This window comes from Muscardinus avellanarius, assembly GCF_963383645.1.
Source record: "Muscardinus avellanarius genome assembly, chromosome: 4".
Classification (NCBI taxonomy): Eukaryota; Metazoa; Chordata; class Mammalia; order Rodentia; family Gliridae; genus Muscardinus; species Muscardinus avellanarius.
The window spans coordinates 23,225,129-23,369,307 of record NC_137789.1 but is presented as its reverse complement, the minus strand read 5'-3'; positions in this window follow the sequence as shown (position 1 = coordinate 23,369,307).

Genomic DNA, 144,179 nt, shown 5'->3' with positions numbered 1-144,179 from the left:
TCCCTCACTCCCCACCCTCCTCAATCTGTCTAGTGGCCCCTTAGTTAAAGCAGCTCGGTTTCACCTTCTGTTTTCTCAGCAGTTATGTCTTCCAGAATTTGAATTAATGTGTTTCCTAATTAAGATTGGCATTTTAGCAAATCATGCCGAAGTGTCATGGTGCTTATAAAAATATGTTCATTCATCCATCTCTGCGTTCAATAATAAATATTTCTTGGACGCCTACTATGTCCCACGGTGTGGAACACGGAGAGCAAGACAGTGTCACCCCTATAGACGACGGGTGAAGTCTAATCAGGGAGGCGATGGTGAGCAGGTTCATGCACGAGGTAAGTAAGAAGTGTGGGTCAGAAATGGAAACTCTGAGCCGGGCGTGGTGGCGCACACTTGTAATTCCAGCATTTGGGAGGCTGAGACAGAAGGACTGTGGTTCATGGACAGCCTCAGCTACTTAGCGAAGCCCTGTGCAACTCAGTGAGATCCTTTTATTCTTTTATAAAGAATAAAAAAACACTGTGCATGTATGTCTCCACCATCTTGTATACCATGAAGATGTATGACTATAGTGCACCAATAAAAAATAAAAAAAAAATAGGAGTGGGGGTGTTGCTTAGAGGTAGAATGCCCCTGGGTTCTATTCCCAGTACTGCAAAAAAGAAAAAACAAAAACAAAAGAATGAAAACACTGGACAACGAAGGTGCCATTTAAACCGAGACCGGGCAAACCTCCCCTGGGAGGCAGGAGGCAGAGACTTGAAGGTTTAATCCTAGTACTCGGGAGGCTGAGTCTAGATGTTAGCAGTTTTGAGGGCAGACGTAGCAACTTAGAATGTTTAAAAAAAATAGAGGGTTAGGGGTGCAGCCCAGAGGTAGAATGCCTCTGGATTCAATCCCCAGCACCAAACTAAAAATATAAAGTTATAGAAACTCAGAAAAATGGAGGAGAGGTGTTAGAGAAAGCCAAACCCATACCATCTTCTTTTTTTCTTTTCTTTTCTTTTTTTTTTTGGTGGTACTGGGGTTCCTGGAAGCCCTTCTACCTCCGGGCTATACTCCCAAACCTATTTTACACTCTTTTTCTTAATTTGGAAACAGGGTCTCTTAAGCCAGCAGGGCTGGCTCGGAACCAGCGTGACCCTCCTGTCTCTGCCTCCCAACCGCGGGGATTACAAGCCTGCGCCACCACGCCTGGGGCTCTTCCTTTTTTCTGACCCGCCCACTACTGCATTTACTGGCTTTTCCTGAATGCCTTTATCCAGGATAGAACTGACTTCTTCTGGGCTCTGCTCTGTGCAGCAACCAGTCCTAGTGTTGTTAACCCCTTATTGTGTGTTCATTTATTCATTATTCATTCATTTGTTCATTCATTCATTCATTCATTCATTCATTCATTGTAGTACAATAGGTTGTACTCAGGGGCATTCTACCTCTGAGCTATACCCTCATCCTTAATTTTATTCTTGCTTTTGAAACAGGGTTTCTCTTAGTTGCAGAAGGCCTCACTAAGTTGCTGAGGCTGGGATCTGAGATCCACCTGTCTCAGCCTCCCAAGTACAGGGATTACAAGCACGCACCACAATACTCGCTTTATTCTTTAATAGCTCTGTTTCCCCTATGGGACAATACTTCCAGGAGAGGTGGACTCTGTCTCAGGAATCTTTGTCGCCCCACTGACTAGCACAATTCCTGCCCTCATCAGTTCCCTATAAATGTTTGCTGAATGGATGAATCACCACTGAGTTCATCGAGCCTGTTGTTGCCAGGCAATAGGCCACGTGCTTTGGGGAGATCAGCCCAACGTATCCTCTTTACTACTCTAAAGGTACGTATTCTTAAGAGTGATATTTTACAGACGACATCCAGGCTTAGCGAGGTGAGTGACCCACTCGGGACCTTCCAGATGGAGAGTGTTTGAGCCGGGATTTGAACCCAGGCAGTCTGGCGCTGAAGCCTTCGTTCTTGACTTAGGCACAGGAGTGCGTCTCACACTACCTGCATGGGAGTCACCTGAGAGCAAGATAGTGTACACATTACGGGTCCTCACTTGCAGAATTTCTATGTGTGTGTGTGTGTGTGTGTGTGTGTGTGTGTGTGTGTGTGTACACTGGGGACTGAACCCAGGGGCATTCTATCTCCAAGATATATCATCTCCATCTTCAGTTCTATTTTTATTTATTTATTTATTTATTTATTTATTTATTTGTCTGTGTATTTAGTGATACTGGGGGTTGAACTCAGGGGCATTCTACCTCTGAGCTACACCCACAGCCCAATTTTTTATTCTTTATTTTGAAACAGGGTCTCACTAAATTGCGGAGGATCTCAATGAGCTGCTGAGGCTGGCTGTGAACCTGTGATCTCCTTCCTGTCTCAGCCTCCCAAGTACTGGGATTACAAGCATGCACCACTATGCTTGGCTCTATTGTATGTATGTATGTATGTATGTATGTATGTATGCATGCATTTTTTGGGATGGAAACCAGGGACATTCTACCTCCAAGCTACACCCCCAGCCCTATTTTTTATTCTTTATTTTGAAACAGGGTCTAAGTTTCAGAGGACCTCAATGAGTTGCTGAGGCTGGCTGCGAACCTGCAATTCTCCTGTCTCCGCCTCCCAAGCACTGGGATTAAAAGTACACACCAGCCGAGCGTGGTGGCGCACGCTTGTAATCCCCACGCTTGGGAGGCGGAGACAGGAGGATTGCGCTGGTTCGAAGCCAGCCGTGCTGGCTTAAGAGACCCTGTTTCTAATTTTAAAAAATATATAAAATGGGTCTGGTAGTATAACCCAGAGATAGAAGGGTTTCCAGGAACCCCAGTACCACCACCACCACCAAAAAAAAAAGCATGCACCACTATGTGCTTGACTCTATTTAATTTTTATTTAGAAACAGTCTCACTAAGTTGCAGAGGGTCTGGCTAAGTTGCTGAGGCTGGCCATGAACCTGAGATTCTACTGTCTCATCTTCCCAAGTACTGGCATTGTTGGCGTGGACCACTATGCCTGGCTCATCTGACTCAGCAGTTATATTAGTTCTCTAGTGAGGCATAATAAATTCACCCCACACCAGAGGCTTGAAATAACATATACTTATTATCTCTCAGGGTCTGGGGGTCAGGCCCCGGGCTGCTTACCTAGGTTCTCTGGCTCAGAATCTCTCATAAGGCTCCAGTCTAGACGTCAGGGTTGACGTCTAGATTGCACGAGGCTTGACTGGGGAGGAACAATTCCATGTTCACCCACATGGCTGTCGGCAGACCACAGGTCCACACTGGCTTTTGGCTGGAAACACCCGGTCCCCTCATAGCAGGTGAGGGGTGGCGGCCAAGACTGTACCCTCGCCTTTGGAAGCTCAACTCAAGAGTGATATTGTCACACGTGCTAGCTTCTGAGGCTGCCGCCCTCAGCATGGTGGGTGGACGCAGGAGGTGGTATTTCTCCTGGGTGACAGAGAAGGAGAGACGGGGAGGACCCCGCCCGGTGTAGCACCAGTCTACTATGATGTCTAAGTCAACAGAAGAATGAATGAATGAATGAATGAATGAATGAGCAACTGAACCAGCAAAACAATGAACTCTCTCCTTGACTGAATCATATATCACATTGTGTGTGTGTGTGTGTGTGTGTGTGTGTGTGTGTGTGTGTGTGTGAAGGCAAGTACCCAGATTACACTCTCAGCTACATTCCAGCTCTATTTTATTTTGAAACAGAGTCTCATTAATTTGTGGAGGAGTTTGCTAAATTGCTGAGGTTGGCCTTGAACCTGTACTGGGATTACAGGTGTATGCCACCATGCCCAGCTTTTTATATCACATTGACACAGGCCTTTCTCCAACATGGCTATCCTCACAGTCACTGGCAGCATTCCCACAGCTTCTTTCAAAGACTGTGAAAAAGAAGACCGAAGCTAGAAAGCAGGGAATCCGCCATGACCCGCTCCCGGATCCCACGGGCTGACCGGAAGTAGCTATATCCTGTCTTCTACTTCCTGCCCTGACCGGAAGTAGCTACATCCTGTCTTCTACTTCCTGCCCTGACCGGAAGTAGCTACATCCTGTCTTCTACTTCCCGCCAAAATCCGTCTCCTGTCACAGATGCACAGAGGAGGGAGGAATCATTTGGAGAAATTCTTTTTCCCACTTGCTGCTCCTCAGAAGAGAACGGATTACAACTCCACTGGGCCTGACCACAGAGTTAGGGCCAAATTAAAGCAGTTTTGCTCTTCCTGCCCAGAATTAACCGGACCCTCCAGGGTATGCAGCTTCTCAGACCTGGCCTCCTACCTGCAGGCTCTGCTGGACCTCCCGTTGCCCGGTGGGGCAAAGACAGCTCGGCTTCAGCTCTCTGGGAATCTGGGAAGCTCCCCAGCACCCTCTTACTCTTCCCTGCCTGGAAGGAGGACTGTTTGCTGGAGCTGAACAGCTGCTCCGGGTGCAGGGAGGCGAATGTTACTAAATATATGTTCTTATTGTACATTGGTGTGTCAAGAAAAATTATATCTCCATGTTCTCCACTTGGGTGTTTTCTAAAAAAAAAAAAGCCAAACTCTTATGCAATGCAGTGGGCCTCCTGATTCCTGGCCCCTAACTGAAGAATCCAAGGGCAGCCTAATTCATATGTCTCCTCACACCCTTAAAATAAATGCCCTTTGTCACATTCTGACAGCTTCTAGTACATTCTACCTCCCCCCACCACACACACACATTACACATGTGCTTGGGTCTCTGAGCTCCTGGTGGCCTTCAGGTTATCATGTTTGAGAGGGTGCTGGGTGGGTTTCTTAATTTTTGGTGGTACTGAGAGTGGAACCCAGGGCCTTTCTACCTCTGGGCTATGCTCCCAGACCTATTTTATACTTTATTTGGAAACAGGGTCTCACTAAGTTGCTGAGAGCCTCACAAAGTAGCTGAAGCTGGCTTCGAACCTGTGCGATCCTCCTGTCTCAGCCTCCCAAGGGCTGGGATTAAACGCGTGTGCCACCACGCCCGGCTCACTAATGTTATTTTGATTGGGATTTTTCTATTAGGAAGCTTGGTTACTGATTTGAATGTAGCACTAAAATTCTTCCCTTAATTGAAAAGAAAAGTGACTTGCCCCACTCGGTCTCTTAATCTGAGGTAGGAAATTGATTTTTAAATTTATGAGCCCCAAGTCGGTTATGGTGGCGCAAGCTTGTAATCTTAGGACTTGGGAGGCTAAGACAGAAATACTGAAGGTTCAAAGCCAGCCTCAGCAACCTAGCAAGGCCGCCTGTAACTTAGTGAGACCTGTTTCAAAATAAAAAATAAGATAGGGCCGGGCATGGTAGCGCACACTTGTAATCCCAGCATTCTGGGAGGCTGAGACTAGAGGATTGCGGTTCATGGATAGCCTCAGCTACTTAGTGAGGCCCTCTGCAACTCAGTGAGACCTAGTTTCAAAATAAAATAATAAAAAATAGGCAGGGGGTATAGCTCAAAGGTCAAATGTCCCTGAGTTTCATCCCCGGACCAGCAAAAAAAATAAAAATAATAATAAATAAATAAATAAATAAATAAATAAGATAGGGCTGGGAGTGTAGCTCGGGCCATCCCTAGACACACACACACACACACACACACACACACACACACACACACACACAATGACTCCCAGGCTTCTAACTATTCTCTCATCAGAATATGAATTTTTTTTTTTTTTTTTTGGTGGTACTGGGGTTCCTGGAAGCCCTTCTACCTCCGGGCTACACTCCCAGACCTACTTTGACATTTTTGTTTGGAAACAGGGTCTCCTAAGCCAGCGTGGCTGGCTTCAAACCTGTGCGATCCTCCTGTCTCTGCCTCCCAAGCACGGGGATTACAAGCGTGCACCACCACGCCAGGGAGAATATGAATATTTTGATTAAAAAAAGCTGGTGAGAACTGAGGTGCATTCCACCTTTGAGCTATACCTGTAGACATTTTTTTATTTTGAGACCCGCTCTCATTAAGTTGTTGAGGGCCTCCCTAATTTGCTGAGGCTGGCCTCGAACCTATCATCCTCCTGACTCAGCCTCCTAAGTACTAGGCTCGTAGTTGTGCACCACCACGCCCAGCTTTTGGCCACCAATTTGAAATTGACCTTGTTGCACAGCTGTCACCTTCCTTCTGTTCAAGCTCCTCCCCACTTCCTTTTCTTATCTTGACCTGGGGAGCCGGAATTGCCTCACCTACCTGCCACGCAATGGTATACCATAATTCTGTGTGTGTATGAACGGCTGAACAAATACAGCCTTATCCTTAAGGAAAGCTACTTCAAATAAAATAGATTATATACGCTGTTTAAGCCAAGTCCTACTTTAAGACAAATTGGCTTATTGAGCTACATCCCCAGCACCATTTTATTTTTTATTGCTGGCTTGGAACCTGCGAGCCTCCTGTCTCCGTCTCCCAGGTATCAGGATGGTAGTTTTGTGCCACCACACCCAGCTTGAAATTTGATGAGAAATGGGTCACTTTGGTGAGTTCCTGCCATGGATTGGGTCTGGAGTGCCTCCACCCCAAAAGTTCACGTGTTGAAGATATGTTCCTAACAGCAAGGTTCAGAGACGAGGGAATGGCTGGAGAAAGTGGGGCGCGGGGGAGGTGGCATTAAGTTCTACATCTATCCCTAGCCTCTTCTCTGTCTCTCTCTCTCTGCTTCCTAGCTGCTCCGAGCTAAGTAGCCTTCCTCTGCCACGCCCAGTTTCCACAAAGTTTTTGCCGTGGAGCCAGTGGACTATGGATTGAATCTTCTAAAGCCATGAAGCAAAATAAAATTTCCCTCTTCCAAGTTGTTCTTGTTAGGTATTTTGGCCACGGTGATACCAACACAGTTACTATTGTAAAGAAATCCATTTCAGGGCTGGGCGTGGTGGCGCACGCTTGTGATCCCAACATCTGGGAGGCTGAGACAGGAGGATCGCAGTTCGAGGACAGCCTCAGCTACTATTTAGCGAGGCCCTCTGCAACTCAGTGCAACCCTGTTTCAAAGTAAAGAGTAAAAAAATAGGGCTGGGGGTGTATCTTGGAGGTTGAATGCCTCTGGGTTCTATCCTCAGTACCACACAAAAAATAAATAAATAAATAAAAAAGAGATCCATTTCAGCCTGGCAAGTGGCACACATCTGTGATCTCAGTATTTGGGAGGCTGAAATGAGAGGATTTCAGGTTTGAGGTTGGCCTCAGCTACTTAGCAAAACCCTCAAGAACTTAATGAGATTCTATTTCAAAATAAAAGATTAAGAAAAGGCTGGGGTGTACGTCAAAGGTAGAATGCCCCTAGGTTTAATACCCGGCACCAAAAATTAAGAGAAAAAAACAGAGAGAAAAGAAAGAAGTGCATTTTTATGAAAGTCTGTTGTTGTTGATGATGAATCCTTCTCATAGAAACCTGATTACATCGCCGAGCGTGGTGGCGCATGCTTGTAATCCCAGTGCTTGGGAGGCTGAGACAGGAGGATCGCACAGGTTCGAAGCCAGCCTCAGCTACTTAGTGAGGCACTCAGCAACTTAGTGAGACCCTGTTTCCAAATAAAATATAAAATAGGTCAGGGAGTAGAGCCTGGAGAAAAGCCCCTGGATTCCACCCCCAGTACCACTAAAACAAAACAAAACAAAAAGAAACTTATTACATCTTTTCTTCCCTGTGCCTTGCTCATTCTTGCTGGAAATGCTCCTTATCCAATTGTTGATCAAAGTAACATAATAATATATGCTACAGTAACATATCCTATCTCTGCTCTGCACTTGGAGATTATTTTAAAAATTATATATAAAATAACATAACAACAACACAATAGAAGTCTCTGAAGGCACATAAACTGGACCGGGGTTATCCGTTCAGCACAAAGCTGGATACACTGTAAGCCCCCCTGAATACGCTTTAAATGAAGTGAAGGGATCCCTCTAGTCGTGTAATGGAATACAAGGTAAGGTAAAGTGAATGGGAGGGGGAAGTTTGGGAAAGGAGGAGAAAATTTCAAGTTGGAAGGTTGGAAACAAATACCACCTTATTATTAATCAGCCTGATAAATCATCTTTGAAATGTACAGGCCGGTAGGAAAATGGACACTTCGTTACAATAAATTGATTTTTGTTTGGGAGTTCAGGGCTGCTTGCAATCAGCAAGAGGAAGCACACATTTAGAATTGCTGTATTATTTCTTTTTTTCTTTTTCTTTTTCTTTTTGGTGGTACTAGGGGTGGAACCCAGAGGCTTTATACCTCCGGGCTATACTCCCAGACCTCTTTTTTTTTTTTTTTTAAATTTGGAAACAGGGTCTCGCTAAGTTGCTGAGAGCCTCACTAAGTAGCTGAGGCTGGCTTTGAACCCGTGCTGTATTATTTCTGAAAGTCCATTTGCCTTATTCTCAATAGGTTTACTACTGCCTGGCACTCATTTTCAAGGCTAAATCCTTTACCCAAGTATGCAGCGAACTCAGCTCTAGGGAGAGGTCATTAGTTTTTCCAGGGCAAGTGTTCCTGGGGTAACAAAGTGGCCTGTGGCCGAGAAACCACCATGAGGCCCTTTGTGGCAGCATCCATGAGCTGAGTCCGCCCAGGCCTCTGGAGGTGGGCGGCTCAGCTTTACCCTTTAGGAGCTGAAATGACTGTTGTAACAGAGAGAGAGAGAGAGAGAGAGAGACAGAGACAAAGAGTCTTCCTTTCTCTCTCTCCCTCCCTTTTCCAGTTATAGGGATATGCCTAGCCAACCAGAATGTGAATAAAAACATCATTAGCAGAAGGCATCTACATTTCTTCCTATTTCTCATCCTCCTGCAGGGATGCCTTTCAGTGTCTGCAGGCAAATGCTAAGTAATATATATATATATATATATATATATATATATATATATATATATATATATATTCCTTACCTGTCATTGGCCAGAAGTGTATCACATGGCTAACGACCAGCAGCAAATGAGAATACAATGACTGTGATTGGCTCAGGATATATATATATATATATATATATATATATAATTTTTTTTTAGATAAATTAGTTTCTAATTTGGTGACTGAAAAGTGATACAGAACAAACTTTAAAAGAAAACAGATTAACAAACTAGGATAAAGGAAAGTTACACTTTCTCCTTCTCTGGCTGGTTTATGATGCAAGTAACAGCACAGCCCAACGAAGCGTGGCTTAGCCAGAGGTCTTATCATGAGCTTGTCACTGACCCGGTGGTCTGGTGTTGGTTGGTGACGCAGGTAAGCAGTGCTGTTAAAAATCTAGAGTTTTAAAGATCTCCCATTTTCTAGTTCTTACTATGTCGGTGACGTCTGCTCTAAGGCTCTCCTCTGAGCTTCTTGTTTTCACTTAAATTTAACCAAAAGCGGAAAAAAGAAGAAAGGGAAGTCGGGGCTTCTTGCTGCACTCTTCTGACCCAAGGGGCAAATTGTTTCCAAAACGCTCCCCCCCCCCACAGCAGTCTCCTTAACTGTCATTGGCCAGAGTGTATCACGTGGCTAACGACCAGCAGCAAATGAGAATACAATGACTGTGATTGGCTCAGGCTAAAAATAGCCCGCCCCCGCTGGGCCTGCTTCCTCAGCCTTCCCTGCTCAATACCCAAACACAATTTGGATTGTGTTGGCCACAAAGAAAATGGGATCTCGCATTGGCCACAGATGGCTTCTTCTGCACTGATCTAAGTGTTTATGACAATTAGGTTTTAAAAGATCGGTCGACAACAAACGAAAAACAAATTTGGATGACAGTCATACCAGCATCTCCCTGGGGCTTCATAAAACAGGGCAAATGGCATTTTGGGGACATCGTTTGTGTGTGGACATGTTTGAGGCCATCGGATGAGCTACTGGTTTGGGGTCTCTTGCTAGTTCCAGCTCTACAGGGTATCCGACTTTGTTTTTCTACTGAGGATTGAACCTCATGGCATTCCACTTCTGAGCTACACTCCCAGCCTTATTTTATTTTTTATTTTTAAACAGAGTTTCACTAAGTTGTGGAGAGCCTGGCTAAGTTGCTGAGGTTGGCCTTAAACCGACTATCCTCCAGTCTGAGCCTCCCAAGTACTAGGATTACAAACATGCACCACCATGCCCAGCTGGTATCCAGCTTTTTTTTTTTTTTTTTTTTTTTTTTTTTTTTTTGCGGTGTTGGGGATGGAACCCAGGGACATTCTACCTCTGAGCCCTAATTTTTATTCTTTTATTTCGAAACAGGGTCTCATTGAGTTGCAAAGGGCCTCACTAAGTAGCTGAGGCTGTCTGTGAACTGTGATCCTCCTGTCTCAGCCTCCCAAATGCTGGGATTACAAGCACACATCACCACGCCTGGCAGTATCCAGCTGTTTGAGTATATTCTATTTCGTCCCTCATTGTGTATTGTCATATTAGGTTTAAACCAAAACAAAGGTATTTCTTTGAAAGCAATTTTAAAATTATCTATGTAGATTATATTTACCTTCACTTAAATAAAACTTTTTTGTTGTTGTTCAAGGCAACCCAGGCTTTGCAATAGGCTTAAACATATATCTGTCTCGCTATGATGTACACCTCACTGTGACTGCATCAATAAAACATGCACCTGTGTTACCCCTCACCTTATCTATGCCAGGATCCTCTCTCCCAGCTCATTTTCTTTCAAATTTTATTGCTTATTTCCAGAACAAAGTCCATAGTCAGGAGTCATGAAGAATCGAATTTACAGATGACTAAAGTATAGAAAGAACAGAAAAAATTCTACAATTAATGTTGATTCGGTTGTGTCCTTGTGGTGATACCTCCTGCCATTAAAGGACACCACTGAGGAGAAAATGACCAAAGAAGGGTGAAAACAATGGTAAGCATTCAGTAAATGTTATTTCTTCTTCTTCTTCTTCTTCTTCTTCTTCTTCTTCTTCTTCTTCTTCTTATTATTATTATTATTATTATTATTATTATTATAAGAAATTGACATTTGTTCAGAAAAATATTTTTACAAGTTATATGATACTACAGGGAATTTCAGAAAACATAGGCAAAGAGAAAATAAAAATGATCTGAATCCATTATCAAGTGATAACTAAAGTGAACATTTCCACATATATGCTTCCAACATTTTTCTATTCATATCTATACATTTTCAAATAAAAGTGAAGTCGCGTTGAACAAAACTATTTTATAACTGAAGTTCTCTCCCTACCCTATATTTCCTACATTATTCCCGATTGATACAGACAGTGCCACCGCACAAGCTTTTGTGTTCATGTCCTCGCTCGACATTTTACCGCAGCGATTTTGCTATTGGACATTCATGTTATGAAACTCTTTCTTCCAAAAGAAGAAACTCTGTGGCTCAGAACTTTGCGATATAGAGTTTTTCATAATCGGTTGAGCAGGCCCCATTGATGACGGTACTTCTGATTCTAGCAACCTGGGACGGCACCATCTGAGAATGTTTTTTCAATTTTTTGGAGACCCTTCTTCCATAGTGTACTGTTATTAGTCTTGCATCGAAATGCTCTTAGCCTCAAGTCCAGTGCCCAGAGTTCTCAGGAATGGAAGACCACTCCCCACAACTGCTCTGGAGTAATGGTGGACACATCTGTAGGGCAGGCTGGCCCAAGTGACATTATTAGCACCGTTTCTGGAGAGTTTCTAGAACATTTACTTCTAGACTCCTAGACCAAGTCCCTGGGCCTTGGATTACAAATGACTATTTCAGAGCCACAGCAACTGGTACTGAGAGTGGAACCCAGAGGTTTTTCTACCTCTAAGCTATACTTCCAGACCAATTTTATACTTTATTTGGAAACAGGGTCTCACTAAGTTGCTGAGAGCCTCACTAAGTAGCTGAGGCTGGCTTCGAACCTGTGCGATCCTCCTGTCTCAGCCTCCCAAGCGCGCACCAACACACCCGGCCTACACTTTCTACATTCAACAGTTCTTTGGAGCTACTTTCTGGAACACCCTAAATTCTCCAGGATGGTTTCATACATCCCGGCCGCTGGCGCCAGATAGTTTTTAACCTCAGGAGGCTTAATGGAATTACTTGTAGATCGCCTTGTTCCCAACCTATTCGTATCTGCTCTGGTGATTTCTGAATGTGACTACTTATCACATAAACACATATTTATTGTGTGGTCTGAGGATCTGAGAAGATGCTCATAGTATGTATAACCAACCTACCATAGTACCCATCTCGAACCATACAGTTTTATTGGAATAATTTTCACAGCGATAACACTGGTATTTTACCACTTATTTATTACATTGTCTTTCAAATTTTTTTTAAATTTTTCTTACCAACATTTTTTATGGATAGTAAAGTATGATCATATAAGTCAAGCATCTATCTCCGTGGAGATGGCACTCAATAAATGATATTTCCCTTTTCTCTTCTGTTTTTATAGGGTCTTAAAGCTAACAAAGCATTTTGATGCTCATCGTTCATTGGGTCTTCTTAACCATGAGAGAGAGGCCGCACACTCTTTATATTCATTTTATAGATAAGAAAGTATTTCAGTCAAGCTGTGTCAACCCTGCTTCCTTATTTAGATTGTGAATTCTTTCTGGACAAATACCTTCCTTATGTTTCTTTTTACTGAATAGCTGAACACGTTAGGGCCCAATAACAGATACAGGGCAATGTCGAGAAATGATTTTCCCACTGAAGTCCACCTTAAAAGGCGATGATGGTTGTTTCTGCTTCCAGGAGTCTTGCCACTGATAGAATAAGACAAAGCGCCCTTCCCAATGTGAATTTATGGAATGATTGTCTGCCCATAAAAAATTACTCTCCGGCTTGGAGCAATTAAAGTGGTCTTTCTCCTCTCCAAATTAATGTAATTAATACTATAGTCTTGGTTGTTTATCATGTCTTGATAATATCACAAGGGAATGAAAATATTGGCTCTTTTAGCCCCTTAAATAGCTGAGATGAAACTGTTGAAGCTGTAATGTTACAACAGCTGTTTCTCATGTCCCAGAATATAATTGGTTGGTACTGAGGTTACTAAATTGTAAGAAATTGACTTTGGTTTTATGCTCGCCTACTTTTGGCGGAGGGAGAGAGGGGGAAATGTTAGCTTTCTCGTGTAATGAAAAGGCAAAACCTTCCCCAGTGAAATAGCAGCTTCTGGGTCTCATCTGTATAATTTTCTTCCACAACCGCTGTCTCCGTGTTTGCGGGATAACACGCCTGGGAAAGCAGGACTGTCCTAGCCTCCCTCCTAATTAGCTCTCAACCCAGTACAGCTGCCTGAAATGCATCAGGGCTCTCCCGTGAGGAGCTCTTTCTGGAAGTCACTCTAAAGTGGGCTAGTCTCCAATGACAAATTCAGTAGGGGATTTGAGGCCATAATTATCCCAAATAATTTGTAGGAGCAAGATGCTTTTATCTGAATATCTTTATCGCTCCGAGCAGTCATTCTGAGCGTGTCATCCCTGGACCACCACCATCAGCATCGCCTAGCAACTGGCGAGACGGGTCCATTTTCAGGCCTACTCTAGACCTTCTGGACCAGAAGCTCTGGATGGGGAGGGGCCAGCAACCTGTGCTCTAATGAGCTCTCCAGGTGACTCGAGTGCACACTAAACTTTGGGACCCCCAGCTCACTAGCTCAGGATATAACCAGGTTTCCCTGGTCTGTGGCAGGGCAATGCCGTTTAGTCAGCGCCCAGCTCATCTTGAACTTGATTAGTCTCCCAAAGAACAAAGTCCACACTCACCTTCCCATCCTCCCCAGAGCACACTCACTCCTTCAGTCACTCTCGCGCTCCTTCCCTTGGTCCTCTCTGGGCTTGTAGGGCAGTTCCTCTTAACATTTAAGTCATGAGGCAGCCTTGTGGACCGTAGTGTGGCCAGATGATAAGCTGGCAGATAACACTGCTATTCCTGGTCTTGAGAGAGGGACAGGCCCGTGTGTGTGTGTGTGTGTGTGTGTGTGTGTGTGTGTGTGTGTGTGTGTTACTGGGGATGAAACTCAGGGGCATTCTACCTCTGAGCTATATCCTCAATGCGACTTTATTATTTTCTTTTGCAACAGTGCCTCACTAAGTTGTGGAGGATATCCTAAAGTTACAGAGGCGATCCTCCCATCTCAGCCTCCAAAGTACTGAGATTATAAGCGTGCGCCACCATGGCTGGCCAGGAACAGGCATTTCTGAAGCCAAACAGACACTGGAGAAAATGATAAAAGATTATATTGGACTTGTTGGTTAATGGATACAGAATGAGCGATCTAAATGATGACTGGTTTAAGAGTCTGTTGGGCTGGGCTTTGAGGGAGAGCCTGGGACAAGGATGTTTCCCCTGTAGACATGTCGATATTTCTGCTTTGCTGCTCCTAGGGTGCCTTATGCTGTTCCCTCTTCATTCCCTATCTCCTTCTCCACACACCTCCATCCTTCCTTTTCCCCACTCCTTAGTTTTATCTCACACACTGTCCACCTCTCTGGTCCTTTCATTCTGAAGTCTTAGCTGGCTTCTTCGTTGGTGCTCACACCAATTCTTATACACGAACAGCTGGAATCAGCACCAGAATTTCAGAGGGGCCTGGGGAGGGGGAGGGAATTATGAGGAAGAATTTAGGAAAAAGACTTAACTATTTCCTAAAGAAGTTTTCCAGTTGCAAATTTAGATGCTCACCACTGAATTTTGATTCACCTGTTGTCCTCCACCCAACGGCCTATAGTTTCTCCAGCCTTTGAGTTCAATTCTTTAGATGAGAAAGAAAAATGTGTGTTGGAGTCTTCCAGCAGCGTCCACACTGGCAAGCTTCTTTTAATCTTTGAAACTTCTTTTGACATTTCCCCTTGCAGAAAGCTGGTAGTATACACACCTGATAGCTTCGCTCCTGGATCCAGTTTCCCTAGCCCCGTTGTACAGGTGTAAATTGGGAGAGAGACAGCTGCTTTGATCCCTGCTGTAAAACAATGTCAAAAGGAAACCATGGGAGACATGGAAAATAAAGCCAAAGGGTGCTCAATTACAGGGGAGAAAATCTAGGGCTTTCTGTGTGGGGAAAGTTAGAAAAGTTAGCAGGTAATTTCATTCTATTTACTTCTCCACCCCCATTTCTTTGGTAATAGAAGTTCTTCTTTCCTGGAACATGCACCCCCATCTTCCAGTTGTGCTTGTAACTACTCTATAGTCATTGAGTTACTTAGGTTGGACAAGTATCCCATTAAATTAAAGATGAGACACTTTGCTTCTGAGCTCCTCTTTTTTTATTTAGTATTATTTTTAAAAATATTTTTTATTGGTGCATTGTAATCATACATCACATTGGAATACAAGACTTGAGAGGATATACAAGCACACATCATCCAATTAGCCCTCATCCAGCCCCCATCCCATTCCCTCCCCCTCCCTTGATCCCATGCTTGATTGGTGATTATCTTTGGTACATTTGTTTATGTACCTCATGAGTTTTAAAGAGGTTCCATCCTCCCCCATCCCATCCCCTCTGATTGGTCACCTTAATTGTTTCTCTATAGGGCCCTTTCTACAACTCGACCTCCTCCTATTACCCCTTTCTTCCTAGTTTTTGCTAATTAGGGGAAGCATCTGGTTTTTATTTTCTGTGATATTTCTCTGTGCATGCCACATTGCAAGTTCCATTCCCACTCTTGACAGCCCCAGTAGTGTCCTGGCCACCCAGAGGACTCTGATCCTGACCTCGCTGGCTCCAGCACCAGCCTTGCCTCATGGGAGGCCCCGATCCTGGCATTTCTGGCCCCTGCACCGGCCTAATTCCTTGGCTGGCTCCAATCCCGGCCTCAGAGGCCCCAGCACTGGCCTTGCCTCATGGCAGGCTCCAATTCCGGCCTCGCTGGCCCTGGCACTGACCTAACCCCTCGGCAGGCTCTGATCCCGGCCTCGGAGGCCCCAGCACTGGGCTTCTGAGCTCTTCTACTCTGTGGGTTAACACAGTGCCACTCAGTAAATATGAAGAATATATGTGAGCAAGCATTTTTCTTGCCCTTCAGAGCTAACTTCATTTTCCTTTTCTTTCTTTTTGTGGGGGTTAAAGTGAGAGGGGAAAATTAAACCTCAATATTAGGTTGAATGAGTTAATAACCAAGAGGTGTGGGGCAAACCTCCATTTGGGGTGGAAGAATCAGGGACAAGGTAAAAATGGAGGTGCATATTGATTAGGGTTTTACAGGGTAAGGAAGAAAGCAACATCCAATGGAGGCAAGTACAGGAGTCTCAGACTTGCATTGTGACTCTACTCCTTACAGAGTGAGTGACTTTGCACAGGCTGCAGTCAGCAGCTAATGAACAGCCCAGCGAGACGTCAGGCAAGGAGTGCAGGAGGTGCAAGACACTCAAGCTCCTTGCTCCAGCTGAATGTTTGTGTGCCCCAGATTAAAATATTGTATTCCTACCCCCAAGGTGATGTTAGGAGGTAGGGCTTCTGGGAGATAATTGGGTCATGGGGGCAGGCAAAGCCCTTCTGAACAGGATTCATCTCATTATAAAAGAGGCCTGAGAGAGGCTCCTTCTCCCTTCCACCATGTGAGGACACTTGGAAAATGTGCTGCCTGCGAACCAGAAAGCAGGCCCTCACCAGACACTGAATCTACAGAAGCAGTGATCTTGGATTTTTCAGCCTCCAGAACCACGAGGTATAAAATTTCTGTGGCTTACAAGCTACTAGGTTTATGGTGTTTTGTTCTAGCAATCCAAACAGATTAAGACAGCATTTCAAACAGAATAGGGTTTAAAATGGGAAAATAAATTGTTATCAAGATTTTAGGTAGGATGGAAAGAACAGAAGACCTAGGTCTACCAACAGGCTTCAAGACTTATTTGACACTCCAGTTTAGGAATCTTCAGAAAACCACTTTCACCATCACAGCTGCCCTCCAGCCACAAATCTGGTTCCCAGACCTGCTTCCTGGTCATTGAGGAGTGTGTGCATCAGCCAGCAACAACACTGAAGTGCCATGGCTCCCTCCCTTCTGCTTTCCAATCTCATGGAAGCCCAAGTCACTGGCAGACCCTATATTTATACTCAACTGAACAGCAAGGGAGCCTGGGAAATGTAGTTTTTAACTTTCTGGCCCACGTGATATAAGACAAAGTAGAGAAAGAGGTGGCAGTAGTTGATTTTAATGACATCTACTATAAGTATCAAGTACAGGAAAGAGAATCAAGAAATGCTAAGCTAGGGTACCCTGGAGGAGCAATTTGTGTTGGATGACCTCAGCCCAGAGATTAGTGGCAAGGATTAGCAGACATAAACTAATCTTTCCTTTAGTAGGAGGAACATCCAGTCGTAGAGGGAAAGGGCTGTTTCATAAGAAAATCATGAAGGACACATAACTACACATTTCCCCATTCACTCAGTGAAAACTAACAATAGCTTTCATTCTGTCCAACTCGCAGAGTGAAGAGAATATCCCGGCTTGCTCGCACCCTCAAACTGGGGCCCATGTCTTCCTCCTGCTCGCCCATCAAAACGCTGGGCCCATTTTTCTATTAGCAGTCATTCAGAGTCTATCAGCTGAGAACTTCTCCTCCACACTCAGTCCTCTAGGGTGATAAGCACATTTTCCAGCAGCTCGGGAGTCGCGGCTGCTTATGGAAACGATGCCAATCTAAACAAGCCCAGCTGGAAGGCGCTGGTCTTCCTTCCCTTGCCCTCCTCCTAGCTGAAACCACAAGGGATTTTGGACCTCATGATCAGCAGGCACAAGCTTATGCAAAAAATTCAGGACTCACTCCCCCAGGGAGGGACACAGAGCTATTATAATTTTCCTAGTCTTATTCTTCCCCCAAACATTGGCACCTTGAACATGGCATGATTGAAGCAAAAAGATTTATTTATAATAACTGACATGAAAGAGTGGACAGTACGTGAAGCTGCGAAACTGAAGTGTAAACAAAATGTTCTCACTCTTCCACCTTGCTACAACATCAGGCAGCTGGACTGTTTTTTTATGAATTTTTATATTTCCCTGTGCCTAGAATGGTATCTGGGATGTAATAGGCAATGATTCCCATTAAGGTGCTGGACATCTTGTTATACAAAAATTGGCAACCAACAGATATGGCATTAACTCCTTTATACTTTCTGGCCTGTTTTGCACTTTGGCTGGGCTGAATGATTAGTTCTGGACAATAGACAGCGAATGGCAATGTTGTATGTAGCGTCTAGGCCAAGGCTGATAAAAGCTCCGAGCTTTCTTCTCTTTCTTTACCTTCCACGAAGGAACTTTGGAATCCATGTTTTGATTCACAGTACAGAAGGGCCGTGGACCTCTGAGTCACTAGGAGCCTCTAAGAACCACATGTATCAGATTTTACATAGGTAAGAAAGTTTCACTGGGAAAAGTCACTTAGATTTCAGGGTATATCTGTTATTGCAACATAGCCTAGACAAGCCTGACTAATAAACATCAAGTTACTCATACATTAATGCCACAGACATTTACTGATCACCGCTGATTGTTATTCACAGGGGAAAGAATATTTAGAAACTAGCAAAAACTTAAGTTATAAAAATAAATGCTAAGGGATCATGAGATTCAAGGGATGCTGTCAACTATTTACTGACTCAGTTGTTTTGGAAATCTGGGGATTTCAGTAGCTCTTTGTATAAACTCAGTAATTTGAGACTGTCATGTGTTTACATAAGACTAAAAAATGAAAATAACAGTTCTTATATGTTTATGCACTTTGCATTTGCAAAGGCTGTCAAAAATGCATGATTTCATTAGATTCTTCTCAATAATCATGTAAAGATGAGGGTAACTGGTTAGGTATGATCGCTCCTATTTTACCACAGTAGAAAACAAAGCTTACTCAGGGTGGGGTTATATCTCCTAAGTGACAGAATCAAGTCTCAAAACCGAGGTTGACTTTTTTGAAGCCAGTGCCCCTTTTTGAAGCCATACATGAAGCTGCTTATTAGTAGTTTCCAGGATACAAACATACAGATATAGAAACTGAGACAGATGTTAAGGAGATAGAAATAAAGTAGCCCTGAGAACCCTGGCGAATAGTATTGAATGAAGAGTAAGAATATTAGTTCTGACTCAGTGAGTCACAGAAGCCCTACGGACCTTAATTGGAGCATCTTTATACTTAATTTACCTTCGCTGTGCCACTTGACTCCATGACGATTATTAGGATATGATCCAGGAAGAAAAAACACATTTGGACATTTAACTCTAGAGGCCCAAATCAAGGGAAAATAATAAAGGGGGGCCAGGAAGGGTCAGGGTCTTAACATAGTTCTAGTTATTGCTTTGCATCGTTTCTAGAAAAATTTAGAACACAGTCTTTCCTCAGGATGGTCTTGTCTCAGTCAACATTTCCAATCTCCTAATCGAAAACAACTGCCCACACAACTTAGGAAGAAATATTTATTTGCTCATAGTTTTCTTTTTTTAGAGATACTAGGGTTCATTCCATGTCAGGCCAGGTCTGCAGAGCTCAGAGCATGGCACTGGGAATTAGAGAGAGAGAGAGAGAGAGAGAGAGAGAGAGAGAGAGAGAGAGAGAGAGAGAGAGAGAGAGAGAAGAAGAAGAAGAAGAAGAAGAAGAAGAAGAAGAAGAAGAAGAAGAAGAAGAAGAAGAAGAAGAAGAAAGGAGAATCAGAGAATAAGGCTCTGCTCTCAACTTCATGGAGGCTGGAAGCAAGAGAGCCAACCACCAAGGTAATTCAAAGACAAAAAGCACAGCTCCTAAGCCCATCCCCTCAGGGCCCACCTTCTCTAGCCACACTCCACCTGCCTAGGTTACCCCCCAGTTAATCCCTTACAATGGACTTATCTACTGATGAGGTTACGACCTTCATGACTTAATTGTTTCAACTCTGAAGATCACATACATGAGCTCTTTGGGGGACATTCTGTATATAACCATAACAGTTGTTAATGGCATATGCTTTAGCATTACAGCTCCAGTCCATTGTAATACAAAATGATACCTCCTTAGACGTGGCAGCTATTATCCACACACATCTTGTGACCCCCAAGAGTCTCACTATATATCTGGAGGTTTTGGAGATCCCTATAAACCTTGACACTTGATTAGGAATTTAATAAAAAAAATCAGGCTCAGTGGAATGCCAGGCCTTGAACCTTTTGCCTCCACTGTCAAAATTAACAAATGTTAGAAGCAGACTCTGACCTACTCCACAGTGTATAAGTCATGAACTGAAATGACATTAACCTTTTAAGAATCAATTTCAGCATTAATTTTGCATCCTGATCCTACTTTCATCTCTCTGAGAAGAGTTTATTTCTATAACATTCCGTATATTCTCTCCAGAAGGTCCCTCTTGCTTTCTGTCATCTGACATCTTTCAATCTTTCTAGCACAAACTTGTCTCTCTTCTTCTGGGACTATTCCCTTTCCCATCCTCACCCACTTCTGACCATACATTTACGCATTTCATTCATCTTTGCTGAATGCATGCTTTACTGGAGAAATTGTACTAGGACTGAAACACAAAGTGAGCTGGACCCTTTAATCCATGGGCTGACTTCTATTTAGCAGAATGGAGTACTTGCATCCTACTGTCTGCCTCTGCAACAGATTCAAGTACTGTTATGCTGGCCCTTTCTATAGGCTGCTGACATGAACACTTGGGGTTTTTTGTACACATAAGCTCTTTTATGGCAAGTGCCATTTATGTGTCATACATTTGCAGTACCTGAGGTCCAGGTAAAGGAGTGAACTCCTTGATGAATATCTGCTGGTGTCTACAAGTGACTGTTATACTTTGTATCTGAAGTGTCCCCCCAAAAAGCTTCTGTGTGAAGCCTGGTCCCCAGAACAGCAAGGTTTAGAGGTGGGGCATGTGTTGTGGATATGTATCACTGGGAACACGGTCTTAAGGACTATACCATGGCTGTTCTCTCTCTCTTTCTCTCTTTCCTGGTCACCTTATTCAACTTTCCTCTGCCAAGCCCATGCCCAGCCCAGCTTTGGAGCTTGCTGACTGTGGACTGAACCTACGAGGTTGTGAGCCAAAATAAACTTTTTCTCCTCTAAATTGTTCTTGTCAGGTATTTTGGTCATGGAGGGAAAAAAAGGCTAAGTAACACAATGACTAATAGTATCCTGTGTCATGGAGTGCATGGGTGTGGGGGGGGAGAGAGAAAAGAGCAAGGGACGGGAGATGTGTTTAGACTTGGCTTGCACAGAGCACAGATCCAGAGATTTGTTAGAATAATGACTAGTAATAATGAATAAGCCACAGGAAGCCACAAGGACCTGTTTATTGCCAAAGTCACTATGGAAATACGATGGCAAACCCTTTATGGTTAAATAATACTTGTTGAAGCTTAACAATAGTATTGGCATCATGAAACTTAGCACATTTATAAAGAAGAATTCCAAAGGTTGAACTTAAGTTTTACTTTTGGGAGAGCTCAGTCAAGACCTGTAACGATCTATCTGATTTATTGGGAATCATGTAGGCTGTGGAAAATTGATAGACACATGGGATCTAAGAGGCTGGATCCTCTTGATTCTAGGTAATGTGTTTTGAAGAACTCCTTAGTTACTGAATTCGTTATCTAGTCTCCCAGGTCAATTTATGTGTTTTTGCATTCATGTAAAAAAATATCCTTGACCATGGAATTTTATGGAATTATGTAGAACACCGAGTTCATTTACACAAATGTTTTTGCAAAATAAAAACTAATTTAATTATAAAATTATTATTTTTAGAGCCAGAGGAGAAATGTAAGGTTAAAACCATCCCAAACCCTCATTTCATATGTGAACAAGCTGCACTCCAAGAGACTTACAAAGAGACTTACAAAGATGACCAGTTGGTATCAGAAGCTAACCTCTTAAACTCATAATGCCTACCTGTGTGCTTTATACCACATCACAGTATAAAGTGCTAAAAAGTATTATAGAGTAGCACCTTCTAGTAAGTGTGCATCAGCAGCCTTCCTCTGCCCGTATCATAAATACCCAGACTTACGGAGGCTAGTGATGAACTTCTAAGAATACAGACAGCAGGGAATCCACAGCAAGAGGGGGTTAAAATTAGACCCATCAGAATTAATCTTCAATTTCCTAAGCAAGAGTAAGAAGAGAGTGTGTCAGTCAGAAAATGAAGAAAGGTAGGGCTAAGATGCGACCAGATTCTAAAGTGTTCAAGAATGTAAAGGTCAGAAAGACATAGGAAGGACCACCATCTACACAGTCATTTCCCAGGTTCCTGGGACTAAGTTAAATGTGTTTACTTGTTTACTCCTTGTGCTGGTTCTTTGTGATAACAAATGATCATAAACCTCTTGGCTTAAAAAACAGAAGTGCATTCTCTCACGGTTCTGAGGCCAGGACGCCAATACCAAGGCCTCAGTGGGACCTTGCTTTCTCCAAGAATCCGAGGGGAGGCTCCTTCCTTGCTTCCTCCAAGCTGTGCTGCCTCTGGGGTCACAGAGCCTCCCCACTTCTGTGTGTCTCTCTTATAGGGGCACTGATGAAGGCAGGTCGGGCTCAGATAACTCAGGACTGTCTCTGCTTGTGTCTTTATTGTTTTATTTTTTATTTTTATTTTTTTGGTGGTACTGGGGTTCCTGGAAGCCCTTCTACCTCTGGGCTACATTCCCAGACCTATTTTTACATTTTTATTTGGAAACAGGGTCTCCTAAGCCAGCGCGCGTGGCTGGCTTCGAACCTGTGCGATCCTCCTGTCTCTGCCTCCCAAGCGCGGGATTACAAGCGTGCGCCACCACGCCGGGCTGTGCTTGCTTGAGTCTTTTTTTGTTGTTCTTGGTACTGGGGGTGGAACCCAGGGGCTTTGTACCTCCGGGCTATACTCCCAGACCTATTTTATACTTTATTTGGAAACAGGGTCTCACTAAAGCAAAGATCCTTTTTCTTTTCTTTTCTTTTCTTTTCTTTTCTTTTCTTGGGGATAGGACCCAGGGGCATTCTATGTCTCTCCACTTTCATCCTGATTTTTTTCTTTATTTTGAAACAGGATCTCAGTAAGTTACAGAGAACCTCCCAAGTTGCTGAGGGTGGCTGCGAACCTGCGATCCTCCTTTCTCAGCCTTACAAGTACTGAGATTACAAGCGTGTACCACTATGTCCTGCTCAAAGACCCTTTTTCCTCTCTCTTTTTTTTTTTTTGGTGGTACTGGGGGTGGAACCCAGGGGCTTTCTACTTCCGGGATATACTCCCAGACCTATTTTATACTTTGTTTGGAAACGGGGTCTCACTAAGTTGCTGAGAACCTCACTAAGTAGCTGAAGCTGGCTTTGAATCTGTGTGATCCTCCCGTCTCAACCTCCCAAGCGCATGCCACCACACCTGGCTAAAGACCCTTTTTCTAAATATTTACTAAACATAGGAGATGTTTACTATTTATTAAACTAGTTAAATGATATGTTATTAATAAAATCAATGTATTGATGAGTCGTGTTATTTAATTATGTATTACTCAGCATTCTTACAGTTTTAATCTAAAAGACTGACCATTTAATTTAGAAGAAGGAAGATTTATTTGCTCAGGGTTTTTCTTGGATATTTTGTGGTTCAGTCTTTGTGAAACTGGGACCTCGGATCTCAGGGCATGGTGGCTGGAATTGAAGAGGGGAAGAACACAAGGCTTTGCGTCTCACATCATGGAGCCCGGAAGGAAGAGAGCGAGCATGCAAGGAGGAGCCATCTTTACTCCCCAAGGCCGCAGCCCCAGGGACCCACCTTCTCCAGCCTCAACCTACCAGCTCAGGCCAGCTCCCAGATAAGCCCACTGATAAGTCGGGTCCCTCCCTTCCCCCATGTGACTGCACAGCGGGGACAGGAGGCGAAACCCTGGAGGTGGAGATATCACAAGTCCAGGTGCCTCAAGGCTCCAAACATCCCGAGCAGACTCTAGAGATGTCATGGGAGGATCGGCATTCCCACGCTTAGTCCCACCCCCAAAAATACTGGCTTAAAAGCAAGATCATTTCTGGCCCACCATGTGGGCAACTCAACAGGTGATCCAGACTACTCGCAACTCTCCAGGCAGATGGCTTGTCGGTCCCTTTCCCTACCTGCTGACCTTGCCCCGAACCCGAGGGTGCCGAGTTCTTTCAGATTAAAGCATATTTTTGTTACCTCGGTTGGGGCTTGAAGCAGATTTTTGTTACCTTGGTGGGTGCTTTGCCTCCTTCGCGATCTCCCCAAGCCCCAACACCCCCAGTTCAACCTTTCACCAATTACAGTGCCTTCATCCACCACTGAGATTACAACTCTCATGACTTAGCTATGCCATAATATTTATTAATATTCATGTATACAAATATTAATAAATGAGCTTAGGGGACATTATATGTCTAACTATAATAAATTATTTAAACTTTAATAAAATTGTGAATGAAGAAAGGACGAGGGAGAAGCCGGGCGTGGTGGCTCATGCTTGTAATGCCAGCATTTGGGAGTCTGAGACAGGAGGATCGTGCTTTGCAGACAGTTTAGCTACTTAGTGAGGACCTCTGCAACTCAGTGAGATTCTATTTCAAGATAAAGAATAAAAATAGGATTGGGGTGTAGGTCAGAGGTAGAATGCCCCTGGGTTTCATCCCCAATACCACACAAAAAAAAGGAAAGAGAGGGATGATGAGAGGAGGGAAAGAGAGAAAGGGAAGGAAACACTATTTCCAAGCTTCCTTATGAATTTTTATGAGGTTGGATTAAAAGTGAGAAGGACCAGGATGAGTTTTAGAAGCAGAAGGCCACCACTAGTAAATTTGTTTTTCCACTGCAGAACTCAAAATCCGTGTGTCTTCCAGTATAACACAACTCCTGTTGGATTCTGGAAGTTAAGTCGAGGTGTGATTCAGAGAAGGGGGTGGGACACTTGCTCTCAAAGACTTTCAGGTCTAGTGGGGGCCAGAGCCAGCCAGATTCTTTGTGGAGACGGAGCATGATGGATGCCAAATAAAAAGGGCCTGGATCCTGAAAGTCTTTTAATGCATTTGGATGTTATTTTCTAAAGCAACATTTAGAAGAAAATTTCAGGCATAAGCAGCAATATTTAAAACTTGCTATTTTGATAGCAAATAACAATTTTATACCTATTATGTAATTTCAAATACAAATAGTCCTATAACTGAGGATCAACTACCTCAGCTCATGGGATTGCATATCCTAAGGGGTAAATTACATATTTGGCATAAATCTAACCACTCAAAAAATATCCACTTGAAAATGGTCAATTATATCATTCTTCCAGCGCATTTCATAAGTGAATCTAAGTTTGCAAGTCGGAATGCTCTCGAATGTTGACCTGTGAATTGCATGAGAGGAAGACACCATTCAGCAGGGTATGGTGACGCAGGCTTATAATTCCAGTACTTGGGAGGCTGAGACAGGAGGATCATAGGTTCACTGCCAGCATCAGCTACTTAGTGAGGCCCTCTGCCACTTAGTGAGATCTGTTTCAAAGAGAATAAAAATAGGGCTGGGGGTGCAGCTCAGAGGGAGAATGCCCCTGAATTTAATCCCCAGTACTGCAAACAAAGACATCATTCAGTGTTGAACCCTACCTTGAGCATTTTCCCTTGATTCAATCATTGATTCATTCCATAATGAGTTCTTCAAATCCCGTTTTGTGTTGTGCTGGGAGCTGGAAATACAATTTGGTGAAGAATTGGGGGGGGGTCTACCCTTCAAGAGCTCACTGTGTGAGTCAGGCTCTCTAGAAGGTGGATATAGGGACCAAGTTAGGAGGGCAAGAGGTTTATTGGAAAGCGAGCCCTGGGAACGCAAAAGGGTTCGAAAGCAGGACTAGGGCAGGGAATGCTCCATACCTGTGGGGAGCCATTAGGGCTTTCCCCTAGATTAATGTTTCTGACTCAGCTGACTCTCCTTCGCCCAGAGTCAACAAGGTTTGGGGTCATGGAAAGTTCAGAGTGAAAGGTCTGGGAGAAGATCAGATGGTGATGGCATGAGGGTACTGATTAACCTATCTGTAATATATGTGCTTTGGATTGGTCTTTATTGTATTCTGGTGGTGGTAGCACGAGGATATTGATTGACCTGTAACTATAAATACCTCTGGAAAAACAAACCCAGGGTCTGCGCAATAGAGAAGACTGACCCAGGAGTAGTCATCGACCAGTAGAAAATATTGACCTAGGAGCAGGGGTCGGCCAGTAGAGATAGTGGGCTGGTGCCCCCCACCACGTTAAAATAAATTAAATATTCTGAGAATCAAATTCTTAGAGTTAAATTCTTCATCCTCACGCCTCTCTTCAGAACCCGTACTTTTGCCGGCGGGTTCCGGCACATACCCCAAAGCAGACATGCATCTGTGAAAGCAAGGAGGAAGGGAGAGGATGGAGAAGGGGGAGACCAGATGCAGTCTCAGCACACCCGAAGATTTCCTACTGAAGGAGTCCTGAGCCAGCCCTGGGTCGGCCAGCCTGCTCACTGGTTGGCTGGGGCTGCCCCCAAAGATCAGGGCCTCAGCTTTCAAGCCGAAGCAGCTCCTGAAGGCATTAGCAGCTGGAGGCTGTCAGCTAACTGCACTCCTTGCAGCTAAATAGCAAGTTCTTTCTTGAAGGGAGATCAAAGTGACACAACCCCACGGGCTGCCACATAGTGTGATCAGGATGAAGGCAAATAAACAGGCAATTTAAACCCAGGAAGGGTAATGACAGGGTGCCATGGGGCTTAAAGCTGGAGGACCAAACTGAGATCTGGGGGCAGAGAAACTTCCAGGAAGGCAGGGTGTTTAAGAGGACGCCTGGATTATGTAAGCAGGGGACAAACAAAGGAGGCAGGGGGAAGGCAGAGAGTATTTGAGGCAGGGGAACAGGATGTATAAACCTCATGGAAGAGAAAGCCTTTAGCAGTTATGATTCCAGGATTGCATGAGAGGGAGATAGTAGTGAGATGGAGCTGGAGAAGTAAATAGGGAGACAACACTGAAGGGCCGTGTGCACTCGGCCAAGGATGCAGGCGGCGCAGCCACATGCGAAGCGCTGGGTGCTGTCATCACGCAAAAACCAAGTGTCCCCCATCCAACTTTTTAGAGAATCCCAGAGACCCTACACTCCCAGGCTCTGGGTTGGTTTGGACACTAATGATTCTCAGGAAAGGCAACTGTGTTACCACTGAGGAAGACTGCCATTTCTCCTCACCCCTCAAAGATTCTTAAGGAAAAGATAACTCAAGCCAGGAACTAGGAAAAATATTCGGAAATCACATAGCTGAAAAAAACCTGTATCCAGAAGATAGAAGGAATGCTCATGATTCAAAGATAAGAAAACAACTCTGTGTGTGTGTGTGTGTGTGTGTGTGTGTGTGTGTGTGTGTGTCTGGAGATGGAACCCAGGGGCATTCGACCTCTGAGCTACAGCCCTGCTCTATTTTTTTATTCTTTATTTTGAAATAGGGTCTCACTAAGTTGTGGAGGGCCTCACTAAGTCGCTGAGGCTGTCCGCGAACTGCGATCCTCTTGTCTCAACCTCCCGAATGCTGGGATTGAAAACAACTCAATTTTTAAAACCAAGAAATTAAGGCTCAATTTTAAAAATCAAAAGTTTTGAAGTAATGCACACAGCAAATTAGGTATTAAAAGTGTTAGCAACTAGTCATATATTTTTACATGTATTTATAATACACGTTTTCTTAAGTATCTTGGTCTTTCATCCAAGGCCTCCCAAGGACTAGGATTACAAGTGTGGACCACCATGCCTGGCTTATTATATGATTTTTTATTATTTATTTATTTTTGGTGGTACTGGGGTTCCTGGAAACCCTTCTACCTCTGGGCTACACTCCCAGATGTATTTTATATTTTTATTTGGAAACAGGGTCTCTTAAGCCAGCAAGGCTGGCTTTGAACCTGAGCGATCCTCCTTTCTCTGCCTCCCAAGCATGGGGATTACAAGCGTGTGCCACCACGCCCGGCTATTATATGATTTTTGTGTGTGTGTGTGTATGGGTCTGGGGATGGAACTCAGAGGCATTTGACCTCCAAGCTACACCCCCTGCCCAATTTTTTATTCTTTATTTTGAAACAGGGTCTTACTGAGTTGCGGAGGGCCTCACTAAGTAGCTGAGGCTGTCTGCGAACCGTGGTCCTCAGGTCTCAGCCTCCCAAATGCTGGGATTACAAGCGTGTGCCACCAGGCCCGGCTCATAATTTTTTAAAAGAAAGAGCTTCATAGAGTTATAGTTTACACATTATAAAATATACTCATTTTTTATTATGATCCAATAATGATTTTTTACCCATTATGATTTTTTTTAAAAGAAAGAGCTTCATAGAGTTATAGTTTGCACATTATAAAATATACCCACTTTTTTTTTTTTTGTACTGGGGATGGAACCCAGGGGCATTCTACCTCCCAGCTCTATTTTTTATTCTTTGTTTTGAAACAGGGTCTCACTGAATTGCAGAGAGCCTCACTATGTAGCTGAGGCTGTCATGAACTGCGATCCTCCCATTTCAGCCTCCCGAATGCTGAGATTATAAGCGTGTACCACCATGCCCGGCTATAAAATGTACCCATTTTAGGCATACAGTTCAGTCATTTTCGTAAGATTAGAGACAGCAGCCATTGCCGTCTTCCGCTTGTGGCTACTTCCCCCGCTCCAGTCTCTCATACTGTTGGCATCCATCACTCTCTCTGCCCTCATCCACAGGCAATCTTAATGTTTTCTTTCTCTACAGATTCTCATTTTTGGACATTGTATATGGACATAGTCACATAAGATGTGATCATATGCTTCTGTCTGCTTTTATTTATCATAATGTTTTTGAGACTTATCCTTGTTACAGCATGTTCGGTAGTTGGTTCTTTTAACTGCTGAATATTATTTCCTTTTATAGTTATGCCTTATATTGTATAGCAGTTCACCGGTTGATGGACATTTGGGTTGTTTCTACTTTTTGACAGTTATGAATAATTGGACATTTGCATGGACCTAGATTTACTTTTATTCTTAGTGGATAACTAAGTGTAGAATTGCTGGGACATATGGTAGATGTATGCTTTTTTCTGTGTGTGGTACAGAGAAATGCGCCCAGGGATGTTCTATCTCTGAGTGATAGTCCTAATTCTTTTTATTTCTTATTTTGAAACAGGGTCTCACTAAGTTGCTGAGGCTGGCTTTGAACTGGTGATCCCCCTGTTTCAGCCTCTCGAGTAGCTAGGATTACAGGTGTGCCCCAGCACACCTAGCTTGTAACATTTTTATATAGCTAATTTGTCATATATATTATTTTGAACCTTTTGATTTTTAAAATTGGGTTGTTTTCTTATAATTGAATTATGAGTATTCTTTATATTTTATGGGTACATGTCTTTTTCAGATACATGATTGCCAAATATTTTTGCTATTTTTTTTTCTTAAGAATCTTTCAAAGTACAGAAGTTCTTAATTTTGGTAAAAAGTACAATTTTTCTTCTGTAGATCATGGTTGTGGTGCCTTGTTTAAGAAATCGCTGCTTGATCTATGGTTCCAAAGATTTTTTTTCCCTGTGTATTCTTCTAAAAGTTTTATAGTTTTAAGATTTGCAATTATACCCCAACCCATATTACTTAATCCATTTTTGTATACAATGTGAGGTATCCATTGAAGCATTTGTTTATTTATTTGCATGTATATAGCCAATTGCTCCAGCATTATTTATTTAAAAGAATATACTTCTCAACTGAATCACTTTGCACCTTTGTTAAAAATCAGCTCACCATATACGTATAGGTCAATTTCTGGATTCTGGATTCCATAGCACTGATCTATTGGTCAGTCTTGCCACCAATATCACATTGCCTTGTTGATTTTTGTTTCAAGGATTCACAACTGAAGTGGTTTTGCCTTCTCACCACTAACAAGGGACGATTGAAAAGTCTGAAATCATTTTCCATTGTTACCACTGTAGAGGAGCTGCTGAGATACAGTGTGAAGACCAGGGATGCTCCTAACTATCCTTTGGTGCACAGGACAGCCCCACAATGAGGAGCTGTTAATAGAGCCACCAGTGAGAACCCCTACTTCTGAATTTAGAATATGCATCTTTAATCATCTCATAGCTTCAAGTGGTATCATTATTTCACCTGCAATATAAGAATCTTACTTCAGTATACTTCCATTTACCTCTCTGTGCCTTTATAATACATCATAATTTTACTTCTATACATATTATAAACATAATGATTCATCATTACCAATGTTATTTTAAATTGTTGTTCATCTTTAAAAGATACTTAAATAAGCAGAGGGTTTATTCTTGCCCATTCTAAAGCTCTTCTTTCCTTTGCATAAATTCAAATATCCATTTTGCATTATTTTGAAATAATAGTATTATTGAAATATAAAACACTTTAAATAATATTTGGTTCTGGTTGAAATTTAAGTTTGTTGTTGATGAATTCTTTTGAGTATAAATCTGAAAAAGTCTGTTTTTATTTTTGAAAGACATTTTTGTGGGATAAAAAAATCTAAGTGGACAGAATTTTTTCTTACAGTACCTTAAAAATGTTTTGCCATTGCTTTGTAACTCCATTACTCTGGTAAGAAATTTGCTGTCATCCTTATTTTTGTTCTCCCATACATATGTGTCCTTTTTTCTTTAGCTGCTTTACAAATTGATGTCTTTATCACTAGTTTTAATAAAATTTATTGTAATGTAGTTTATTTTTTGTTGTTCATACTTGAGTTACATTGAGCTTTTTGGTTGTGTGATTTTATATTTTCTAGCAAATTTGGAAAATGCTTAGCCATTCTTTTTATTTTAACTAGTTTATTAATAAGTCTATTCTTTATTCATAAAAATAATATATGTATGGCTTGAAATCATGACATAAAAAAGATAAATAACTGAAAATTATCAGCTGAAAGTAGATAGAACTGATTTATGTTGTACCATCAGCAGTTGCTACATGGGCTATAGCAGGGGCACCAATTTAGCAAGAACTAAAGATGCATTGCTAATTCAAAACCTAGGCCAGCTCTGGAGACTGAGTTTCCAGAGGTTGTTTGATCAACACATGTAGAAAATCAATTCTCCCTTTTTTTTCTGATTTCTTTTTCTTTTATCATTTTTATTTTATATCACCACCCCCACCTTACCCCTCCCTTAACATCATATTACATATCTATTTGCTTATTACTCACCCTTCTAGACTACTACCACCTCACTAGACTTCATGGTGAGGGGGGTAAGCAGTATTGCTTTGGTGCTGTTCTTTCTCGTTTGTAGGATACTGATGCTGTTGTAACATGTTTAGCCTGCACATTTCTAACCTCTTAAAAATAAAACTGCCCAAGTCATCTGCAACTAGAAGCCATTTCTATATGTAGCGTCCTCGCAGCTGCTGTCAGCTGAGTTCCATATAGGATTTTTTTATTGCATAGTTCTGTGACTGCTTCCCTAACAAGCTCAATAAACACCCACAGCCAAAGCTCCTGTGATATCTCATTTTTCACGTTGATTTCTGTGGCTTTCTTCATAAGATCCTCTCTCTACATCTTGCAGAATTTCTTTTTCCCCCCTTTATTGTCTCTAGCTTTTTGTTATGAAAGTCTCTTGTGGCGTAATTTAGTACAGTACAATTTATTTTTTCTCCTACAAGACTTTTTCTGTCATTAATTTCTTCACAGAAAATATCAGGTTTTTTTTTTCCCCCTTTGGTTTCTGGTAGATACTAAAACTGCTTATTTTGGCATTGCCCAGAATTAAAATCAAATGGTAACTGTGGAAACTCAGAAGATACTACACGTGCTATGATTCTCCTTTCTAGAAGGCCATTCGGCCTCTTCTTTTGGGGGTATCCAATTACCTTCATATTTGGCTGAGAAGTTGTCCTATGGTTCCCGGATGCTCCGTTCATTTAGGTTCTCTTTTCTGTGTTTCATTTCTATTGCTGTAGCTTCGAGTTTCCCAATTTTTCTTCTGAAATATCTAATCAGCGTTTATTCTTGTCCAGTTCATTTTTCATTTTCTACACTCTAATTTTTCTTTCTCTGGTTGTTTCTATTTCAGTCAGTCAGTCAGTCTGTCTCTGTCTGTCTGTCTGTCTGTCTCTCTCTCTCTCTCTCTCTCTCTCTCTCTCACACACACATTTCATGTATCTATTTCACATATTCAATCTTTCCTTTATGCTTTTAAGTATATGACACTCAGCTATAATAACTAGTTTACAAAACTGGGTTTGGTTCCTGGCTTAGTAACCAATGGGGTCTAGTTCTGTCTCCTACACTGACCTTCTCTATGTGTACTCTGGGCTAGTCACTTAGCTTTTCTGGGACTATTCCCCCCAACTGTAAAATAGGGAGTTAGATAGACTGGTGACTTTCATCTGTGTTCCATGGACTACTTAGATTACATAAATATTCCAAAACACAATTGGAAAAGCTACCTACTTTCCATATGATACTTTTTTTTTTAATACTAGGGATGGAACCAAGGAACATTCATTCTACTTCTGAGCCCCCCTAATCCCTACTATATTTTTATTTTGATACAGAGTCTTAGTAAGTTGCAGAGGGCCTCACTAAAGTGCTGAGGCTGGCTTTGAACCCGTGATCCTCCTGTCTCAGCCTCTTGAGTACTGAGATTACAAGCATGTGCCACCATGTCCAGTAGAGTCTTGCTTTTAAGAAAGGGTTCGGTGGCTCAAAACACACTTCAAAGTAAGCTTCAGCATGCACAGTCTTTGATAAAACAAGAATAGCTATGTGAATTGAGTAGGCTCCAGGATCAGATTATCTGGGTTTGAATTCTATCACGGGTTGGCAGTGTGAATAAAATAAAACTTGCTGAAAACTTAGGCAAGTTTCTCTGCCTAAGTTTTAGTTTTCTCAACTATAAAGTAGAGCTTGCAATCATGACGAGGACAAATGAGATAGCTGGTTGTGGCGACATTGCCGGTAGTACTCCTCCCAGCAGGTCCCCTGTGATGTCTTTAGCATCCCGAGCAAGCCTCTCAGGGCTCTTCTCTGCTGGCAAAGGTCTATGCTTGAGCATCTTTCCATTCTTTCCTCAGGGCTAAAGCTGTTTTGCCTGGGCTCTGGGAGAGCCATGCCGCTTCGGAGCTCTGTGTCTCTCCGAGCAATGGAGGTAGGCAGTGACTGATGCGTGGGTTACTCTGAGCCCTTGGCCCCAGGCCTGGGGATCTCAAGGGCAACACTTTACCTGAAATTGTGCCCTTGTCCAGCTTTTCACCAACTTGCCTTTTTCATTTCCCTACTGATTGGTCCTGAAACCACTGCACCGTAATACATCAATTCACGCTAATTTCTTGTGATTCTTTTGTTAAGTCTCACATAAACTATGACAACAGTACAGTGTCTGGAACATTGTTAGTGCTCAATAAATGTTAGCGATTATACTATTATTACTGTTACTGTTGCTAATTTTCTCCACCTCATTTTTGGGGGAGGGACCTTTTACAGAAATGAGAAATTGTGTTGTTTTGCAGTTTTATCTTTGGGCAAGCTATACCATTATGGGTGTGACAACATTTACTTGGTTGAATGCTATGTTTCATTAGTATTACAAGAATGGTATGGGTTAAATTCTAATTATACCATGTGACTGTTTTCTTTAATTTTTTTAAATCAGAGATCATGATCTTAGCAGAAAAAGTAAAAAAAATAAAGACCAGTCTTTAACAACTTGGAGTTACCATGGCAGGGACCAAATACAAATTAAGATTTTTAAGTACTAAAAGTCAATGCCAAAGATATAAAATGGGAGCCAGGCTCCATTGCACAGGCCTGTAATCCCAGTACTTGGAAGGCGGAGACAGGAAGAGTGCAGGTTTGAGGAAAACCTCAGCTATGTAGTGAGACTCTTAGCCACCTAGTGAGACCCTGTTTCAAAACAAAAAACAAAAGGGGTTAGGGGGGTAGCTTGGAGGTAGAAACCCCCTGGGTTCAATGTCCAGTACCACATATGCACACACACAAAAAAACCTAAAAAACATCCAATCTGGGGGGATGAGGAAGCTGGGACATTCAAGGGAGTGCACGCCCTCTGTAACAATGGAAGGAAGACTCCCTGATCCTGGGGTGTCAGAGTGCGCACCACTTCAAGCATCTAGAAGTAAAGAGATTATACCTGGCAGCAGTTTAGAGGTAAAGACCGTGTCAGATTTTGGTCTTTACAACTCAGAAGATGAAATGTAATGAAGTAGGAAAGGATTCAGAAAAAGAGCAGAGAGATGGCCGGATAACTGGCAAATAGAACCTCTGGGGAAAGGCTAAATGAGTTTGTACTGTTTACCTAGAAAAGACAGGGCAAAGGTTGACTACTTCATACCCGTCTTCAAGGATTTAAAGTTGCAATCTTAAAAGATGGTCTACGTTCCCAGAAAATAAAACTAGACACCCGTTTAACTCCATTCCCCACCAAAGTAAAGGATTTAAGATCGAAGACTGGAATAAAAAATTGAGGTTCAAAGTAGCAAGAATATCTTTTCTTTTTGGTACTGGGAATTGAATGAACCCAGGGACATTCTACTTCTGAGCTAGCTACACCCTCAGCCCTATTTTTTATTCTTTATTTTGAAACAGGGTCTCATTAAGTTGTGGAGGGCCTCACTAAGTAGTTGAGGCTGGCTGCAAACCTGATCCTCCTCTCAGCCTCCCAAGTACTGGATTGCAAGTGTGCACCACCATGCCTGGCTTAGCAAGAATGTCTTGATTTGAGAGTAATATCTGGAAAAGTCTGCCGCTGGCAGAAGAGATTTTTTTCTAGTGTTTTACAAAGCACAATGCCACTTATTAAAATAAAATTTTAACGGCAACTGGAAATCTATGAAGGGTCATGTGATTGATTAATGTAAGTCTGACTTCAGTTATTTCCTACTGTTGGTGCCATTCAGACCTTATGTGACAAGCTGTGGACCAGGACAGACTCTCCTCACTCCAGACCGGCTAAGGGGGGTTGGAAATCATCCCTCAAAGTGTATTTTCACCCGTGACTGTATCAGTTAGTTTTCACTGCATAATAAAACACACCCAGATTCAGTGGCGTACTACAATTACTGATGTACTTGTGTAGGCTTGTGTGACTTGGCTTCAAGTGGCACCTGCTGTTTTGGCTCTGTTTCATGAGTGTTTGTTGTAGACTCAACAAGGAGAGCATTCCTAATAGCGATGAGTGAAGAGCGAAAGGGTGAGTCCCATTGCATGAGCTCTCCAGCGCTTGCTTGTCCGCACTGCATCCACTGTCATCTCACCTGTCACACTCAAGGTCAAGAAAAGGATAGGTACCTCTGTCTTTTACATGATACTCCGCAACAGGTACAGATAATAGAAAGGGGTACTGTTTTGTAGCCTATGGTACAATCTCCCTCCTTTTGCAGGAAAAGAAAAGAAAGGCCAGCTAACAGAGGTCTCTCAGATCCAAACGGTATGGCATTAAGATGCTGGTTGTTATAAGATCAATGCATGTGCCAGGTACCTTCTTCCTTGTATGGATGACCTAAGCTCAATTCCTCTTATTGGCCACAGAACTGAACTTGACCCTTGATGTCACTTTAGGAGGGTGTTTACTGGAGGCCGGGTCATAAGCCAAGGATTATTCTGGATCAGAGTGGCCTCTCTACTTTTCTTCTTTCGGACAGATACAAAACCAGGAGAGAAGCTGCAAATAATTAGACCATAGCATAATCATGATATTCTCTTGAGCAACGCTGTTAGCAAGACTGTTCACACTATCATTATATTTTACTTAGCTCTGCATATTAGCTATGGTTTAATTATTAAACTTTAATACAGTATACACATGTGTAATGAATAAGCACATATTTATTTATTTGTATCTATTTAATATATCTAATCTATTGTAAGGCATGGGTTCAATAGGCTAGTTAATTCTTTTATTGGTTTTATTAAGTCTGGGTTGAAAACCGTGTTGCATTTTGCCAAAGTTATCCAACTCTAAATTAAAATAACAATCAAATCAGAACATGCAGACCAGATACATCATCAAAGAATATAGTGGATGAATCCAGGGTATGAATTTGGGGAGGCACCATCCAGATGATATCTTTTTTTTTTGGTGGTACTGGGGGTGGAACGCAGTGGCTTTCTACCTCCGGGCTATCCTCCCAGACCTATTTTATATTTTATTTGGAAACAGGGTCTCACTAAGTTGCTGAGAGCCTCACTAAGTAGCTGAGGCTGGCCTCGAACCTGCACGATCCTCCTGTCTCAGTCTCCCAAGCGTAGGGATTACAAGCGTGCGCCACCACGCCCGGCCTGTCAGATGATATCTTGTGTTCTTCATAGGTCCTTTCAGTTATGAAAGCTTCAAAATCAGATCACAATCAGTCCATTGTAAAACCTAGCACGGCGCCTAGCAAACCCCAGGTTCCCAGTCAGTGCTCACTGATCTAAATTGCAAGACCATCTGAAGGATGCCTACTGGTGCACCCCAGGCTGGATGGGAATGGATGTACGCCAAGGAAGGGGAATGCCAGGCGCTCCTTGCACAAGAGCCTGCGTTGCCACACCAAGCGACTGAGGATTAAGAGGTGCTCACAGCTGATATGATTATTTTTTCACAACACACCTGAACACATTTCTAGTCTGTTTAGCTTCTAGGAGGATGAATAATTAAAAGGAAATGGTACGTGTCCGGATCAGCCAGTGTCTATGCACATGCAGCCGAATAAGGTGAAGCCACCTGGAAATTTTATTCTGGCTTTAGATATTTTTCCTTTTCATTCCTTCGTTAATCCACCTAGCTCAGTGAAATTAAGTGTTGCAATCACAGAAGCAAATCCAAGTGCTTCTATCCGGCATTAAGATTTTTTCCTATGCCAAAAAGCATGCCTTTCTTTCATATGCTGGAGAATTAATACACGGTTTATTTGAAGCTTCTTGTCACAAGTAATCTTTAAGTGACTGTCCTGTTTTAGTTGAAGGTGAAGAAAACTGTCAAATGGCATGGAACTTGCATGGAATTAGCTGTAGAATCCATTGCATCCATTATTACTTATTCCAGCTCAATTAGGCTAGCTCTGCAGCTGAGTGACTGTAAAAGAAAAAACCAAAAAACAAAACCCCCCACCAAAACCCATTTTTTCCATTCAGTGGCACTTTGCATGGCGATACTAATCACATATAATCACTCAAGCCAACTCAGAGCAAAACATCTGTGGCATAAGATAGCATCAGATTGGATCAGTGTAAAAATTTGGTCAACATCATTGCTTAGATTGAGATGCCTTTCAACCCACTTTCTTTGTGATGTTAATGGCATTTTCAGTGGGTGAAAGGTCAGAGCTGAGATTTCCTTTTGTGTTTCACCTACGGGTTGGAGAAACACTGGCTATGTAGACTCCACGTGGGCTGGGGCACTGGATGTTTTGAAAGTGCTGTGTGTACTAATCCAAGAAAATATCTGTGCTCAGTACTTTTTAAATGGCAAAGTAAATTAAAAACAAATACTATCAGATTTACCGATTTCTGCATTTTCTAAGATGTCCCGATTTTGAGAGCATACCAACTTAGTAATCACTAAATGGGAAATATCATGCACAAAGGTACTATGCATGCATAACAATAAAACGACAAAGTTACCTTACATAAGAGGGGAGGCACATATGCAAAATACTACACAGTATGGCAAAGAGACCAAAAATAATTTGCTACAGGGTTGTATAGAGTGACAAAATGTCCAGATAGAAGGAAGTATACAGCTATTGGTCAACTGCTCTTTGTTAAAGATATTTGACATGAATAAATGAATGAATCAACAATATGGGGTTTGTTTTTCAGATAAACTATAAGGGGTTGCTATGATTTTGAACTATGGAAATTTGGAGAGGAGGGCGTTCCAGACAGGAAAAAACATAGACAATAACATAACAAGACAATTCATTGCAATACTAGGGGAATAAAACAAATGGTTTTGTTATATTTGAGGAGATTTACATAGAGTAGGAGTCACTGAAGTACATTGTAGTCATGCTTTTTTTATTTGTTTGTTTGTTTGGTACTTGTGATTGAACTCACGGAAAGGCATTCTATCTCCTAGCTTCATCCCTCTAACTTTATTTTCGTTTAATTTCAAAACAGGGTCTTGCTAAGTTTCTGAGGGTCTTGCTATATTCCTGAGGCTGGCCTCAAACCCAGATCCTCCTGTCTCAGCCTCCCAAATACTGGGATTACAAATATGTACCCCCCCCCCCACAAGCTGAAGTCATGTTTTGGGGGACTATGAAGTCAAGATGAGAAGCATATTTAACTAAAGAGTAGCAATCAAATATGAGTTATGCTGTGAAGCGACAGGACTTCAGGAAGGTAGATATAGTCTTGTGGTACAGTATGCAGCTTTGGGCCAGAGACACAGGCTCGCTTATTAGTTTCCCCAGTTATAAGCTGAATGACCTTATCCATGTTTACTTAATCTCTCCATGTCTCAGATTCTTCATCAGGAAACTGAAGATAATAAACCCACCATGAATATGTAAATTCATGGTCGTGAAGATCCTTAACTCCAGGATAATGGTCACCTCAGAAGGAGAGCAGGTAGGTAAGGGGACCGGAGAAGAGGGCAGAAAGGAAATGCCAGCTGTTGCGGAAGTAAATAAGGTAGAGTCAAGCATTGTAGACTCGAGGTATGGAGAACATGAATATTACTTTCAACTTTTCTAAATGAAATGTTTTGTGAGTTAAAAAAAAATTGCCTGGTGTGGTGGTGTACATTTGTAATCCCAGTATTTTAGAGGCTGAGACAGGAGGGTCCCAGGTTCTCAGCTAGCCTCAGCTACCAAGTAAGGCCCTCCAAAACTCAGTAAGACTTTGTCTCAAAATAAAAAGAATAAAAAAAAAAAAAAATAGGAGCCGGGCATGGTGGCGCACACTTGTAATCCCAGCATTCGGGAGGCTGAGACTGGAGAATCGCGGTTCGCGGACAGCCTCAGCTACTTACTGAGGCCCTCCGCAACTTAGTAAGACCCTGTTTCAAAATAAAGAATAAAACCAGGCATGGTGGCGCACGCTTGTAATCCCCTCGCTTGGGAGGCAGAGACAGGAGGATCATGCAGGTTCGAAGCCAGCCGTGTGCGCTGGCTTAAGAGAGCCTGTTTCCAAAGAATAAAGTATAAAAATAGGTCTGGGAGTGTAGCCCAGAGGTAGAAGGGCTTCCAGGAACCCCAGTACCACCAAAAAAAAAAAAATAAATAAAAAAAATAAAAATAGGTCAGGGGGTGTGGCTCGGAGGTCAAATGCCCTGGGTTCCATCCCCAGACCGGCAATAAAATAAAATAAAATAAAATAAAATAAAAATAAAAATAAAAAAGAAGCCCAACTTACAGTCGTGGTTGTTTGCCATACTGTTCATCAAGTCTGTGATATAAGCCCAGGGAAACAGCAGGGTTTTGGAACTAAAAGCTATTTTATAGTTGTTTTTAACCATGTTAGGAGGAAAGCAGTGGAGTCAGAAATCTAAAATGAGAGAGATGTTACTGAATGCAATTGTGGAACTTCCAAGTAGAGCCAAGAGGAAGTAACAGGGACCAAATCTGCCTCTCCACTTATAACAACCTACAGAAATGGACAAGGTTTACGGAACAAAGCTCTTCAAGTTAGAGGACACAGGACTGTGAAAGGCCATGTTCCCAGGGAGATGGGAAACGGATGCTGTGGCCTCAGCTTACAGATGCAGAGTTTCCAGGCGCTGGAGCAGCAGCAGAGACTCAGGTGGGTCCCAAAGTTCTCGCTGAGCTGAGGAGGTGAAGGTGTGTGTCCCAGGGGGCCAGGAGTCCAGGGCAGACAGTTTGCAGGAGAGAATTCCAGAGAAGAGAGGGCTGCACAGAGGAAAGATACAGTGGAGTCAGTAGAGGATTCCCCTTGCATATTCAGCCAAGTAATGATCAGCATGTGTATGTAAAGAATGAACTCAAGGCCAGGAAAAGAAAGAAAGAAAGAAAGAAAGAAAGAAAGAAAGAAAGAAAGAAAGAAAGAAAGAAAGAAAGAAAGGAAGAAAGAAAGATGACCTAGAAGAATTAGAGGAGATTAGATCTCCCGTAGGACCAGGAAGGTTTCTTCTTCTCACCAGCAAGCACAGAAAATGTCATAATTCATGAGGCCTCAGATAGAGTACTCAGAAGGGCTTTATTTCACTAGGGAAAAACTAATTGTAGACTAAGTGCTCTGGCCCTCTATCCCCCAACAAAACTTTATAGCAAAACCCGAAAGAATCAAGCTGTTTTCTATGTCTAAGTAATGATATTCCAGAACAAGTCACAAAAATATTTAAAGAAATGTAAAAATATATATAACACCCAACAAAATAAAACTTCCAATATTTAGAAATTAATTTGATGAAAGTTGTGTAGTATCTGTACTTTGGACACTACAAAGAATTGCTGAAGTTCATTTAAGCGGATTTGAACAAATGGAGAGATAGGCTGTATCCACGGTTCTGAGGTCTTAATGATTATTATTTTTTTATTCTTTTTTTGGAACAGGGTCTCACTGAGTAGCAAAGGGCCTCACTAAGTAGCTGAGGCTGTCCTTGAACTGCGATCCTCCTGTCTCAGCCTCTCAAATGTTGGGATTACAAGCCTGTGCCACCACGTCTGGCTGGTCTTAATGTTGGTAATATTCAATCTTATTCAAGTTGATCTGTAGATTCAAGGCAATACCAGTCAAAACCCACAAAAGTTGTATGGAAATACAACAGACCTATGGTAGCTAAAACAATTTTCAAGACAAGGACAAAGAAATGACATGAGTTTATTTCAAGACTTATCCTGATGTTGCAGTAATCGAGACACTGAGCTGGGCATAGTCACATTCACTTGTAATTCTAGCTACTCAAGAAGCTGAGGCTGGAGAGTCACAAGCTCAAACCCAGTCCATACAACATTGTGAAACCTCATTTATAATAGAAAAAAACCAAACAAGCAAAGAAGTTGGGCATGGTGGTGTACACCTATAATTCCAGTATTTCGAAGGCTGAAACAAGAAGGATTGCAGATTTGTGGCTAGCCTCAGCAATTTAGCGAGGCCCTGGCTACTTAGTGAGAATCTGTTTCAAAACCAAAAATAGCCGGGTGTGGTGGCGCACGCTTGTAATCCCCGCGCTTGGGAGGCGGAGACAGGAGGATCGCGCAGGTTCAAAGCCAGCCGCGCTGGCGTAAGAGACCCTGTTTCAAAAATATAAAATAGGTCTGGGAGTGTAGCCCGGAGGTAGAAGGGCTTCCAGGAACCCCAGTACCACCACCAAAAAAAAAAAAAAAAAAAAAAACCAAAACAAAACCAAAAAATAAAATAAGTATGTCAATGTAGATAAATAGATCCAGTGATCTATTTGACTTCATATGAGATCTATCTGATTTAATATTTATTTATTTATTTATTTATTTATTTATTTATTTATTGGTGGTACTGGGGTTCATGGAAGCCCTTCTACCTCCGGGCTACACTCCCAGACCTATTTTATACTTTTTTTTTTTTTTTTGGTGGTACTGGGGTTCCTGGAAGCCCTTCTACCTCCGGGCTACACTCCCAGACCTATTTTTACATTTTTATTTGGAAACAGGGTCTCCTAAGCCAGTGCGCATGGCTGGCTTCGAACCTGCGCGATCCTCCTGTCTCTGCCTCCCAAGTGCGGGGGATTACAAGCGTGCGCCACCACGCCCGGCCAATATTTTATACTTTTTTAAAATTTGGAAACAGGGTCTCTTAAGCCAGCGTGGCTGGCTTTGAACCAGTGCGATCCTCCTGTCTCTGCCTCCCAAGCTCAGGGATTACAAGCGTACGCCACCACGCCCGGCGTTGATTTACTATTTAATATTGGTACAAAAGAGCATCCAGAAATAAGAGACACACACACATGTATAGTCAATTGAATTTCAGCCAAATGGGGAAAGAGTTCTGTAAATGGTGCAAAACAAAAAATTTTCTTGATAGGGCATATACAAAAATGGACTGCAATTGGATAAAGATCTAAATGTGAAATCTATAATTATATGCCTTCTGGAAGAAAACAGGAGAAAAATCTTTATAACCCTCAGCTCGATAGAATACCAAAAGCATGCTCTATAAATCAATAGGATACAAGATCTATTAAAAAAAGAATGAGTTTTATAATTTTATAGACTTCTTTTCAAAAGATACTATGAAGATAAAGAAAAGACAAATAACAGCCAGGGAAAAAATATTTACAGCTCATCTATCTGGCAAAGGGCTTGTATATAGTTATATAAAGAACCCTCAGCACTCAGTAATCATAATCTATTAATGATTACAATTTACTATTGCCATTGATATATTTAATCAGTTGACATTTTATCAGTAGACTTCAATGGATACTTTACCAAGGAATGCAAGTGACAATTTAGGCATAAGAAGAGTCCATTCCATGTGATTCTAAATACCCAGAATGCCTGTAGCATGACAAGCGGCGTCAGTGGTCCCTGGGGATGGGAGGACAGGAGAGCGGGAAAGGAGAGCCCCAGGCGGCTCTCAAAGGTTTTGAGGATGTTCACTCTCCTGTGTGCATATGTCAGCATTTATCTAACCATACAATTTCAGCGCAGTTGGTTCTATGCAAATTATATCTCACCGAGACATGAACATAATTATGCAAAAGTGTACTCTTATTGGCAGGAAAGAAAGAAATCAAGGATTCCTATAAGATAACGTCAAGGTTTCAGTGTTGGATGATTAATGCATATTGTGGCTTTATATAACAGAAAAGACAGAGGAAAAGACAAGAGTGGGAGAGGATAAGGATGACTTCATTTGAGACATGTTGGATTTGAGATTTTTTTTTTTTTGCAGTACTAGGGATGGAACCCAGGGGCATTTGACCTCTGAGCTACACCCCCCTGCCCTGATTTTTATTCTTTATTTTGAAACCGGGTCTCACTAAGTTGCGGTGGGCCTCACTAAGTAGCTGGGGCTGTCCACGAACTGCAATCCTCTGGTCTCAGCCTCCCTAATGCTGGGATTACAAACCTGCGCCACCACGCCCAGCTCAAGGATTTAAGCTCTTAGAGGGATATTTCAGTGGAGAGGTCCAATAAAGCAATGAAAACTAGGTCCAGATTTCAAGATGCGTGGGCTACAGATAGACATGGCAGAGACCCTTTCACAGAGTGATTGTTGGCTTCCTGCAAGTGGGTGAGACTGAAGGGAAACAGAGGTTCATGGAACTGCAAGCAATTTCTGCATCGACCGGGTGGAGCATGAGAACAGAGTCAGAGTGATGGGAAATACTGTTTGGTAAAGTTAGGAGGCACAGAATAGAGAGGGGCCACAACGTCAAGGTGTGAGGGAGTTCCAGAGATGTAGTGGATGCCAGTGTCTAATGCAACATTAAGTTCAGGAAGATGAGGACTGAGAAAACAGTAGCGGTGATTATAAATCTGGCTAGAATCAAGAGTAAACACAGCAAAATACAGCTTTGGTAGGATATTAGAAACTGATTTTGAGGGGTTATTGAATGGAGTTAAGTGAACAAGGGTATACAGCCCATTACATTATATATATCATATTATAAATATATGTTATATTATATATTTTTAGAGTGTAAGTGGAAAGATGGTTTGTAGAGACTCAGGTCTAATATTTTCTTCTAGATTTTTGGATAAAGTGGGTACGTGTTTAGGGGGAGAGGAGAAAGGCGGCATGGGAGAGTGGAGACAAAACCTGAGAAATTAGCACACGGGGCTCTACGCTTGGCTGCCCACTGGCACAGCGGGGATGCCTGGGTGAATCAGGGGATCCGGCCTGGAGCAAGAGCCTTGGAAGGCAAGGGTTCCCCCGGCCAGTGCTACACAGCTGCTGTGACAGAGAAAGTGAAGGGCTCTGCCTCACGTGAGGAGGAAGACGAAGAAAAGCAAAAGGAACGAGAGGGGAAGGAGGAGGGGGAGGAGGAAGGAGAGCGGGGAGAGGAGAAGGAAGAGGAGGAGGAGAAAGAGGAGGAAGAAAAAAGAGAAACAGAGGTGGGAGAGGAGGAAGAAAAGAAGAGACAGGAGGAAGAAAAAGAAAAGAAGGAGGAGGATCAAGGAGAGGAGGAAGAGGAGGAGGGAGAGGGAGAGGAAGAAGAGGAGGAGGAAGAAGAGTAGGCAGAGGAGGAGGAAGGAGAGGAGGGGGTGGAAGAGGAGGAAGAGCAGGAAGGAGAGGAGGAGGAAGGAGAGGAGGAAGAGGAGCTAGAAAAGAAGGGAGAGGATGAGAAGAAAGGAGAGGAGGATGAGAAAGAGAAGGAGAGAGAAGAGGAGGGAGAAGAAGAGGAGGTAGAATGAGAGGAAGAAGAGAAAGAAGAGGAGGAAGAGGAACATGAGGCAAAGGAGGGAAGGGAGGGAGAAGTAGAGGAGGGAGGGGAAGAGGGAGGAAGACTTCCTTCCCACAGTTTTTGGCATTTGCTGTGCTCCGGAGACACGTGTTGTGGCTTTTACTTCCTCAGTTCAGTCTTATGATTTGGGGTCAAGGTCCACAGAAGAGGTGTGGGGTCTTCGAAGAGAAAATGTAATTTTGAATCTTCTACCTCGGCCTTCTTTGGCGTTGGCAGGTCATGCGAGCCAGCTTCTGCTCCTGGACAAACGCAGTTAGAGCCATCAGGGAGGCACGGCCACCCGCGCCGCTCTCTAAGGTCACCTCGAGCAATAAACTATGTAGTGGACACACTGGTGCCCGGTCTCCGGCCAAGGGCATCAAGCTCTGTTGTCTTTTCTTAAAGGCCTCAGGCTGTGTGAACGTTGTGTTCTCTCTGGTTTCAGTTGATTTAACTCTTCCCACCATGGGCTGTTACCTGTTGCTATTAGCCGGTGGTGAAGTCCTTTGCAGAGGGGCAGAATGTCACCGTGGGGAAACACGGCTCTGATGGAGACCACCTTGGGCTCAAGTCTCCACGCCAACTCATACATGCTTTAAGTTCTTAGTTTATCTGCACCTAGTTCTAGTTTTCCTCTATAAATCAGAAATAATGTTTATTTTTGTGTTTGTGAAGGCATGAAAAGTAGAGACACTCATATCTCTTTTTCTCTCTTTATGGAATGAGGTAGGAAAAATAACTTTTCCCCCCTGATTCTACCTCTCTTCTTACTCTCAGTACTTAATTTCTGACACCAGATGTGTCCCCCCACATCAGTTCTCTGCAGACACCAAGTGTGTGTCCTACAATTTAACTCCATTCTGACACTATATATCTGAAGATAGTATCAGATCCCACAGATTAAGGGCTCAGTCTTACAAGACTGCCCCTACTTCAGATGCTAATCCCAAATCCTGAATTGTGGCTTGTGCTTCTATAGACTGGTATAAATTGGAGGTTCTCATGAGCTTTTTCTCTTTTAGATCATTTGCTAAAATGGTTTCAGGACTGATAAAAATACTTTACTTACTTCTACCCATTTGCATTTATTTATTTATTTATTTATTTATTTAATTTATTTATTTTTGGTGGTACTGGGGGTGGAACCCAGGGGCTTTCTACCTTAGGGCTATACTCCCAGACCTATTTTATATTTTATTTGGAAACAGGGTCTCAGAAAGTTGCTGAGAGCCTTACTCAGTAGCTGAGGCTGGCTTCGAACCTGTGCGATCCTCCTGTCTCAGCCTCCCAAGCGTGGGGATTACAAGGGTGCGCCACCACGCCTGGCCTACCCATTTGTTTTAAAAGAAAACAGCTCAGGAATAGCCAGAGTAACTAGATGGTAGATTCACAGGGCAAGGCATGGGGCAGGGGCGAGAAGCCTCCAGGCCCTCTTGAGGTACTTACCTCTCCACGTGTTCATCAATCTGGAATTTCTCCAAACTCCAAGTTCCAGAGTGCTTTTTTTTTTTTTCAATGGAGGCTTCATCACACAGGCATGATGGATTATTAACTTAATCTCCAATACTTATTCCCTTTCCAAAGGATAGCGCTGAAAGACCAAGTTCCTAATCAAGCTTTGGTCTTTCTGGTGACCAGCCCCTGTCTAGAAGCCCACTAATAGTGACATTACTAGAACAACCAACACTCCTATCACCCTGGAAATTCTAAGAGATTAAGAGCTCTGTCAGGGACCAGAGTCAAAAAACAAACATTAGAACTGTGTGTGCTGGTGCATGCTTGTAATCCCAGCATGTGGGAGGCTGAGACAGTAGGGTCGAGGTTCACAAACAGCCTCAGGTCCCTTGTAACTCAGTGAAACCTTGTTTCAAAAAAAAAAAAAAAAAGAATAAAAATAGGGCTGAGGGAGCTGGGTGTGGTGGCACACGCTTGTAATCCCCACGCTTGGGAGGTGGAGACAGGAGGATCGCGCAGGTTTGAAGCCAGCCGCGCTGGTGTAAGAGACCCTGTTTCCAAATACAAAGTATAAAATAGGTCTGGGAGCATACCTCAGAGGTAGAAGGGGTTCCAGGAACCCTAGTACCACCAAAAAAAAAAAAAAATATATATATATATATATATATATATATATATATATAATCTGAGGGTATAGTTTGGAGGTAGAATGCCCCTGGGTTCCATCCCCAGTACCACAAAAACAAAACAAAACAAAAAGCAAACATTAGAACAAAAGATTTTTTTAGCATCCCTATTGCTCAGGAAATTACAAAGAGTTTAGGAGCTTTGTGTCAGGAATCAAAGGCATAGACCAAAATAAGCACTTCTCATTACAAACCACAATATCCTACATGTGTACCTATATGGGTGAACATGGCTAAATGTATGAAACTGAGTTAGTGGGAGCAAACTAAATGCTACCCATTATTAGTGTCCTCTCTCATGGTTTCTAATTTACTTATCCTAATCTTGTAGACCAGTGATCCTCAGAATGTACTGTGCAGCACTGGCATCCAATAAGAACTGGTCAGAAACCTTAAGTCTGCTGCCCAGACCTAGCGGGTGAGAAGCCATGGGGGTCCCATGATCTGTGCTGCTGGGAGTTCTCCTGGCAGTTCAGATGCACCTTGACATGCAAGAACTATGTCTGGACTATCTAAAGTGAAGAGACCACAAGGGACAGGCTCTGCCTGTGCTTCATAGTCCTCCGCTGGACTTTCCAGATCAGAGATCTCCATCAAGTCAGATGAATTCTTACCTACAGAACCAGCGATAGGTGTAGCTTATAGTACTCACTGCACCACACAATCTTTTCTGATTCATCTAAACTTGACCAAGTGCTGGTTTTATATCGGGCACTGGTGTCAACCAAGGATTTTCAGGGCCCCTTTATATTACCTGTCTTTCCAAACTCATTTCTGGACTCTCACTAGGCAGGGTCTTGCATAACATTTGCACATGACATTGGGCCAAATAGATAATTGCCACTTCCTATTTAATTGACTGGTCTTGCTAGAGTTTTCTTTTTCAAAAAAATGGGACACTTGGCTATCGAATCAATATTTTTTTCCGTTTTACTTTTATGATTTAAAACATGAGAAGATGTGACATGGTTGAGTCCAGTTCTTTTTTTCTACCTTTTATCTTTTCCACCCACTTCCAAAACCTCTGGCTCCTACCTGTCTTTGGACTTGTCCTTGAAATAGGCCTGCTTTGTGTGCACCTTGGTGGCTGGGTTGGTATGTTGGCTTTGTCAACTTCATCAGATTTCAGTTTGGTGCAATAAATAATAGCCCTTTTTTTTTTTTTTTGGTGGTACTGGGGTTCCTGGAAGCCCTTCTACCTCTGGGCTACACTCCCAGACCTATTTTTACATTTTCATTTTGGAAACAGGGTCTCCTAAGCCAGCGCGCGGGGCTGGCTTCGAACCTGCGCGATCCTCCTGTCTCTGCCTCCCAAGCGCGGGGATTACAAGCGTGCGCCACCACGCCCGGCAATAATAGCCCTTTTATATAGAGTTTTAGCTATGACTAGCTTCTCTCCTCAAAACTTCATCTTATATTTATTGCCTCAAATGATGGATTGGGAGTCATCACCTAGCAACTGGCACATTTTTCTCTTGTGGTCTGGTTACTTGTAATGATTGACTATTGCGATCACTTCAGTTGCTCATCCTGGTTAAAAAAAAAATGGATCTAAAGGGGTCTATAAATAGAACTTGATTTGCATACTCTCAAGATGATCCGTACAACTTGGTAAAATGAGTTCGTTTGTGCAAAATACTTTGTCTATCAATTTATTCCTTGCATCTTCAAAAGGAGTTGCTGATTCAAGCCTATCTTGGATTTTAGACTTACAGAACCTTTATTAGTTCTGTTATCTCAAACACCAGATCTCCTGTTGGAGACTGGCTTTTGTGGCTCTGTGAGGAAAGCAACTAAAAACTTAGAGCAAGAAAGAACACAAAGATTTTTATATCTCTTCATGTTCATTTCTCGTATATTGCTCTGTCACAAAAAATTAATGCTTTGTACTTTAAAAGAGCCTTTCATCCAAAAACCTCAAAGAACTTTATAAATAAGTAAGGATGATTATCCACGTTTACAGGTTGGGAATGATGTGAGAGTCTGTTAAAAGTGCATTGTGCATTATTGCCAAACTCAGGAAGAAATTCATTATAATTAAATGCATCTAAAATTAGTTGATTTGCACATGCCAGCTTTGCACGTGCACACTAGGTTTCTCTAGGCCTCAACAGACCGTGGGATATATTAACAAAAGTACAATAATGATAAACTAAAATTTCCCTTCCCCTCCCCTCCTACATAAATCAAGGCCTCAGCTTCCTGCAAAGCCCCTGTGGTTATCTGGGTGTCTCCAGGGGGCACCTCCCCTTGCTAAAGGACTGTCCGTCTCTGCTGAGCCTCTCTGCTTCACTGAGCACCAGTTTCCAATCAGTTGCTGGGATGTAGTTACCCCACTGCTCTGTCAGACTCCCCACAAAGTTAATCATGCCCCCCAGGTGCCTGAGTTGCACAGTGCCCAGCAGACTATAGTGACGTAGAAGTATGTCCTCTTTCCTGTGTGTTCCTGCTGTGGGGAAGCAGTCCAAGGGAGAGCATGTCGAGCGCCAGTGCTTTGCAAGTGGCTTCTTTTTTTTTTTAAGGGAAACAGCTCTATCACTTCTTATCCCTCCCCGTGAAAAGCTGGACCCAGGGAGGGGGCTTGATGACCTACATCCTGTTACACTCAGAACTTAGCATGGTCTCTGTGTTTTTCCAAGCTTTGCCTCTCCATATGCGCCCTGGTGTGCACACGAGGGATTGGCCTGCAAGCAAGGAAAAAGCAGCTCCTGTTGCCCAGAAACTGATACCATTAACTTGGCCTGGGTGTTCTCCTGTTGAAACATGAGACTTTCACAGAACCTTAACATTAGATAAGATCTTTCTGTGACCAGGATAGATCAAGACAATAACCAGACCGTTCAGTGGTCATGGTAGTCACTCTGAAATGCACAGCAGAACATGAGTGTTGTCTAAGCCACAAAAGTGGCTGACCATTTTAGACAGAAGAGGGAAATGCTCTCAGGAAACAGAGGTAATTCAATGATTGGGCATTTTCATAAGTCTTATCTAGAATAAGGAAAATATGCAGTGAGGTTAGAGCTGTAATTGGTAAAGAAATTCCTTCCTTCCTTCCTTCCTTCCTTCCTTCCTTCCTTCCTTCCTTCCTTCCTTCCTATTGAATCCAGGGTGCCATGCCTGCTAACAAGTGCTTTAGCACTGAGCTATAATCCCAGCTCCTAGCCTCCCTTCCTGACAACATTCCAGTCCAGGGAAAAGCCCTTTCCTTCATCCAGCCCTTCCCCAAATTACCTACCACAAGCCTAAATTTCAGAAATAAGTCTGTTCTAACATCTCTTACTGAGACTCCTCAAAGTTCTCTGTGAAGTTCTCACTATCACGAGCAAGATAACCAACGCGTCCAACTACAGATGTGCGGATCTTAGGCTGAGGACATCATCACCCAAGCAGACATAACAGTGGACAACAGGGTGCTCCTTGGCCCTCTGACATTTTGCCAGGTCTGACCAATGGAGGAACCAACTGATAACAGAGGGTAAAAGGACAATATGGTCAGGGTACTTATTTCCCCATCTTCCTCTTTCTAGAAATCTGGGTCCTCTCCTTCCATCTTCTAGTGACCACACAGGTCCCTCTGTATAATTAGCTTAGAAACATCACACCAACTTTTGTTGTTTAATTTCCCAAAATTTGGACCACTCCTTTGCATATCATCTTTTTGTAAAATGCTCAACTCGCCCAGTATGAAAGTGATGTTGATTTATTGCTGGAATCAGCAATGGTCAGAGCTCTTACTGGAGTCTCTGACATTTTTCTCTTAGGTCATGTTCTTCTCAAGGAACTTTTTAACTCTCTTTCAAAAAGGCCTCCTGCTTTGCCTGCCATCACGGATGTCCTGGCTAGGATATCCCAGATAGGGGAGAGTCTTGCTTTGACAAATTATTCTTTTTGCTGTCTTACCTAACTTAATAGGTTTAGGATGGAGTTTCAGAAATGATAAGATTTCAGGATCCAGTGACTGGTAGGTTTTACATTTACTTTTCACACTGTGAGAAAATGGCCCTTGCACACCAGTTATGAAAAATCAGACTCCAGAGGGGAGAAATGAAGAGTTATAAAGATGTACATATGCAAGGAATCCCATTTGGACTTTAAAGTACCAAGATTATTAATCAAACACATCAGTGGCCCTAACTGTGGATTACCCAAGAGATCACCTTTAATTAGCACAGTTAAAGACATTTAGTTTTTTGACACATTTCTTACCACTTTTAAAATAAGTCATAGACTGATTCTAAAATCCAGGGACCATAGCAGACAGATTTTCTTTCTTGGAGGCTACTTTGCAAGGAAATGCAGATCCTGGTACACCGTTTTAAGTTTTAGCACTCTCTTTGTTCTCCTGATGATTTAGTTTGACTTTATTGTTTTACCAAAACAATACACTTTCTTTTTAAAAATGAAATTTTTGAAAAAGCTTTCTTGCTGATAAGGTTGTTTCAGAATTACATACTGGGGCAACATTTTTTGTTGGTGTTCCAGTGAGAAGACATTTTCACCTTTATAAATCAGTATGAAAATAAGATTTGCTTAAAGGAAATGGTTTTATAGCCATACTTCAGGACCACATATAGTCTACCAGTCAGCGACACTGAGGATCAGCAGAAATTCTAGAACCTCAAGGGTTCTGCCAGGGAGACCTAAAGAAAGTTCTAGAGGCAAATAAAATAGAAGCAAAAAAAAAAAAATAGAGGCAAAAAAAGTTTCAGAAATTTTGCTTAGACTGTATTTGCTTAGGCTACATTGTTTAGGTTGTCCTCAAGCCTGTACTCCTTCTGTCTCATCCTCCCAAGTACTTAGATTACAGACATGTGCCATGACACTTGGCCTGAATTGTTTTTTTGTGTGTAACACCAGGTATGGAACCCAGGGATATTCTACCTCCGAGCTATACCCCCAGCCTGCTTTTTCATTCCTTATTTTGAAACAGGGTCTCACTGAGTTGCAAAGTAGCTGAGGCTGTCCGAACTGCAATCCTCCTATCTCAGCCTCCCAAATGCTGGGATTACAAACATCTGCCACCTCGCCCAGCTGGCCTGAAAAATTATTTAATTATATTTTTTAAGGCGACAAGAGCAGAAGTTGGACAATAAAGGAATCCTGTATGTGAGCTCAGTCTCATAGGAGATTGTAAAGATGCCTGGCAACTCTTCTTTGGAGATAATCATCAAAAACTGAGACAATCTGATTCCTTCATATTTGTTAAGTGTTTTCATGTAAAGTTGTTATTTTAAATAAATACATGTTATTAAGGAGAGGGGAAATTTTGCATGAATTTAAAGATTAAACATAGAGCCTTTGAGGAAATTTCAACCTCATGGGCCATGATCTCAGACTCTAGTGGGACATTTAGACTTTTATATCTGCTATTAGGTGACATCTGCAAGTTCCACTCATTATGCAAAGGCTGAGCAGCTCATTTTAGACTTGGAAATATATAAGCGACTTAATAGTGTGTGAGCAAGTTACTTAGACTCTCTAAGCCTCAGTCTCCCCATCTTGGGAAACCAGTGCATAATGAACTCATGAAGCTCTTGTGGAGGCTAAATGCCACTCAATATATGAAGAGCTCAGCATAGTTCCAGGCTCAGCAGATGTTAGCTATTATTATTTGGATACTTATCACAAATTTTCTAATATTTTTATTTGAAAACTGCTATCACTTAGCAAACAGAGAGGGTGCCTAACATTGCTGTCATACTCTATGGTGTACATATACACATAGCAGTACTTTGAAAATTCTATTCTTTGCAAATTTCTAGGGACACATACATCCCAACAGAACAGATTAATTTCATGAACTGCAGCTTTTAGAGGAGTATGCAAGGCATGCTAATGTAAAAATCAACCTAACTCGCATGCTTCTGATTAAATGATTTTGATATGGTTGCTGAGATAATCCATTTGAAGAAAATGGTCATTTCAACAAATGGTTATGAAATAGCTAAAAATCCACATGAAAAACAATAGAGTTAGACTCAGCTCACACCACATACAAAAATCAACTCAAAATGGGTCATAGACCTAGATGTAAGAGCTGAAACTATGAAAATATTAGGGGGTTGCATAAAAGTAAATCTTTGTGACATTGGGTTGGATAATGTTTTCTTATAAAAGATGACAAAAACACATGTGACAAAAAAATAATAAAATTGAATTGCATCAAAATTAAAAACTATCATGCTATCTTCAAGAAGGTGAAAAGAATCAGGTATGGTAGCACATGACTATAATCACAGTAATTGGGAGAATGAGACAGGAGAATCACAGGTTTGAGGCTAGCCTCAGAAATTTAGGAAGATGCTCATCAACGTAGAAAGGGCCTGTATAAAAAAATAAAACCTAAAAATAAAATGTATTGCAGTACAACCTAGAGGTAGAATGCACCTGGGTTCAATCAATCCCCAGTTCCAACAACAACAATACCAACAACAAAATTGGAAAAGACAAAAAACGAATGAGAAAAAAGTTAACAAATCATGTATCTCAAAAGGAACTTGTATCCATCCAATATATATAAAAAGAGCTCTTATAACTCAATAAAAGACAACCTTGTTAAAATGATCAAAATATATGAATAGACATTTATTCAAAGAAGATAGACAAATGATCAATAACCAGATGAAAAGCGATCAATAGCATTAATTAGTTTGGAAAGGAAAATGGAAACTACATCAAAATATCATCTCAGACTAACTAGGATGGCTAGACTTAAGAACTTGCAAAATAAAAAGTGTCGATGAGGCCAGATTTGGTGGTGGCACGTGCCTGTAATCACAATACTTGGGGAGGCTGAGACAGGAGAACTGCAGGTTCAAGGACAGCTTCAGCAATGTTTCAAAATAAAAAAGGGGGGGCTAACATATAGCTTTGGGGGTAGAATGACAGGAGTGGGGATTAAACACAATTTTGGTGATGATTTGAAGTTGCAACTCTCACACCTTACTGATTCGTGAATGTTAAATGGTTCAACTCCTTTGCAAAACAGCCTGACAGGTTCTCAGAAGCTAAACATATATTTGTAGGTGACATAGCAATTTCAATCAGTAGATATCCAAGAGAAGTAAAAACATTTACTCACACAAAAATGTTGCAGTTTGGTGTATATAGCAGTGTTATTCATAATGGTCAAAGGAGAAAAGGACCTAAATGTTAGTCAACTGATGAATGGGTGAACAACAGGTGGTATGTTTATGCAATGGAATACTATTTGACAATAAAAAGTAATGAAGTACTGACATATGTCATAATATATATGTACCTAAAAACATTATGCTATGTGTAAGAAGTAAAAAATATCACATCGTGTGTGACTTTATTTATATGAGCTGTCCAGGATGGGAATATTTACAGCCAGAAAGTAGATGAGTGGTGCCAGGGGCAGAGAAAAACTGGAGCAGATAAGGAATTTAGCAGTTGCTAATAGGTACAGAGTCACATTTTCAGGTCACAAAAATATTCTAAGGTTAGATTATGGTGGTAGTTGTGCAACACTATTAATATACTTAAAACATTGAATTGCATATTTAAAATGGATGTATTTTTATGGTATTGATTTATTATATTTTAATAAAGCTCTTAAAAAAGAAAGAAAACCCAAAAGTGGGTCTTGAATGTGGAACTTTATAGTCAGTTTCCTAAGTATTACATACACACACATATATATAATGACTTCACTAGCTTTATAGCGCAACAGTATATACATATATATTTATTTGTATGTGTGGAGTCTACAGGGGCTTGAACTCAGAGGCCTTATATCTCTAAACTATATCCTCTAGCCCTTTCTTGTTGTTGATTTGTTTTGACACAGGATCTTGCTAGGTTGCTGGGAGTCTCACTAAATTGCCGAGACTGGTCTTGAACCTGTGTTTCTTCTGCCTCAGCCTCCCAAGTACTGGGATTACAGGTGTGAGTCACCATAATGGTCTTAACACTCTGTTTTACAGTTGTCAAAGTCACATGCCTGTTTAAGCAAGTTGGAAAACATTGGAAATTTGGATGGGAAGGTGAATTATCTGAGTTGAATCTTGGCCCAAAGGCATTCTATTCTAACTGGAAATTTCTTCTTCCTTCCTTCCCTCCTTCCTTCTTTTCTTCCTTCCTTCCTACCTTTTTTCTCAGCTTTGAGGTATAATTGATATACAAAAGAAAAAATTTGCATTTACTTAATGTCTACAATTTGATGGGTTTGAATATGTATCTATCCATGAAGTCACAATTCCAATCAGAGCAATACATATATCTTCACCTCCAAAAGTATCCCCTTGCTCTTAATCCCCAGTTCTTTGTGGTAGAAACATTTAACTTGAAATCTAATCTTTTTAAATTTTTAGTGTGCAATATAGTTTTGTTAACTATTCATCTTATATAAATGAAATTTAAGACCCATGGAGCGACAAAGTTATCCCTCCTTCCAGATCCTAGTAACTACACTCTCTGGGTCTATGAGTTTGACTTTTTACTCAAGAGGGATAATGACTTTTTTTTTAAAGAGGAATAATGCAGCATTTGTCCTTCTGGGACTGGCTTATTTCACACAGCATATTGTACCAGATCCTGGAAACCGGGCTTTCTGTCCCGTGCATAAGACAGGAAGAATGCTTTCTCATCGGCCCCTCCCCACCTATGGGGCACATGGCGCAGTGTTGACTCACAGGTAAGGGCGCGGCATCCTGAGTGAACAACACTATTTCTTGCAATGCAATTCAACATTTCTTTTCAGTTTGTTGCCTTCCATCCAAGTATCGATCGAAGCAGTGTTCTATTTCTATGTAGCTTACAAAGTGTTAGGTGTTGTCAGACTGTGAGGTTAGAGCTTTGGGGCAACCCTCTATAATGGGCTAACTGTCTTTATGGGGTTGGAAGGGCTGAAGGGCAAGCTAGTGGATTAAGGAACTGAAACACCTGCCTTAAAGGACCCAAAGGCTTAACTCAGAACCAGTGCCCCTGAACCTCTGTATTATTGACAAAGTTAGTGGCTGCCAGTGTACATTCAAGGCTCTATTTCTTACACATGTCATCTCTGCTTTCTTTTATGAGATGGCCTTTTTATGTACTTTTGAACATTTATATACATATCTCACTTAGCAATTAAAAATGCCCTGTTATTGTAACTGACATTTTTAGATGGTTTGATATATAGTGAAAGACTTGATATAAAGTGACTCAGAATTACTCTGAGTCAGAAAAGTGGGCCGGGCATGGTGGCGCACGCTTGTAATCCCAGCACTCCGGAGGCTGAGACTGGGGGATTCGTGGACAGCCTCAGTTACTGAGTGAGGCTCTCTGGAACTCAGTGAGACCCTGTTTCAAAATAAAGAATAAAAAATTAGGCAGGGGGTATAGTTCAGAGGTCAGATGCCTCTGGATTCCATCCCCAGACCTGCCAAAAATAAAGAAAAAAAAGAAAAAAAAAGAAAAAAAAAAAAGAAAAGTGGAGTTCAAATCTCCTTGGACCTGCCAGTTAAGAGTCCTGGGCTTTGGGTAAATCCTATGAGCCCTTTCTGTGCTTTGGCACCTCTTTTTTTATGGTACTGGGGATGAAACCTAGGAGCATCTACCTTCAAGCTACACCCCCAACCTTATTTTTTATTCTTTATTTTGAAACAGGGTCTCACTGAGTTGCAAAGGGCCTCATTAAGTAGTAGCTGAGGCTGTTCGCGAACCACGATCCTCCCATCTCAGCCTCCCAAATGCTGGGATTACAAGCATGCGCCACCACACCTGGTGGCACCTCTTCTTTAGGCTAGTCATTTTACCTGTCTTGCAGGGCTGATTTAAGGGTTCACTGGGGGCAATATTTGCCACTATGTCTTTGCACAGTGAAGAGGCTCCCACAGCCATCTTTGTTTTATCTGAACTTGTCTAAGGTCCCACAGAGACTGGGGATCCCTGTTTTTGTGGTTGCCCAGGGCTGCGTATAGACATTCAGGTCAGAATTCCTGATTTGTTGGCTTTTTGAGGGGCCCTTTGGTTGTTGGTATAGAAGAAGTATTCAAGGCATCTTTTCCTGACTCATTTCAAAGGCAGTGAGGACATGTCATGGGCCATGGTGGGCCATTTGTGCATTCGTTTATTAACAACAACTGTTACTTTGGTTTCATTGCTTGTGATAAAGTGGTTTACTAGACTGGCAAATGCTCCTCTCCCAGAGGTTTATATACCAGTGGAAGAATATTCAATAATCAATGAAATTAATATATAACTTCAGAGAGTCTTAGGTGCTTTGCAAATAATGAAGAAAGATAAAGATTTTTTCTTTTTTGTTTTTTTCTCTTTGGGACAATTTCAAATTTACAACAAAAGTCAAAATAATAGTATATAATCAATTGCCAGTTCCTCATCACCCGAATTCATCAGTTATTACTATTCTGTCATATTTGACTTCTCCTTCCCCTTTACATGTGTGTCTTTATGCACTTGTAATCCCAATACTTGGGAGGCTGAGACAGGAGGACTGTAGGTTCAAAGCCAGCCTCAGCAACTTAGCAAGGCTCTCAGCAACTTAGCAAGACCATTTCAAAATAAAAATAAATCGATCTGGGTGTGTAACACAAACACACATGCACACAAATCCCAGGAACATGATCTTCACCTGTGTACCCACACGCCATTATGTAATATAGAATGGAATGAAAAATTTCTTAGTTGCCCCAACAATGTTTATTATAGTTGACTTTTGGTGTTGTTCTGTGTGTGTGTGTGTGTGTGTGTGTGTGTGTGTGAGAGAGAGAGAGAGAGAGAGAGAGAGAGAGAGAGAGAGAGAGAGAGATTTGGGTGATGAAAAAAAGGCTTTGCTCTAGATGTGGTGTTTGGAAAAAGACCAGAATGTTGAGAAAGATACAGCTATGTGATGATCTGGTCAATTCCATGCATGGAGAAGAGCCAGGTCCGAGGTGGGTATGAATGGGTGTGTTTGAGAAGACTCAACATTGGCTATGAGCAAGAGGGAGTGCGCTGGGAAGAGGTGGAGTGGGGCCGAGGGTAGTGGCAGTGACTCAAGCCTTACGGGTACTGGTAGCGGGTTGAATTTTAAATTAATTCTAACGGGAAAGCCATTGGAGGATTAAAAACTAGGAAGTGATATGATATGACTAATGTTTTTAAAAGGCCATGCTCTATGCCAAGTGGAGATTAAACTGAGTGGGGAGAGACTGGGAGTTGGAAGGCCCTTCTAGAAGCCCAGGTGGCAGATACACACGTGGGTTCTTCTGCTCCCATCTGGTGCCACCATGACACCTCTTGACCATGTTCCTGTGCTATGCTGAGTTGAAACTCATAACTGGAAACACGGTATGGTGGTCCAACCTGTCAACCAGCATGTTAGTTTGGGCCTTCCAGAATATGTTTGAGAAATCTATAAATATTTTCTTAGGTTTGAAAAATGGGTTTTACCAAAACAAAAATGAGAAATAAAACAATGTTTTGAGACTAGAGTTAAGAAATGTATGTTTTGTAAGTTAATATAGTTGACCTAAACTGAAGTTATGAATCATGACAAAAGTAGTAAACCTTTTTTTGTGTTTGTGTGGTACTGGGGATTGAACCCAGAGGAATAGGTCCCCAGCCCTATTTTATTTTTTAGGTTGAAACAGGGTCTCACTAAGTTGTTGTGAAAGGCTCCATTTAGAAGAAAAATCATAAGCCCCTAGCAGCTAGCTAATAGTTAAAACAGCCAGCTAATAGTTAAAAAGAAAAAGTATATTTTACTGCAGCTTACAGTTTAGGAATGTAAAATGTGCGATAAGCCCACCCCATCTTATCTATACTGTTTGGGCCAGAGCGCCTTGACCCGGGAGCTTACTAACTGCACCTGGTATTTTATCTAACACTTGACTACAGAATGTACTTTTCAAATGATTCTGTAATTTTCTGCAAACGCATGCAATTTAGCCCAAAACCCCCTAACTAATGGTCTTTTCCCTATAAATACCCTCAGTTTCAGTGGCTCGGGGCCGAACTCCTATACGAGTCAGCCCCAGTGCACTGGCTCCTTAATAAACCTTTTGCTCATTGCATCAAGGACGTAGTCTCTCGTGGTACTTGACGTCGCTTATCCTGAGGTTGATTGAGGGTCTCCCCTCGGCGGGGGTCTTACAGTTGAAGGTCTAGTTGAGGCTGGCTTTGAATCTGTGACCATCCTATCTCAGCTGCTTAAGTACTGAGATTACAGGTGTATACCATCACACTGGGCTGGTTAATAATAATAATAATAATAATAATAATAATTATTATTATTATTATTATTATTATTATTTAGCATCCAAGGCCACTGTGGTACTAGGGATGGAACCGAAGGGCATTCTACCTTTGAGTTACATCCCCAGCTATATTTTTCTTCTTTCCTTCTTTCTTTCCTTCTTTTCTTTCCTTCCTTCCTCTTTCTTTCTTTCTTTCTTTTTTTCTTTCTTTCTCTTTTTTCTTTCTTTCTTTCTGCAGTACTGGGAATGGAACCCAGGAGCATTCTATCTCTGAGCTATCCCCAACCCACTTTTTAGTCTCTATCTATCTATCATCTATTTATCTATCTATATATTTTTTTTGTGTGTGTGGTACCGGGGGTGGAACCCAAGGGCTTTCTACCTCTGGGCTATACTCCCAGACCTATTTTATATTTTATTTGGAAACAGCATCTCACTGAGTTGCTGAGAGCCTCACTAAGTAGCTGAGGCTGGCTTCGAACCTGTGCGATCCTCCTGTCTCAGCCTCCCAAGTGTGGAGATTACAAGCATGCGCCACCATGCCTTATATTTTTTGAAACAGGGTCTTACTGAGTTGCAAATGGTCTCACTAAGTAGCTGAGTCTGTCCGAGAACTGTTATCCTCCAGTCTCTGCCTCCCGAATGCTGGGATTACAAGCGTGTGCCACCATGCCCAGCATTGGTCAATCTTATTTTAAGCCAAGAAATTCTGTATTTTGTTGAGAAGGAAAAAAGAGAGAGAGAGAGAGAGAAAGAGATAACTATATATACTTATACCATATATATGTATTTATATACTTAAGAAAATATGTAGTCAGAAATATCTGAAAAAGTTAGGGATGGTTAGGAGTTATGTATTGACATTTAGCTCTTCTGGATTAAGGAACTTTCTAAAAAATAAACATAAAAGCTTACTGTGGTAATTTTCAAGCATTTGGATTTTTACATATTTTTTCATATTCAATTAGTAAGGTATTAAAACTAACTGCCACAGGAGACAAATCCTGAAACATCAAATGATATTTCTTGCTCCTGTGAAACCCCGTGTGGGTGGGAGCCCTCTGTCCTTGTCGCCTCTCCATCTGGCATGTGTGGCCTTCACAGTGGCCCCGGATGATCAGAAGAGAAGGATGGAAGGAGGCGCCCTGGCCGTGCGCTGCCTCTGCTCGGGGCCTCGGGGGATAACGCCACTTTTGTTCATATCCCACAAGCTGTACCCGATCCCAGGGCTGGGCAATACAAGGGGAGTGCTAGACACATCTGGCACTGGTGGTTTCTCCATGGAGAGCATCTTTGAAAGCAGAGGCCTCTCAATGATGATGTTTTCAAGGACACCTGATGTGGCTGGCAAGGGCTAAATGTAAGTCTGGAGTAAGAGAAGCAAGACATCTGGAACATGTAAACGCTTTTAGAATGCTTCCTTTCCTCTTTCCTTTTGGCCTCAGGCTTTCTACGTAAGCATGTATTTATTTGTTTATTTATTTATTTACTTACTTATTGTGGCACTGGGGAAGGAACCTCGGGGCATTCTGCCTCTGAGCTACACCCCAGCCCTAATTTTTTAATTCTTTATTTTGAAACAGGGTCTCACTGAGTTGCAAAGGGCCTTACTAAGTAGTTGAAGCTGGCTGAGAACTGCGATCCTCCTGTCTCTGCCTCCCAAATGCTGGGATTATAAGTGTGTGCCACTGGGCCCAGCTTTCCCTAACTTTTTTTTTTTCCCCAGTACTGGGGATAGAACCCAGAGATATTCTATCTCTGAGCTACACCCCAATCCTATCTTTTTTTTTTTTTTTTTTTTTTTTTTTGGTACTGGGGATGGAATCCAGGGACATTCTACCTCCGAGCTACACCCACAGCCCTATTTTTATTATTTTATTTTGAAACAGGGTGTCACCAAATTGCAAAGGGCCTCACTAAGTAGCTGAGACTTGTCCATGAACCGGGATCCTCCTATCTCAGCCTCCCAAATGCTCGGATTACAAGTGTGCACCACCAAGCCCAGCTCTAATTTTTATTCTTTATTTTGAAACAGAGTCTCACTGAGTTGCAAAGGGCCTCACGAAGTAGCATTGTACATCTGAGCTCCCCCCGCCCCCCAGTCCTATTTGCTTTTAGTCTTTTTATTTTTCTTTCTGAAACAGGGTCTCACTGAGTTGTGAAGGGCCTTGTTAAGTAGCTTATGCTATCTGAGAACTGTGATCCTGTGATCCTCTGGTCACCGCCTCTGGAATGCTGCGATAACAAGCATAAAGTCACCATGTTGGGCTCTCCCTAACCTTTTTTTGTTGTTGTTGTTGTATAAGGGAAGGGCTTTCTACCTCTGGGCTATACTCCCAGACCTATTTTCTATTTTATTTGGAAACAGGGTCTCACTAAGTTGCTGAGAGCCTCACTAAGTAGCTGAGGCTGGCTTGGAACCTGCGCGATCCCCGTCTCAGCCTCCCAAGGGCTGGGATTATCAGCATGTACCACAACGCCTGGCCCTCCCTAACCTTTTAAAGACCAAGCGGTTACTAGAGTAGGGCCCAGGTGAAAGAGGCGTGATACCCATTTTAACCACTTGGGCCAAGTTCTGGTTTAGGCTGGAAGAGGCAGAAAGAGGGTGACCATGGCTCGCGGTCTGGCTCATGTAAATGTGGAAGTACTTAGGGGTTTGGGATCATGTCCATGGGGAGTGTTAAAGTATGAATTTATCTGAACTATTGCTCATGCTCTTGAATATCAGCAAGAGCAAGGGGCCAGGAAGTAGTACCGAGAAGGCCTGCGCTGGCATCTTCCATCACAACCTGCTGGTGGAGACTTAGCCAAGTACCTGGCAGCTGGGGTGTTCCTGTGTCTCTCAGGTGGACTCAGCCCTGGGCAGAACCTTCTCCGTGGCTCCCAAGAAGATGTCAGGGTACCCAGGGTACTAAGTGTCTCTGACCCAGCACCTTTAGAAGCTCTCTGCACTCTGAGCCTCTTCTCCTCTCCCTTTGGGGCAATCTCTTTCTCACTCAGAGTTACCGAGGGCAGAGGCTGGTCAGAGATGCTTAGTACTCACGTTGGCTTCTGTTGCCCTGGAGGAATATGTGTCCGAGGTACAATTGGTAAGTCAAAGGCTTGGAATTACGTACATCTGAATGCCAGAGATAGTTAATACAAACATTCACACATACACTACAAGCCTCCTCTTTTGCCTAATCCCTGTCATTTCCTCGCCAGCTTCCAGCCAGGCAGTCTGTGACTCATTCTGTCTGGTGAGCCATGACCGTAAGTGTCTCATTCCTCTCTCTTCCGCTGCTTTTTTGGCCTAGAATCCTAGAACCTCCTCTTCCCATCAGCTAGGCATCCCAGTACTGTGGGAAGCAGAGCCCCCTCCCAAAGAATCAGAGAGCAGAGCCCCCTCTCAAGAATCAGCTATAAAACATAAGCAAAAATTAATGTTTTGGTGTACAATTTTAGGTTTTATTTACTAAAGCATAATCTAACCTAGCATGACCGTTGCTGAATTGACAATCACGTACTGACCCTGGCACTTACTAGTTTGATTTTCTATCTTATCATCTGTAAAGTGGACAGAATATCGCCTGCTGATATTTTTGTCTGCTTTGCATGGCCCGTCACCCAAATTCCATGGGATCTTGGGCTGATCTAGGGACACCCCACCCCACCAGGCCAGCCGAGGGAGGGTCACATCCACGTGTACGCTCTGACTCTGGCTAAGTGAAGGGCTTGTGACGCATCCCCTCTGCCCCGCAAAGAGAAAAGCTAATAAGGATCTTCTTTCGGCCACATGGTTTCTCTTATATGTGGATGCTAGAGAGAAAAAAAAAAGAGTGAGGCCCTCCGCAACTCAGTGAGACCTTGTTTCAAAATTAAGAATAAAACTGGGCAAGGGGTATAGCTCGGAGGTCAAATGCCTCTGGGTTCCATCCCCAGACCCGCAAAAAAAAAAAAAAAAAAAAAAAAAAGAAAGAAATGAAAAAGCGTCTTGTAAAAATTAGGAGAGAAATCAATCAGTAAGTAGTGGAAGGGATAGGAGCAGGAAAGGGGAAGTAACAGGGAAGGAAACAGACCAAGTAGTGCCAGGTGCACATATGACTAGATCGCCACAAACCTGTCATGCATGGGGAGGGAAGAGGAGAGGAGAATTGTTAGCTTTTTCATCTTGACGAGAACAACTGAGAGGAGGAAAACTTCATTTTGGCTCACAGTTTCAGAGGTTCAGTCCATGGTAGGTGTGGAGACAGCTCCTCAACTCAGGACAGCTGGAGGGAGAGAGAGAGGAAGGGGCCTTAGATAGTCCTCGAGGCCACGCCCCCATCTACCTTCTTCTGAACCTTGCTGCATTGCAAACACATGAGCTTTTCTAAGGGGCATTCCACACTTAAACTATAACAGGAGAGATGCGGGGAAAGATACAAACCAAATCATGTGTGTGTATATGAATGTATCACTCTGGATCTCACTGTCCTGTCCAATTGCAATGCACCGTCAACAAAAGAACCCTCTGCCAGGACTGGCTTGGAGGCTAAAGGAGAGGGTCTCTTCTGTGTAGGCCTGGGGCTGTGAGATACCATCTTTCTTACTCATAAAAGAAAGCAACACCTGTTGTCAGGTGGGTGTGGTGGTATTCACTGGCAATCCCAGTACTTAGGAGGAAGATACAGGAGGTTTACAGGTTCAAAGCCAGCTTCAGCACATTAGTAATATTTATTTTAAAAAAAATAAGGGGGTGTCTGGAGGTGTAGCTTGCAGGTGAATGTACCTGTATTCAATTTCCAGCATCACATACACAGTAGCCCTGAGCAACAAAGCCAAAAATCTATTTAGCTTGAACTTTTTCTATCATATTCTCTTTTTCTTTCTTTCTTTCTCTTTCTCTTTTTTCTCTTTGTCTCTTTCCATAAGTTAGTTTGAAGTCCTGGCCAATGCCCCTACCCTGCAGAATTATTATAAGGATTAAGTAAACCAATGTTGCCGGGCGTAGTGGCGCACGCTTGTAATCCCCGTGATTGGGAGGCAGAGACGGGAGGAACGCGCAGGTTCGAAGCCAGCCGTGCTCGGTTGAGACCCTGTTTCCAAATAAAAAGTATAAAATAGGTCTGAGAGTGTAGCCCGGAGGTAGAAGGGTTTCCAGGAACCCCAGTACCACCACCAAAAAAAAAAAAAAGACTGTCATATTACAAATACTCCAAACATGTTTGCTATTATTGAGATTGGTTGCGAGGGGGCTGTGGTTATGAGCGCAACATCTTGCTAAGTCCTTGCTCTCAATCCTTTAGGTATCTTTAAGATTTGATGAGCTCATAAACTGAGACCACATTATTTTGGCCCCCAAAGAATCTTCTCCACCTGGCTGCACATGGTTGCTTTGCCCTCTGCTGCCTTGAGGGACTTCGTAAGACACAGCTATTTGAAAACCTTTATTGTGCATGTTACAAGGACACCGAACACTGGGCCACTCAGGAGCCCACCCACAAAAACACATTAAGAATTGAACATGTAGCCTTTAAATTAAAAATTTTAAAAATCTAAATAAAAAAAGAAAGAAAGAAAAAAAGAAAATGCATGGAGACATTTTTCTCAGACTTATTCCGAAAGACAACCCTGCTTTCCCCAAAGTGAGACTTTTCTGACTTTTTCACCTCTTCATCAGAGAAGCTGAAGCACCCTCTTAGGGTCGGAGCCATGGCCCAAAGGACAGGAAGCACAATTTCTACTGCTTTATGTTAAAAATTCATGTGACTTTTGCATTCCTCTCCACTCCACATCTATGTTTACTTTTATGGACATTGTAAATCCTGGGTCAAATCACTTTGATTGCCTCTGAGCTTGACATGAAATTTATGGTTCCTCTTTAATAATGACAGCCAGACAGTATAGGCTGCAACCTGCATCCTCATTGTGTTCTTTTAATTGCTGTATATCTTCTGATCCCGATTTTAGTTTATTTTTAGCTTTCTCTTTTATAGTGTGTGTGCTTTTTATAATTGTCTCAACTACTTTGTGGAAATAAATGCATTATAAATAAGTAAAGGCACTCCTATAAACATTAAAAAAATTGAAATTGTACCGTTTGAGGGCACAGGATGTGTACTCAGTTTCTGACTAGCAGCCCTCTTAACCCTAATGTTTGTTGAACAGAAGAACACACTGAACAAAAAGTCTTTAAAATCCTATCAGAAACGGCACAAAAAGGCATAGCTGATACTTTCCTTATACACAAAATCAAGAGTTCTCATTTGAAGAGAATACATTAATACCGATTTTAAAGAACAGAGGTTGGAATCAGCATTTGTCAGAATATATCTAATTTGTTTCCTTTTTACCCAAGGCAATAAAGAAAAATTTTTTTGTTAACAGAAGTGTTCATTATATATTCAACTTCACACATCAGGACAGAAGTTGTGCAATAGCAGTATCTTTGCTATGAACATCTGATTCCTAATTAGCTGGTCTTTTGGACACCCTTAGAGACATCAAAGAGCTCAAAACTGCAGAATAATGACAAAAAAAAAAACAAAAAAACACCTAATGCTTGTTCACATACCTGGCTCCGTCTCTGGACAACATTCTCCATGAGGCCCACAACTTGTCTGAACAATTTCCTGTTGTATCCCCGGGGCCTCCCATGGGAGGTCCCCAATAACTACTTGTGGAATGAATCATGACTACCTTCCCTCCTCCTGAGAGAGGAGCCATGCTCTGCGTTGAAGGCCAAGTCTGTGCCGGCTACGTTTCTTCTGGCATCTCTTCTTCACCAATTAAATTCTACATTGCTACTTAAGGCAAGAATTCTTTAAATGGAACGGGTTCAAAAGGTTTCGGGAACCCAATGAAAACATGTGCCAGGAGTTTCGTGTCGGATGCATTTTTCAAGCAGAGCCTTGGTGGCTTTCAGCGGCATCGCAAAAGGATTTAGTACGGTGGTGCAGTTGGACAAAAGGAAAAACTTCTAATGTTATAGCATAGTAGGATAACATGGTGGACGGTGAGTTGCCTGTTTCAGAATAGATACCTACCTTCTCTGAAAGTTAAGTTAGCAAGTGTATAAAAGAACTTGCATGTTCTTCTCACTGGACCCGATGAGACTTTGCGTTGATATTTTGTGTTTTTGAACCAGAAATAGCTGGGTTAACTTTGTGACGTGTCTTAAGAAATAAATCTCCTTAAACTTTAATTTACTTTTTTGTGATGGAAGCAATAATATATAACAGAACATTGCTGGGGCTAAAGCAAGTACATCAAAAATGCTTGTCCCATAAGAAATACTCAGTTAGTATAGTTATTATCTTTGTTAGAGTAAATTAAATTGTATTTTGTAGACTGTTTTCATGTAGTACTGAGGATTGAACCTAGGGGTGCTTTCTACCACAGAGTTGTACCCCCAGCTCTTTATGTTTCATTTTGAGATAGATTCTTGCTAAGTTGCTCAAGCTAGTCTTGAACTTGTGATCTTCCTGTTTCAGCCTCCCAAACACTGGGATTATAGGTCTGTGCCACCGTCTAGGCTATTTCTCATTAAAAAAAAATTTGTTTTGTTTTTCAAAATGAAATAAACTGTATAAAATTTATTTAAAAAGTATTTTATTTTCATGTAGTTGCATCATTCAATATAATGAAAAATATGTAATAAAATAAAAATACAGTGAATGTAATGAAATAAAATACAAAAGGAAAACGACTGTAGGGCTTTATGGTTTTTCTCAGGGTCAGAGAATAGGATAACCAGGCCAGAGGGGCACTGGGTCTTCACAGGGACTCTCCCTGCCTCCTCCTCCCTCCTTCCCACCTCCATCTCTGTCACATGTGCTGGTGTGCGTGCACACAGGTAAACACACTTTCAGAAACATCTCCTGAGAGCCCGGCGTGGTGGCGCACGCTTGTAATCACAGCATTTGGGAGGGTGAGACCCGAGGATGGTGGTTCATGGTTAGTGAGGCCCTTTGCAACTTAGTGAGACCCTGTTTCACAAATAAAGAATAAAAGATAGGGCAGGGGTGTAGCTCAGGGGTCGGATGCCTCTGGGTTCCATCCCCAGACCCGCAAAAAAAGAAAAAAGAAATGATCTCCTGAGAGTTAGCCAGTGTTTTGGTCAGTTTTCCCACTGTTGTGATCAAAATACCCATCGATAGCAACTTAGAGGAGGAAAGGCTTACTGGGGCTCACCATTTCAGAGGCTTCAGTCCACGGGGTCGGCTCCCAGGCATATAACCAGGATGTTGGCAGTGACATTTGCAGAGTGCGAGACAGAATGACTAGGCTTTCACATCATAGCAGCAGAAATCAGCGAGAGAAGAGGGGAGAGGCCCATAGAGATGTTCTCTAAGACCACACCCCCGTGAACCGCCTATTCTGCTATGCCCACCTCTGGCCCTTGCTGCATAAGCTTTTGGGGGACATTTTAAATCCAAACTATAACCACCAGGAATCTTTGATACTGGGGGTTGAACCCAGGATTAGATTATTTTACCTCTGGGTTAAACCTCAGCCCTTTAATTTTACATTTTGAAGCCGGGGCTAAGTTGCTGAGGCTGGCCTGGAATCTGAGATGATTCTCCTATCTCAGTCTCCCAAGTACTAGAATTACAGGTGCATGCCATCACACCTGGCAAACAGCCAGGAATCTTTCTGCATACTTCTTTATAGTTTTGTCCAGGCATGGTGGTGCACACCTGTGATCACACTTGTGAACCAACACCCTGGTTTATCCTGGATCACCTGGGAGGCTGAGGCTGGAGGATTGGAAGGCTATCCTGGGCAACTTAATGAGATTCTGTCTCAAAATTGGAAATAGAAAGGGTTGGGGATATAGATCAGTGTAGAGTGCTTGCCTAACATGTGAAGCCCTGATTCAATCCCTGATACTTTGAAGCCAGTCTCAGTCCTGCATTGTAACTCCCCTAATTTAATTCTCATATAGTCTTATCAGAGAAAGAATACCCAACCTTTATTTTTGATACTATTTGTTCTTTTTTTTTTTCAGTACTGAGGATGGAACCCAGGGGCATTCTACCTCCGAGTTATACCTCCAGACCTATTTTTAATTCTTTATCTTGAAACAGGGTCTCACTGATTTGCGAAGGGCCTCACTAAGTAGCTGAGGCTGTCTGTGAACCATGATCCTCCGGTTTCCGCCTCCCGAATGCTGGGATTACGAGTGTGTGCCACCACACCCGACCTACTTGTTCTTTCTTTTCAAATCCTTTGAAAGACTTATTCTTCCCCTCCCTGGTTCTTCTGTATCCAAATACAATTTTTATAGATTTTTGGCTTAACCAATAAAAATCAGCACCTGTTCGTATTGGTGAAGTTACCAACTCTGGGCCTATGTGCTGGTGTGATTACTGAAATCCCGGTCCAATTCCTGTTTTCATTGGAGAAACTGCCTCTATCACACTTGTGAGACAAAAATATATAAAGACAAAATTATTCTTCAGTTTTAAGTAACCTACAGTGTACCGGAAGCTTCTAGTTTTCTAAATGTGTGCTTAAATATCGTTACAAGCAAAGTTGGGTGTAGGATTGTACAAAGTTAGGTTGGGCATGGTGGCACACACCTGTAATCCCAGTATTTGAGAGGCTGAGATAGGAGGATTGCAGGTTTGAAGCCAGTCTCAGCAATTTAGTGAGATACTATTTTAAAATAGAAATATAAAGTAGTAAGTGTAGTTCTGAGAAAAAAACTCTCCAGGATTCAATCTCAAGTCTCTTCTCTTCTCTTCTCTTCTCTTCTCTTCTCTTCTCTTCTCTTCTCTTCTCTTCTTTTCTTTTCTCTCTCTTTCTCTCTCTCTCTCTCTCTCTCTCTCTCTCTCTCACACACACACACACACACACACACACACACACACACACACACACGATTGAACAAAGAATTGGGCTGAAAGTTGTGTGCTGCAAAGGGACATTGGAGTCATCTACTCCAAACCTCTAGGGGAGAAAATTAAAATCTAGTGGGTTGTGAGCCTTGGCCAATATTATCCAACCATTTGTCCCTTTCCTATCTCTGGCTGGTGTCAGAGCTAGGATGTGGCACCCTCACAGGGTGGAACACTTAGTAGCTTCTCCGAAATTATTTCTATGAATAGAACCTGGCAAGTGTTTTTTTTTTTCTTTTTTAAAAAAATTGTATTGATGCATTGTAGTCATACAGCAAGTTTGTTTCGAGCTCACTTTCTGCCTCCCCCTCCCCCCTCCCCCGGTCTCCATCTTCTGCTCAGGGGCCCGTCTTTTGGAACACTTACGGTTTTCACTCACCTGATTGTGATAACATTTTGGCCAAGCTAATGATTGGCTTAGAACAGCATTTCTAGAAACACTTGCTTTATGGGCTGTTAATTGTTTTTCTCTGGTGGAAAGTAGTTGCTGCTTGAGTAAATTTTGAAAATGCTGCCCTGAACAAGCGTTTAGTATTATTTCCTGCAAGACTTCCTGAGCCTTTAATATACATTTTGAGTTTTTAGGAGAGATGAAGAGATGAAGATTTATGTTTTCTGAACTTACTTGACCATGGAGCTTTCTGCATCTCTTCTTACTCCCAGAATTTGAGTATGGATAGGGCTTAAATTTTTATCCAACCAGAAGTATTTGCATTTTAATAAAAGATACTTAAAGAAGAAATTAAGTTGGGCACGGAGGCACTTACCTGTAACTTATGGAAGCAGGGTGTAGTGCATTCTTGTAATTCTAGTACTTGGAAGGCAGAGACAAGAGGATCATAGGTTTGAGTCTGGCCTTAGCAATTTAATGAGACCCTTAGCAACTTAGCAAGACCTTGTTTCAAAGTAAAAAATAAATAAAAAGGGCTGGGAGTATAGCTTAGAGATAGAATGCCCCTGGGTTTAATTCCCAGTACAAAAAAAGAGAGAAAGAAAGAAAGAGAAAGAAAGAAAGAAAGAAAGACAACCAAGGAAGAAAGGGGAGGAGGAGGAGGAGTCATTTCTCCTGTTTATTTCTTTATTTAAGATGTAAGGTCTTTAAGGTTAAATAAGATGTCATTTATTTCTGAATCACCAAAACCTAACCCAGTGCCATGCTCAGTTCCTGGGACCCAAGACAAATAGCTTAAGATCCATCTAGTTTGTTAAGTGAATAAACAAAAGGTTTTCAAAGTCCATAAGGCATACCTTCTGGAGGTAGAATTTGAACTATCAATGGCAACCACATAATCTATACCTCTCCACTTTTTGATAATTGGTTTCATTCATTCATAGTTGTGGGATCACTAAGAAAAATTGACAAGGAAAATTATTAAGAAAAATGTTGTATTATTATAATATCCTTTCTTCCCTTGCTTGCTTAAAAAAGACATAGTGTTTACTAGCTTGGTTTGCACACCTTGGGAAGCAGAATCAGGGCAACAGGTAGAGGAAAGTAGAGCCAGAGAAGCAGAAATGGGGAAATTATATGGAAAGAGCTGATTTAGGAAGGCACTTCTTCTAAAGAAAAGAATGGAAATGGAAGAAAACAGCTGTTTTGGGGTGGAGGGAAATGGGTGTGGGAAAGGTTGGAAGCAGGATTTTCAAAGATATTTTCTGGGCCACACATAGCCACATCCACACCCACCTGTTCTGCTTTGGTTGTTTCACACGGGACAACGTGAAATCTTTGCACTATCATTTGCATTTTTATTCCCGCCGTGGACATGTCTGTAGTGACTGGACCATGGAAGACCTACTAATATTTGGGTTGAAATATTGGACCTACTAATATTTCTCTACAACCAAAGGTGGAGAGAAGTGAGAGGAAAATAGAAACCTGGCAAGTTTCTATTTCACAAGAGAAAGAGGACTTCCTCACTTGTGAAATAACTGCACACAATTCTCACTCTCTGTGTCTTCTCCTGTCGGGGCCCACTTGGCTGGACCGAGATGGCACCCAGGCTTGTTGCCAGCGTGAATTCAAGATGGCGCCTAGGCTTGCAGCCAAGTCATGAGACTCACAAGATGGACGTCTCCTTGAGCATGCGCAGTGTGCCATGCTACGTGCCTGCAGAATGATCAGTGACGCAGCACCTTGTGCTACCACCAGCCTGCCTATGAGAGAGTCAGAAATGTGCATGCCCTAGCCGTGGGAAGCTTGGGGTTGGTAGGGAATAGAGGGAGGGATTTTGATGCTGATATATACTGTGCTTGTTGTACGCATTGTCAGACATATTCAGAGATATTATGAAGAAGAATTAAGGATCCATTAAAGAAGAATTCATATTTCAGCTGAAGAGGTGTCTGTGTCGTTCTCTAAGCCCCTGCGGGTCGGAGTCTTAGGGGACGATATTCTCCCAGAGGCAGAAGAATGTTTGCCTTTATTAAAACTATTTTGAAGTTAAAATTTCAGTATTTAAACACCATGCATGCTGGGCATGGTGGTGTATCCCTGTAATTCTAGTACTTGGGAGGCGGAGACAGGGGGGTTGCAGGCCAGCCTAAGAAATTTAGTGAGACTCTCAGTAACCTAGTGAGGCCCTGTTTCAAAATGAAAAATAAAATAGGCCTGGGATATAGCTTGGGGATAGAGTGCCCCTGGGTTCAGTTCCTAGTACCACAAAAACAAATGAATAAATAAACATATACACTATGGGCTGGGTGTGGGAATGCATGCCTGTAATCCCAGTACGTTGGAGGCTGAGACAGGAGGATTATAGGCTTATAGCCAGCCTTAGCAATTTAGTGAGGCTCTCAGCAACTGAGGGAGACCCTATTTTCAGTTTCCAAATGAAAAATTTTAAAAAATAGGGCTGGGTGTATAGCTCAGAGGTAGAATGCCCCTGGGTGCTCCATCCCAACAAAACACCACACACACACACACACACACACACACACAACATTATGCATGAAAGGTAACGGGAAGCTATTTTACAATGTACTATGTATATCTAGGTACCTTAAAAATAAATGTACAAGAAGCCAGGCATGGTGGCACACACTTGTAATCCCAGCGCTTGGGAGGCTGAGACAGGAGGATTGCGCAGGTTTGAAGCCAGCCTCAGCTACTTAGTGAGGCTCTTGGCAACTTAGTGAGACCCTGTTTCCAAATAAAATATAAAATAGATCTGGGAGTGTAGCCCAGGGGTAGAAAGCCCCTGGGTAGAACGCCCTTGGGTTCCATTCCCAGTACCACACACACACACACACACACACACACACACACACACAAATAGATGTACAAGAAAATATTAAGGATTCTAATGATTTCAGGATCACTGTATGAAACATCAATCAGGGCCACCTCTTGGCAAAATCAATGGACAGAAACCTGGACAGCGTTTGAGTATTTCTCTAGCACAAGATGTCTAGCCTCATGAAGGACTTTATAAGATTCTGAAAAATATTAGGCCAATATGTTCTTTTGGTGGATTTCACCACCATGGCTGTCCTTGATTCCCATGTTTTCTCAGGAGCAGGAGCTCCCCTAATCCCAAGATGGCTGGGAGCCTTCTCTTTGTCTCCTAAGTGGTAGGTCGGGAGAGGCACCTGCTTGCTTCAGGCTTGGGGAGAGCTTGTTCCCTAAGGTTTTCATACAGCTCAGATGACACAGCTGACTTCTTCAGTCTAACGAAGCATCAGAAGGGTTGCTGGGCTCGGTGAGCAGAAGAAAAATAAGACGGGGAGAACTCAGCACCAAGTTTAATTCAGTTTATATTATAATTTCTGAGCAGCGGGATTCAAATACAAATTAGTACCCATCCTAAAGAGAAAGGAGAAGGGCACATGGTCTGGAATAAAGAGATTAAGATGGCAAAGGGAGGGAGGTGATAGGATGGAGAGGAAGGTCCAGTGTAGTATCAAGACAAGCAAAACAAAGGAGAAATGAACAAAGGTGGCAGACTGATGTGGGCAGAGGAAGACTACAAGAGAAATAGACAAGAAGAGAAGGACTTGTCAGCGAGGATCCTGAATCCTAAATGAGGACCCCATGAAGAGACTATTTGGCCTGTGGCTTTAACATCTTCTGAAGAGGCTGCCCAACGACAAGGTCACTCCATTTCCATGTGCTTAATCTGCATGTAGAGAAAGTGGAAGAAAATTGTGCTTTTAGAGTCGCAAGGTGTGCAGAGAGTTTACAGGTGGATACCCGGAGTCAGCGGGGCAACCTAAAAGGTTATCGCATGTTTTGCTTTCAGAAACCTTTTTTCGGGAAACAAAAACAAACACGAGATCCACAGCAAACATGTAGTTTAAAAGGCAGTGGAGGTCTCCTTTCCCTTTTAGAGAATTTATAAATGCTCTTTCTGGGAAAGACGTGTTTCATGCACTGATTGGCCAAAGCATCATTTAGGGTGAAGTCCTGGCGCCTTTAAGTGCTGTTACTTACCACTTCTCGAGACAAAAAAGGATGGTGAGTTTAAAGTAGGCAAAAGGGTCTGTGGTTCACAAATGGTCTGCTCACATTTTGGTGCATTGTCTTATGCAGGGGATTTAAGAAAAAAAAAAGTGGGCATCTTTAAAATTTGTAAATCATAGTGGAGGATATCTATCCAGATGTTTGCTGAGCTAGGCAATTGGCTATGCCAAATCTCTCTGGGAGCTCTGGTTACTAACTCAGCTCTCTTGGAGAGGTGGATTTTAAGGTTAGTATTTCTAATGATAAAAGACAGATACTTACACTTGGTCACCACCTGAGAGGGAGGCAGCAAGGAGATGCTGGGAAATGCCATCAATCAAGCTGTTGTAAGCACTATGACTCTTGGGGATGATGGCAAATTGGTGGGCCAAGACCTGTTGTCCCATCTCTCTCTGGTGTGTTACCATGACGGGGATGTATCCATAGAATTGTGACTTTTGTCCAGCTGTGCTCGGCACTAAAATGTTCAACAGTAAGAGAAATCTCACTGGTGGGATTTGGTGCTGGGGAATTCTGTGTGTTGGAGGGAGGCCACCAATTCATTTCACATACATTATTTCTCCAGGAAACACAGCGTAATTGAGGACAATTTTCCACCATGAATTGCATCATTAGCTAACACAGAGAAAGTGAAATGCTGTTAACTTTTCTTTTTCTTCTGCAAAGCTGATGAGCTGAAGAAAATAGAAATGAAAAGTTTAATGTAATTTTTTTTTGGCCAAGAATGTATGTTGAAAATCAGAATCAAAACACTTTTACACGGTAATAGGAATCCCACATTTTAATACATTGCCATGCACAGAAGGAGTCAAGTAATGCTGAATACAAAACAGTCAAATATACAAAATGATAAAGCAGATTTTCAAGCCTGATAGAGATCATGCTCACGAATACAAGGGGGCAAAAATCTGTACAGTTTCATTTTTTTATCAATTTAAAAAGAATCATGCCCCCCAGCTCTTCTTGAGGAAAACCACTAACAGAAGGAAATATTCCAAGAAAATAGAAAGAAGACCCAAAGGGAATTGGCAAGTCGATAGCTGCTTAAGATATGGAAGTCAGTGGTTCAAAATTGTGGTGCACAATCACTCTTATGTTTAGAGAGAAACAAAAGTTCTAAACATCTGAGGCCCCAGGAATCCAGGGAACAAAAGTGAACACCCAACAGAAAAGGCACTCTTGTTTTGTCACGTGACTTGATTGTGCACTCCTAAGCCTGGCCTGGGAGTCTTTCTGGAGTGCATAGAGGAGAAAGAAGCACTGCCGTTGTGGGCAATTAATAAGGAAAATATTTAATTAACCACTCTTGGGGGACCAACAGAATTCAGACTACTGGTTTAACTGCTCACTTAAGGAAGCTATCAAAATGTCTACCATCTACATAGGCTTCTGTGTTATGAAATGTGCTTTTAAGCCATGTTTGTTAGTGTTTTGAAAAGAATGAGCCAGATTTTTAAAAAAGTTGGATTTTCCCCGTACAGAGTAGTGGTCTTACATTTAATTCACACTGTGTGATTTTCCTTTTCTTTCCCTGGGATAAATATTCGGGTGGAATCGCTCCTTACTGAGGAGGTTTAGTGTGACCCTCTGCTTCCTGTGGCCCTCCACTTGTCCACCACTTCACGCTTTTCCTCGGTCTTCTATGACCTGAGGATAGGCAGTTGTCATCTGCACTAAGCCAGGCCCAGGCCTCCCTAGGTAACTGTGCCCTGGACTTCAGGGAAAGTCGAGATAAACAGACTCCTTGGCTGTGGGCTCTGTAGACCAGCTCTCATATATTGAGAAAATCACGTGTGTATGTAAAATGCTGATTGTACTTTCTCATCATTCTTTCTTTTTCCTTTCTAAATCCCAGAGTGGAGGCTCAGTAATAACAGCTTTGAGAAGAAACCCTCCAGTGAAGAAAGGTATCATTAAATAAAGCCCATAGCCCAGCTTGCTGTGGTAATTATGTGTATATTGGCGGTGTGGGACAGCTTCTCCTATTATTCCCGTTAGCCTACACACAACCCTGTCTGCAGACGTGGGCATAGAGCATCCCAGACAGGCAGCAGCCTGGAGAGACTGGGCAATTTCTAGTAGTCCAGCATTCTTGAATTCAGAACATTTTCTCACCCTTTATCAGAGCAGTGCCAATCTCTACACAGTCCTAAGAATAACTCAAGTATACGAACCACAACAGATCAATATTTTCTTTTCTCAGGTGCTTTTTTACTGCTAATATGTAATTTTGTTATCATATTGATCTTTTCTAAAATTTTGTGTAAAGCTATTTAATTTAGTGCCTAATGATATTAAATAGTTGGATTAACTGGACCTACAGTAGTGTGGTTGAGCCTTATAAGAGCTCAGTAGAATTAGTTTCCAAACATTTATGCTGGCTTGGCTTTTCAGCAGACCAGTTACTTCTGCCCAATCATGACAGGCTCGCAGCGCAAAGTCAGGAGCCTGGTGCTATTCAGCTCTCTGCAATGCGAGCTTCTCACGCTAGCTGAACCACGGTCTCCTGAAACATGGCCTTGTAAGGACAGCATTTTCTTATTGGTGGAGGAAAGGGAGTGATGGGAAAACTATGCAGGGCCCCAAGAGCCTCAAATTGCCTCATATGAGTTGAAGCAAGTAGAACCCCCTTGCCCCACAGACAGGCCAATGTCCACTATGGAGGCTAAGGCTTCACCTGCTGATGTGATCTGAGGTGAGAGTGGGTTAGGATACAAAGACAGGCTGGGGATGCAGCTTAGTGGTAGAGCACTTGCTTAGCATGTCCAAGCCCTGGGTTTTAACAGAGAGAGAGAGAGAGAGAGAGAGAGAGAGAGAGAGAGAGAGAATGATTTACATTCAAATATGAATAGCCTCCTTCACCTCACATTCCTATCAAGGCTTCCACTGTACCCAGGGACCTTTTTTGATGTGCACAAGAGCTGGGTGTACACTTCAAAACCTTTGCAGTTGCTAAGTGGAGAAGCACGTCTTGGTCTACTGAATGCACTGGATAGGATCTAGACATAGGAACTACCAAAAGCTACCGGCCCAGTCCACAGCTAGCTCCCAATGCAAACAGACTAAAGGTAGTTAATTGTGGTTTTAAAAAAACAATGAGTATGGATGTGTGTGTATATATGTATTATACATATTTATATATATAGGGTACTATATACAGACTATATATATATAGTAGCCTATACATATATATTTCGAATTGATTCAGCCATCTTAGAATCAAGGACCAAAACAGAGTTCAAATTGCAAATCCCATTTTTGCAATTATGCTTGAATTGGGAGTGTATCTGGAGCTTAAAAGGTATTTTCGTGGCATTTGTGCTATTTTAGAAGCTGGTGGAATCTTAGGGAAGGTAGAAGAAGAGCATCTTCAGTTGACTGAAGGGACAGAAGCAATCTCCAGGTGCTAGAGGCATTTAATGACAAACAAATTTTTCTTCAAGGTTATCTTCAAAATTATCTTCATCATCCCAACTAAAATAATAATCTAAAAAGAGTCTCTTGTTTTAGAGTTTTTTTAAGCATAAAGTGTTTTAGTATATTTTTACAGAATTTAAGAGGGTTGTTGGTGGTGGTTAAATGCAACCTCACAAAACAGATCCACAAATCAACCCAGCCAGGAATTTCACATTTGGTGGCTATGTGTGTGCTAAGGTTGCAAAATCATATGAAAGAAACTGTTTAGTTCCTTAGATTTGAACAACTGAATTTTAAAAATCTGTGGAACATATGGCAGGCAACCAGCAAAGTCTTCAGTGTTGTAATAATTTCAGGTATGAATATCTCCAAGGTCAGATTAATTTAATTGTATTGTAGCTGACATCAGTGGGGTTCTTCCTAACACTGCACATTACGCAGAAAGACCTGGGTTTAAGGGTCTTGCTAAGATTCCTAGAAATGTCTGAGGGTTGAAAAACAACCCAAACAGACAAATCACCAAATGAAACTCCTAAGCCATTGACTCTGAAACATGAAAATTTCATCTGATCAGAAACAACATCTAAATAGCGAATGTACTTAAAAGTGTGCCAAACAGCTAACTGCAATGCAACACAAGTCCTACGGTGACTTTTAAATTATATTAAGTGTGATGTTTGTGCTTTTCAGTGATTGAATACTTAGGAGAGGAAGGTTCTGATGTATGAATACTTGGGGTGCTTCAAGATTTTTAAAGCTGGGTGTGGTGGCACCCACTTGTAATCCCGGTATTCGGGAGGCTGAGAACTGGAAGATTGCAGTTTGCGGACAGCCTCAGCTACTTAGGCCCTCTGCAACTCAGTGAGACCCGGTTTCCAAATAAAGAATAAAAAATAGGGCAGGGGCTGTAGCTCGGAGGTCGAATGCCCCTGGGTTCCATCCCCAGACCCGCAAAAAAAAAAAAAAAAAAAAAAAAAAAGATTTTAAAATGGCTTTACATAGCAAATGAAACTCCAGGTTGGCAACAACATCCCAAAGCTCTTCCTGCTGTTTGGTGGCAGGTATTTCTTAGTCATTTTGCTGTTGAGCAAGAGACTAGAACCTGCCCCATCTTTGAGGGCGTTTTTCTTTTACATTTGTGGCTGGTAAATCTCACCCTGAAAATTTTAGATTTTGGAAAGAGTGCTGGTTCATTTTCATTCTCCTGCCCCGAATTTTACCTGTGGCACTAGGTGAAGGCCAGAGAAGGTAACAGTGCAGACCCTGTCCCTGTAGCCACCTTCTCAAATGAGAGGCATATGCTTTGTTCTTTTTATTAAGGTGTGGCAGAGCCTTCCTGGGCTCTTGGCCAGCTTTTCCTCCAGCTTCCCACGGCTTTCAAAAGAATGCTCTCCCTGTCTCCAAGATATTGAAAATCACCAGAGAAAAATAATGGGAACACAGCCATCTTTTACCTTGAAGCTGGTAGGAATCATGTACATTGATAAACCAGAATCCACAAACTAGGCTCTGCCTCTGGGATTAGATGTGGATCTAAGGAGACTGAGGGGGCGGGACCTGTCTGTCTTTGAAATAGAGTCTCCAGCTGTGTCAGAGTAGAAACACCTCTTGGCCTGTCCTCCCTCATCCCCCAGGCTGCTTTTTTGATGACAGGCACTGACCGGATACCTCCCGGAGATGAGGACCCAGGCAGCAAATGTTCACCAAGGTCAAGCTTAGAAGAAATTATTAGTCAGGACCGGGGGGGGGGGGGGGGGGGAGATGAAGACTAGGTTTTATTTTTTCCCTTCCTATTTGACTTCTTTATAGAATACTGAAAATCTACCCCCAGCACTATGTTAAAAGAGATGAAAAGAAAGAAGAAAAAATCACATACACACACAAGACAAAGCCAAGAGTGGGGTGTGAGAGGTAAAGAAAAACAGCCTTAAGGGAATAAAGGGATTGCTGTCACTTTCAAAGATTAGACTTGTGAGAGTCTATGGTAGCTTTAAGTCTAGTTGTCAAGTAGCAAAATTACTCTGAAGAATGTGGAGGAAAACAGCAAAGAATGGTGTTGCTAATGCACTAGGAAGAGGAGGTTTTGGTAAAAGAAAAATACTCAGGGGGTCCTAAAAAACTTTGCATGCTGGAGACTTTTCTTTTTTTCTTTATTATTCTATTGTGGTACTGGGGTTGGAACCCAGGGGCATTCTACCTCCAAGCCACACCCCTAGCCCTAATTTTTAATTTTTATTTTTAAAAATAGGGTCTCATTGAGTTGCAAAGGGCCTAAGTAGCTGAGGCTGTCTGAGAACCGCGATCCTCCTGTCTCATCCTCCCAAATGCTGAGATTATAAGCCTGAGTCACCACACCTGGTTGAGACTTTTATTGTTATCGTCCCAAATCAATTATGTGACATTTGCAGACAAAGCAAGCATTTGCAAGTAGTGGGGGGGGGGCAGTGTGGAGCATTAGAGGGCTCATCTGAGTTCATTTTCTCAAGGTTGGTCTTCTTTTTCCTCTGGAATGTTAAAAATGGAACATTTCCCTCAGAACTAAGGACTAGAAGCCTCAGTTGGACAACTGCAAAGTGACTCTGGAGAGAAACCCTTGAAGGAATAAAGGAATTTATGTGTTTACCCGTATTCTGGAGGTAGAAGTCAAATCAGTGGGTACACACCTCACAGAACCTGCTTGGGAATTTGAAGGTAGGCTGGTCCCTATAAAGAAAGTTTATAGGGTCCCTCGCCCCTGAGGCATGTCTCCAGCTACCGGAGTGATTTGCTTTTTTACCCCAGCAGAAACACCAGTGCTGTGCATATTCAAATTAAATTCTGGAACTGGAATAAGCTAATCCCCTTGGCACCCTGGAGAGTCTGATAATTATTCATTTCTGTTCATTCCCAAGACTGCCTTTCCTGCCTGAGTGTGGGTGTCCGCCTTTGAATAAAAGGTGTAGCACAGGTTTAAGTCAAAGAAAAGCCAAGCATCCACAGTGTACAGCTTTTAGACATCAATCTGCTTATCCCGTAGGTCCCAAAGCTTGCTTTGACTAAATGAAACACACCACGGCCATTTCTGAATTTCTAGGAGGTAAAATTTTACACACACACACACACACACACACACACACACACACACACACACACACACCTCTTGGGAAGAAGGTATGCCAGCATGGCAGGAAGTAACCATGGGAAATTAGAGAGGATCACCATGGAACAAATGTGATTTCTCTCCATTTTGCTGGTTTAGTTTATGACTGCTCAGATTTTATGATGCCACGTTCCCAAAGCCATACACTCCCCCAAACAATTTCAAACAGAGGTCGACAGTTTGGAAAACAGTGGTAGTGGATATACAAATATGTGATGTTTGCCAGGCATTAAGGCAGGTTTTTAGAGACTCCCCCTTCTCCAACTGGCACGTTTGTAGTCTTCATCTATTATTTTTTTTATTTTGTCGCCTTCTATCTTCATATTTCACCTTTCAATGATTTTCCAGCACTCCTTGGACTCAAAAAATAAATAAATAAAAGGGCAAGCTAGGAAACTGCTTATTGTCCAGAATATTTTGCCAGAGCCAAAGTTAGTAACAACACACCACCATCATTTAGTGAACATCTGCACCATCAGGCATGTCCAGTTTTCTAAGGGCATTCGCGGTAGTCTCAGACTGTCTCTGGCTAAACTCCGCTTTGCTCCCAGCTAAGATATCTCAGGGTCACCTAACTGGCCATCCTTTGGAATCTATCAGACTCACTTCAGGGTCCTCAGGACTAGTTATAGAAGTGGAGCTTTCCAGCATCCAGCGTAGTGAGAAATGACCGTGTGAAGGTGATAAAGGATGGGGCTACAGGCAGATATCAAGGAAAGTGAGAGAGGCTTGGGGAAGCTCTAGCCATCTCAGTCTGGAAGGGTTGGCTGTACAGGACGTACACATGTGTGCTCTGTTGCGGCCCACTCCCTCGGGCAAGGGATCGGCCTGTTGTCCTGTGATTTTCCTGGGTTAATCTGGCAGAGGTCAGAAATGCTGTCTGAATTCAGCTTTCATTGTGGACAAGGTGGAGGTGGTAGTGTTTGGGAGGAGGATGCACAGTTTCCCAAGGGCAAGGAGAGTCTGCTTGTGCATCATAGGTCTCCTAGAACAGTGTGGGCACACGGTGGTTACTAACAAATGCTTGCTGAATTAAGGAAAGGGTGAAAGGTCAGGGGCCCTCCCTGCTATTGAGTCGAAGCCTCTCGAGATGGGCAGAGGATATGGGCATGCTATTTCCAGGAGTTTGGGCAACAAGGGTTTGTCCTCTTGACTCTGGATTTGTAGAGAATTATGTTCTGCTGTGGCCTGATGCTCCCGGTGCAGCTCTCGGTGGTGACTGGGACATCTCTTGAGTTCACTCTTGGAAACCCCATCTCTGTCTTTATAGCCTGGAAAGTTTGTGGCCTGAATCACATTTAACACACACACACACTCTCTCTCTCTCTCTCTCTCTTTCTTGAGGAAAAAAAAAAAGACAGACAATGAGTACATAGAGGCACTCCAAAATGCCATGCTTGCTTGTGCTGGAAAGGTTCCTAAAATTGTTATATATTTCTTATTTAATTTTAATTATTATTATTATTTTTGATTACTGGGGATTGAATCCAGAAGCATTCTACCTCCTAGCTATACCCCAGACCTTTTTATTTTTGATTTTGGAATAGGGTTTCACCAAGTTGTTGAAGGTCTTACTAAGTGGCTGAGGTTTGCCTTGCAATTGTGATCGATCTTTCTGTTTCAGCCTCCCAAGTGCTGGGATTACAAGCCTGGGCCACTGCACGCAGCTTGTTGTGTGTGTGTGTGTGTGTGTGTGTGTGTGTGTGTGTGTGTGTGTGTTACTGGAAAGTGAACCCAGAGGCGTTCTACTTTTGAGCTACACCCCCAGCCCGATTTTTTATTTCTTATTTGGAAACAGTCTCACTAGGTTGATGAGAGTCTAACGACTTGCTGAGGTTGTCCTTGAACCTGTGATCTTCCTGTCTCCGCCTCCCAAGTACAGAGATTATAGGCATGTGCCACCATGCTTGGCTTTATACTTATCAAAAGATAAACCTTGATTGCCTGTCAGTCCCAGGCTGGGGTAGTGGTCACACCAAATATATGTTGCTGAGTTATGATTCAACCAACTTTATACATATTTCAGGGGAGGGATGCTAAAGTGTTACATAGGGCCAGTTAATATGAATACTTTTCTAGTCCTCAAAAATCAAGTTTCCTAGGACTGGAATGTGCTTTGTTCTAAGAGTTAAATTAATCATGATATAATTCCAGGAAAGGTTACAAGAAACTTGTAGGTTTTATGCCGAGGAAAGAACCTAGTGTGAGACTGAACCTTCTGCTTCTCCGAGGCTCACGTGATGATGTTTCTCTTTGTCACTTGAGGTTGTTTCTCTCCAGAGGTTGAACCTTGACCTAGAAGTGTTTCCAAAGAGCTTAAGTGAGACCCACAGCAACAATGGAGTCTTCATCTCTTAGCATCAATCTTCCATGGGTCTTTAATTCACAGGAAGGCTACCATAACTTGTTTATGGAAGAACTTCTCTGTGGAATGAGAGACTATGTACATTGGCCAAATAGAAGCCTCCGTATTTGAGTATTTGTGTGTGCCTGTGTTAAGTTGTGCGTTGGTATAAGGAACCAGAAAGCTCAAATATTCCAATCACGCAGGCTTGCTTCTCCTTCCCTTTGGTGCTACAAGTAATCCATTTTATTCAGTTAAGTGTTAAGAGGTTTAGTCTAACAGTACTGTGGCCATATTTACACCAATTTACCACAAATGACTGGGAGTCTGCCAGTAGTAGGGCTTATTGTGGACAGTCTTGAGCCAGATATAAGACAAGATTTATAAAAGAACAAAAAATTAAAAAAAGGAAATACTGTTTTCCTACAGGTACCAAACGTGCTAATTCATCTCAGCATAGTGTTCTCATATTAAGTGCTCCAGAGTTGGACAGAATACCTTTGGACATCATAACTAACAGGATAGAGACATGTTTACATTCCTACCCGGGCATAACACTGTGAACACTTCCACTGAGGTTGCAGAACTGCTGTAATTTTTTTTTCTAAAACATCATGCCATCTGCACACACAATAAAATAATCCAGTAGTTGCCATGCTAAAACAGACTTCTAGAGAAGGGCACAGACAGCGCCCCAAAGGGAACTTGAGTTATGCACAGTGATGAAAACTGGAAGCAATTTTCCAGCTAATGGTCTGCCAATGACCACTTGGAACGAGTTGGCACTGTATATTATGCACCTCATTTTAAAATCCACAGCAAACTGAGATTCTTTTCCAAAGCTCATAATCTTGACCTGATGGGTGTTTTTCAGTTAATCCAGTTAATCTGTCAATGCTCCCAGGATCTCTTCTGGCAGTACCATGAGATAGTCTTTCTGTGGGGAACAGGCCACGTTCATACCAACTGGCAGGACAGCAGTGTGGAAGGCTAACCGTGTTTATGGAGAACTCTCGGCTGAGGCTGCAAGAAGAAAAAGGGGGAGATGTGGTAAGTGACTTTCCATAAGGTTCCCAGATACTGAGTTTTAGCAATCACGTTCTTCAAACAAACCCGAACACCCTCAGGTCAAAGAGAAAACTCTAGCCAGGACAGCGGTTGCTCAACTCCAGGGTGGATTTGTGGTGGCTTGTATGCATTCAGGACACCCATTTCAGAGACAGGCCAAGCTACCTGCAAGGGAAGGGAGGGTAAAACCGGATCTCTGGAGCTGGCACCCGGCATTATGATGGGTGCGTGGGTTGGGAAACCATTTCAACTGTCGGGGCTCATGCATGTGTTTGACCTGAGCCAGGTCAGATTGGGAATGGTGTGAGATTTTCTTTTTTTTTTTTTTTGGTGGGGAGGAAGAGAAAGGGATAGCTGGGAAGGGGTAGTTTTATATTTATATAGTTTCAATCATTCACTGACTAGGAAGATTTTCTGGAATAAAACCTAGAAGGAAATAGTGAAAGCAGTATGGCTTGTTGAGAAGACAGAATAGCTGGACAGGCTAAGGCTTAGGAAGAGAAAGTCATTAAAACCTGACAAAAGATTGAACTATTTGCATTATAATTCTGCTTGTGTTCGGCTTCCGGTATAGATGTATTTTTCTGATTTTAATTTTCCTGCTCTTTTATGTGGTTACTTCTTAGAGTTCCCTATACTCAGGTCCCTGACAATTATTATATGAGAGCACCCAAATATGTTGCTCAGAAAAATATCAATATTTAGGTTTTTTTTTTTTTGGTGGTACTGGGGTTCCTGGAAGCCCTTCTACCTCCGGACTACACTCCCAGACCTATTTTTACATTTTTATTTGGAAACAGGGTCTCCTAAGCCAGTATGCATGGCTGGCTTTGAACCTGCGCGATCCTCCTGTCTCTGCCTCCCAAGTGCAGGGATTACAAGTGTGTGCCACCACGCCCGGCTCAATATTTAGTTTTATTTACTGTACAACCTATTGAGCAATGAGAGAGAAGGACAGTAAGAGTTCTTGATGTGAAAGAAAAAAAATCCACCTAGGTTTTCAGATCTGGTTGGCTCCACAAAACATCAAAGAATATACAATTTATAAGTAAACATTTGCTTAAAACTTACTTTTGAGAAAATGCAAAGTCAGAAGGTACTATGTAAATGTATAAAATATCAAATAGTAATACACCTTCTGATTAGGTTGTAATACAGGTAGAATACTAATATTGATGCTGATGGCATTGCATTGTATACTGGAACAAATAATGTCCATTTATTTAAAAACTATTAAAAATTCATATTCCCTGACCTGGTGATCCCATTCCTAGGAAGTACACTAAGAAAGTCATCTTAAAAAAAAGAAAATATATGCACAAATATGAAATCTATAGGTTATTTGTAACAGGAAAAATTATAGTCTCCCATTATTGAAAATTTAGGCTAAATAAAATATGGTATATTAATAAAATGGACAGTCACATGGTCACTAAAGTAATAGTAGTTATGATGGTTAGGTAGCAACATGATAAATACTTATGATATACTACAATATACAACTCATATACGTAAAAACTATGGTATTTAAGGCCGGGCGTGGTGGCGCACGCTTGTAATCCCCGCACTTGGGAGGCAGAGACAGGAGGATCATGCAGGTTCAAAGCCAGCTGTGCACGCTGGCTTAGGAGGCCCTGTTTCTAAATAAAAATATAAAATAGGCCTGGGAGTGTAGCCTGGATGTAGAAGGGCTTCCAGGAACCCCAGTACCACCAAAAACAAACAAACAAACAAACAAACAAACAACCATGGTATTTAAAAATAGTGAAGGTACTAGGTATTTTATTATTTTCATGATTTGTGGAAGAGCAGCAACAATTAGGCTTGCAGGGTGCCGATTTGACTCATGTGTATTGACAAAAGCATGATGACTGTTTTCATCCACTAAAACTACCTAGAAAGGGAATACTTTACAGTTTCTCTAAAAGACTGTCCTCTAGCAATATTGAAGGGGAGAAGAGACTGATGTGGGTACAAATCTTCTGTCGCATCAACGTACAAGAGAGCAGCACAACTTGGATTTCTAGGAAACAGACACAGTACTGTATTCTTGAGACTTTTGCTCAAAGTGGATCTGGAGAATGTGTGGCCCTGGAAAAATGTTATTAAAAATAACTTATGAGCTGGGCATGGTGGCACATGCTTGTAATCCCAGCATTCAGGAGGCTGAGACAGAAGGATCACGGTTCTTGGACAGCCTCAGCTACTTAGTGAGGCCCTTTGCAACTCAGTGAGACACTGTTTCAAAACAAAGAATAAAAAATAAGGCTGGGGTTGTAGCTTGGAGGTAGAATGCCCTGGGTGCCATCCCCAGTGCCTCAAAAAAAGATTAATTTATGAAATAAAATATAAAATTAAATGGGAATAATGAGCTGGGCATGATGGCTCATGCCTCTAATCCCAGAAATTTGGGAGGCTGAGACAGGAGGATCCACAGTTTGATAAAAAGGGCCAGGGGGTGGGTACAGCTCAGTGGTAGCATGCTTGCTTAGCATGTGGACAGCCCTGGGTTCAATCTCTAGCTTTGCAAAAGAGAGAATAGGAGAGGGAAAGAGAGAGCAAGAGAGGAAGAGTGAGAGAGTAAGAGGGAAACAGACAGGCTACGTATTCTTCAGCTAACCACAGTGGTGATGCCTGTGATTCCAGTACCTGGGAGGCCGAGACAGGAGAATCACAGGTTTCACAGGTTTGAGGCCAGCGCATAGTAACTTAGAAAGATCTTGTTACAAAATTCTAAATAAAAAAGGCTGGGGCTGTAGCTAAGAAGTAGAATGCCCCCGGGTTCAATCCCCACTACCCCCACCCCACCACACACACACACACACACACACACACACACACACACACACACACCCCTGAGGATATAGCTCAATGGTAGAGAACTCCTATGTTCATTTCCCAGTAATGCAAAAATAAATAAATAAAAAAGAAAAAATAATGATATAAAGTGAGCCTTACTGAGTTATCATGCTTTGGATCTTTGTCTGAAATTGATAAAAAGGTTTATCATCCAAACAACCATTTTTTTTTTTAATGCAGGGCCTCAGTGAATTGAATCCAGGGCATTAGGTCTGCCAGGCAAGTGCTCTTCCACTGAGTTATGCCTCTAGTCTTTTTTATTTTGAGATAGAATCTTGCTCCACAATTCCCTTAGCCATCTTTCCAGGCATTCAGTAATTCTTCCTTGCTTTGCTGTTTTTGCAGTTAGCCTGTGTTTCTTTTGAATGGCTTACCAGGTTGAGTTGGGCCTTGCGTGCAAACAAGAGGTTCCTACTTATTGAGGTTCCTATGCAAGGCACACGGTCAGAGCAAAACTTGAACCTAGTCTTTCTACTCCTATTTTCAGTGATGGGCTCTGCTGCCATGGCTTTGCTAGAGATTTTTGTTATTTGCAGTAGAAAGCATGTCTTTGAAATCTACATGAGGTCAACATGCAAAAGGGTGGTTTGCATTGAACAGCTCTGGCTCTGGCAAGGAGGAAACCGAGTGGTCCTCAACAGGATGTACTTTTGGGGCTTCATCCCCTGCGCATCAGACATCTCAGCCCCTCCCAGCTCCTCATACACTGGGTTGCTCCTGGCCTTTGCTCCCTTTCTTTCCTCTCGGATGCCCTCTAAAGTATATCCTCTGAATCTACTGAGTACTAACCCTTCCACCTGGGTTGCTTTATGAAGTCTTCTTTCTTTCTAGATACAGCTAGCGATTCCCTTTTGTGTGCTAGCATGGCTTCCCAAACTTTTCTCACCAACCTACAATGAACACTTTATTTTAATATATCCATCACACACCTTACACTTGTTTTTCTAGGACTGGAGATCAAAACCAGGGTATGCCAGTCAAGTGCTCTGCCACTGAACTATATCCCCAGCCCTCTTCTTCAATTTTCTGAAAGTGGTCTCATGAATGACTGTTTCTTCCTAATGCAATGTGCAGGCCAGGTATACAGAAAGGGCTTAGTAAATAGCTGAGAGATTAAAAAAGGATGATGGTAGAGAAAAGTTTATTTTTTGGTTTAATCCAGCAACTCATTTTGCATTCTTGGAATCAGTCATCAGATTTTTCCAGAACCTGGGAATAAGCAGGGAACCTTTAGAACCCAGTGGCTAAAAGCATGGGCTCTGACAGATCTCGGTTTATATTCCCAGCTCACCTCTTACCAGCTACGAGACGTTGAAAACATACATCTTTCCAGACCTCAGTTTCTCTACCTTTAGAATAAGGAGTATAAGCCTTATCTCAGAGAGTTTCCATGATGAGAAAATGGGTTCCTTAGGAAAATTCCTTTGCATTATGTTTAATAATAAACAACTGATAAATGATAGCTACTGTGGTTTTATTATGATTTCTATCATGAATCTTCAAACTTTCCTTTGAGAAATTGGAGGTACAAACACGTCAGTGTTCTAATGCTAAAGCTGGGGGCCAAGAAAATGAAAGAAGCAAAACACCCAAAGCGCTGGGCTTTAAACCCTTTCCGAGCCTGCCAACAGGACGGCCACCATACTCTGGCTTCCTCTCTCCCTCAGATTAGCACAGACATCACAGACAGCTCCACGCTAAGAGGCTGAAGCACTTCAAAGGCAGGAAGTGACGGGCCTGGGAGGCAAGGCAGCCTGGCAGAGGGTTTGGGGCAGATCTGGGCTTGTTTATTTGGTTTCACCTTTCCTCGCTCCAGCAGCAAAGGGCCAAAGGGCTTGGTATGGGTGGGGAAGAAGGAGAGAGACTGTGATCAATTGGTCCCACTTCTCATGGACTGAAGGAAGGAAACAGGACTTTAGCCCTTCAAAAGTCTGTTTATGTCCTCTATTCAGAAAGAAGGGGCCGTATCGTCTATCTGTAAGTGTCGTTCATGGAACTCAAGTTCATGCTCCCTGGGATGGGCCTGAACTGCGCTTGGATGTGGGATAATTAATATTAGGAGTGAAAGGCACATTCCAAGGGCGTGAGATTCACAGCTGCCCCAGCCTAACGGCCGATGAGCAGCTACCATGTGCCAACTAAGGTTTTACAGGAATCGCTCATTGAAACCTGCCAATTCTGAGGTTGGGATCGCAATGCCTGTGTCATGGAACTGGAGGAAATGAGGGCGGGTTCCTGAGCTTGTCTCTCCCACACCCTTATGATGCACAGGCAACTAGAACCCGGATCGGTTCTCACCACAGGCCTTCCTGACTCTAGGAGAAGGGATGTGTGCTCGAAAATGCATTCTTTAACTCCACCAGGAACGCAGGATTGAAGTCACTTAACGGTGTTGTATCAGGAATTCTCATGAATGCATCTTATACGTAGAGTGTCATTAAAAGAGGTTTGGTCTAGAGAGAGTGAGTCCTTTTTTTATTTTAACAGTTTAAAATCTTTCCCATGTTTGAAGCAGTGGTTCCCAACTGGGTGTAGTTTCTCCCCCTCGGGGACAGCTGGCAATATCTTGGAGGCATTCATATGTCTCTGGATTGTCACACTTGGGCCTTACTCCTGGTGGGCACAGCTAAACAATCCCAAATGCACAGGACGGCTTCCACAGCAAAGAACTATCCAGCTCAAAATATCAAGAGTGCTGAGGGTGGTTTAGAAGATAGAGGTCCTTGTTTATTTTCTATTCCTGCTCGTGAGCCAAATATATCACTCCCGAAATAGGCTAAGATAAAAACCAACCTAAGTGGGCCTCTTCTATGGGCAGGAAATAAGGCTAATTTCTAACCTCATTCGCCTCTTCTATTCATCACTTTCTCATTTTATTTGATTTTATATTCAATGTAATCAAAACCTCTAATACTAAATCACTTCTAACTTCTAGAACCCTCACAGGCATACCATTATAAGAATCAAGATGGGCTGATTTGGACAGGTATGCTCAATTAATTAATTAGTATGTGCGGAAGAAGTCAGGAGATAAAAAGAGGACAAAGGATGATTTATGTGGCAATAAAACTGAACTTTGCTACCGGTCCATCTGGTGGGAGAAGTCACATGTATTTTTGCTGGCTCTGGCTCCATTTCTGCCACTCCTTGCCCCAGTAGAGATTGAGGGGGCATTTTCCTCACTGAGCCTATGATTAAGTAATCAACCCCTCCCCAGCTACACGAAGACAGTGGTTAGAGACCCCCACACACAGTGATTTTCAGGACAACAGAGAACTTGCGTTAAGGGGAATAATCAACCAGATGATGCGGACAAACTAGCCTGTAATGTCTCACAGTTTCTAGTTAACCAGCAACCACAATGAATTGGTGAGGGTTAGTTTTTTTTTTTTTTTTTTTTTTTTTTTTTGGTGGTACTGGGGTTCCTGGAAGCCCTTCTACCTCCGGGCTACACTCCCAGACCTCTTTTTACATTTTATATTTGGAAACAGGGTCTCCTAAGCCAGCGCACGCGGCTAGCTTCGAACCTGCGCGATCCTCCTGTCTCTGCCTCCCAAGCGTGGGGATTACAAGCGTGCGCCACCACGCCCGGCATATGAGGGTTAGTTTTAGGTGTCAACTGGATTGGGCCGTAGGGGTGTCCAGATATTTGGTTACACAGGATTCTGGGTGTGTCTGCAAATGTGTCCATGGGTGAGATTAATGTTTGAATTTGTAGAATGAGAAAAGCAGATGACTCCCTTTAATATGGAGAGGCCCCATCCAATCCACTGAGGCCTTGGGAGAACACCAGACTGGGTAAGGATCATTCACTCTCTGCCTTTTTTTTTTTGTGTGTGGTTCTGGGGATGGAACCCAGGGGCATTCTACCTCCAAGCTACACCCCAACCCTATTTTTTATTCTTTATTTTGAAACAGGGTCTCACTGAGTTGCAAAGGGCCCCACTAAGTAAGCGAGGCTACCAGGCATACCACGATCCTCCTGTCTCAGTCTCCCAAATGCTGGGATTACAAGCATGCACCACCATCCCTGGCTTTGCCTGATTGTCTTTGACATGCGACATCTGTCATCTTCTGCCTTTTGACTCAGACTTGTACTGGAACTCTATCACTGGTTCTCCTGGGTTTCTGGCTTACAGGTCTGGGGATTCCTCAGGCTCCATAATTATATGAGCCAATTCCTTATTATAAATTGCTCTGTCTCTTCCACATACACACACTCACAGCCTCCATCCATCTTATTATTCTATTTCTATGGAGAACTCTGAGTAATACAGAACCTGTAGACAACAGTCACCATAAAAATAAATAATCTCTTTAACCAAGTACTTCCCACGTACCTAGCATCATTCTAAAGAGATGAATGAACCAAGACTACCTGTGGCCTTTAGGTCAGGCTATCATCTGTGATCTGGCTAAGAGGATCAGGGGTTTGTTGATTCCAGAAGTGTTAGGCAGGAAATGTGAGGTCTCAAGACCCCTTGGGAACATCTTCAGACATTCATTAATACTTAGACGGGACAGGAGGACCTTGGCACCCATCTCTTACCTTTTCACCCCCTCACTTTCATTGTTTCATTACCCCCCCCCCCAAAAAAAAAGAGACTGGATCCTGCTAGCCTACAAGGAGGGTTTCTGCAGCCTGGCTTCAAAGTCACGATTGGTGTGGGTGGTCTCCTGTCTCTGGGGAGTTCTAAGGGCACCGGGGACAAGAGGAGCTGTCCCCCACCTGTACATACTGTGAGTGAGGAAGCGTGTACCCGTGCTCAAGCCTCCCCGTGCTTCCCCTTATCCTCAGCCCTGGGGGTGGTTGGAGAGGGGACAGGGATATCATGTTTGTCCACTTACTCATCTGCTACAAGTAAAACTGTTACTTTAAGCCAGACGTAGTGACACATGCCTGTAATCTTAGTACTTGATGGAGACAGGAGAATTGTAGGTTCAAGGCCAACCTCGGAAACTGAGTGAGACACTCAGAAACTTAGACTCTGTTTCAAAATAAAAAAATAAAATAGGGCTGGGGATGTAGGTCAAAGGTAGAACGCCCCTGGGTTCAATCTCCAGTACCACCTACACTCAAAACATCCCCCAAACAAACAATAAACAGACACATGGGTATTCTACACTTCCAGGTCTAAAAATGTCTCCATGTTTAAGAGGGTAGAAATGTTAGTTACCCTGATTTGATCATAACACATTATAGATAGGTACTGAATTATCAGACTATATATACATATCACTTGTCAATAAAAATTACAAAGTTGGGATATGAAAAACACTGGACAAACAAATAAGCAAAACCTCTCAGAAATCAACTCTGATTCCTGTGGGTTAAATTGAGTCCCTAGAGCCTGGGGTTCAGATACTCTGATGTTTGTCCTGCATCAGCCTCACCTCCAGGTTTTTGTTCTATTTGGCCTCTGTCTGTCTCCACTGATTCCGAATGTCCAAGGGGGAAGGACTGGAAAACTCTGGTGAGAGGCTCAGTAATTCTCACGAGGCCAGCTTGGCAATGGTGCATGGAAACACCTACGTCTTTCCCCCAGTATTTAAATAGTAGTTATTTGTCCCTCAGACAGAGGAAAGCGGTAGAAGACTGTGGGAAAACTTGGTTTATAGCTTTGCTCTTTTCATATAATAAAAAACCAAGAATCCTGAACACAATTGAGTGTAGCCAATTCTTTATAATCCAAATGCTTTGAGGTTGGAGCAAGTTACCCAGGGACTTAGGGATGGTCCCCTTCCTTCTACTGTTTGCTTTCTGTAGGTTTTACCCATGCATCCATTAACTAATATGTATTTCTTTGAACACTGACTAACTAAGATGTCTTGCACTGCCCTGGGGGGGATGAAGGCTTTTAAAGAGTTTCAAATTTGTATCAGACTGTATTAGAATTTCCTGAGATGTGTGTGCCCCTAGACTAGTGGTTCTCCAACCTTAAAGTGTTTAGAAATACCCTGGAGAGCTAGCTAGGTAAAAACTTCTCTGGGCAGTAGGTGGGAAGAATGTGATTCAATAGATCGAGGGTAGCCCTGTGGGTTTGTATTTTTAATAAAGTTACAGGGGATGCTAATATTGCTGGTTTGAGCTCCTTTCCTGAAGCCCCACTGCTCTGAACTTCACATGTTTTTAGGTAAACAGTCTATATTATTCTCCTCTTTCTGTAGCATGGGGTAGAATGTCTGGAATATCAAAGGTGCTATTGAAATGTATGTTGCTGAGACTGGAGGATCACGGTTCACAGACAGCCTCAGCTACTTAGTGAGGCCCTCCACAACTTAGTGAGACCGTGTTTCAAAATAAAGAATAAAAAAAAAAAATAGGGCAGTGGGTATACCTTGGAGGTCAAATGCCCCTGGGTTCCATCCCCAGGATGCTCCCCCCCAAAAAAATGTCTGTTGAACAAGTAGATGAATGTATGCAGAAGGCTACATGGATGGAATCAGTAGCTCCTTCAAATATGAAAGAATTGGTTGGGAGGATATAATATTGTTCTCTAATGAGAACGACTTAGGAATTTCAGTGTAGGCAGGTATCTGAACTCTATAAATATCTGTGTAGGACATCTATTGAACTTCAGTCTCCGGGAATAATTTCTTCCCCCCAAACAGCAAAACCTCAACCAGCTTTATGGCCGTCTTGAGCTGGAAATCCGCTGCTCACAGTAGACCACCACCTTGTACCCCATGATATGGGATAATACATTTCTGGGAGGAAGTTCCATCAGGCCAGCTGCTCTCAGCAGGGCTGTGTTTGTATAGTCATTTAGTCAGAGGTAATGAGCCTGTTGATTCTAACCTCTGCAATGGCCAAGGGCAAGTGTCTCAAGCCATTACATCCGGACAGCCATGATAAAGGCCTATCGAACCTTCCAGAAGAAAACTCTGTCCCCTGTCACAAACGATGATAAATTTCATGAGAGACCATAAAAATATACCCTGAAATTTAATCCAAGTTGCCATTGAAATTCTCCTGCATCTCCACAATATCAGGTTGTCTGGCTGGAGCTATTCTGAGGGATTGTTTTTTAACTTTTCTCATTGTTTCTGTACCCCAGCTTACATGGTTACGGAGCATGGGCCCTGCATGATAGTCAGCTGTGTGAGTAACTTCCCTTTTTTTAAGTTCATCTAGTCTCTTCTGTCTTTTACTTTACGTAATCTTATTTAATCTCAAAGGCTTCTCTGTTGAACAATCCAACAGCGTCTTCATTGGAAAAATGCCCTCAAAAATTCGCTTCTTTAAAAAAAAGATAGCAAAATAATTCTCTATTTCTTGCAGCTTTTGCAAAAGAAAGAGGAAAGCACACTTCTAAAGGAGTCTATAAGATATAGTTAGTGGGCCTCCAAGTCCCAAGGGGGGTAGGAGTGTCTCCTTTTGAAATATTGCTATGTAAACAAAAAGCAATATATATATATATATATATATATATATTTGTAATGATGGAAATGCTTCATGTATGTCCCAATAGGTCAGCAGGTGCATGGAGAAAAATACTTTTAAATTTTATTTAATTTTATTTCAAGAAAATTAGGAGAGAGACCAGTAAAATAGTTGAAGATGGGAAGGAGGCGTGGAGGAGGAGAAGGGAGGCTTGAGGGAGAGGAGAATTCAAACAATGCCCTGTTCATACATGATGGTATCACTACCAACCTTACTAGCATGTATGAGGATGGAGGAGGAGGAGCAGGGCGAGGTGTGGAGAGAAACACACCAAGAGCTGACGCGTTCATATATAGATGCGTCACTTTGAACCTCATTGCGATGTCTAATTACATTGCGCCAATAAAATTATAAAAATAAAAGAATGCAAATGGCCACATGTGCCCAGTGGCTGCCATATTTGACTGTGCAGGAAAGAACACTGAGATTCTGAGAGATGTAGTAAAAAGGTTACGAAAAGAAGGACCCAACACTGCAAGGGAAAGCTTCCAATCCCTGCAGCCACACTGCCAATTCCTTCTGATTCCCTTCCTCCCCTTCCTGCTTCATAGAGAAAGGGCTCAAGGTCCGTCCCCCCCCCCCCACCCCCAGTTCCCAGAAGCACTCTATACACAAAATAGCATTTAGGAAAAACTTTATAAACATTCTCAAGTGCAGAAGATTACCTCGTTTACACAAACCTCTTTGAATTGGCAAAATAGAACAAGAAACTTAGGAGAAATAGCTCCTTTGTTAGGAGCCCTTTCACCTGGTGCCTGTCTAGCAGGCTTCTGAAGACTGGCTTGAGGTTTGTTTGATGGCTGTGGGTTCTGGTGCTTTGGTCTGGAACACAGGGGTAAATGCAAATAGGCCAGACATACCAGAAAGGTTTAAAAGAAAGAAAAAAAAGAGTGCTTGGTTCAGGTTGAGTTCCCCCAAAGGAGAGCCGAGGCCCCAGAACAGACAGGGCTTGGTTTTGTCTAAACTGCAGCCCTTGGCTCTCAGCAGTTTATAGACTATATTACGTTAACGAGATTTGGAGATGTTCCCTGGGCTGGTGAGTACTAATTTCCATTGAGGAAAAAGTTATGAGGCTTGGACGTCTTAATGATAACAGATAATTTCTCTGTGTGGGCAGAGCTACAAAGCATGCAGCGATGAAACCCTGTGGTTCGGGCTCACTCTTTTGTGTACATGGTTTCCCCTTAAAGAATCCACTTGGCAGGAGTCGCAAACCTGCTTGGGGACTCTGGTGATTAATTGCTTGAACTGGCTGGTGGCCATCAGCAGGATCTTGCCATTAACCAGTTTCTCCACAGAATTATGAAGCTGAAGGTTTAATGGCATTTCAGGTAATAGAGCCCAGATGTCCAAGACGAGGATGTTTGAAATTACACCACTTGCAAGGCTGTGGAGCTGAAACCTTATTTTTTTTTCTTGCTCAGTAGACTTCCCTGTTCCTGTCCTTATGTCATCTTGGACCAGTCAAACGCTAGCTCCTTGATGTACTCTATGCAGAGAAGACATTCATGGGCACACACCTGTGGCCAACAGCCCAGAGAAAGAGAGCTCCCTGGCTTCAGCCAGGCTCTGGGGATCACCTTTCAGCCAAGGAGATGGTAATTAACAGCCCTACTACCACCTTACTGCTATGCGGCACTTAACTCCCAAATTGCTTTCAAACATTTAATTGCACTTTATTCTGTCAGGGCCCAAGAGAAATGGACTGGGACAGGTATTATTATCTCCATTTTGGTGAGGAAACTGGAGTACTCTGATGAGAAGGGACAGTAAGAGCTAACATTTGTGGAGGAGCCCTTATGTGCACGAAACACGGTTCCAATGGGGTGTCTGTGCATCATTTCACTGAAGCCCCGTGACAGCTCTGAGGCATATAGGATAGGGTGATCTGCTCCACTTTGAAATGGGAAACTACAGTCCAGGGAGGCTGGGTTCTAATAACTAATGGAGCCAGGAAGGAACCTGGTAATTTCACTCTTTATTAACAACATACTATTGCCCCACTAAGGAAGTATTGCTGGCATTAGAGATGAGTCCTGGAGCCTGTTCTCGTTAATAATGTAGCTTTCTTTTTATATCATTTGCAGGGAGGACCACACATCCCAGGTACATTTTTCTAATGAGAACTTATCCATACCCTTGCTGCTCAGGATCCCTGCTCTCATCCTGAGCAGAGCAGTCTCCCGAGTGCGCCAATGAGAGAAGGGGGATTCTATTTAATGATAATCCATTTGGATAAAGGACCTAATGTTCCAGGTCCTTTATGGCTACATTTCAACATCTATTTCTAGCAATGTCCGCAATACATTCCAGGCACAGTAACTGATTGAATTTGTCCATTCTGGCCCCACCTTTGTATGCCCCATCCTGCTGTCCAAATTCTAGGCTTCCTGCAAGGGCCAGCATAGGCGGCCTTACTGGCTAGTGGCACCGACTCCTGCACAGCCTCTCTCTTCCTGTTCTGAACCTCCACATGATTTTTGCTGAATGAATAGATGAACCAATGGAAAACACCATCTCTTCCCCTCCACCCCACACCAAATACAAGTAATTTGTTGTTATCCTTTTTAGAAACATTTAAATTTTAGAGGAGTAGCCTAGTTCCAAATTTATCTAGTGATTCAATGCAATCCTGAAAAAATTTTAACTTTATTGGGGATCTAACCCAGGCCCTCATATAGGCTAAGCAAGCCATCTACCGCTGACAACACTCCCAGCTCAACATCAGTTCCTTTTTTTAATTTTTGGTACCAGGAGTTGAACCTAGGGGCATTCTACCTCCGAGCTACACCTCCAGCCCTATTTTTTTTTTTTTTTTTTTTGCGGGTCTGGGGATGGAACCCAGAGGCATTTGACCTCCGAGCTACACCCCCTGCCCAATTTTTTATTCTTTATTTATTTTTATTTATTTATTTATTTGGTGGTACTGGGGTTCCTGGAAGCCCTTCTATCTCCGGACTACACTCCCAGACCTATTTTTACATTTTTATTTGGAAACAGGGTCTCCTAAGCCAGCGCGTGCGCGGCTGGCTTTGAACCTGCGCGATCCTCCTGTCTTTGCCTCCCAAGCGCGGGGATTACAAGCGTGCGCCACCACGCCTGGCTTTATTCTTTATTTTGAAACCAGGTCTCACTGAGTTGCAGAGGGCCTCACTAAGTAGCTGAGGCTGTCCGCGAACCGCGATCCTCCGGTCTCAGCCTCCCAAATGCTGGGATTACAAGCGTGCGCCACCACGCCCGGCTCACCTCCAGCCCTATTTTTAATTTTAATTTTAATTTTGAAACGAGGTCTCACTAAGTTGTAGAGGGCCTCATTAAGTAGCTGAGCCTGGCTGTGAACCTGTGATCCTCCTGTCTCAGTCTCACAAGTACTGGGATTACAAGCATGTGCCACCACGCTTGGCTTTCAACATCGGTTCTTGATCGGGATTCCAGCTACCATGCTAAACACTGGGGACTTAAAAATGGATAAGCAGTAACCCTTGTTTTTACCGACAGGCAGCTCCCAGTCTACTGTGAGATGTATATGCAGAGAAATCATTATCGCCCACGGCTACCATGGCTAACCTGGCTACCTTTTGCAAAGTTCCTAGGAATGTTTAATGTTATGCTTTTAAAATAACAGCTGGGGCAGTTCTTCCCCAACCTACCTACTCCTGTCCTCAATGGCTGGAAAATATTTTCTATTATTACTATTTTAGAACGGTGACTTTGATTAGTTCATATTATGTGGCCGCTTATGAAACACTCTGCACAAATATTATTTTTTTATTAGTGACTCTTGAGAGTTGGGTGAGGGGGACTGCAGCACATTTCATTCATGGGTTTCAAGTGTTCTGGAGGTGGGAGGGCTAATTCTGTCTCTATACAATCTTGAGAGCTCTCTACGGCCAACTGTGATTTTAAACTAAAAGTCTGATTTTAAAGAACCACTGTGAGCCGGACGTGGTGGTGCACACTTGTAATCCCTGTGCTTGGGAGGCGGAGACAGGAGGATCACGCAGGTTTGAAGCCAGCTGCGCTGGCTTAAGAGACGCTGTTTCCAAAAATATAAAAGTATAAAATAGGTTTGGGAGTATAGCCCAGAGGTACAAGGGCTTCCAGGAACCCCAATACCACCAAAATAAATAAATAAATAAATAAATAAATAAATAAATAAATAAATAAATAAATAAAAAAGAACCACTGTGGGATAATAAAAGTAAATTCTTCTCCTTTGTTACTTTTGAGGCTGGTCAAGTTATTTACGCTCTCTGAACCATCTGAGAGACAGCTTCCTCATCTGAAAAAGGAGGGAATTTTTGTGTGTGCATTTTGCAATTTTTTGAGGTAAAAACTTTTATATTTTGCCGGGCGTGGTGGCGCATGCTTGTAATCCCCGCACTTGGGAGGCAGAGACAGGAGGATCGCGCAGGTTCGAAGCCAGACGAGCGCGCTGGCTTAGGAGACCCTGTTTCCAAATAAAAATGTAAAAATAGGTCTGGGAGTGTAGCCCGGAGGTAGAAGGGCTTCCAGGAACCCCAGTACCACCAAAAAAAAACCAAAAAAAAACCCAAAAAACTTTTATATTTTATCCAATCTAGGATGCATTAAAAATATACCACTAAGAAAACAACAACAACAACAACAACAACAACAACAATATAATAACACTGCCAGTTAAACACTAGGATACGATGCTTTTGATAGTGGTGCATGAGGCAAAATATTAGCGTCTGTTATTTTGAGTTTTTTTTCTCACATGCTCTGAAGAACTCAGCAATTTCTCTGCCTTCATGTATCAGCTTCATGTGAGCTAGGCGATTCTTTTGCATGTATCTTAGCAATAAGACCTGACACACCTTCATTTACTTGTAATATCTTTCTATATGAGTGCAGACTTTTAAAAAAAACACCTAAGGACATGGCTATAGCTTTGCTGTCAAAATTTACCTCACTGATGCTGTTACGACTTTTGGGTTACAAGATACATTTTTGATACATTTTCTGTCTGGATGCCAAATTATAGTGTAATATTTCTGAGGCTATTATAATTTACAATTAAACTTGAGATAACTGATAAAAATATGAACAAGCGCAGCCAAATTTATGCATGCAAGACTGCCATATGACCTACTGTGATGATAAACCTTCCCAGATTGTAAAATATACAATTCGAAAAATGTTAAAATGTGAAAAAACAGTGCACCTCAGAGGCAATGAAACATGGTAAATGAAAGAGCATATATCATGTGTCTTGCACCCAATAGAGGCCAAATAAATCTCAAATCCCTTCCTTTTTTATTATTTTTAAAATTTTATTTATTTATTTATTTTGGTGGTACTGGGGTTCCTGGAAGCCCTTCTACCTCTGGGCTATACTCCCAGACCTATTTTATATTTTTTTTATTTAGAAACAGGGTCTCCTAAGCCAGCGTGCGTGGCTAGCTTCAAACCTGCGCGATCCTCCTGTCTCCGCCTCCCAAGCGCGGGGATTACAAGTGTGCACCACCTCGCCCGGTCCCTTCCTTTTTTAAATAAAGAATGAGACTGTGACAAAGCTCAGAGCGGTACACAGGGACTGGACCTCATCTTTTGCAAGAGAGATATAATGGGTTTAAATCTGATTCTTGTTGGATAAAATTTGTATTTCAGGTACCTCAAAACCATGAGAGGTTTCTATATGCTATGTGAGATGGCTGAAAGGTTGAAAGGTGTGTGTGTGTGTGTGTGTGTGTGTGTGTGTGTGTGTGTCACACACACACACACACACACACACACACACACACACACACTGGGGCATTCTACACTGGGAGCTACAATCTCATTCCTATTTTATTTGGAAGCAGGGTCTCACTAAGTTGCAGAGGGCCTTGCTAAATTGCTGAGGCTGTCTGCAGACCTGCAATCCTCCAGTCTCAAACTCCCACGTACTGGGGATTACCAGTGTTCACCACCATGCCTGGCCCGCAAATTCTTCATTGTAGCCTTTCTCTCTACTTCCCATTGACAGGTGGGTTTTCCTTCCCCTGTCCCAGTCCCTGGAATTGGGGCCAGGCATGTGACTATTTTGACCAAGAGAATACTGTAAGATTGGAATCCCACTAGTTGTGGGTATAAACTATGGGATGACTGAAAAATTATTTCCTCTTTATTTGAACCCAGTCGCCATATTGTAAATGAGCTCAAGAGCTCTGAGGAAAGCCCCATGTGAGGGGAATCAAGGCTTCTCTCCCACACCCCGGCTGAGCAGCATGCGAACACTCTGGACTAACTTGCCAGCCACTTGAGTGAACCGTCTTGGTGTGGATCCTTAGCCCTAGATGATAGCGTGTAAGGTAAAAAAATTAATGAGTCCTGCTGGGTACAGTGGCACATGCCTCCTGTAATCACAGTACTTGAAAGGCCTAGACAGGAGGCTTGAAGGTTGGAGGCCAGCATGTGGTAAATTAGTGAGACCCTGTTTCAAAATAAAATAAAAAGAGCTTTGGATGTAGCTCAGAGGTAAAACGCCCTTGGGTTCAATCCCCAGTGCCACAAAATGAATAAATAAAAATTTAAAAAGAAGAAGTTCCTACTAAGGCCTTGTCCAAATTGCAGAAACATGCCCAAAAAATAGTTGTGGTTGTTTGAGTCCAGAAAATATGGGGCAGTTTCTTATGCAGCAACAGATCATTCAAATGCATGACCTTGTTAATTTTCGCAGATGCTTTGAGCAAGATGTAAGGAATAAAGCCAATCTTTTCTACTGAAGTAGCAAATTACATAGAAGTATACTCCCTTCATGTTGTAACTGTCGCTGAAGCATTCATTGGTAGCTGCAGCCTGAGTGTCCATTCTGTAACTTGTGCACCTTTGTTGTACACTCCACTCGCAGACTCTTCTGGAATGTCAGCCATTTAGCTCCTCTGACCTCTGGTTGACCAGTTTATTCCAGACCTTATAATTTATTTCAAGATTCTCACCTGTCTCAGTAGTAAGCCAATCAATATAGAGCGTACCTTAAACTTTGTTTCTTTATTGAAATTTTGTTTTTGTCTAAGAGAACGGCCAATTGCACAGAGTTAGGAACTCAAGCCCTCACCAATTGGGGTGAGGGCTGGATCGCATCAGGGATTAAAGCTGAGTGCGTGCCTGCTCACTGTGCTTGCTGACCAGACTTTTTGTCGGTTGCTCATCCTTCTACAGAAGTACATTGCCTTGCCAAGTTACTTTCAATTTTATGAGTGCTTATTTGAGGCTTCCCTAGAATCCATTTCTATCAAAGACTTGTTCTAGAACCCCAAGAGGCAAAACCTGGAAGCGAACCTATACCTGCTTTCTGATGAAAAGAAGCCCTGGCATAATTATCCTACACACTGGAGCCTGTTATGGGCTAGGTGAAGCTATTGTGCATCTACAGATGTGTGCTATAGAATATAGATTCAAAATGGCGACTGCGGGACACAGTACATCTCAGTAGCTGGAACAAATAAAATTCAACTACCAAGAAGGCAGCATCTTGACAAAAAGATAAAAAATAAAACAGCAGAAGATATTCATGAACAGAAACACGAATGGGAACCACAGCAGAAGGTAATCCAATACTCTGAACACGAGGTCCACTGCAAAGAACCTGAGTGCACGATTGACCTGGTATGGCAGCTTGCGCCATCTTGGGGTGCCGGCCTGAACTGAGATTGTTGGCTCTGGTGCTGTAGCCCTAAGAAATCCCAACAAGTAATCCAAGAACTTGAAGTGCAGAAAGTGGCGGCAGAGCTCCAACATCTTAAGAGACCAGCGTCATGCTTCGGGGACACAGGATAGGATCCAAAAGCCGGTGGGCTCACCAAAGGTGGCACTGTGCTCTCGGACCTGGCCCACTGGACAGCAAGGTAACCGCGTTGTATTACTCCTTACTCACTCAAAATGGCTGTGGGACCCTGGTGGGCTAAGACCTAGTGGCTCATCCCAGAGGTAGTCCAGTTAGAACCTCCAGAGACACAGGAAAGGCCCATAGTGCTCAAGGCACAACACCTGCAGAGGGGTCACTCCAAGACTACACTGGATGCCCTCTGCTTATGTAGGAAGGTAGGCTCGGCCCCAGGGTGGGAAGGTGCAGAGCAGAGGGCCTGAGATCACAGAGCCCAGGGTGGAGAGCTCAGAGCCTGGGCCCAAGGGCACAGAGCCCAGAGTGGGGAAACATGGAAGCCTGAACTTACACAGAACTCATTTACAGTGACACTCGATGTCCTGACACCTAAACACAAGGCCATTAGAGGCAAGAGAGGGGCGCAAATACTCATTAAAGTGGGTCCAAAAGCTGGCAATAAGTTATGGAGCAAATGAGAGACTTTGGAATATACTTCAAAATCTACCACAGTGAACAGACATACAGATAGTACATGGGCCCAGGCCCTATATATGTAAATTAGCAGGACTGCTGTTTTTTTGTTTGTTTGTTTTCACACTGTCGCTAAATCTTTTTGTTATTTTTCTTTTTTTAAATTTTGTTCTTTCCTTTTTTTCTTTTGGTTGTTTTTTGTATTTGATTTATAATTGTTAGTTTTTGTTACTTGTTTCATTACTTTATGCATGTTTGTTTGCTCCCTCCCCCATTCCTTTTACAAACTTCCTCCCTCTAGCTTATCTACTCTCTTTTCTCAAAACGTTTTTCCCTTACTGTATCTCCTTGTTTATATTCAAGCTATTTCATATCTCCATACCTAAATACTAACTATAAGAATTCTACTATCTAATTTTCTCTCATTCTCAACCAGATACTACCTTATTATACTTAAGTTTTTACTCAACTTAATCATATCCTCTACTTTACCCAACTCCTGTACTCATCACCCCAGCTCCTCCCCCCTTACCAACCCTCGCCACTGAAAATAAACACTGCTTACCCATACATGAACCTATTGAAATATCTAAATTTCTACTGCTAACATTGCATCAGGTAGATTATCCACAGAATCACACATAAAAGAAGATGCCAAGACATCTGAAAAACAAGCCCAAGAACCCTGAAAATATAAGAACTGAAATCATGAATACTGACCTACAAGAAATGCAAGAAGGAGAATTCCAAATCCTGCTCTTCAATATGATGAAAGGCCTCAGAGTAAGTGTTCAGGAAATGAAAGAGGAAATGGAGACATTAAGAAAGAATCAGAAAGTGGCCTGGAAAGAGTCAATAAATTAAATGAAGACAGCAATAGAAAGAAATTATAGAAGAGAGATGAAATGGAAAACAGAATATACTGTTAAAAGACAGTTCATTTAAAACTGAAAGCACAGTCAACAACATATAGAAGTCATTACAGCAATAAAACCTAAACATCCAACAACTATGGGACAACATGAAACATCCTAACTTATGGATAAAAGGCATTGAAGAAGGGATAGAGGTACAGACCAAGGGTATTTGTAACCTCTTCAGATAAATAATTTCAGAGAACTTTTCAAACATGGAAAGAGACTTGGACATACATGTACAGGAGACATACAGAACACTGTGAAGACAAGATCAAAGAAGGACCTCCCCACACCATGTAATAATCAAATGACCAACATAGAGGCCAAGGAAAGAATCTTAAAAGCAGTGAGAACAAAAGAATAGGTAACATACAGGGCCAAAACACTAAAAATCACCCCAGACTTTACAACCCAAGTCATGAATGCCAGGAGAGACTGCTATGATGTAATCTAGACACTGGAAGAAAACAACTTACAACCAAAACTGCTATATCCAGCAAGGTTATTATTCGAAACATAAAAGTGTCTCAAGATAAGCAGAATCTAAAAAAAATCATGACTACAAAGCCAACACTAGAGAAAATACTTAAAGAAATATACCATAAAGAAGAAAAAAGAAGCAAACTCAGAACCAGAGAAGAGATGAATTTGATCAGCACGGCAACTAAGCAAAAAAGAAATAACATTATATCAAGCAGAAGATAGAACACAAAATGGCAGGAAAAAATCATTTCAATAATAACTCTGAACGTCAAAGGACTTAACTCACCAATTAGAAGACATAGACTGGCAATGTGGATTAAAAACATAATCCAAATATATGCTGCTTACAAAAAATATTACCTTACAGTCAAAGACATTCAGTGAAAGGATGGAAAAAGATATATCATGCTAATGGAGACCAAAAATAACCAGGGGTAGCAATGCTGATATCCAATAAAACAGACTTTAAGCTCAAACACATCAGAAGGGGCAAAGCAAGGTATTTCCTTTTATTAAAAGGAACAATTCACCAAGAAGATATGATAGTAAATGTTTATGCCCAAATGTGGGTGCACCCACGTTTGTAAAACAAACTCTCCAGGACATCAGAACTCAAATAAATCCAAATACAATAATATCTTCTCAGCTGTCCATGGAACCTTCTCCAAAATAGATCACATCCTGGGCCACAAAGCAAGCACCAGCAAGTTCAAAAGATGTAATATAATTCCCTGCACCTTTTCAGATCACAATAAAATGAAACTAGACATCAACAACAGGAAGACAAAAATAAACTATTTAAATACATGGAGACTGAATGATACAGTATTGAATGAGGAGTGGGTAAGATCAGAAATAAGGGGAGAAATAAAGAAATTCCTGGAATTGTATGAAATAGACACAATATACCAAGGCAGTGTTAAGAGGAAAATTTATAGCATCGAGTGGCCAAATAAGAACAGAGAATCACCAAGTAAACAATCTAATGACACATCGCAAGGACCTAGTAAAACAGTAACAGTCTAATTCCAAAGCCAGCAGAATGCAGGAAATAATTAAAATCAGAGCAGAAATAAATGAAATAGAGAATAAAAAAAAATCAAAGAATCAGATGTGTACCACACTTCTCATGTGAGGGCAGTTTAGGGTCAATTCTGGTGGATGGAGAAAAGAAACAGAGAAGAATAAACACTCACAAGGGAAAAAAGTTTCTGTAACATGCACACGTACCCACCTGCACATGATCTCAATGTCAATCACTGAGCCAAACATGAGAAGGAGGGAGGGGGAGGGAATGGGTTGGGAATTGGGTAAGGGATAATTGGGTGATGTGTGCAGGTAGCCTCACTATCTTGTACCCTATTCAGATGTATGACGACAATGCATCAATAAAAATTTAAAGGAAAATAAAATATAAAAACAAAACAAAACAGAAATGGAGAGTAGAGTTTGTGAGTTAGATGTTAGATATCTCATGGTACCCCAAGGATTATAGTTTGTCTCATGGAGACAAGAATTTCTGAGGATCTATTCATAACACTCATGGATTATTCAGAATGGAATCCCAAGGCACAGAATACCTTGCTGACAGAATAAACCATAGGGACTAGGATCAATCATGTCCGTGTGTGTGTGTGTGTGTGTGTGTGTGTGTGTGTGTGTGTATTACTGGGTATTAGACCCAGGGACATTTTATCTCAAAGCTATATCCCTAAGTCTTTATTATTTTTATTATTAGTTTTGAGTCAAGGTCTTGCTAGGTTGCCGAGAGTCTGAATTGCTGAGGCTGGCCTTGAACCTGCAATCCTCCTGTTTCAGTTGTCTTCCAAGTACTGAGATTCCGGGTGTGTGCCACTGGGACTGGCTAGTCATTGTCCTCCTGCAGGAAGACTCCATACGGAGAAAAAGTCTGGCAGACAACAGTGTGACTTCAGTGGCCACTGTGTGTATTTCATACTGTCGTTCTACTTCTAGGGCAGAATGTCAAGATCTTGTGTTTCAACACAGAGCAGCCTGGGTGCCAAGGTTCTGGTTTCTGCATCATGAGAAGGTGGACAGCAGCAGCGTGTCCTCGGTCCTGCCACCTGTGTTGTTTAAAGAGACAGCACTGTCGAGCCTTTCCCCTCAGTGCACTGTTCTGCTAAGGAAGCTTTAGGCGTCAGATCTTTGTCTCAGAGGAGATCCAGATATCACTGAAGCAGGAAGCATTTTAATAGGGGTGTATGCTGGCTGCTATCTACTTTGTGTTTCATTGTTAGGATTTTGTTGCTTAGTTTAATTGGGAAATCAGGAGGTGGGGGGAAGCAATTTAAGTTAACTTAGTGTTGAATTCAACACAAAAGCTATAGCATGCTTAAGATTATCATTCTTTCCTATAGTTTGTGGCCTGAAGACAAGCTCTTATTTCCTAAATACATGAGTAGTATAGGAAATAACATCATATGAAACATGTGTATGACTAAAGTGCTAAAAAACAAAACAGCTAAAGGTGAAGGCAGATGTCAGATAGGACCAGTTCTCAGGTGAGATGGTTAAATAAGGATGCCGGCCAGAATTGCAGTTGTTAAATGGTAAGAAAGATCATTTGAAACCCTTTCTAAAAATCAGTGGGAGCTGGGCATGGTGGCGCATCTCTGTAATCCCAGTACTTGGGAGGCTGAGACAGAAGGATTATAGGTTCAAGACCAACCCTAGGAACTTAGTAAGATGCTCAGCAACCTAAGAAGGCCCTGTATTAAAATCTAAAAAGTCTTGGGGTATGGGTCAGAGGAAGAATGCCCTGAGTTCAATCCCTAGTATCATAAAAAATCTGGATAAGCACACTCAAGCTAGATGAATACAACTACTCTACACATGAAAGAAAATCTAATTCTCATTTTTTAAAAAATAAGCCAAAGTTATAGTCAAATCCCTCTATTTCAAAAGTTAATTTCTGATAATTTCAGTAACTGAAAACAGATATTGGCAAATGATAGAATCTTTAGGAAAAATCTGGCCCACTGCATGGTTTTGAAAATAAAGTTGTATTGGAACACAGCCACATGTACTTGTTTATATATTGTCTGTGGCTACTTCCAAATTACAGGGGAAAAGTTAAGAATTGTTACAGAGATCCTATGACTCACACCTTTCTGATCCCAATTTATTATCTGGTTCTCTACAAGAGAAAGAAAAGTTTGCTGACCTCTGATAAAATAAATATAACACAGAAATAAATCTAAATGTTTAGTGAGAAAGCTTTGGGAAGTTTATATAGTTCGAGGAAAGAGCCATCAGGAGTGCTTTCAACTATGGTTGAAGTACGACTTTCTCATCTTTACTGAGAACAAGTTCTGTGATGTAAAGTAGCAGGACAGAAGTGTCAAAGACCTGAGATAAAATCAATTAGTAGTAGTTGGTTGAGGATTGAAGAAACAGAACAAATTACTAAACTGTATAGCAGCCTGGGGCCGTTTAATGCAGGGGTATGCATATTACTGTACAATAAATAACTGATATACAGATTTGACATGTGTAAAAAATTGAGCTGGTGCCTTTTCAGTAAATTTTAGCAATCTGTAAAACTCTAAGTATAGGACCTTATTCTCAACATTACTTGATAAATAGTCTTACTATAAATGAATGTGGTATGAGACCTTAGGAAATTGTCCACATGACTTTGTATATACAACATGGACACCTAAATGTTTCTTCACTATACCCTCTCTACATTAGTTTTTCCCTGCTCTTCCCTGTCCTCAACATTTGTCTCTTAGCCCCTCGCAGTAGCTTTCATCTGCTCTATAATGCTTTCCTTTCTGACCGAATCCATTCAAAACACTTTTTACAAGTTCCATCTCTCTAAAAATGACCGGTCTTATTCATCAGCACATACCCAACGGAAATCACCAAGAGGAAGAGATGGTGCTAGAGTCCAAAGGAGCTTCAGAACTGGGTGAGGGAGTTTTTGCCCCAAAGTTCTTAAATTCTTTGGCAGGAAAGACAATGTTTTTGTAGAGAGATAATGAGTAGTACGAGGAATTAGCTGCTGCAGAACCTAAAGTTGATCAGATTTCCTATAAGAGAACAATTACCGTTGCATAGACTGGTTCTTAAGAGAGTGAAACTTGAACCAGGCCTTAGAAAGGAGAGAAAGGGTACTCTAGGAGGTAGGGATGCCCAACTGCATTAAAGGCCTCCCAGGGCTCCATGCTCCAAAGTACAGTCTTCATCTGAGGCTCCCTGTAATCAGTACTCACTCACTAGCACTGTTCACAATGCCTTTCACAAGTGAGCTCTCCTGGGTTCTTCTGGGTGTGATCCTGACCCTGATTGGGGTGGGGGGGCATGCTATTTCCAATACCCAGAAGAGCTTTCTGTCCTGGTCTGCTTCTCCCAATTCTACCCATTGCTCGAGGCCCAAGTCCTCCATGGGGCCTCACGGCGGAGCTCCCGGCACTTGGTCATGTGTGATCTCACTGCACGTGACTGGCATGCACTTCACACCACACACAGCTCATAGCCCAGGTTCTGCAATACCACACTTGGTCTTGTTCTCAGAAAACACACGTGCTGATTACACAATTTGATATTAAATTGTTCTGAGAGCGTAAATGCTTATCCTCAAATTATTTATCTTATTGTGGATCAGGATAAAATAGTCCCCAGCCTGACACCAGTGTTCTGCCTACACTTTATGATTTTTTTTAATTTTAGTTTTTAAATTTAATTTTGTTTTTGAGATGTGGATCTTGCTATGTTAGCCAAGAACTGCTGGACTCAAGCAATTCTGTGTAATCTGGGATTACAGGCATGTGCCATGGTGCCTAGTGACTACATATATATATATATATATATATATATATATATATATATACACACACACACACATATGGGTTTTAATGAATAAAGGGCTTTTAATGAATATGGGTTTTAATGAATAATGAAAAATAATGACTGAATATATATATATATATATATATATATATATATATATATATATATATATGGGATTGTTCTACCTCTGAGCTATGACCACAGCCCTTTTTTAGTTTTTTTTTTTTATTTTAAGGTAGGATCTCACTAAGATGCTGAGAGTCTCCTTACAAATTTGTCGAGGCGTTCTTGAACCTGTAATACTTCTATCTCAGCCTTCATGTCAGTTTTGCTTCTATATTTAGCTAAAAAATAACTATGTATTTGGGGATAAGATGTGATATTTCAATAACTGTTTAGATTATGGAATGATTAAGTCTAGCTAATTGACCTATAGATAACAAATGCCAATTTTTTTGTGTTAAGAACTTTTCAAGCATAGTCTTTTAGCCAGGTGTGGTGGTGCATGCCAGTAATCCCAGTATTCTGCAGGCTGAGACAAGAGGATCAGAGGTTTGAGGACAGCCTCAATAATTTAGTGTGGCCCTGAGCAATTTAGTGAAACCCTGTTTCAAAATAAAAAAATAGAAACTGCTGGAGGTGTAGCTCAGAAGTAAAATATTCCTGGGTTCAATGGCCAGTACCAAAAATAAAAATGAATAAAATAAAATCTGTTCTTTTAGTGATTATACAAACACACACACACACACACACACACACACACACACACACACAATTATTAATTATGGCCACCTTGTGCAATAGTTCTCAAAAACTTATTCCTCCTAACTATGTATCCTGTGTCCTTTGACCAATCCCTTGTCCTTGCCCAGTCTCCTCCCACTCCTAACAGACCCTGATAACCACCATTCCACTCTCTGCTTTTATGAGCTTGATTTTAAAAAAATATATACCATATATAAGTGTGACTGTGTGGTATTCATCTTTTGGTTCCTAGCTTACCTTACTTAGTATAATGCCCTCCAGTTTCATCCATGTTGTAGCAAATGACAGGAATTCATTCTTTGTAAAGGCTAAATACGATTCTGTTGCATCTACTTAGCATGTGTATTTTATCCATTTGTCTATCAATGGATACATAGGTTGATTCCACATCTTGTTAGCCATTCCTTCCTTCTTGCCTTCCTCTCTCTGCTATTATCTTTATTCATTAAAACCCAGCCCAATAACTACGACAAAACTGAAACAAAGACTGAGACTTTGACCAGGTGATATGCACATATATGTTTGTATCACCTTGAATTTCACTATGTAATTACATTGCACCAATAAAAGTACAAAAAAGAATTTGCAGTAAGTTGGGAGACAGCTCAGCACACAGATATTAAAGCAAAAATGTCCATATAACACATCATCTTTTCCCGTTATAGTTAGTATTTTGTTAGTATTCTTAAAAATCACTTGTAGAGGGAGGGGGATGGGTGTGGACTGACCAGTGGTTACTAAAGTATAGCTAGATAGGAACAAGAAGTTCTGGTGTGCTACTGCATGGTAGGGTAGCTATGGATAGCACTAATGAACTGTACATTTATAAAGCTAGACAAAAGTATAATGAAGGTTTTCATCATAAAGAAATAACAAATGTTTGAGAAGATGATATGTTTAACCTGATTTAAATGTTATATAATGCATCCATGTATTAAAATATTGATTTAAATATTATATAATGCATCCATGTATTAAAATATCACATAGAAGCCATTGGTATGTGCAATTTTTATGTTTTATATAACATTTAAAATAATTCCAATTAAAAATTTCAATTTAAAAAGATTTGTGGGTATGATTTTTAAGGAATATTTCTCAGCTGGGCATGGTGGTGCATGCTTGTAATCCCAGTACTTGGGAGGCTGAGACAGTACGATTACAGGTTCTCCACCAGCCTCAGCTACCACCTGGTGAGGCCCCCTGCAACTTAATGAGACCCTGTTTCAAAGTAAAGAATAAAAAAATAGGGCTGGGGGTGTAGCTCAGAGGTCAAAAGTTCCTGGGTTCAATCTATAGTACCACACAAACACCAAAGAAATATTTCTCATTTGCAAATAACTTAGCAAATTATTCACTTTTAAATACTTTGCTACCTTTTTTTAACTTTAAAATACATTTACTTTCATATTACAAACATGTTTTTTTTCCTGTGATTTAATCTTTAACCTTATTATTACCTCTCATCCTAGGTCGTTTCCTCCCTAAAAAAAACCATTTATATAAATCATATTTGTTTGACTGTTGTCTTTATTCAAATTCTGTTCTTCATTTTAGGAAGTGTATCCTGTTGAACTTTTTTACTTAGCCCTTAGTAAAGTAGCCCACACTTTAAATAGCACTACTTTAGTTTAACTTCATCATTTCTTCTGAATCTTCAAGCACATGCTGTCCATTTTAGGAGCTGGCTGAAAATCTGTGGCTTCAGGACAAATTTGAATTAACTACCAGTGCTTAAAAATGGGGATACTTATATTTCTTTGCAAAATAGGCATCACTGTGCAATATCCTCAATCGACAACAATGGCCTGGACCTGAGAAGAGCTGCCCCTTGAAATGAGGCAGGCAGGAAACCCCGGGTCCCCACGATCCCGCCACACTTCCTACTGTTCTCAGGTGAGTGCACGCCACTTGTCCTTGTATTGTCTGGACCCCGCAGGCACTGGTATTGGCCGTGCTGGTCTATGATGTGCATTTTGCCATTTTTATGACATTATTATATACTCTAATTGCTTGCTGTGTTGTCTTGTGTCCGCATGTAGGTGTGAATTCTTGGAGGGGAGCGACTGTACCCTCTATTTTTTTCTTAGTCTCTCTCAGTAGATTGCCATTGTGCTATCCCAATTAGCAAGTGTTTGACAAATACTTTAAAAAATAACTGAATGCATAAATGATCTATTCTATCTAGGTTATAAGTCTAAAGAACAAATACTAAATTCAATATATGGGGCAATTTTGTTAACAACCTTGGGTGGATCAAAGACACATTCTTTGATACCTTTTCCAAGTGAGAGGTGGAGATCTTTTTCCTCTACCTTTGACCAATGCAGAATGATAGAATGATGCTATGTGACTTCTTGCCTGGCCAAGAAAAGGCCTGGCGGCTTTCACTTGGTCTGTTGAGAAGTCCAGATACCCTGCATGGAGACACCAGGTGGAGAAGCCCTGAGATTATATGGAGGAAAAAGAGGCCATCTTCTAGATATTGGGGATAGCTGAGCCACATCATCCAGCCATTCCCTGCCAGGGCAACAGGAATGTGGGTCAAGCCATCAACGATCAGCCCCGACACCAGCTTAGTATGACAGACATCACATGCAAAGCCATGCAGAACTGAAGAGTCACTCAGCTGAATCTTGTCCCAATTCTCACAATCATGATAAATAATAAAATCTGTTAATAAAATGTGTTTTAAGCTGCTAAGTTTTAGAGGTAATCTGTTACAAAGTGATGGATAAATAAAGCAAAAGTTATCTCTGAGTTCCCACTGTTTACTTGAATAGTAACTTTACTAATCTTTTTTTTTTTAAGTTATGGCATACATCGAAAGAGACACTGCTTGCATGGCATTCTGGGTAAATGGTTCAGGCTCTTCAGGGATGGAGGGACCAACCTGGGGATCCCAAGGCTGAGTGAATCGGTATCTCTTGTCACACTACAAGTGAATGAGCATTTCAGTTATTTACAATTCCATCATTCATCCTACAGGAATGGAGAAGGTGAATAGGATCTTGTTCTTTTTAGCAGTTCTGCTGGGTTGTTAATTTTTTTTATTTTACATTGAACAAAGATGTTTATCCATTATTTCGATGTACATAAATAATCTGGCCATGAATCTGTATTTTATGGCTTCTGTGACGGTTAGGTTGTGTACTATAAAATTTGATAGTCTGTAAGAAAAGTTCCATTCCAGTTGCCAGACCCTGGGAATCTCTTAGGCTCTTAAAAAATGTATGTATTTTTTAGTAACATCTTATCTCCTTCCCAAGAGTGTTTTAGCTAATCACTACATTTTTCTTCTACCATTCTTATCATGTTGTAAAATCAGTTTCCCAAGGAATTATTCTCATGTGTTTTTCAATTTCCCGTTGCAAATGCGAGGAGCCAAGGAGTGGTAACAATTATGACTCAAGCTACTTTTACAGAGAAACAGGATCTAGAGTTGGCCAAGGATGGGAAGGCAGTGTACACAGAGTTGACAGTTGCCTCATTGATTCCTGATGTTTGCCTCCCATTAAAAAAACCACCACCAACAACAACAACAACAAAAAACCAGCCTAAGAAACAAAAGGATCAAAGTCTTTCTGAAGAACAACTTTTCCATATTTTGATATGGCCACTTTGCAGTCATTTAGCTGGTGTTGATGCACATATATAAAACCTGTCCTTGTTCCAACAGCCTTGGAGGTTTGAGAAGTTAGGAGGAGTGGGCTATGAAGACATGGGCAGCTTTGAAATTATGTGTGCATGATTTCTAACACAACAAAATAAAATAATAGGAGGGAGAACTTTTTGAAGTTAAATTGGTGAGAAAGGAGTGCCCGTGAGAAAGAGACTCAATGTGAAAGGAAATAAAAGTTCCAGATATTATTTGTCTCCTCTGTTAGGTATTTGTCTGTGCAATAAAATAAACATAAATTCAAACCTATATTAATTACAATGACCTCGACCCACCAGTGGTTCACAATCTAGGGGTGGGATGGGGTAGAGAGAGAGAAAGTAAGTGCATTACGTTAGTGATATGGAAAACATAAGTAATAATTAATGACATCTGGGGAGCGGGAGGGGCCGTTTAAGCCAAGCCTGCATCATGAGTAGGCTGTTTCCTTGTATAGCTAGGGGGAATGGCATTCCTGGAAGCATTTTCCTTAAGTGAAGATGTGGAGGAATAAAAGAGCAGAACTGTTTCTGGAATGCCAAAAAATAAAAGCAAAAAAACAAACCAACAAAAAATAAAAATAAAAAAATACAAACCTCCCCCCCCCCCAGATACATATATAACAGATATGGCTGAGTCATAGGATGAGTTAATTGAGTGAAGGGTGGGGAGAAAATGGGGTGGCAGTGGCTTGTTAGCTATTGTAGCATTCGAAGCCAGATCGTGAAAAGACATGTACACGGGGCTAATGGGCTTGGATTTCATCCTGTAGGCATGGGGTGTTTAGGAGCATTTTAAAGCAAGAGGGTGCGCCGTGCTCCTAGTCACAGCTTAGAGATTTCACTTGGAGCTGCCACCGCAGGGAAGGTGATTGTGTGGCTTGCCTCATTGACAGTTGTCACGGTTGCCTTTCTACCTTTGAGTGATGGTTTGATTACTTTCTCATTAAAAGACCAGAGCAACGTGAAAGCAGGGCCACGCTTGGCTTTTGCACAGGACAGCCTCCGCAGCACCAGGAACAGAAAAGACATTCAGTGATTGTTAGGTGACTGAATCAAGTTGCTGAATATTACGTGGGTGGGGGAAGAGACCATGAAGGCCGGGATCATGGTGGTACCTGTGACAGCAGGTAAGAGAGAAGAGCTTGGGCATTTCAAGAATGAGATCCCAGGTTAACTCTAAAAAGTGTGCTGCAGAGAAGGCATATGCTCATGGGGTCCCTGGAAGTTTCCAAGATGACTAATAAGGGGAAGGGAGCTATTAAATAAGAAGGGAGAGGAGGAAAAGAAGGAGGAGGAAAAGGAGTTCTTCTGATAAGGGAGAAGGTAATTTGATTGTGGACACATGTTTGAGATACCCTCAAGATACCCAAGCGGAGCTATCATGTGGAGAGGGTCAGAATGTCATGGTAGGAGGAAAGGAGAAGCCAGAGGACCTTGGATTTGGGCTTTGTTATTTACCAGCTATGTGACCTAGGTATATCTGAACTTCTACCAAGTTAGTTTTCTAATTTATAAAATGGAGATGATAAGAATTTCTGCCATAACTAACTCATATACTTTATAATAATGAAATAACTTTATAGCAATCTAAAAATTTAAAATGTATGAGAAAGTGCTTTTAAAAGTATTCAGCAGAGTATGTTTGAGAAGTCAGCTATTACTGTCATTGAACTGATACTCTGTAGTGCATTCTTCCATAGAGCCAGGAACGCGTGAAGTCAAGGTCATGAATGAACACAGGGGGCCATCCACACCGTTAGAGTTACAGGCAAGTGCCCTGCTTTGGGCCAGCAGCCTTGTAATTGTGTATTACAGCAGGGTAGTATGTGCTTATCAACTGAAGTAGAAAAATCTCTCCACCTATGTCTTGTACTATGACTGACATATTCCAATCTAAGCAGAACGAAAAGATATTAACATCAGGATTAAGAGGTTTGTTTGGTTGCTGGTGATGAAAATACAACTTATTTTCAAATAAACGTATTATCTTGACAGCCGCTGGAGTCATTCTCCTGTGCAGAAACCCAGATATAAATCCTTTCTTTGAATACTCCCTTCCTTCTAAGCTTGCCCCTTTCTTGTTCAGCCATTAGCCCAGCTTCAACCCCGTGCACTGGGCTCACTGATCCGATGCGTGATTCACCAGGGCCTGAGTTGCCCCATACTACTTCCTGTGCCATCCGCCTTTCCCTAGAAAACACCAACTCACCTAGTACCCGGGAGCTGAAAACATCTCAACATTATAAAGTCTGATCGTTTCTAAGTTTCCACTGGAGTCTGGTGGATAAGAATTGAGAAGAAATCCTTCCTTCCTTCCTTCCTTCCTTCCTTCCTTCCTTCCTTCCTTCCTTCCTTGTACTGGGGAGTGAACTTTAGCTCATTCTATATCTGAGCTAAATCCCAGCCCTTTATATTTTTTGTAACAAGGTCTTGCCAAGTTGCTGAGTTTGGCCTTGAACCTGCAATCCTCCTGTCTCAGCCTCCCAAGTACTCGGATTATAGGTGTGTGCCACCACACTTGACCAAAAAGAGTTGTTTTTGTTTTGGTATTGGGGATGAATCCAGGGCCATTCTATCTCTGAGTTACACCTTCAGCCTATTTTGAAACAGTGTCTCACTAAATTGTTGAGGGCTTTGCTAAATTGATAAGGCTGGCTTCAAACTTGCAATCCCTCTGTCTCAGCCTCTCAGGTACTAGGGTTATAGGCATGTGCCACCACACCCAGCCAAAAAGGGTTCTGGATTCAAATGATGGATTTCAATGATTTTAAAACCAAGCTCCAAAACAACCATGCCTCGATGTGCAGATAGATGTGCTGGGGACACGCTTCTGCTACAGAAAATGTATCTGCCCTTAGAACAAGCCTTAAGCAAGGATTCCTTGAGGGATAGAAAAGTTGAGTTTCTGAGACCAATCAATAGGGCTGTATCTTTCGCCTCTCTCAAGTTCTTTGATGTGATATAAAAGCAATAATGTGCCTGGGAATGAACTCATAAACAGTTATTCCTTTTATGGCATAATAAAAGTGCGACAAGATTGAGTTGGGATTTAGGCAAGGAATCGGGCTGGGGCTGGGCTCTGGTTTTTCTTGCCACCTTGTTCACTGTGTCATCTTTGTAAATCTCAAGGTGGCTCTTGACCTCGGTTTTTCCACTAGTGAACAGTACATAGAATGACCCGGTACAGGAATTAAACAGGCAACAGTAACAACTGAAATACACAGTGAAGACCCAGGCTTAGTGTGTAAAAAAACAAACCCTACATTCAGGGAATTCATGCTTACAAGACGAGACTATAATAAACGAGGAAATGACAGTACACACAATAAAGAGGTGAGTTATTTTGCTTTCTGTCCGTTACCAGGAGCTGTGTTAAGAGACAAGACCTGGGGCAGGTGAGGTGGTGGTGTAATATGCGAATGGGTGGGGATGTGGTGTTGGCTCTGGAGAGGCCTAGCTTCTAAGCTGTCTAATGACTCCTCTCTTTCATTATACCTAAAAAATAATGTATTAATGTCATATGATGGTCATGATCATTCAAGGAAGGAAGAAATCTCAAGGTGGCTCTTGACCTCGGTTTATCTGCTAGTGAACAGTACATAGAGTGACCTGGTACAGGAATTAAACAGGCAACAGTAACAACTGAAATACACACACACACACACACACACACACACACACACACAGAGAGAGAGAGAGAGAGAGAGAGAGAGAGAGAGAGAGAGAGTCTGTAGAGTCTGTAGCACCTACTACTGTCCTTATTTTTCTAACTATGAGATCAAAATCAAGAATTCCATATTACAGGTGCCATAGTGATAAAGTATATATATATTATATTACATTATCTTTGTGGTGCAACAAATAAAGTATATGTATATGTTATATTTGTAGTACAGGGGATTGAATCCAGGGGCAGTCTACCTCTGAACTATACCCCCAGCTTTTTTATTTTTATTTTTGTTTTGAGACAGGGTCTTGCTTCTGTCTCTACCTCCCAAGTACTGGGATTATAAACATATACTACCAAGCTCAGCTGAGGATATTATTTTAACAAAAAAACTAAGGATGTAGTACTGGCCACAGGTTTTGCTTAATGATACATCCAGCTGCAGGAACAAGAGTACTGTTTGCAAAGACAGGAGAATTTCCCAGAGTTACTCAGGAGAGACATTTGCAGTCTACCACTGTAGTCTCAGGATTAAAAAAAAAAAAGTGAAAAAACAAATAAAAGATTTATAAATTTTAAAGTAAAACCTTTTAATTTTATGCCATCTAACAAGCCTCCAGAGTCCAGAGGCCTTTGGAGAATCAGACACCTGCAGCATCATCAGCAAAGGCAAACTCGCCTCCCCCGGGTATTCGCTGTTAATGCTAACTGTTTGCCGTTTTCTTTTTCAAGCCCGGAGCAGAGTGCTCCTGGCAGAGGTGTGAATTTGAGTTCATCACTTGCAGAACTGCTGACCTCTGTGGGAACTGTGCCGAGTTCTTTGATGTAACTTATTGTTGAGCAAACAGGATTTCTGGCACTAAAAACATTTGGGGTTTCTATCTGTTTCCGTCAGTCTTTATCCAATGACATTATCGTTGCTTGCCTATTACGGAGATTTTTCAACTGAGAATTTATGAAAGGGCAGAGGGTTGCAGAGAGTATTTGTTGAAAGGGCCAAAAGATTTTGCTGCATCTCTCCCTTTGCCCAATACTTAAGAGACATGATAAATTCATCCATGGGAGAAGACTTTTTAATGGAACACGGTGAAAGTGCCTTTTCTTCAGTCTTCTTCCTTTATGAATGAAAGGTTACAGATTGTAAGGGAAAATAAAAACGATGCCTCACTCCTTAATCTTTCTTTTAGCTTCCAGGTAGGCACAGGTGTAGAAATTAGAACTCACAGCTCCAGGGAGAGCCTTCCACCTCTGAACACGAGGCTGGGTTGTCTGGGACCTCTAAGAAGGTTACTCCATTAACTTAACAGAGAACCTGGCCTTGCTTCCCAATCCTGCTGGGAATGTTGCGTTGCCGGGGAATTTTGAAGGCCCCTGGCTCCCAGAGAGGATCCAGGAGCAATCTGGGAGGGAGTGGTGGGCCTTGTCCCATGCTGGGGGCAGCAGGGTCATTAAGTTCACTAATGCTTGCAGAGGAAGAGGGTTAATGGGCCAAAACCTTGCGGGAGCTTATTGTTCTGGAGTTTGACCAAGCCCCCCAAAGAGCGTATTAAGTGATTTAGGAAAGTTTATTTCATCTCAGTAGAAGTTTACAAAGGGGCCTCCAGAGCAGGCAGCTGGGCTCAGATGTATAAAAGTGAGGTGGAAACCATCCCTTTCTTCAAGGAGCTCACTGGCCGTGCATAGAGGAGTAAGCTGAGCGGAGTGTGACTTTGAGCTTCCACTTCTCCAGGACAGGTAACAGGGAGTGCTCAGAGAAGGAAAGTTTTATACCTAGGGATGTAGTGAGTTACAGCTACCATACTCCCCAGAGGGGATTCAATCACCTCTTCACGCTTTGCAGGAGCTGGGTCTCTAGGCTGGCTCAGACATACTGGGTAGCAGTGATTCATGTGTATGCAGCAGGAAGACAAAGGGTCCCACGTACTCTGAGCACTTACTGTGTCAGGCGCTGTCTGAGATGCTGGTGCATGGTAGGTATTTTATAGTTATCATCTCACTTAATTCTCACAAGCTATTTGTATAAGAAGAAACATCGCCATCACCATTTCATGTACAAGGAAGGTGAGAAGTGAGGAGGCTGTTACTAATAACAGTTCTGACCTTTGATAATTTGCAAAAGCAGATTCAAACCCTGGCTATTTGTAGACTTTGCTGTTCTTATTATTCTGCTGCCTAGGATGGGTTATTTTGTGTCAGGCATAATGAAATTTTATTCCAAATATATATTTCAGCAAGGGAAATTATAATGGGATATGGATCAGAAATTATGGTGGAAGACCCAAACCAAAAAGCATCAGAAGAATTCTACTGTTGGGTGTGGTGGTGCATGCCCATAATTCTAGTACTTGGAAGACTGAAACAGGAGGATAGCAGATTTGAAGGCAGCTGTGGCAACTAAGCAAGGCCCTTAGCAATGTAACGAGGCCCTATTTCCAAATTAAAAATAAAATAGGGCTGAGAGTATAGTTTGGAGGTAGAATGCCCCTGGGTTCAATCCATAGTACTGACAAGAAGAAGGAGAAAGAGGGAGAAAGAGGGAGAGAGAGAGGGAGAGGGAGAGGGAGAGGGAGAGGGAGAGAGAGAGAGAGAGAGAGAGAGAGAGAGAGAGAGAGAGAGATTCTATCTTTATCAGAAAGTCAGGAAAGTCCTCTTTTGACAGCAAGCTGGCGTCTAAGGCATCTCTCAGCCCTGAAGGACCTCCTGTCATTTGTCTATCTTTCCATCCATCTATCAATTCAACAAACATTTATGAAGGGTCTTCTATATGCTCTGTATTGTATAAGAAGCTGAGGATACAAAGATAAACACATATGCAGCCTCTGGTGTCAAGAAAGTTATCATTGGGAGATAGCATTGGAAAAAAAACTAATTATCACCCAATAAATTTGTAAGATAACTGAGGAAGGAGCTGAGTCCCATGAGTGCACAGAGGGAGAAGGTATGAGGTCAGCTTAGGGGGGTCAAGAAAGGTGACACATGAGCTGGGGACGAAAGCTGTTCAGAGGAACATGGTGGCTTCAGATGGGTGACTCCTCACTGAGGAATGCTGAGAGAGTGAATGTGTAGAACATTCCAGAAACCACTGACAGTATTAGAAGAAGAGGACACTGGACTAGGAATCAGAAGACAGGAGTTTCTTTCTGGGCTTGGTACAACAGTGGCACAATGCTGGGTAAGTTCCATTGTCTTTCCAGGACTCATTTTACTCACTCATTAGACAGTGTACTGATGTTTGATTTACTTCTCACTCATAAGGATGAAGCTGGCCATGTAACAGTGCTTAAAAAACATTTTAGTACAAAACACTATCATTAAAAATAAATCTAGCCTCCATATTCCCTAACTGCCCCTCCCCATACATAGAGGGAAAAAAATGATCTACGACTAAGAAATAAGACTTGAAAAAGATGTGTGTTCCATGCACTATGTAGAATTTTAAAATCCCTGACTTATCTATGTCTTCCTCAAAGTCCTCATTACATCTTATTACCAATGAGGGCTCATTTTGCTATTTCCTCTCTTCCTTTCCAACTTGTAATGGACTTTCAGACCTGTCCTTCCCACCTTCCCGGGCACCACTTTCATTATTTTTGCTCCTATGGTGTTGACTATGATGACTAAAGGCAAAAAACCTATAATAAACTCCAGGAACATAATGAGTTAACTGGGGCTGGACTCTGATTCTCAACTAAGCATGCCAGGATGAAAGGCATTCAGAAAATGAAGCTCCCGTACCCCCTCCCTGCTTTCCCTCTTCATTACAGATGTTTGCACATAGAGTTCCCCTATGGGAAGGCTTCCCCAGAATGAGAGATTACGCACAGCTGCCCTCCTATGACCAGTAATGACTGCCATCCGAGGTTCAGAGCTGCAGCCCAATTATCTACATTTACTGCCTCGGAGGTTTCGACTTGTATCAGAAACTACCAATTCCTGAACACGCCAGAGGATATACCAATCAAAATTTCTAGGGATGCGGCTGCCCAGGACCATGAAGTTTCCCTGGTGGCTCTGATGTACACAGTCAGGGTGAGCACTGTGGAAGACACCTGATTTGCATGACCTACATGGAGCGAAGAACTGGCAAGGAATGAGGAACTATTCTACATTTTATGAAAGGAAAAAGCTTTTACTGAGAAAAGTGCATTTGTACTAAAAATTGAATAGCAGAGAGTTAGTGAAAGAACCAGGGGCTGAGGACTCTAGGTAGAGAAAACAGGTGCCAAGGTCCTGAGGTAGAAACACACCTGAGGTATAAAGAAAGGAGAGAAGGTGCTTGTGTGTGTGGCACAGTGAGCAGGCAGGAGAGCAGCCCAGGTGAAGGCAGAGGAGAAGGAGCCAAGACAAGTAGGCCTGTACCTGCAGTAAAGAGTTTAGAATTTCTTCCATGGTCATCTGGGGGCCTTGGGGGTTTTGAGCAGGGAGTGATGAATTCTGATTTATCATTTTAAAAGGCATTATTGCCGGGCGTGGTGGCGCACGCTGGTAATCCCCGCGCTTGGGAGGCGGAGACAGAAGGATCACGCAGGTTCGAAGCCAGGCACGCTGGTAGTTGTTGAGGCTAACCCTAACAGCAATCCTCCTGTCTCAGCCTCCCGAATGCTGGGATCACAAGCATGTGCCACCAGGTCCGGCTCTAGTGATGTTAATTTTGATCACTGGAAATGATCTCTATCATTCATTCACTCAACCTATGTCATCATCATGGAGTACAAACGTTACGCTTGGGCACTGCGCAGGCACTGCCATCAACCAGTGAACAAGTAGAATAGCGAAGGCCCTTGAGATTTTTAACCCACCCTTTTGACCACTGGTAGTTTGTAGTTCCTTATATGAAGTATCTGTAAGAAGATGGTCTGTATTTTAGCTTGGAATATAAATAAATATGGAATAAATACGGTGATGTATTTATTCTTTTCCCTAAGTGCGTTTTACTTATTAGCTCATTTATTTGTTTAGTAACTATGTGATTGCCTACTGTGCCCCTGGGAATCCAAGAAAATGACTTTGTATCTGCTGGAAGATAGGAAGATACCCCTCTTTTCCATATACCTCTCACTTGACGTTGCTGCCAGGCAGGGATTGCATGTCCCAGCATCCCTTGCAATTAGGTGTAGTCATGTGACTGGGTTTTCACAGGAGAATGTGAACCCCAGTGATGCCTGGGCTTTCAGGCTGGCGCACAAACTCCTCTCACAAGCCACTCCTCTGCACTCATTTTGCTTTTGGCTGGGCTGAATGGAGAAAACCTCTAGGGTGAATTTGCAAGCCAGTTATTAATGATGGCAGAGACTCTGTTGGCCTGGGCTGCTGGATGCTTGCGTGGAGGAGGGCATTGCTGTTTAACTCTCTACTTGCCTGGTACTGTTATCTATACCAGAAATAGAAGTCTTGGAGCTTTTATGCAGTGTGTGTGTGTGTGTGTGTGTGTGTGTGTGTGTGTGTGTGTGTTACTGGAGACTGAATCCAGGGGCGTTCTAGCTCCAAGCTACACTCCCAGCCCTATTTTAGATTTATTTTGAAACAGGGTCTCGCTAGGTGGCGGAGAGTCTCACTGCTTGCTGAGGGAGTCCTTGAACTTGCTATCTTCCAGTCTCAGCCTCTCAATTACTGGGATTACACTGTGCACCACCATGCCCGGTGCTTTTATGCCTTTTTGGTCAGTCTTTTCTAGCAATATATACCCTAATGTCTGAGGAGGACAAGATGGGCCTTGTAGGTCTCAGAGCTTGCAACTGCATCAGGGAGTGATTTAGTTACAATCAATGTTGAGATGAAAGGAGATGAGGTCAAACTCCCCACAGAAGCACAGAACAGAGGAATCGAAACCACACTGGGGAGAAGGTGGGAGGAATGTTTCCTTAGCGGGAACCTGGAGGGTAAACTGGAGTTCTTTAGGAGGGGAGAAAGGAAAGCTGTTCCAGTCAGAGGATCAGCAGGAGCAGAGTTGGGGCAAGAGAGAGCACAGGGTGCTGAGGAAGTAGAACAGGCTCAGTTGGGCTGCACTGAGGGTAGAGGGCAGCGTGGGGGAGCAGTAAGGGATGTAGGGTTCAGAGCATCTGTCTGGTTAGTAGAGGAAAAGAGTTTTTGTGTCCCTTGTGGCTAGATTCCAGCTTTATCAGGGTGATGCTTCCTCAGTCAGATGTCCTTTTCTACAAACTTTCTCATTTCTACTTTGAGGGAAGTGTGTGTGCATGTGTGTGTGTTGGGTGTGACAAAGGAAGACAGAGAACAGAGGGAGGAGGGTGACTCAGCTATTCTTGACATGAGCCTGCGGGAGCCAGCAGAAGGGCTGGGCTCTCGGGCGTCACCAGCCCATGCTGGAGGAGGGCCATGGCACTGGCAGACTTGTGCTATGGGTTCAGCAGCTTTGGCAGGTTTCACAGAAATGAAGACTATCAGCCCAATTCCAGTTTAAACAGACAATATTGAAACCCTGCCAGGAAGAATCTGAGCGGGATTTTGCAAACTTTAATAACAGCTCAGAGAAATGGATCAGAGCATTTGGCTTCACGATACCTTATTGCTCAGCTGGACCCATGCAGCAGCAAAGAGGAATGAAGCTATTTTTTCCCCTCATTGCCAGAGAATAATATTTTTCTTCCTCCCAAACGAAGAGGAATTTGGAAAAGTCTAAAATATATTTGTCTTGTTTCTTATTTCAACTTCTCTCTAAGTCGCCCATAGGGTTTGGGCACTCATGGGTAAGGCTGTGAATCTGCTGCCTCAAATTGCTTCTGCTATCTGAAATTATACTGCTAGAATCTGGAACTGTCTTTGGTTGAGACCTTAGCTTGTGGCTTTGACATCCCAAATGCCAGGCAGTGGCCCCGAGACTTTGGCACAAGGGTTTTAGACGTTCCAAGCAGTAAGAAAATTCTTTGTATCATTTCTCTCTGAGATAAGGAAGTTGCCAGCTTCCTGGACCCTTGTAGTAGAAAGAAAATTAAGTGGTTTCTGAAACCTGCTAAGATCCCAGATCTATCCCCTTTGAATGGGGTGACTTTGAAAAAGTGGATTAAATAATTTGCGTCTCAATTTTCTTTTTACCTGAAAAAATTGAGGACATTCCTCGGCTCTTAGGTAAATGAATAAAGTATGTCTAGTGGCAAAGTATGTCCAGTGCCTGAGACAGATTTTAGAAGACTGTCATCAATGGTATTTCTCTTTCTCACCCTAAGGGTTGAGAGAAGAGATTGTAAAAGCCCTAGGTAGCAGCACAAAGGATTCTTTCTGGGTGGCATGTGAACTCCTTACTCCCAGGCAGGAATGGGAAAGGGCCACAGAACTCCTTATCATCCTGGCAAAACAGGCAGACCTGAGAGCAATGGTGAAGTGCTTCCCATGAGGTCAGAGACCTCTCTGGAGTCCAGAGGAGGAGGCAGCCTCCCTCAAAGTAGAGCCTTCAGATCCAGACGCTACAAGCTAGTCACCAGTAGAACTTGTTCTCACTGCAGATCTGCTCCAACTTGGGTCTCCTTCAAGGCAAGTAAAATGCCTGGGCTTCATTTTGGGGAGAATGTTAAAGAAAGATGGGCCCTGCTGGGCTTGGTGATGCATGCCTGGAATCCCAGTATTGGGGAAGCTGAGATAGAATTGCAGGTTTGAGGCAAGCCTCAGAACTTAGACCCTCACCAACTTAGTGAGACCTTGTTCCCAAATAAAAACTAAAATAGGGCTGGAGGTATACCTTGGAGAGAGAATGCCCTTGGGTTCAATCTGATGATTGATGATTGATGATGATGGTGATGATGATGATGATGATGATGATTTTGGTGAGGAGTTTGGATCTTAAAGAGTGCATGTCCTCATTTCCACTCTTCAGTCTCTGTTGGGATTTAACCCTCTTAAAAGGCTTCCCCTCACTATTCTTCTCCTTGAAGAGGGCACTGTCTGCCTACTAACTTTACATGTGTAAGAACATTTATTATCATCTGAAAAATTACACATAGTGGTTTGGTTTTGTGTTCCTAACTTGTCTCTCCCCTGGACTGCCCTAGAAAGGTAGATATTTTGCTTATTCCCGTCTCCCCAGTGCCCAGTGCCTGATACAGCCCTCAAGAAAGTTATTGATTAAAGCAATAAACAAAATAAACTATATTGCATTTTGTGATTGTTTCTGGGTCTTTTTGGAGGTTAGGAGGACACGTAAGTAAACACAAAACCCAATTATTGGTATAAAAATGAATCATTAAAACTGGATAATGTATCAACAGACATATCCATTTTTGTGATTTCTACATATATTTAGAAGCAGAACTGATTTTTTTATCCACTTTTTCTTAACATAAGTACCTTCAAAAAGCACAATGTTTGGCTAATGAATTCCAAGGTATGTTTAGATAAATATGCTTATGTTTTAGAATTTCATCCCACTTCTTGGTAATCAGAAGGTATTATCCAAATAAGCTGTCAATTCTATCATCATTTATCTAAAAATCTGCTCAATTGTCTCAGATGTCTAAACCTCAAGTTTATGGCCAGTGAGATGCCAGTCTCAGTGCATTAAGAAATAACATATATATTATGCCTGCTTTAAATAGACTTGATTACCACATGTCTATTTTTTAAACATGTATACTGGTGTCAGCAAAGTTTTAAGCATTCTGATAAAGAAAGAATTGCTTTGCATCAGGTAATCAAATGTGAGACTTACTACAAAGAGAAAGAGACCTTAGCCACTGGGAACTGATACAGTCCCAGAAGGTAATTGCATTTTGAGTAAAATCCATTTTGCTTCCAGCTCCTGGGGGTCATACATGAATTGTGGCTGGGAGAACACAGAAACAAAGACAACCTTGACTGGCAATTAGTGTCACGGCAGCCCCTGGGGAAACAGGCAAACAAACGCCTACAATGACAGCTTATTTGGGGTTTTCTTCTTTCTTGATGGGGTGCTCTATGTTGTTTTCTGTCTCTCTAGTCCTTCATTGCCGCATGCTGCACAGAGAATAAAGAATAAAACTGGGAAGATAATACGGTAGTATTTGCAAAGGTGTGACTCTAGAGCAGGTGTTCCCAGCTGGGGACGACGTGACAGGCCGTGAACTAATCTTTTTGTGCTGCTATCAACTGACACGGTAAGGGCTCCCTACTACCGACCTGCAAGGGTTGTTGAGAGGTTAGTTAGTGGGACAGTGCCAAGTACTTAGTAAGTTCTTAATGAATGCTAGCAGCTCTGGATAGCTCTAGCTGCTAACTGCTTTATCCCCGTGCATGATCCTTCCACAAGGTCCACTCTGCAGCAATATTTGTTTTATTAACATATTGAAGTAGAAAAGCCCCACTGAGCAGCAACGTCTCATTGGTGAGTGAATCCTAGCGAAGGCTAAGGGAAGCCGGCAGCCATGTGCCTCCATAGCATTAAAGCAATTATGCCCCGCGTTATTAAACTCTGTGGGATCCAGTTCGACGCACTAGATAATAAGAATGAAATAGAGCCCCAAAAGTAGCACTTTGCCTTATCCGTGAATGAGTGGCGCTCAACGGCGAGGCTTTCCAGCTGAATTACCAAGCCCAAGGCCTAAATTTAGGATGGGCTGATTCTGAAACAGTTGATTACTGGATCTGAGATGATAGGTGTTCTGTGAACTGTTGAAATTGATTACTTATTGAAGTAAATATAAAATAGTGAATTATTACAGATAAAATTATGGAAAAAACATTACTCGGGCTGGCTGGGAGTGTTCTGTGCTGGCAGAAGAAATGATTATTGGAAGGCAATTATGATTTCTGCTTATAAAAGATTCTGTACATGCTGTCCATTTTCTACAAGGGGTTTAATATAAGGATTGAATAGAACAGTACATCTTATCTTTACATTTGCCCCTTAAGATGAAAGGATATGCTTTAGGGGACTGGAAACCTCCCTCCATGCCTCATTTGGATAAAAATAAATTAATTAATTAAGCCAGAAACTCATTGTGCAGAAACTATTAAGGAGATCAGTTAAGGGGATGCTGATACAATCACACATGTACCTTTTTTTTTTTCTTTCTGTGGTACCGGGGATGGAACCCAGGGGCATTCTACTTCTGAGTGACACCCCCAGCCCTATTTTTTATTCTTTTTTTTTTTAAACAAAGTCTCATTGAGTTGCAAAGGGCCTCACTAAGTAGCTGAGGCTGTCTTTGAACCCCGATTCTCTGTCTAAGCCTCCCAAATGCTGGGATTACAAGCATGCACCACCATATCTGGCCTACAAATGTACCTTTTTGTTTCTCATTAGTTTCTGAAAAGAAATGGCCTTTTATTCTTTGGTACAAGACAAAGCCTGTGGCTCTGCCGGTTTTGAGCTGTGTGTTTTCAGCCAGTTCCTTGGCCTCTGCAAGCCTTGCTTTCCCTGTCTGCAAATCAAGGTCGGCGGTAATCACACCCTCTTCACAGGGTTGGTGAAAAGCTGTGGGTTAAGTGGGCTCATGAATCATTGCATTCGGTCCTTGCAACAACCTTCCTTAAGTGGTGGCCCTTGTCCATGATTATGTTCTAACTCGGTAGAACGTAGACTTAAAAGCTTTGTCCATCCACCCTCTAGGTGTTCCTGTCTCCTCACCACAGGGAAGTGGATGACTAAGGATTGAACCTAGCTTACCAAACTGCTGGGAGAAATGAATGAGTGATATACAGCTCACTTATTAGACCTATGGTTAGTTTCCTGTGTTTTAAATGCTGGTATTATTATTACTATATCACTGCAGTTATTTAAAGAAAGAATTAATCCCTGGGAGAATTGGGGGTAGCAATCCTTCCTGGGCTGTGGTCCTAATAGCTGTATCTTGTCAAATACAATAGGGACCTTGGACTTGCTTTCCTCTCTTCTGCTGCGGTGTCTGTAGGTAAGTGAGAAAAGCTGTTAGGTTCCATCACAGTGCCTCTCCCTGTGGGAGGACCTGGAAGATGAGAAGGAGAAGGAAGAAGGCTGGAGATGTTTGGACCTCCCAATCTTTTTTTTTTGTTGTTTTTGTAGTACTGGGGATAGAACCCAGGGACATTCTACCTCTGAGTTACACCCCTAGCCCTATTGTTTTTATTCTTTATTTTGAAACAGGGTCTCAATGAGTTGCAGAGGACCTCACTAAGTAGCTGAGGCTGTCTGTGAACCGTGATCCTCCTGTCTCAGCCTCCCAAATGCTGGGGTTATAAGCATGTGCCATCGTGTCCGGCTGGCCTCCTAATCTTAAAAGGGCCTTTATTGAGCCCTTTGATATTATTGCCCAATAAGATATTTTTTGTTATTCTTTTTTTTTTTGTGGTACTGGGGTTCCTGGAAGCCCTTCTACCTCCGGGCTACACTCCCAGACCTATTTTTACATTTTTATTTGGAAACAGGGTCTCCTAAGCCAGCGCGCGCGGCTGGCTTCGAACCTGCGCGATCCTCCTGTCTCTGCCTCCCAAGCGCGGGGATTACAAGCGTGCGCCACCACGCCCGGCTATTTTTGGTTATTCTTAAAACCACACAAATAAAATAAGTAAATGTAAATATTTTTAAAAAGCAATATATATAGGTAATTGTGCCTTGGCTTTTGTCTTTTTCTTTCCTGTCTGTGCCCTTTTCCCTCCATCCCCTTTTCCCTCACTCTGTTCCAATAGATTGGGAGCTTTAAACAATGGAGGGCGACAAGGCCTTTTTCAAACTTTAATAGGTCTCAGTACCACTTTTCTGCCATAGTCCACCTTGGTCAATATTTGAACTGTCTGCATTTGTGATTTGGTGACTTGCTCCCCTCCCCTAAATCAGAAATCTAAGCAGTAGAGCACATGAACTCACTAATCAGATGTACATTAACTCAAACTCCAGAATTTCAGCTCTGGACATTCTACATTAGGTGTTTGTATTATTAGGTGCGTGTGTAAAGTGAGGTAGTGACCATAGTACCTCATTCACCACTGAGAGGGCTATGTGAGACAGTGCAGCTGATTTCACAGTGCTTAGCATAGGAAGGAATCTTACCTGCTGGCCAGTATTGTTGGTCTTAGTCTTTAGCATTTCAGTGCTTAGCATAGGAAGGAATCATACCTGCTGGCCAGTATTATTGTCTTAGTCTTTAGCATTTCAGTATAATAAAACTAGAAACCTAGCCAGTCAAGATTTTTCTTTCTTTTAAAAAATTGTGATAAAATATATATAACATAACACTTTTTAACCATTTTAAGCAAACAGCTTAGTTGTGCTTAGTGGTACTTAGTATATTTACATTAGTGTGAACCATCATTTCCTCTTACTTTATGGATAAGACCCTTGAGACTGAATCAGATCTTATGACTTGCCCAAAGTCACACTGTACCTTGAAACTCAATAAGAGTTCCCTAGAGTTTGAAAGGCTCTCTTCTCATGTTGAATCAAATGTTGGAAAGAGTAGTGAGGCTGGAGACATAAAATATATCATTCGTTTAGTTGACACAGTCATTCCATAAATATTTATTGGGTGTCTACTATGGAAAAGACATATGCAAGAAATCTGGCAATGAGAATCTTAGTTATTTCTTACAACACCCCACTGGTATTTTGGCTGATATTATTCTCTTCATCTTAGAAATGAGGTCGTGGACATCCACAGAGGATTGTTAACTTACTCAACTGCATAGTTGCTAAATACTGAAGATGGGACTTAATATCAGGGAAAGATGAGTCAGAGAGATTGTGTGGACCTGATAGAAGTGGTTGATAAAGTTACAGGGATACATGTTTTTGTCCCCTCAAGGCATGCCACCATTATACCAATATGGCTGAACAAGTCTTTTATTATCATGGGAAAAGAAGCAGATTTTCCTCAGAACTAAAGGTACCTGAAGTAGAAATGGAAGTTATGTCTTATGGTCATAGACTAAGAAAAATTTTGAGTTGTCATATCAGGGTATCCTTATGTCTTGAGATGAGGAATCTTATGGGGGTGATAATGATGATGCTCATGATAATTATAACATTGATGACCATCAGCCATGGAGCACCTGCCATACACTAAATTCTAAATTCTAAATGCATTAGCTATATTCATTCCTGTAATATTTTCTGGGCATCTTGCTGTGCTAGATACTGGGAATTAAGTAGTATAAAAGATAAACACATGAAATTCCTACCTTATGCATTTATAATCTAATGATTAATAAGGAGACTAAATAAATTCTTGCATATCTTAATTCTAAAATGACCATATGGAGTTGGAATGATGACAGTAATAACAAAAATTCAGTGTGCTCTATGTAATGAGCACCTATTATGTGCTGGATACTCATTTATGTGCTGGATACTTTGTAAGATTCTGTATAGAACCTTACCTCAATGACACCAGTTTCTGCAAGACAAATGTGAGGGCAGATGGGTTTTTCTTACACCAAAGACTTTTCTGTCATCTTCTGCTCTCCTAAGCCTTGTCTTAATTTTTTTTTTTTTTTACTAAGATCATTTGTTATTCCCATCCTGGGTTTAGATCTCAAAGTGGGGGGCTGGAATTTCAGAGGGTCTGAGTTTTTACTTTCTAGCAGTCACCAGGTCTCTTTAAACGAGAGCACCTATTTTCCATTTATCCAACATAAAGAGAAGCAGAGAGTCTCAGCCAGACAACTGTCTATGAACTACTTCATGGGAAGTGTATGCTCAAACCCAGGTTTCCTCATCTTCTTCACCCTATAAAGTCCTTGATAAGATGCCACTTTTTATAAGAGCTAAGCTTTCCCAGGACATAGAGTTAAGTAGGTATAATCTTGGCCATTATTTTGCATGATTACAGGAATCTCTCCATATTCCTGAATGTCCTATGGAAGATGGTGATCAACTCATACAACAATAATATCAAAAGTGTGCGCAGCTCATTTTAGTTTACATAGCACTATCTCACATGTTGTCTCAGTGATCATCATTAAAACCCTGTAGGATATTTTTCTTTGTAGAAGAAACTCAGCCCTGTAGAGAGGCCATATGATGGGAAGCAAAGGCCTCCTGCCGACAGACTCATGAGTGATGCTGGAAGTGGATCCTCCAGTCCAGTACTCAGGTGCCCGGAGCTCTAGTTGACACCTTGACTGCAACTTCAACCCCAGTTAAGTCACTCCTGGATTTGTGATCCTCAGAAACAATGAGAGATACTAGTGTTCATTGTTTTACCATTGGGATAATTTGTTATGCAGCAATGGTTAACTCATACAAAATTCAAGAATACAGAAATTCATCTTCAAAGTCATGTAGTACTGGATTTGCATTTCCATCTTGTTATTTTCTGGCTTTGTAACCATAGGCAACTCATTCCATGTCTCAAGTTCTTCATCTTCAAGATGAAGATGGAGATAAAATAGTACTTATATCCTAGGTTTTTTTTTTCTTTCTTTCACCAGAGCAAATGAAATAGTGCTTGTTAAGCACAATGCTTGGCACATAGCACTCCATACATACAGGAAGCTATAATTATTATTGTTATTGTAAATCTCTTGAGCTCATTTGGCAAATATTCAAAATACTGATTCTTCTTAAAATACCGACTATACCTTTATTCAACTGAATTACGCGAAAGGAATCTTTTTACGAGAAAGACATACTCAAGTCGGTGAAGGCAGATATAGACTACTATTGCCCGCGGTGCTGAAGGACATGCCAAGATTAAAAAGCTCTAACCAACCAGCAGTTGACTGAGCTTTTTTCTCCTTGTCTACAAAGTGCTGATGAACAGCATTTTGTAATGTAATTAAGGTTATACTGAAGAATAAATCTTCCATCACCCCTCATTCAATCACCTTTTCCTTCTCCAGCAGGAGCCAAGAGCTTGGCTTCTCCTTCCCCTACAAACAAACATCTGACCCCAGCTCATTAGCCCCATCCCTGGGATAGTATTCATTGATTTTAGGGGCCAGAGTCCAATATTTCCCTCACATCTGTCTTTGATGGTTTGCACTGAGGTCAAAATTAACTACCTAGTCATTTTTCTGGGAGGACATTTTCTGATGTGAGAGTGATTAGCATCTTCTTCCTACTTTTCAATATTTATACTCAAGTTTCTTTTCTTGGCCCCATGGATCATTGTGTCTTGGCAATCTGAGAGCAGGTTTGTAGGATGGCTTACCCTGATAATCAGAGAGTATCTGTACTCACACATTCGCAGCAGGACTCATGAAGAAGACGTTTTTCCCCACATGGCTTTGAGAGATGAGGGACACCTTACCATTTTAATACCACTGCCTTTTTGGAGAGGATAGATGGGCTCACTAGACAAAACAAGGTAAGTGTTATTAGCGGTTGTGTTAGCCTTCCACCACTAATAACAAAATACCCTGAAATAATAAATTTATAGAGAGAAAATGTTGATTTTGGCTCAGTTTTAGAGATTCCAACTCAAGACTGGGCCGAAGCATTTCTTTGGGCCTCTGGTGGGAGTGCTGGATGGCACTGGCAGGAAAGGTGTGGTGGTGTGACAGACAACTCCCCTCGCAACAGAGGAAAGAGGAAGGGAGCCTTCCCATCATCCCCTTCAAGCCCCACCCCCTGCAAGTCACTCAGAGACCTCCCACAAAGCTCCACCTTTTAAAGGCTCACAGCATCTCCCAATAGTGTGACCCTGAAGACCAAGCCTTCAACACTCTTGGAGGACATTCAACACCTAAACTATAACAGGTGCTGAACAGCTTTCTCATGGAAATGTTTAAGATGATCATACCTGTTAGAAAAAATCTTGATTCTTGATAACACCATGGGGATATTGCTAGATTTGGGGATAAGAGATTTGGCTATCATTTCTACAATAGCTGCTGATTAGCTGTGCGAACTTGGGCAGGTCACTACGTCTCTGAGTCAAAGCAGTTTCTTCATCCACAGAATGAAGTGAATAATATCTTGCTTCACCTACTTTTCACAGAGATCAAACAAGTGACAAGATCTATGGGGAAGAAGGATACCAGTAGTTAAAACCACAAACATCAATGATAAAATGCTCTGAATGTGATATAAGATAAATCTTATTTTGTATCCAAAAGGAAATAGGAGTAAAAAAAAAATAGGAAAAGGAGGGAAGACAATTTATAGAGAGGAACCAAGAAGGAATATAAAAGGTCTGAAGAAATAACTGGAAAATAGCCCTGTGTAGGGTTTCAAAACAGGGATGCCCAGTGATGAATCTGAAGTGACTAAGGTTTACAAACAACTTCTCTTCCCTACCACACATTTTTGGGAGGCTTATTTTTGGAAAAAGAATATGAGATTGACTTTTGTATCATGGAGGCAGTATGCACAGAAGTACATGTTCAGAGTTGGAGGAACCCTGAGAATACTTAAGGCTCTTTAGAATCCACGGCAAGCCTGACTTCCACATCCAGCCTATCCATCTCTAGAGTGACCACAGCTGGCAAGCTTTTATTTTCCTCTTCATCTGGCAAACAAAACTAGGGCATGCCAAATAACTGCTTTTTTTGAGACCTGAAAAAGATATCAAAGGTTGCTAAGAAGCCTTAAATTCTTGTGATTACACACCATGAGGTCAGATCAATTTTCATAACGGCTTCTACAGTAACACTGAGCTTCTTCAATAGCCTGGATCAGGTGAAGACTAGACTTAAGAAACCAAAAATATTAGGCACATCAGCAATACACTATCAGTGCTGTAGGTGGAGGAGGAGGGTGGTATCTATTCTCCTTGAATTGTCCCAGCCTCATTACATAGCTTATTATTATACTCCTAGGTGGGGGGTGTTGCTATTCCCATATTACACAGGAGGGGGCTGAGCTCCTAAAGACCATATCGCTTGTCCAACATTTCACAAAGTTAAGAAGTGATGTACCAGGAATTGACCCAGACCTCTTTACAAAGTCTCATCTCTCTCTTCTCTGTTATTCTTTTTCTTCTGTTGGAACAATCAAAAGATATATAGCGGCTGCCTTCAGGGAATATTTAATAAAAAAGGACTGACTGGCAAACTGATCTCTTTTGATGTTTCCATCATTTCTGGTGATATGTTCTAGCATTTATCACAGAATCTTCCATTTGTAAAGGAAGCCTTGGAGGGTCTTTAAACGCATATATCTTTCCGGGTTTGGGGTGAGGAGGGGTGGGCAAGGCTTATGATGAATTTTGATCAAGAAACTGTAACCTAGTATAAGAGACTGGGAACTGGCTGCAGGCAGATGGATTTGTTTAGTGGGAGAAGGAGCTGCTGGGTGTAAGCTTAGCACTGCCTTGGAGAAGTGAGAAATAGATGTGTTTTTCAGTTCTAGATGGGCTCAATTCCTTTTATCCAAGCAAATATATATTGATTATCTACTACATGAGTATCAAGCTCTGTGTCTCATACTGGGAATCCAAAGATAAACACGGCAAAGGACACATGGTCATTGGGAGCCTAGTGTAACTGAAGTGTAGAGGTGATGTTATTGGTGGCCTATAGAGGATCTATACATTCTCTCAACCATTATATAAGAACCTAAACTTTCCAGCCACAGAATTTCAGCCAACCATTTCATTATTATCTTTTGCATTAAGTACTGGTTTAGGAATGGGCATCAGCCTTTTGTTGATCTAGTCAGAAAAAAACTCAGTGCTTTTGTCTGTCAGTAAGCAGAAGAGAAACCCTTCCTTTTCATGAGAATATCAGTGAGTAAACTTGTGCTAGGAGCTATAATAGTCATTTTTATGCTAGGGAGGGGTTAATCTGAGTTCTCCAGAAGATAGGATCACAAGAAACAAAAGAAAAATGAAGCCCCAATAATCTATGAACCTTATAGATCTAACTGTATGTGATAACTGGCATATCACTTTTCAATGTATGTGCACTGATATATTACAGTTTGAGTGGATTTTCTGTAACATTCAGAAGAAACATCACAACCATTTCAAGAAAATAAAAAAATCATTCTGACATTATAGGGTGAATGTTATAAATATAAAGAGACCAATATGAGATATTTTTAGAAAAGAAGCACATATCCACAACTCTGAGAATACAGGGAAGAATTTCTAGGCCAATGAGATTACCTAAACTCTGATAGATAAGCTAGAATTATATGGGAAAGAAATTCCAAGCAGAGAGGTATAGAGGGCAGCATGAATAAGAAGCACAAAATCAGGAACCATAGCATATTCGTAGGAAACTTTGAAGAGGCTGGTGTTCCTGGAGTCTAAAGTACGATGCTTGGCCTCCTAGCTGACAATACGCTGGAGAAGGAGCTTGGGTTTTTTTCAGTAGATGAGAGTGGTATGTCTCGTTTTGTATATGGCTGCCTTTGGGGGGTGAAGTCAAAGGAGGCAAGACTAGAGGTGGAGAAGAGCTACATTACCAGGTACTGGGGATTCATTCCTTCATACTCACTAAACTGAATGGTGGTAGATACAGAATGAACGAGAGCAAAGAGACACAGTGCACCCCTCAATTAGATTACTGATGATTGGAAATGTTATAGAAGTTCAGGTAATAGATTAAGACATATTGCTAGACTTTGGATTTTTTTTTTTTCAGTACCAGGGATTGAACCCAGGGGCATTCTACCTCTGAAATCCACTCCCCAGCCCTATTTTTTATTCTTCATTTTGAAACAGAGTCTCACTAAGTTGTGGAGGGTCTCACTTAAGTAGCAAAGGCTGGCTGCAAACTGGAACCCTCCTGTCTTAGCCTCCCAGGTACTGAGATAACAAGCGTGAGCTGAGATAAAAATACCTGGCTGAGTTTAGATTTTGAATGCCCCCAGAAGCCATGTGTTAAAGGCTTCGTCTCCAGCCTTTGCATTACTGGGACATGGTAGAACCTTCAGGAGGTAGTCATTAGCAGAAGGAAGTCAGTGTATAGGAGGCATGCTCTTAAAGGGTAATTGGGATCCTGACCCCTCTTCTTCCTCTCTCTTTGCTTTCTGGTCATTATGTAATGATCATTTTTGCTCCCCAATATATAACTGGCCACAGTGTTCTGTCTCACTACAGACACAAAGGGTTAAGTGATCATGACTGAAACCTTTGAAACCATGAGCAAAAGATACCTTATCTTTTTAATAAGTTGCCTGTCATAGGTATTTACTAACACAGATGGCAAGAGACAGCATGGGACAGTGTCTTTTAGAGATGGACTAGTAGGGACAGTGTCTTTTAGAGATGGACCAGTAGGGACTTTTTTTTTAACCAGTGGACGATAAAAATTTGTAGACAGTAGAAAATATATTACCTAAATATTGCTTACTTCCAAATGATGAATCATTTTCCTGTATGAAAAACTATGACAGATTGAGTATTCCTTATCTGAAATGCTTGAGACCAGAAGTACTTTGAATTTAAGTTTTATTTGTATTTTGCATATACATAATACAACATCTTGGGGACAGGACCTAAATCAACGCATGGATTTTATGTTTTATACCTACTTTATACACACAGCCTTAATGTCATTTCATATAATATTTTGAGTGCATTTTGATTGTGACCTGTCACTTGAGGTCAATTGTGTGGAATTTTCCACTTGCATTATGTTGGTGTTACAAAAGTTTTGGATGTTGGAACGTTTCTGATTTTGGATTTGGAGATTCGGGTAGCTCAACCTGTATTTCATTTTTACTCATAATATAGGGATTATGTGGTGTAATTTCCACAGTAAAAATCTCTGTTGTTTTTGCATTCCTCTTGCAATTCTATTCTTTTTCTTGGCCGCTCTCATGTGGACAATGGGTCTTGCTATGGAGCAATAAAAGGACTGCTAGCCCAGGGCACAAGCTGGTGGCCAACATAATGAACTGGTGGTGGTTAGATCGAGGGTGGTGTAGAGAGGAATGTCAAGCTTGCCTGGATTGATTGTTGATGTCTGCCATGCTTATAGGCAGGATCTGATGGCAATCATGTCTGTATATTTGCTTGCCTGGCTTCAGCCCACTGTTTATCTTGGCCACTATCTTATAAAATAACTAGCAAGTAGGAGACTTTACTTTTTTGCAATACTGAGGATAGAACCCGGGGCATTCTACCTCTGAGCTACACCCCCAGCCCTATATTTTATTCTTTATTTTTGAAACAGGGTCTCACTGAGTTGCAAAGGACCTCACTAAATAGCTGAGGCTGGCTGTGAACTGCCATTCTCCTGTCTCAGCCTCCTGAATGCTAGGATTATAAGTGTGCACCACCACACCTGACTGGGATTTTACTTTTTTATACATCTCAAGACATGGACCCTCTTCTGAAAGATAAGGGCAACAAATGGAAGCCAATTAAAGGATGATCAATGTTAACTGACAAAAAGCCCTAGAAAGTGCTCCTATTAAAACACTCTGTTAACTTGTTAACATATACGTCTCCTTAAAATACTCAACTCTCTAAAACAGACCCAGTTTAAGATAAATACAGTCATGTGCACCTCTTTATTCATGAGAATCTGTTCAGGCTCAGGAACCATCATCTGAATGGTACTGAATGCTATTGTCAAAATACTACTTGAACTAACAATTATTTCATTTTTTTTAAACAAAAGGTATTTCAAATATATATGTTACAATTTTCTTCAGCTGCAGTTTCTGTTCTCATTAAGTCATTTCAGACACCCTATACAACAGTATTTTAGAAAATAAGAAAGGTAATTATAGTTATGTGTAGCTTCTCACAATGAGCGACATATAGTAGCTTTAGGCCTTCTGCATATTGTCCCTAAGAAAGCAGACCCTGTTTGTCTTTGCTCTGAGCAGCAGCCATAGACCTTAGAATGATCTTAGATGCACTGTAGATATTAGAATTATTTTTCAGCCATGTTATAACCTTCTGACAGATGTCCCTGGTATTGAGCAAGATCCACTTGGTGCAGTCTCTGAGTGCATGAGGGAGAATCCACATGTCAGGTGTTGGTGTGATTTCTCCATGATGACTTGAGGGCAAGCTGAGCTGGTTTCCTCTGGACTTCATCTGAGGTTGAGTTTCTGACCTTTGGGACAGGAGACTCAGCCCATCAGGCAACTAGGAATTTCCCTGATCCTGCCAGGAGAGCGCCCTGTGTGGGAAGGCAGGGCCTGTCAACATGCATTTAATTGCCTGATCCCTGGTATGTACAGGAGGCTGATGAAATAGCATGGAGTTTGCACATTTTAGTTTGAATCTTGGCTCACTGAGTACCAACTCTCCGCCTTAGGCAAGTTGATTAAACTCTCTGAGCATCACAATCTTAATATTCAAATGGGAAAAATACAAGTGCTACATAATAATGAAATAGCATATTCTAAATAAAGTATCTGAAGCAGTATTTGGCCGGCATTGAGCACTCAATAAATGGGTCAACTTAAGCTTGCTCTGTGTGTTGAAGACCTCCAACTACCCCATTGCTTAAAGATTAAAATTCTGGGCAGGCCCAAAATGGAAATCAAAAGTTAGTCAATAAACAAACTGTTCTTCCTAACCTGTGAACACATGTGAGGCACTGAGTTAAGTCCTAGGGAATCAAAGACACAGTATGTTTCCCAAGCATATGATATTTATCGAATGATTCCTTTTGCCTATAGCATTTTAAGAATTTCTCACTCAATTCTCACGACTCTATTATTGTTGGGATTTCCATTTAAAATGCACAAAAATAAAGGTATTCCAAAGTAAAAGAACTTCCACAAGAGTGTGGAGCTTAATGCAATACTACCTGTTATGACAGCTGCAGTCATGGATCTACGTAAAGAGACAAGGAGCGAGACACAGTAGTGGTGGCTGAGTGTCTGGGAGTATGAGATGCTTGGTGAAGGAAGTGAGTTATGATTATTCCCCCAACCCTTGAGTCTTTTCTTAAAATTATACCTTATGCAGTTACTTATCATAGAGTTAAGGAAGCTGGGCAGCCAAGCGTCAGTTCACATATAACATTGAATAGCGGCAGGTGCCTCCAACTATACAGCAGAGCCCCCACTGCTGCAGCCAGAGTAACAAACCCAGCCATGCTTTGGTTATAAATAAGAAGATTATCTGGCCTGCAATGAGGTGGCAAAGGTAATCGGGCACCCGAAGGTTTCTTGCCTGACTGTTGTGCACTAGACCTTTTTATATTCCCACCTTTGCGGTGTGCACTGCAAACCTTTAGCTTTTGGGTTGCTTGTGCTTTAGAAGTTCTATCCCCAACTACTTCTTTCTTGGAATGGAAATTTAATCTTCAAAACTGTTCTGCACTGCTGGTCCCAGAATTAAAAGCAAGCACCTTCAATGGGGAAATTAAATTTATTTGATATACCTGTACATGTATAAAATTGGATCCTGCGCCCGTTTGGCTCGCAGGTTTGCACAGAATGCTTTTAGCTATATTCTATACCTGATACCTAATTCGCAGCTGAAAAGGGGACAGACTCAAAGACCTTGTCTCGTACTGATCCTGTGCAAGGTGATCATTAGCTGAAAGCAGGCATCATTTTCTGTTTGAGCGTCTCCCTATATACTTGGCATTATCCATAGCAGAGAAGTCTTCCTCGGGGAACTAAATATTCAGTTGACTGAATTTTCATTAAAAAAAAAGGAAGGAAGAGATACCTGGGGGGAAGATACTTCAATTATAAATATCTATATTTCATTTTGCATTCTCCTCTCTAGGGCCTCCCAGTCAGGCTCTGCCTGGGTGCCACAGAGGGCAGAACCTGAGGTTTGCATCACTGGGCACTCTGGATTGAAGAAGAAGTTAAATGAAATAAGATTTGTCCTTTTAGAATCTTTTCCATGTTCTGCAATTTAACTCCTGTAGAAACTGGGGTTGTATTTTCTCTTCTCTTTTCTATTAGGACACGTAGGTACCTAGTAAGAAATGAAGACTAGGGACAATAAAGAGGGAGTGGGGACCGGGTCAGAGTGCTGGCTGCTTGCAAGGCAGATCCTACAGGTCCTTGGTGGACTGGGATGAGGACAGGGATGCCCATGTATAAAGGGGTCTCATCTAGTCTGATTCACTCCTGTTACAAATAAGGGCTTGTGCTTTGGTCCAGACTGGCTGGATACCTTGGCTCAGGAAGCTTGTTATAGACAAGGCCAGAAGTTCCTTGTGGTGTTCTCTGGCCTGTCAGTGACTCTCTACCTCGCCTGGCAATCATCTGTGCTCCCAGCCCAGCTCAGCTCCCCCTCAGCTGTCCAATTTGCTTCTTTTATTTAATTTCTCCCATTTCTTTTCTCCTGTCTTACTGTTCTCATTTCTTTCTTCTTCTCTTCTTCCTTTTTCATGCTTGCTCTTTCTTTTTCCCCCTCTCTCTTTTCTTTTTTTCTACATTCCTTCCCCTCCTATCCTGCATCCCTTTCTTTCCTTTACCAAATATTGATTGACTGTGTATTATGGGCAATGGGTGTATCAGACCTTGGGAACTCACTGGTGACCCAGGCAGTTTACAGCCTGCCTGCAAATGGCTGGAATCTGAGCCAAGCCTTCTTGCAGGTCAGAGAAATCTCTCCTCTTGTCCTCTGTGAGACTCTGGCTCTCTGCACATTTCTAGAGAGTATGGAAATGGGGCAAGAAGAGTGTGGTGATGTTGCCAAGAAGTGGAGAGATCCAGTTAGAGAGAATATGAGCTGAGTATGGGTCCATCACAGAGTGGTGATGGTAGAGACCCAGCTGCCCATTAAGGAGGAAAGAGAATGTCTTTGTCAACGAGGCTGCTTTGGTGAGAGATGGGATACTGCCTGGATATATCCTTGTAAACCAGCTAGAGATTAAGCACATTCAACCATGCCTACTCCTAGTGCTTGGCAAAATTAAGTTAAGTTGGGTGTGGCTGGTAGTCACTGAGAAGCTTTGTAGAAAGACAGTGGCCCATTGGCTGTCCTTCATGGAGGTGCAATGTCAGGGCAGTCGCAGCCCTAAATTCTGAATAATCAGTATTTGGTTTTCTCAATGCCCAAATGGGAAAAGTGGCAATGCATATTCTGTACTATTTCTGTGAAAAATTAAATAGATTATTGAAATGGTTAGATATAGAATTCCTCCTGAAAAGCTCCTGTGTTCAGCTCAGGGTTGATATGCAATGGATTTATTTGGCTGGTGGCCAGAGCTAGTTGGGTGTGACTGGAGAAGTTGTATCCCTGGGGGCGGGGCCTTGGGGACATGCTTGACTCTTGGCTCACCTTGCTTGCTTGCTCTCTCTTTCTTGCTTCAGCCTCCATGATGTGAGAGCCACGTCTTGCCCTCTTCCTCTTTTGGCTTCTCGCTGGTGCCATGCTCTGAGATCCACAGTTCTCAGCTGCATATGGACTGAACTTCCGAATCCCCAAGGAAATCTTGAGCAAATAAATCTTTCTTCTTTCAAGTGATATGGTTGGGTCTTTGGGTCATAGCATGGAGAATGTTGACCAAGACAATTACCTAAGAAAAATTCTCTTAAACTATAACGCTATGAAATTACCATTAAATAGAATGCCCCACTTTTTTTGCTTTTATAAGGCTCTTCTGTAAACTTTTTGTATCTAATGAGTTGCCTTGAAAAAGCAGGTCACCAGTATGTTTTTGGCATCAGTGTTGGCAGTGGCTGGATTTTTTTTTTTTTTTTTTTGGTGGTACTGGGGTTCCTGGAAGCCCTTCTACCTCGGGGCTACACTCCCAGACCTATTTTTACATTTTCATTTTGGAAACAGGGTCTCCTAAGCCGGCGCGCGGCTGGCTTCGAATCTGCGCGATCCTCCTGTCTCCGCCTCCCAAGCGCAGGGATTACAAGCGTGCGCCACCATGCCTGGCGTTAGTGGCTGGATTTTACAAGCTTACATCCCTAATGTTGCTGTTTCTGAGATGAGGATCTGTAGTAATGGTGCGTTCTCTGTGCCTGGCATAATCTCTGATGCCTGAGATGTGTTAAGTTAGTTGAGTGGATAAATGATTTAACTAATTAACCTATCTCCCAATCTGACCAATGGATATAACACTTAAAGTACCAGAGAGGTGACTTGTGCAAATTCAAAACCCACTTATTTTTAATTCCAAAATATTTATCAAGTACTTGCTATGCACCAAGAAGAAAATGCCCAGCACAGGAAATAAAACACTTGGCTTTATAGTTTATAGCCATCCCTTCTGTTGAAAAGTTCTTATATTTCAATCTTTTTGAAAGCTTCTATTGTATCCTGGAAATTCATCTCAAACATTTTTTAGACATAGGTGAAGTTTAAATGACAATGGCAACCTCCACTGTAATAATAATGACACTTAAACTGCAGTCTCCTGCAAGTAAAGTAGATTTTATCCATGAGAAAATTGGCCACATCTGTTGCAGACAAAAGATGAAAGATATAGAAGAGGGTAGGAAGAAAAAGGGGGGGCCATTAACAACTTATTTTAGAATACAAGTTAAGTTTAGAAGAATCACTCAAGAGCCAGTTCCCTGTATGTGAAGTATTAGGCTGTGGTGAATGTTTCCATCCTGGGATCTTTTGGGCCAGGGGTTACAAGAGGGTGAAGAAGAGTTGTGAGAATTGTTGTCATGTTGCCCTTAATCTTCCCAACAACCTTTACCAGAGGTTCAGCCTCTTTGCTGCAAACAAGAAGGCTCCAGAGATGATGATTCATGCCACATGGAAAGATGCAGTGTGCTATGCTGGGAGTAACCTTAAGTAATATCTCCTATGTCATCATCCATCTTGCGACACCAGGCTCTTTTGGAGACAGTAATTAATAACACATATCTAAATTGTTTCCATTCCTATGTTCTGGAACTTCTCTCCTTCCTCCCACACTCCCTTCCCCCATCTTATCCCATGACAAATGAGTCATAGTGACCCTCTGCTTCCTACATGATCACACCACATGATGGGCCTTTCCAACACGCCAGTGCCCCATTTCATGCCATGCTCTTCTTGAATTTTCCACCACAGAGTTTGGGACTTGTCCTTACTTATTCTCCTTGGTCTGTTTTTCCATCTTTCCATGGCTTCTCTGGTGCTGAGATCAGTCCCTTTGCCTCTCTCTCACATTGATTTCAGAGGCCCAGAGACAATTCTGTTGTGAGTTTTCCCCTTCCCTGGCATGAATGCTTCCTGTTCAAAGGCTCTACAGATAAGGTATTTCTATTTCTTGCCTTTGGTTTTTCTACTGCCTCCCTGATGGCTTTCCCAAATGTCCCCTCACTCCTAATGATAGGAACATGGCTCAGTTCTGTTGAGTCAATGTCTATGAAATCCTGACACCTGCACAGGACTTCAGTTCATAAACTCAGAGAATCACCTTCAAATCTACCCCATAAGCTGCATCATCATGATGAAACCAGTGTAGAGGGTGGAATCCAAATACACCCGAGTCTAAACAGAAACTCATGTACTTCATACTTTATTATCTTTAAAAAACGTAATTTTGGGGGCTGAGAGTGCAGCCCAGTGGCAGAACATATACTTAGCATGCATAAGATCCTGGGTTTGATCTCTAGTACCACCTTTAAAAGTTTCATACTCACAGAAAAAATTTAGATGAACAAAGTAGAAGAACATTAGAAGAAAAAAGAAGTTGAACATAAGAAGAAGAAGAAGAAGAAGGAGAAGAAGGAGAAAAAGAAGAAGGAGAAGAAGAAGAAGAAGAAGAAGAAGAAGAAGAAGAAGAAGAAGAAGAAGAAGAAGAAGAAATAGGAAGAAAGCTACTGTCAAAATTTTAAGATGAATTATTTAAGCATTTTTCAGGGTATAGTGGAATCAGGATTAGTAAATCAATAAATAGTTAATATATATACACATATACTAATATACTTATTTAAAACTTATTATTCATAACAAATGTTAACGTATGTGGTCAGTGTATAAATTACAAATGTTTTTTTTCTACAGCTTTTTTTCTTGTTGCTGTGAGAATGTGCTTCCTCATCTAAGTAGTACTATTCCTGGTATGTAGTTTCCCAGGTTATACCTCAAAATTAATTTTAACCTATGAAGTATAAGATCTTTAGGATAAATGTGGATAAAAAAAAATCAGAAAATCTGTTTTCCAACTTTAGTTCTGCCAGTCCTAAATAAAGCCCCAGCCTAGGTCAAGTTTCAGTTCAAAGTCAAGACTAAAGGGGATGAAGCTCTAATTTCTCAGTCTTTAAAATAAAGAGAACAATTCATCGCTTGAAGCTTGTAAAATTTTTTCTTAAATAACTACTAGGGCTAGATATAGAATGTCCCATGAAAAAGTTTATGTATTGATGTTCAGAAATGATGCAATCTCATCAATGGCTAAATCCATTTTATTTTATTTTTTGCCACCTTGCCCTGAGCTGCACAGATATAACACCACTTGACATGGACTGAACCCATGAAATCTCCAGAACCATGAGCAAATCAATTTTTCTTCCTCTAAGTTGTTTGGTCAGGTATTTTGGATTATATCAGTAAGAATGCTGACTGAAATACTAACATACATGCACATGGCCCACACCCAATATAAGTAATAAATAATTACAAAGTGAGCAACAGAAGCGCCTTCACTCAAGTGCCTTCATGTATGTAAGTGTGTGTGTGTGTGTGTGTGTGTGTGTGTGTGTGTTGCGCATGCGTGTGTGTGTGTGTGTGTGTGTGTGTGTGTGACACAAGGCCTCAAGGCACTGCTCCTAATCCTGTGTAATCATTCAATTAGAAAAGGTTTTCAGAACCCATGACAGCTACTCTTTGTTAGGAACATAGACAAAACATGGCTAAGTACCTACCATGCTCCAAGTCACTCCAGTGTAATTTCTCCTATATTTGGGGGAGATGAAATGCCAGAGGAGTCATATCTTTCTCCCCCTAGCTGTCCATGATTTAATCAAGCACCTTCTGCTAGAAAGGTGGTTAAAAGTCACCATCATAAAAAGAATCATTAACCCAGCCCAATTAACTGACAACCTTCCTGAAGCGTCGAGACTATATAACCCAGGAGATATACAGAGATCTTTTCCAACTAATGCTGATTGTTTGAGAATGCAAGTGGGTAGTGACTTTGTTCTAAGAATTTTTTTTACTTTCCAATGAATGGCTATTTTCCTGGAACTGGTCATGTCAAATTGTCTCCATCATGTCAGAAGATATCATCATGAAAATAGCAATATGAAATCTCCCAGGTCCATTCAATACATAGGTTAGCCTGGGTTGTGGACCTCACCCTGAGGGTGATCCTCTATCAGGTGGTCTCAGGTTTCATATTCTTAGGTGGAAACTGCTCAGTCTTAGCCTGCTTTTTCAAGGATTCATCTGACCAGAATCACCATCTAGAGGCCTGTTAGCAAGAGGGACTGTTAAAACCAGCCATGACCTTGAAAAAATGCAGCAAGTCAAATGCCGTTCTTTCCCAGTGTTCAGAGTCATATTGAACACTGATCCCTTTTTTATTATGTACAGAGCCATTTCAAAATGAAATGCTTTCCGGTGACCTTGCTCACCATCGGGTAAGCGTTCCACTGCAGGTTGCTTTATTCTGGTGAGAGGGATTATTCCTTGCTTCACAGACAAAAATAGCCTAGCCACCCGGACGAGCGAGCTGTTAGAGATACCAGGGGCTCCATCCACTGGAGTCAGGCAGACACCTAGAGTGCTCACCTTGCTCCCTGTCCATTGAAAAACACGAGTACTTTCAA